This window comes from Dermacentor andersoni, chromosome 7, assembly GCF_023375885.2.
Source record: "Dermacentor andersoni chromosome 7, qqDerAnde1_hic_scaffold, whole genome shotgun sequence".
Classification (NCBI taxonomy): domain Eukaryota; kingdom Metazoa; phylum Arthropoda; class Arachnida; order Ixodida; family Ixodidae; genus Dermacentor; species Dermacentor andersoni.
This window is the reverse complement of record NC_092820.1, coordinates 58,927,028-59,071,206: the sequence shown is the minus strand read 5'-3', so window position 1 is coordinate 59,071,206 and position 144,179 is coordinate 58,927,028. Positions and strand designations below refer to the sequence as shown.

Below are 144,179 nucleotides of genomic sequence, written 5' to 3'. Positions count from 1 at the left end.
GAAAGTTGACAGCCAAGTACAGTGTAATTGAGAACGTAAGTAGGCTGCCAGGAGTCGCCAAAATAAAAAAAACTGAAAATACAAACAGACACATTAAATTGGACGCAAAGGATGGGAAGGTGAAAAAATTAATGAAGATTTACAACGGCGGCAAGCGTGACACTTGGAGGGAAAATTATCACAACAGCAGAAAAAGTAATTACTATTCGAGGGCAGGGCTGGCTGCCTGAGGACAAAAACATGAAGGAGCAAATATTCTCAACAGGCTGAGGAGTGTGTCTGCTGCAGCGAGAGCCCCGAGAGGACAAAGCACTGACATGGAATGCCAAGATATTCACGCAGCTACAACCGCAGTGAGCGTCCACGTTGAACCCGTAGTGATGGGGCTCAAAAGTGGAGTGAGCGTTGACTGGTGGTCAGCGGTCTAGATAAACAAGAGACGTTTAGAGTGTGGCAAACTCGAAATGCACCGTGAGTCAGCCGTGGCGCTGCGAGCGAGACGATCGAGGAAAAGGAAAACCAGCGTCGCGAGAAGGCGCGAGCAGAAAGAAAGTTATCATGGAGATACCAGCGACGAACGCGTGTCTCTTCGTTCCACGCACGTACCTACGATTGTTGACCCGGACGTGGAGCAAAACGACAATGTCGCCAGCCCCACGGTATCGGCGTTGGACATCAAACTATGCCTCCCTTTCGGACCGGCGAGCCGGAACTTAGGTTGGTGCGAGTCGAGTCACAGTTCGCCACACGCCGCATCACCGCCGACAACACCAAATAACATCGCGTTGTTGTCAGCATTTCGGCCGTGACAGCCAGCGAGGTGCGGGACCTGCTGTTGGCACCACCTGCAAAAAACGCATGCCAGACGCTCAAGGAGACGCTTATTCGACGCTTCACCCCGTCAGCGCTGGAGCGTCTCCAGCAGCTGCTACGCGAGCCCGAACTGGGTGACCGCCGACCTAGCGAACTTTGGCGCCACATGCAGCAATTGACTGGTTGCCCAGCAAGCGTCGACAGTCGCCTAGTGCGGGAACTTTTTCTACAAAGACTTCCCGCCAATGTGCTAATGGGCATCACCGCGTCCGGGGAAACGAACCTGCCCAAGATGGCCGAGCACACTGATAAACTAATGGCTGTCGCGACGCCCACAGTCGCGTCGTTGCACGCCGAAGTTTCGCCCACTCGCGTCCTGCTCGAGATGAGAAAATAAATTTCTCGCCTCGCCGACATCGTCGCGGCGCTTCAATCACGCTGCAATCAGCTCACACGGCAGCGCGGCACACCGCCACAGCGACGGAAGTGCTGGTACCACCGCAAGTTTGGCGGTGCTGTACGGAACTCTTCGCAGTCACTTCATAGCATCTTGTGTGCAAGGTCTTCAGCCGCATACCGTACTGCTGCGTCGCGATGGAGTCGCGACGCAGCAGTACGGCTACTTACGGCCTACCTTCCACTGGTGCTCGGAGCCCGAACACTGCTTCCAGGAAACGAAAACGCGGTTGGCTACTGCAGTGTTGCTGATTTATTCGTAGCCCGACGCCCCAACTCACCTTATGGTAAATGCGTCGACCAAGGCAGCGGGTGCAGTACTACAGCAGAACGATGGCACAGACTGGAGGCCACTGGGTTTCTTCTCAAAGCGCTTCAAGCCCACAGAAGCTTGCTACAGCACCTTCGGGAGGGAGATGTTAGCCATCTATTGCGCTGTCAAGCATTGCTGTTTCTTTCTTGAAGGCTATAGCTTTTACATTCTGACCAACCGCAAGCCGTTAAAATTTCGTTTTCAAGAACAGCAGTTCTTCGTGCACAGAAAGTGAGCTTCGGTGTCTTTCCTTTATCTCCGAATTTTCTACGTACATTCTCCATATCTCTGGGACAAAAACCAGGCAGGTGACGCACTGTCGCGGCTCTTTGGCTTTCCAAGCTCTAGCCTGCGGCCAGCAAAAGGACCCCGCGGGCTGCACCAAGAGCGGCAAAAAGACGACTCGTCGCTCCAGCTTGTGGAAGTGCCGCTTCCTTGTACAACAACATTGTTCACGTGCGACACATCGCAGGCAGCTCCTCGCCCGTTCGTGCCCTTCTTTTTGCTGTGTTCGCTTTTCAAGTGCATATTTGTGGAGTGTAAAACGGAAAAAAAGTTATATCGTGATTTGTGTGACAGTGTTTTGCTGGTACCTATGTACATAGTCCCGTACAGTGGAGGCCCAGGCCTAGACGTATTGAAAAGGGTGAAGAAGATGCCAGTTCAGCCAGCCACTAAATATTTCTTCTTTAAATTACATACCAGCACTCTACCCGTTAAAATCTTTCTCCAACAACGTGGGTTCTACATGCCGACCCGCACCATACTGCCAGGGCAAAGCTTCTTCGATGCTAAGAAACGCGATAGGCTGTACGCCGTCTTTCCCGAAATGCGCGGCAAGACCTTCATGACGAATCTAGTCATGACGTCCGAGATCTACCGGGCGCTGCGCAACCACAAATACTTCGCGCACGTGTACAGTGTTCGCATGTTTCCCCGGTTCCGTCGCGAGCGTTACCTCTACTTGCCAGACTTGATGATGCTCGCGTTAGTGAACCTGAGCCCGCCGATGTACTACAAGGAGGCGACGCTGGCGGTGAACTACGGTGGCCTAGGCTCCTTCGCGGCTCGGCAGATGGCCAGGACGTTCGACGATATCGGCGTAAAGGTGGACGACTTTGACAAGCGCCGAACGTGGCTCGGAGCCGAGGCGGCAGCAACGCACGAGATCAAGGCTAACCGCAACGAAGGGGGGTGCCTCATGTGGGGGATGCAGTTGGCTGATAAGGGTGCGTAGCTCAGCCATTTCAAGGGCGTGTTTGGCTTTAAGTTGTGCGAGTTACTTCTTGCGCTGCTGGCTGTCATGGGGCAGCGCTTCATATTGAGGTGTGGGCGGGGGGTCTGAGCGTGGAGCAATGGGGGTAGCTGGAACAGTTGGCCGGCTTACCTTGGCGGCCCTGTCGGACGGCGGGTCCAGCAGAGTCCTGCTGTTGCAGGCCGGTGCATCGGTGCTGGGTGGCGTTACGTTCCGGACGTGCGCGGAAGCTGCGTTGCTCTGGGTGGGAGGGTTGAAAGTGGTCCAGGCCGGCTGGTGGAACCGGCGGAAAGGACCGGGAGCGCGAACGTCTCCTTGAAAAGTAGTCCTCGGTGCTGAACCACCAGCGGCGCATGCTCGGTGCCTGGCGTTGAGGCTTGTTGCTGCGGACAGAGGCTGGCGTGGAGGATTGAGTGGGCCAAGGGGCGACACGCTGGTGAAGGGTTTTGAGACGTTGATGGCACCCCTTGGCGCCTGATAAGTGTCCCTCCTTGCAGAACTTGCACTGAGGAGTGCAGGGATGATTCTCAGGGGGGCCGAAGGCGCCATACACCTGTTACGTTAGACGATACGGTTTGCACGCTACTTACCCCGTAGTAGAGAACGTAGTGGAAAATAAGGAGGCCGTCGAAAGTTTTAACAGCCGTCTTCGAGGTTCCAAGCGTTCAGGCGTTAGGATAGTAGCGCCCTGTGTCCGCACGCGAAGGTCAGCTTTGAGTTTACCCGGAGAAGTTCCAGGGTCAAGACCATGTATAACCCCCGTAGAATGTTCTCAGGGGCCGCCACATACGTGTCGAAGTTGTGCTTGCTCCCGCCGAGGGCGAGCGCACGCCTCCGGCGGAGCTGTTTCGATTTGCGGAGTGCTTGCGATAATAATTTTCGACCCTGTACGAATCTGCACAATAATGTCGTTGGCGGTGCACTTTTGATGGTAGTTGCAGGCTGCCACTACAGGCCGGGACGCGTGTTTACAATTGCAAGTCGGTACAGCGGCCCGTGGCACTTGCGGAGACGCTGCACCTGTGCGCGCATGCGCGAGTAAGAGCGGCTGGGAAAAAGGAAATGTGGGGACTTTTGCTCCTCGAATATATGACTCTGCCTAGGCACCTCGGACGAGTCTCTTAGCGCGTGTCGTATGCGTTTGTCCCTAGGCGTGCCGGCAGAAGTCGCGGGAGGCGGTAGTGCTGAACTTAGCGTCGCAAGTTGGCGGCTGGACGTAATTATATTTATTGAATCGTGTTTTTTACTAATTCAAACAATGTGTCATTATTTCGTTTTACTGGCGGCGCCTCCAGGATACCAAAGCGGCAATGGAGACACCAAAGCTAGAGAACCCAGTCTGGTCTGTAGGTTAGGGCTCGCTGAGGCCTGCGCATGCCAGGGGTGCGTAAGATGGGCTGTCCGCTGTCGCGGACAACCAATTTTTTATGCGAAGATCCCTTGGCATGCTTCAGCCTCCGCGGCCCCAACCCACGGGCCGCCCTGCTTCCAGCATTGATCCCCCCACTACCCCTTGGGTTCCTTGAAGATCCTGCAGCGCCTACTTCATTATATCTTCAGGTGCTCTCCTGAGGCCTCTGTTTGCCGGTTTCATGCGCCCTCCTGGAGCAGTGCTTGTAAAAATGCAATCTGTCGTCTCGACGAAAAAAGCGACCTGCGACTAATACAACACCAGTCAGAACCTTACCCCTTCAGACACAGCGATCACCAAATGGGGCGTCCGTGCCCAGTGCCTCACCGCGCGGGCAGGCAGCGGCGGACCATAAACAAACTCGACCACACTCCGCAATGCCGGCATGTCTAGGGTACAAACGCATACAACACGCGCTAAGAAACCTCCGCCGTAGTGCCTAGACAGAGTCACATATTCAAGGAGCAAAGGCCCCCAGATTTTCACTCTCGAACGCGCTCTTTCTCGCGGCTACGCAGAAACCTCGAGCACTACGAGAAACGTCACACTTGCTGTATCTACTAGCAATTGTCAATTTGCGTCCGGGACAGTTGGTGCTTTGTGAGTGTCTTGATGACTAGGCCGTTTTGGGGGCACAGGATGATCTTGAAGTCGTTCCGAGGTAGCGGCTAGAGCCAGCGACGCAGCCGGCGCATCTCTCAGGGGGCAAAGTCGTAGCGTTCACTGCGGACGCGTCGCGCGCTGTTGGCGCGGCAGGAGGCGAGCTGTTTACCGCCGCGTGGCCGGTGGAGCCTGGCGGGGACGGAATTCCGGCTGGCTCGGTAGCCTGGCCGTGCAGTTCTCGTGCTCAGTCCTGGCACGTTTAAGCCGATAGCGTTAAGAACCCCGTGTGGCAGAAAATCCGGCGCCGTAGTCAGATGGGTGTGTTTAGCAAAAGTTTATTTCGACAAGAGACGATACGAACACTGAGTCACAATCACGGCACAATTCCACCGGTACGATAACATGTAAAAAACGAAACACAGCACGTTTTCAACGTAAGTCAGATGGGTGGCGTCAGCTTTGCGAGTCCCGCCTGGACCGTCGTTATGGCGAAAATCATTCCGAACCATGCAAACCCAACCACGCAGACCTTCCGTGTAGCGCAAGGAAGTCAGTGAACTAATTGAATTTCTGAAAGTAAAATACGTCAGAACAATCGTAAAGTACGACTTACACAAAGCCTACAGACATGATAGCGTTAGACTGTAATTTGAATATACGAGAAAACATAATTCTGTTACGCGGAAACTCAAACACAATCCCCTTTTCCAGCGTTTCTGCCATGCATAGACCAGCCATGGCGTCCGAGATTTGCGCGCACCCAGTTCCTTGCAGCAGTTCCAGATGGCGCTCGGCTACGCTGCATCGCGGCCCACGCAAGAGGCCGCGTTTCAACCAGAAAGCTCGCCTTTGAGCATGACGTTCGCCGTCCGCGTTTCCCGGTAAACATGAAGGCTACATAAGCTGCAGTTGCCGGAAAGCGTGAGAAGCAGTCAGGCATCTTTGAATGCTATCGCGTTCCACTCTTAAAGACGAAGCTTAAGCGCCCTCCGAATTAATTTTTGTTTTTGCATGTGGATGTATACTTCTGAGTTTATATCCCGTACAATTCTCTGCCAGTCGTAGAACTTTCACCTCTCCTTACAAGCCAGAACAACTCTCCTTCTCCGACACGCGAGCGTTGCCGATAGATCAAGCTGAAAACGAAGAAGACGAAGAATCCTGTCGCGCTCCGTTTGCACACGTCTTTTCCTCTGTCCAGGGTCCGTAGCCGACGACTCGAGTCTTCTAGTTAGCACAGTGAACTTTAAAGGCCAACGACACGTCATGGCTGATAGGTCAAGGAAGACCAGCGTGTCCTCGAAATCCTCGAAATCCTCCAAGTCATCCGCGTAAGCGAAGTCTAGCTCGGGTAAATGCAACGACAGCGGCGAGGATATGAAGCAAAAGCCCCGCAAGGTTTCACTCACCGAAATACTCGCCACCAGGACCAGTGCGGTGAGTAGTAATCGTGTTCGAATACGTCGTTCCTTCCGCGGCATCGCGCAGCAGTTCGAACTTCATGCTTAATGGCCTAAAAAGCCAGGTTTGTTCTAAATCTGAGACTGTTATAGGGGCTCTTAGCTAGCTTTTATATGTGGCACAGTCAGCATCGTCGGCCGTAGCACGAGAATCGGCTCCAGACGAGAATCGCACCGAAATATATGTTCCTACGGGTCATCATCATCATCGCCGGTATACTCTAACTTTTTAAAGGCGCTTTTACAGTGAAGATGTATGTGGCTATAGGTTCTGGAAAAAATTGCGTGCGTCTATCGAGCCGTGTAGATCGAGAGTTTCTCCTCGTACGTGGGCGATCCCGCAGATAGTAGAATACCGGGCCTACCCACGGTGGAGTTGAAGCAGGCTTGAAGCACTCCGCCAACTTGCAAAAAGTAATATTTTAGGTCGAAATACAACTCGTATCAGATATTCGCGTGGTGGCGGTCCCGTAAGCGGGCCGCACGCCAGGACTGCGAGGCGGAAATAAATGCGAACCGTCCATGTGGCCCCAATCCCGCAAACTTGGAATGTTTCACCGGAGCAACGGCCAGGCTTCAGAAGGAGTTTGCGGGGAACCAATCTTGTGTGATCTGTGTTGTGTGTGACAGCTTGTGGTTTTCGAGTGACCTCACAACCATTACTGCACTGCGGGGCGTCGACCAAGGCACGATCACCTTGGCTATAGTTAAGCAGTGTGCGCCCTTGGACTGCGGCGAGGTGCGTGTGTGTTCTACGTGCCGGGATTCATTAGTAAAAGGTGTCGTGCCGCGGTTGCAACAAGACATAGGTATGTATACCCCCCCTTCCCCCGGGGCTTCATCATCTTCCGAGGCGCAACATCGTAGACGAGCGACTATAGTGGAACCTCGTCTTCCATTTATATGCATACGGCGTTCGACGCACGGCAATGGACAGTTCGCCATTTCGGGGCCAACATGCACAGCTTCGCTGGTTATCCACGTTCACAGAGTGGAATGGCACTGAATTTTTTCTTCTCTAGATCGATGAGGCACTTTTCGGTCTGCCGAAAAAGCTTTTTAATTGCTGTGTGCGCAATCTGCAGATGCGTGTTCTACTGAACGCCAGCAATTCTTGGTGTGAATGAACAAGAAGCTTACGCCTGAAATCGGCGTCTGTGCTATCGCGCCATAGATTACTCGAAGTCAGATATGCTGAACCCTGATTCTGCAGTGCCTGCGGGACAAACTTGCCTGTGGTCGGGAGGTCGCGTTCAGTGCACTACTCTTTTGGCGTCCAAAGGTCTACGCGCTGTGGTCTCTGGTGGCACTATGGCGCTGCGTGTATTAATGCGATCAAGATTCTTAGCCTGCTCCTCCCACTACAGATTGTAAATAAAGGCGTCACTATCAATACGGTTTGTCGCTACATGGCTTAAGATAAATTGACATTGGCGTACAGCGCTAATCATCCTGTTCTGGTAGGTTACAAAGAAAAAAAGGGAAGGCATTACTAGCAATGCGAAACAATGTTAAAATACTTACTTGACATTTGTCCAGTAATTATCCCTTAAGTTGTTCGCTGGGGGCCGAATTGAAGATTTTCCTGCGGGCAGCAGATCCGCGTGGTTGCTCAGTGGCTATGGTATTAGGCTGCTGAGCCCCAGGTCACAGGATCGAATCCCGGCCACGGCGGCCGCATTTCGGTGGGGGAGAAAACACCCGTGTACTTTGATCTAGGTGCACGTTAAAGAACCCCAGGTGGTTGAAATTTCCGGAGTCCCCCACTACGGCGTGCCTCATAATCAGAAAGTGGTTTTGGTACGTAAAACCCCATAATTAAATTTTTAATCCGGGCAGCAGCGCAATGGTACCTACTAAGAAGAAGTTCCTAAACTAGCAGAACTTATGATATAAATATGCCCGAAATCCGGCACAGATTACGTTTGAGATTTCAGTTAAATGTTGGTCCAGTTGTATAACGAGGGCGTCTCTGCTTTCAGTTATTCGTGAATACGGTGGACTAAAGCGTCCTTTCAATTCTCGTGCTTCGCAGATTTCACCGACGACACAGAGGTCTGAGGTGCCTACGGTATCCAGGCTTTCAGAACGACGACCGTCAAGGACAACCTTCAGCCTAGATAAGGTAAAACTCATTCACGTTCCATGAGGCTAACTGCAGCCAAGGTTTAGAAGTATGCCGAGGCCCATTAGGGGGCAGCAGCGAGTTGCATATTGTTGACTATTGTACGGAGCAATTCGCACAATTTTTTGCATTACTCTTGTTTGCACTATTACTCAGCATTTAATAGCCAACTTCGCAAAGGCCAGACCAAACCCCGGATGGCGAGTGCTAGTTTCGGTTTCAAGGAGCGTGCGCGTTCCAAGCGGTTTCCGGACATATTAAGATTTTTTTTTTCTCTTTTTGTGCATATTAAATCGGGCGAAGCGCGCGAAGCGGTTTAAGCGTCCGTCGATCTTACCTCCGCTCACCCTTGCCACTCGCTCAGCGATATCACAAATCGGATCGCGCTTGGTCATCTGCTTCGGTTGTCGCCCCAAGTATGAAGATGGGAAAGATCAGACACAGAAGCTCGAACAGGCGTGCAACGAACGGAAGACGCAGGGAGTCAGGTCAACCAAGCATTAGACGAAGATGGCTAAATCGCATGTGCTGCGTGGCTCTGTGGTGTTCTGACACCGGGAATTCGAGTTCTGCAAAGTTTTTCAGGTTTCCTAATAACAACTGGTGAGCACAGGTATATCACTTTATTTTGTGAGGAGGTATTCATTTTGAATGTGTGAACCAGTTCTGTGCAAGCTTGAGCGGATTGACATAGAAACAGTTTCGCTTGACCCTTTCGTCATGACGGCAGCCCAACTGCTGTCGGTGGGACACTTGTAGTGGAGGGCTTGAGTAGGTGTTTGTTGAGCTATGAACTTTGCGCGCTCTTTACTTTGTCGACACATGCAGCCAAGGCTAAAGAAAAATAAGACACAGCCGTGATGTTTTATCAAATCTCAAGAGCAATGACGGCAAACGGATGCAGGCACATAATTTTTTGTTGCGTTTTGATGCACCATTACTAAGATATGGTACTGAAGATTTAAGCTCTCTAGTTTATCTCAGCTTCGATGTGTGCAATTTATTGCGCATCTGTATTATAGACGAGGCGCAATGGTATTTGTATTGCCGGCACCTGTATTTAATAGCACCAGCAATAGAATTATAGACTATTTCATGCTAATTAAGTACGAACTGCTAATCCCTAGCGCCATGAAGAGTGCTAATCATCATCATCATCATCATCAGCCTAGTTACGCCCACTTCAGGGCAAAGGCCTCTCCCATACTTCTCCAACTACCCCGGTCATGTACTAATTGTGGCCATGTTGTCCCTGCAAACGTCTTAATGTCATCCGCCCACCTAACTTTCTGTCGCTCCCTACTACGCTTCCCTTCCCTTGGAATCCAGTCCGTAATCCTTAATGACCATCGGTTATCTTCCATCCTCATTACATGTCCGGCCCATGCCCATTTCTTTTTCTTGATTTCAACTAAGATGTCATTTACCCGCGTTTGTTCCCTCACCCAATCTGGTCTTTTCTCATCCCTTAAGGTTACACCTATCATTCTTCTTTCCATAGCTCCTTGCGTCGTCCTCAATTTCAGCAGAACCCTTTTCGTAAGCCTCCAGGTTTCTGCCCCGTAGGTGAGTACTGGTAAGACACAGCTGTTATACACTTTCCTCTTGAGGGATAGTGGCAACCTGCTGTTCATGATTTGAGAATGCCTGCAAAACGCACCCCAGCCCGTTCTTATTCTTCTGGTTATTTCAGTCTCATGATCCGGATCCGGGGTCACTACCTGCCCTAAGTAGATGTATTCCCTTACCACTTCCAGTGCCTCGCTACCCATCGTAAACTGCTGTTCTCTTCCGAGAATGTTAAATATTACTTTAGTTTTCTGTAGATTAAATTTCAGACCCACCCTTCTGCTTTGCCTCTCCAGGTCAGTCAGCATGCATTGCAATTGGTCCCCTGAGTTACTAAGCAAGGCAATATCATCAGCGAATCGCAAGTTGCTAAGGTATTCTCCATCAACTTTTATCCCCAATTCTTCCCACTCTAGGTCTCTGAATACCTCCTGTAAACATGCTGTGAATAGCATTGGAGATATCGTATCTCCCTGTCTGACGCCTTTCTTTATAGGGATTTTGTTGCTTTCTTTGTGGAGGATTACGGTGGCTGTGGAACCGCTATAGATATCTTCCAGTATCTTTACATATGGCTCATCTACACCCTCATTCCGTAGTGCCTTCATGACTGCTGAGTTTTCGACTGAATCAAATGCTTTTTCGTAATCAATGAAGGCTATATATAAGGGTTGGTTGTATTCCGCACATTTCTCTATCACCTGATTGATAGTGTGAATATGGTCTATTGTTGAGTAGCCTTTACGGAATCCTGCCTGGTCCTTTGGTTGACAGAAATCTAAGGTATTCCTGATTCTATTTGCGATTACCATAGTAAATACTTTGTAGGCAACGGACAGTAAGCTGATCGGTCTATAATTTTTCAAGTCTTTGGCGTCCCCTTTCTTATGGATTAGGATTATGTTAGCGTTCTTCCAAGATTTCGGTGCGTTCGAGGTCATGAGGCATTGTGTATATAGGGCGGCCAATCTTTCTAGGACAGTGTTTCCACCATCCTTCAACAAATCTGCTGTCACCTGATCCTCCCCAGCTGCCTTCCCCCTTTGCATAGCTCCCAAGGCGTTCTTTACCTCTTCCGGTGTTACTTGTGGGATTTCAAGTTCCTCTAGCCTATTCTATCTCACCTTATCGTCGTGGGTGTTACTGGTACTGTATAAATCTCTATAAAACTCTTCAGCCACTTGAACTATCTCATCCATATTAGTAACGATATTGCCGGCTTTGTCTCTTAACGCACACATCTGATTCTTGCCTATTCCTAGTTTCTTCTTCACTGCTTTTAGGCTTCCTCCGTTCCTGAGAGCCTGTTCAATTCTATCCATATTATAGTTCCTTATGTCCGCTGTCTTACGCTTGTTGATTAACTTAGAAAGTTCTGCCAGTTCTATTCTAGCTGTAGGGTTAGAGGCTTTCATACATTTATTTAATAAATGGTTTTTTTAATAAATGGTTGGTTATTGCGTTGGTGTTGTGTCAAAATAATGACCTAGTACTCGCCGTGCTTTTCTGTATACATGAATATGACCCAAAGTATAACGACAGGCAGATTATATGCGTTTGAAAGCGTTATAGAAATATGCTCCCTCATTCGGCATGTAGTTCAAATAATGAGAGCAGTTATAGGCTACTTCCTGATCATGCGGATGCATGTAGTCACTTTACAATTCTTTGGGTCCTTATTTCTCATACTGTGAATGAAATACATGTATTGTACTCTACCTTCTTTTTGTAAGCCACAAAACGTGTCGCCGTCATAACCTGCGTGATAGTGAAGTTTCGTGTGACCAGCCCGTGATAGTTAATTTTTGCATTGGTTTGGATCTTCTGGAATCTATATTCGTTCATTATGTACAAATTTCAGTTGTGAATGACAATTGCTTCTGCAGATTGACAGTTTCGCACTGCATTAAGGTCAGCCTTTTTGCAGTACGGAATGCGTAGATAAAACAAACACGTTCAACGTTTACTTGCGTGGAGTTTTGGCTGACTGACACATCGGCAAGCTTTAGTTGATCCACTCCGCAAACACAAACAAATTAACGATTGATGGTGCCAGAAAGTTAGCTTCTCTATACAACCTCTCCCCCCCCCCCCCCCCATATCTGTAGACTAGTTGAACTGCATACCTAAACTGAACCACAACTTAGGAATTTCTAAGCGACTACTTTTACGAAATGACGAAATGTAGTATATTACCTGCGAGTATTGGTAGTTAACGACGGTTTTCTATATAAATATTTTTCATTATAATTGCTTCCCACTGCTGTGTGCGAGCGCTGTCCCATTGCGTTGAAAAATTAATAGAAGCTTCAAAGGTAAAGGCGGCTGAAGAAATCGCCGCGTAAACCCGGCACACTTAAGCGGGTTCTGCTCCGTGATTTGGCCAATGTCGCTACATGGCGAGCAGACTTAGGAGACAGCACGAACGCACACCGCTTGCATGCGAAGCGCGAAAGAAGGGCTTCGCGGTGAACCTCCTCCTCCCAGCGGCGCGCCCTCTCTCTCTACATTCAGACCTCATCAGTGACGTCATGAAGGAATTGTTTTGTTTGTGAATTACTTCCAGTTGGATATCCAGCAACCACCAGTGCTGGAAGCGGCGCTGCCGCCCCATATCGGCATGGGACCAATGGAAGTGTAGGGAGTTTCCGCACCCTGGCCAAACTCTGAATGAGAAACGTGTAGAGCAGTCTGGGAAACATATATACCAGCAGTTTCCAACTTCCTGCTTCTGCAATTATTTTTCTGCGTCCATAAGAAAGCGAGAAACAAGAAAAAAAATTCACCGTCGATTACGATAGCACCTAATGCGAAATTATGGCTGGGACGGACAACACGTCTCGTGCGGCACGTTTAAAATGGAGCGAACTGCGAATGCGAGTGCCTCGCTAATCGGGAGATCGCAAGAGGCAGCGCAGACAGGCCTCCGCTCACACAGCGCTTTGGTGAACAGACGCCGCGCGCTACTGTGGCGCCCTCTCGTAGCCACTATCGCCGCAGAGCGTAGTACCTCTTGCGCGGTACTACGCATCACTGGCTTAAATCACGATACCGAATGGCTGCCCTGTCCTACACAATACCAAATAACAATAACAAATCGCTGCACAGCACACCTGGATAATTGCGCCGTTCATTCATGATCGACCGCATGTTTGAGAGCACTGCAATCGATGAGAGCAAGCGAACTTGTCACGTGATTTCTTTCAAATATCGCGGACTTTCCTTACGACGCAGACTAATTTATTACATGACTAGGAAGTTTGCAAATGCTCAATTACGCTCTCCAACTTTCTCACTGGAAATTTTGTCCTGACGCTATTATATGCAAGTAAGCAAAATAGAAAAAATGGAGGACGCTTAAGCTTCGCCTTCAAGAGTGGAACGCGACAGCGTTCCCGTCGACCCGCCAAAGGGTGTAAGACGCGCTATGGCGCAGCGACTACGCGCCCCGCATCGGACGCGGTGAACGTCGAGCAACGCAGCGTTCGGCGCGACAACGAAATGTGCGCCTGAGCAAGCGACGCACGCCTGAGCCTTAGAAACAGCTCGTTTCTAAGGCAACACCGCGTTCACTAGAGGTGCTTTTGTACCGCTTTGAAGCATCGATGAATGAAGAAAAAAAACTCGTGGCTCAGTGGTAACGTCTCCGTCTCACACTCCGGAGACCCTGGTTCGATTCCCACCGAGCCCATCTTGCAAGTTGTCTTTTATTCATGAAGTGCCTGCTGGGATTTATCGCTCACGGCCAACGCCGCCGGCGCCGGCACCGACACCCACGCCGACGACACCGTCTTTTCTGCGACACGAGCTCCTTAGCGCTGTCGCGTTAAAATATCACTGCGAGCCGGCCTAATTGCAATAGATTCATCGGGAAATTTTGTGCTAAACAAACGGGAACAAAAAAGATTGTGCTTTTCCTTGTGTATCTTTCTTTGAACATGTCTACTTAGCGCGAAATTTCCCAATAATACAAAAAACTAATGCACCCTGCTACGTACAATGTTCAACAACATCAATTTGGTGGCGTCCGGCTAGAGTACTCAGGCATATGTTTAAACCTTTGCTAAACTTACCTGGGACACTGTATATTGACGGCAACGGAACCATCACGCTATAAAATATTCAGCTGTAGATCCCTGCTCAAGTGCTGTTTTTTTTTTTCTGCGACTTGAATTCAACAACCTCTCAGCAACGTCAGGGCATATTGATTTTGTAGAGGCTAGCACTGGCGCGATGTGGACTACAGGTGACGGCCCATGATCTGCTGATGAAGTGATGTGATTCCAGACATTAACGACTCCTGCCCCTTCTCGTAAATAGCAAAACTATTTAGTTCGGCGCAGTGCTCTGTGCGTCTTAAAGATCTTGTGTGCAGATTTGGGACAAATACATGACCTTGCAGAAAAGTCTACTACGCCGATAACACGATAATGATATAGTATGCAATCCAGCGCCTAATTTCAAGAAAACCATAAAGCTTAATTTTTAACGCCCGGTACATAAACGCACAGCCAATTGTTGCACTTCTACAGAGAAAAGCGACTCACCCGCTGTGGTGGCTGATCAGCCACGGCCCTCTCTTGCTGAACACAAGGTTACGAGTACAATTCCCGGCAGCTGCAGCCACTTTCTGCCATAGGCGGCGTGCAGAAACACTCATGTGCTGTACTTTGCGTATAATGCTGCACCCACGGTCGTCAAAATCCACCCGGACTCCTTCCATACATGGCGCTTGCGAAAGCTTATTAAGAGGGAGCTTTGCCTCGGTAGCACCTAAACAAATACTGGAGAGCAGAGAAACTGTGTTACTCGAAACCCTGGGCAATTAATTTTATTAGCTTCGTTGCACTTAGAGGGAAAAAGTAAAATGCGCAGGCTGCAGATTTTTTATTAGAATAAATCATTGATTATTAAAAAATAAAAGTAAAAAATCTCAAAAGTAACAAACGATATAGAAGCACTAACTCATCAACTGTATAACTCGGCATCAAAACATATCACAATTCTGAAGATTGCACCTACCACTATTTAAATCGGGAAAAATATGGGGTGCCCCAGAAGCCTTTCCCAGATTACAAACATGCAGAAGGCAGAACGTACAACACATAGACACATATCTTTTACCTTCAAGCCCTACCAGGTGCACGTCCCCCACTACGGCGTGCCTCATAATCAGAAAGTGGTTTTGGTACGTAAAACCCCATAGTTAAATTTTTAATCCGGGCAGCAGCGCAATGGTACCTACTAAGCAGAAGTTCCTAAACTAGCAGAACTTTTGATATAACTATGCCCGAAATGCGGCACAGAATACTTTTGACATTTCAGTTAAATGTTGGTCCAGTTGTATTACGAGGGTGTCTCTGCTTTCATTTATTCGTGAATACGGTGGGCTAAAGCGTCCTTTCAATTCTCGTGCTTCACAGATTTCACCGACGACACAGAGGTCTGAAGTACCTACGCTATCCAGGCTTTCAAAACGACGACCGTCAAGGAGAACCTTCAGCCTAGATAAGGTACGACTCATTCACGTCCCATGAGGCTAACTGCAGTCAAGGTTTAAAAGTATGCCGAGGCACATTAGGGGGCAGCAGCGAGTAGCATATTGTTGACTATTGTACGGAGCAAGTCGCACAATTTTTTGCATTACTCTTGTTTGCACTATTATTCAGCATTTAATAGCCAACTTCGCAAAGGCCAGACCAAACCCCGGATGGCGAGTGCTAGTTTCGGTTTCAAGGAGCGTGCGCTTTACAAGCGGTTTCCGGACATCTTAACATTTTTTTTCTCTTTTTGTGCATATTGAATCGGGCGAAGCGCACGAAGCGGTTTGTGCGTCCGTCGATCTTACCTCCGCTCACCCTTGCCACTCGCTCAGCGATATCACAAATCGGATCGCGCATGGTCATCTGGTTCGGTTGTCGTCCCAAGTATGAAGATGGGAAAGATAAGACACAGAAGCTCGAACAGGCGTGCAACGAACGGAAGACGCAGGGAGTCAGGTCAACCAAGCATTAGACGAAGATGGCTAAATCGCATGTGCTGCGTGGCTCTGTGGTGTTCTGACACCGGGAATTCGAGTTCTGCAAAGTTTTTCAGGTTTCCTAATAACTGGTGAGCACAAGTATATCACTTTATTTTCTGAGCAGGTATTCATTTTGAATGTGCGAACCAGTTCTGTGCAAGCTTGAGCGGACTGACATAGAAAGAGTTTCGCTGACCCTTTCGTCATGACGGCAGCACATCTGCTGTCGGTGGGACACTTGTACTGGAGGGCTTGAGTGAATGTTTGTTGAGCTATGAACTTTGCGCGCTCTTTACTTTGTCGACACATGCAGCCAAGGCTAAAGAAAAATAAGACACAGCCGTGATGTTTTATCAAATCTCAAGAGCAATGACGGCAAACGGATGCAGGCACATAATTTTTTGTTGCGTTTTGATGCACCATTACTAAGATATGGTACTGAAGATTTAAGCTCTCTAGTTTATCTCAGCTTCGATGTGTGCAAGTTATTGCGCATCTGTAGTATAGACGAGGCGCAATGTTATTTGTATTGCCGGCACCTGTATTTAATAGCACCAGCAATAGAATTATAGACTATTTCATGCTAATTAAGTACGAACTGCTAATCCCTTGCGCCATGAAGAGTGCTATTCATCATCATCATCATCATCATCATCAGCCTAGTTACGCCCACTTCAGGGCAAAGGCCTCTCCCATACTTCTCCAACTACCCCGGTCATGTACTAATTGTGGCCATGTTGTCCCTGCAAACGTCTTAATGTCATCCGCCCACCTAACTTTCTGCCGCCCCCTACTACGCTTCCCTTCCCTTGGAATCCAGTCCGTAACCCTTAATGACCATCGGTTATCTTCCATCCTCATTACATGTCCGGCCCATGCCCATTTCTTTTTCTTGATTTCAACTAAGATGTCATTTACCCGCGTTTGTTCCCTCACCCAATCTGCTCTTTTCTCATCCCTTAACGTTACACCTATCATTCTTCTTTCCATAGCTCGTTGCGTCGTCCTCAATTTCAGCAGAACCTTTTTCGTAAGCCTCCAGGTTTCTGCCCCGTAGGTGAGTACTGGTAAGACACAGCTGTTATACACTTTCCTCTTGAGGGATACTGGCAACCTGCTGTTGATGATTTGAGAATGCCTGCCAAACGCACCCCAGCCCATTCTTATTCTTCTGGTTATTTCAGTCTCATGATCCGGATCCGGGGTCACTACCTGCCCTAAGTAGATGTATTCCCTTACCACTTCCAGTGCCTCGCTACCTATCGTAAACTGCTGTTCTCTTCCGAGACTGTTAAACATTACTTTAGTTTTCTGTAGATTAATTTTCAGACCCACCCTTCTGCTTTGCCTCTCCAGGTCAGTCAGCATGCATTGCAATTGGTCTCCTGAGTTACTAAACAAGGCAATATCATGAGCGAATCGCAAGTTGCTAAGGTATTCTCCATCAACTTTTATCCCCAATTCTTCCCACTCTAGGTCTCTGAATACCTCCTGTAAACATGCTGTGAATAGCATTGGAGATATCGTATCTCCCTGTCTGACGCCTTTCTTTATTGGGATTTTGTTGCTTTCTTTGTGGAGGATTACGGTGGCTGTGGAACCGCTATAGATATCTTCCAGTATCTTTACATATGGCTCATCTACACCCTGATTCCGTAGTGCCTTCATGACTGCTGAGGTTTCGACTGAATCAAATGCTTTTTCGTAATCAATCAAGGCTATATATAAGGGTTGGTTGTATTCCGCACATTTCTCTATCACCTGATTGATAGTGTGAATATGGTCTATTGTTGAGTAGCCTTTACGGAATCCTGCCTGGTCCTTTGGTTGACAGAAATCTAAGGTATTCCTGATTCTATTTGCGATTGCCTTAGTAAATACTTTGTAGGCAACGGACAGTAAGCTCATCGGTCTATAATTTTTCAAGTCTTTGGCGTCCCCTTTCTTATGGATTAGGATTATGTTAGAGCTCTTCCAAGATTCCGGTACGTTCGAGGTCATGAGGCATTGTGTATATAAGGCGGTCAATCTTTCTAGGGCAGTGTTCCCACCATCCTTCAACAAATCTGCTGTTACCTGATCCTCCTCAGGTGCCTTCCCCCTTTGCATAGCTCCCAAGGCGTTCTTTACCTCTTCCGGTGTTACTTGTGGGATTTCAAGTTCCTCTAGCCTATTCTCTCTCACCTTATCGTCGTGGGTGTTACTGGTACTGTATAAATCTCTATAAAACTCTTCAGCCACTTGAACTATCTCATCCATATTAGTAACGATATTGCCGGCTTTGTCTCTTAACGCACACATCTGATTCTTGCCTATTGCTACTTTCTTCTTCACTGCTTTTAGGCTTCCTCCGTTCCTGAGAGCCTGTTCAATTCTATCCATATTATAGTTCCTTATGTCCGCTGTCTTACGCTTGTTGATTAACTTAGAAAGTTCTGCCAGTTCTATTCTAGCTGTAGGGTTAGAGGCTTTCATACATTTTTTTTAATAAATGGTTTTTTTAATAAATGGTTGGTTATTGCGTTGCTGTTGTGTCAAAATAATGACCTAGTACTCGCCGTGCTTTTCTGTATATATGAATATGACCCAAAGTATAACGACAGGCAGATTATATGCGTTTGAAAGCGTTATAGAAATATGCTCCCTCATTCGGCATGTAGTTCAAATAATGAGAGCAGTTATAGGCTACTTCCTGATCATGCGGATGCATGTAGTCCCTTTACAATTCTTTGGGTCCTTATTTCTCATACTGTGAATGAAATACACGTATTGTACTCTACCTTCTTTTTGTAAGCCACAAAACGTGTCGCCGTCATAACCTGCGTGATAGTCAAGTTTCGTGTGACCAGCCCGTGATAGTTAATTTTTGCAATGGTTTGGATCTTCTGGAATCTATGTTCGTTCATTATGTACAAATTTCAGTTGTGAATGACAATTGCTTCTGCAGATTGACACTTTCGCACTGCATTAAGGTCAGTCTTTTTGCAGTACGGAATGTGTGGATAAAACAAACACGTTCAACGTTTACTTGCGTTGAGTTTTGGCTGACTGACACATCGGCAAGCTTTAGTTGATCCACTCCGCAAACACGAACAAATTAACGATTGATGGTGCCAGAAAGTTAGCTTCTCTATACAACCTCTCCCCCCCCCCATATCTGTGGACTAGTTGAACTGCATACCTAAACTGAACCACAACTTAGGAATTTCAAAGCGACTACTTTTACGAAATGACGAAATGTAGTATATTACCTGCGAGTATTGGTAGTTAACGACGGTTTTCGATATAAATATTTTTCATTATAATTCTTCCCACTGCTGTGTGCGAGCGCTGTCCCAGTGCGTTGAAAAATTAATAGAAGCTTCAAAGGTAAAGGCGGCTGAAGAAATCGCCGCGTAAACCCGGCACACTTCAGCGGGTTCTGCTCCGTGATTTGGCCAATGTCGCCGCATGGCGAGCAGACTTAGGAGACAGCACGAACGCACACCGCTTGCATGCGAAGCGGGAAAGAAGGGCTTCGCGGTGAACCTCCTCCTCCCAGCGGCGCGCCCTCTCTCTCTACATTCAGACCTCATCAGTGACGTCATGAAGGAATTGTTTTGTTTGTGAATTACTTCCAGTTGGATATCCAGCAACCACCAGTGCTGGAAGTGGCGCTGCCGCCGCATATCGGCATGGGACCAATGGAAGTGTAGGGAGTTCCCGCACCCTGGCCAAACTTCGAATGAGAAACGTGTAGAGCAGTCTGGGAAACATATATACGAGCAGTTTCCAACTTCCTGCTCCCGCAATTATTTTTCTGCGTCCATAAGAAAGCGAGAAACAAGAAAAAAAATTCACCGACGATTACGATAGCACCTAATGCGAAATTTGGGCGGACCTCAACATGTGTTTTCATTTTGCGATGTAATGGCTGGAGCAGACAACACGTCTCGTGCGGCACGTTTCAAATGGAGCGAACTGCGAATGCGAGTGCCTCGCTAATCGGGAGATCGCCAGAGGCAGCGCAGACAGGCCTCCGCTCACACAGCGCTTTGGTGAACAGACGCCGCGCGCTACTGTGGCGCCATCTCGTAGCCACTATCGCCGCAGAGCGTAGTACCTCTTGCGCGGTTGAATTAGTTACGCTCTCCAACTTTCTCACTGGAAATTTTGCCCTGACGCTATTATATGCAATTAAACAAAATAGAAAAAAAATTGGAGGACGCTTAAGCTTCGCCTTCAAGAGTGGAACGCGACAGCGTTCCCGTCGACCCGCCAAGGGGTGTAAGACGCGCTATGGAGCAGCGACTACGCGCCCCGCATCGGACGCGGTGAGCGTCGAGCAACGCAGCGTTCGGCGCGATAGCGAAATGTGCGCCTGAGCAAGCGACGCACGCCTGAGCCTTAGAAACAGCTCGTTTCTAAGGCAACACCGCGTTCACTAGAGGCGCTTTTGTACCGCTTTGAAGCATCGATGAATAAAGAAAAAAAAAACTCGTGGCTCAGTGGTATCGCCTCCGTCTCACACTCCAGAGACCCTGGTTCGATTCCCACCCAGCCCATCTTGCAAGTTCTTTTTTTTCATGAAGTGCCTGCTGGGATTTATCGCTCACGGCCAACGCCGCCGACGCCGACACCGACGCCGACGACACCGGCTTTTCTGCGACACGAGCTCCTTAACGCTGTCGCGTTAAAATATCACTGCGAGCCGGCCTAATTGTAATAGATTCATCGTGAAATTTTGTACTAAACAAACGGGGACAAAAAAGATTGTGCTTTTCCTTGTGTATCTTTCTTTGACCATGTCTACTTTGCGCGAAATTTCCCAATAATACAAAAAACTAATGCACCCTGCTCCGTACAATGTTCAACAACATCAATTTGGTGGCGTCCGGCTAGAGTACTCAGGCATATGTTTAAGCCTTTGCTAAACTTACCTGGGACACTTTTTATTGACGGCAACGGATTCGTCACGCTATAAAATATTCAGCTGTAGATCCCTGCTCAAGTGCTGTTTTTTTTTCTGCGACTTGAATTCAACAACCTCACAGCAATGTCAGGGCATATTGATTTTGTAGAGGCCAGCACTGGCGCGATGTGGACTACAGGTGACGGCTCATGATCTGCTGATGAATTGATGTGATTCCAGACATTAACGACTCCTGCCCCTTCTCGTAAATAGCAAAACTATTTAGTTCGGCGCAGTGCTCTGTGCGTCTTAAAGATCTTGTGTGCAGATTTGGGACAAATACATGACCTTGCAGAAAAGTCTACTACGCCGATAACACGATAATGATATAGTATACATACAAAAAAAATTATGGGGTTTTGCGTGCCAAACTACTTTCTGATTGAGGCACGCCGTAATGAAGGGCTCCGGAAATTTCGACCACCGGGGGTTCTTTAACGTGCACCTAAATCTAAGTACGCGGGTGCTTTCGGATTTCGCTACCATCGAAATGCGACTGCCATGGCCGGGATTCGATCCCGCGACCTCGTGCTCAGCAGTCCAACACCATAGCCACTGAGCAACCACGGCGGGTCGTATGCGTAGAAGCGTGAAATAGACATACAAGTGCCGATCCGCAAGCAATGCAACGGTGTGTTATACAGGGTGTTCAAAATTAGTTTTATGGTTTTTAAAAAATTATGCACTGGGAGGCAAGCGAAGACCACCTGTGCAAATAAGTTATGTTGCCAGGGGGACACAAAGCGGGATGGTAATTATCGCTGTCAGCAGCCGAATTAACTAAAATGTAATAGTTTTTGGTGACTGCAGTAAGTGGGTATGTTTGTATTGAAACGTTAGAGGCAGCCGTGCTTCTACATAGCTTCACTTGGAAGAATTCTTCTAGCGTGACTGTGCTCCGAGATATCAGACTCCAAACTTTATTCTCGTTCTCATGATTACGCATGCAAGAGAGGATCGGCGCAAAGCTGCTCCCTGATGGGACGCGGCTGTTGTGTGCGGCGTTTAGTCGGACGACGGGGCGGAGGCATCGGCAGAGTTGATAACTGTCCCCCTTCCCCTCTCGGATGGCGAAATAAAAGATCGAAGAACGCGGAACCGATGTCGTAACACACGACCGCGCAGCCGGCAACGATGGCGGCAGCTGCCATGCCGAGGTGATGGCGCGAGCGGAGAAGCCGGAGCCCAGTGCGCGTGCGTAATGGTGACTAGACGGGCGGGCACGGCCCTTGTTTGGGCTACGCAAATAAAGTGACTGCTGATTTCCTAGTACTGTAAGTTTTACTGAAATTAAGAGCAACAAATGCACGGCACGCGGCGCTGTCATCTCTTGATTTCGCGAGCCGGGAGGGGAAGGGGAGCAGTTATCACCTTTGCCTATGCCTCCACCTTGTTGTCAGATTAAACGCCGCACGCCACAACCACGTCAAATGAGGGAGGAGCATCGCGCCGATCCTCACACTCTTGCATGCGTAATAATGCTAACGACAATTAAATTTTGGAGTCAGATATCTCGGAGAGAAGACATACTAGAATAATTCTTCCAAGTGAGACTGTGTAGAAACATGACTGCCTCTAACTTTTGAATACGCACACACACACACTTACTGCAGTCAATAAAAATGTAATTATTCAATTTTAGTTAATTCGGCTGCCTGGAGCGATAATTATTGTCTCACTTTATGTCCCCCTGGCCAGATAACGTATTTGCGCAGGTGGTCTTCGCGTGTCACCCAGTGCCGAATTTCAAGAAAACCATAAAGCTTAATTTTTAACGCCCGGTACATAAACGCATAGCCAATTGTTGCACTTCTACAGAGAAAAGCGACTCACCCGCTGGGGTGGCTGATTAGCCACGGCCCTCTCTTGCTGAACACAAGGTTACGAGTACAATTCCCGGCAGCTGCAGCCACTTTCTGCCATAGGCGGAGTCCAGAAACACTCATGTGCTGTACTTTGCGTATAATGCGGCACCCACGGTCATCAAAATCCACCCGGACTCCTTCCATACAAGGCGCTTGCGAAAGCTTATTAAGAGAGAGCTTTGCTTCGGTAGCACCTAAACAAATACTGGAGAGCAGAGAAACTGTGTTACTCGAAACCCTGGGCAATTAATTTTATTAGCTTCGTTGCACTTAGAGGGAAAAAGTAAAATGCGCAGGCTGCAGATTTTTTATTAGAATAATTCATTGATTATTAAAATAAAAGTAAAAAATCTCAAAAGTAACAAACGATATAGAAGCACTAACTCATCAACTGTATAACTCGGCATCAAAACATATCAAAATTCTGAAGATTGCACCTACCACTATTTAAATCGGGAAAAATATGGGGTGCCCCAGAAGCCTTTCCCAGATTACAAACATGCAGAAGGCAGAACGTACAACATATAGACACACATCTTTTACCCTCAAGCCCAGTTAACATAAATTTTTGTGTATACATACACGCGCACGCACGCACGCACGCGCGCACACACACACGCACGCGCACGCACGCGCACGCGCACGCGCACGCGCACGCGCACGCGCACGCGCACGCGCACGCGCGCGCACACACACACACACACACACACACACACACACACACTTAATCAATTTCGACGTGTGCTCCATTCGTTGTCCGATGGATATGCAGGCGATATTCCATTTCCAATCACGTGTTTGTCAACACAGGATGCCGTGCACTGATGTCTTCGGATTCTGCAACTCACGTGAGGCTCTCAGGACTGACTTCGTGGGGCTTCTGACGAAGGCCTCTCTCACTGTTTAAATAGTCTGTGCACTAGGTCTAGGCCTGATCTCTCGACGTGGAAGTTCAAGCCTGGAGATCACAGAAGCTCCGAGATGTTGCCTTGAACTTCACGTACCACATATTGATGCTTTTAACGTCTGGTGGGTGTCTTCGGTATGCCGTCTGGAATTGTCCCTGGATATTTTTTTGGTGACTTTGTATCGTGATACCAGAGGATACATTGGGCTTTCTCCTGGTTTGAGTACATGTTGTTTGAAAATAGCGTCCGATTCCGCTGTTACATCACTGAGCCCTGTAGTAAACAAAGTAACAGTGACGTATGCATGTACACAGAAAAACTTCAATATGCCACATGCAATTCAAAACCTGTGTCTGTGTGTCATATGTTCTGCCTTCTGCATGTTTGTAATCAGGAAAATACTTCTGGGGCACCCTGTTGTATTACACGGCACTCTGAAACATACCTCTTATTTCTGAGTAGCGCTTTGCGAAAACCTAGTAAGCATTCTAGCAATGTTACGTAAGCTATAAATTATGCACTGTGTTTGTCTACTTCAGATGCTCCAAGAGACGCAGTTTACAGAACTGCGATATCTGTTTCTTGATGCAGAGCTAACCAGTTGTTAACTTCCGGCTTCAGTTTTACAAAACGCTGATTCTCGGGAATTCTGTAAAAGCTATAGCGTAATAAATCAAAAGTTTCTTTACTTGCAATCCGCAGAATTCAGCTTTCCTTCCCAAATGCACCAGATTTCATTTGGAGCTGTACAGCGGTTGAGCATTTTTACGTTTCGCATGTATTGGAATAGTAAAATCTAATTTGGGCTCAAAGCTTCAAAATCTTTAATCTAAGGAAAATCTTTTGCAAGGACTGTTCTTTATTTTTAATATTAGTGACAGAGGGCACCCACGTGCCGTTGCTGGAAAATACTTTTCGCTGACCATTGCCACAGACGCCGGTTCTACGTCATTGATTCTAGAAAAAGCATACATATACGCAATGTAATCGTGCTACCAAATAGACTCCTTCAGCGCGAACCAGCTACTGGTATAGGAAGAATAATTGGTATGCTAGGCTTACTTAGTGAAATGCTCTGGTGACGACAAAATTAGATCTGTAATGAGTGCTGCGCCAGAAAGCTTCGAGTTTACCCTTATTGCTTCGAACATGGTCACACCTAGGTGTGACCGTGTTATCGACAATTCTAGAGCCGTGGCCTGTTGCTGAAGGAAATGACAAGTCATTATTTGTTTCGTCTGGTCAACAAGTGCGTTCGCTATTAACTTTTTTACAGCGTAAGCTGTCATGGGTTCATTGCAATAACCATATCGGTTGGCGATGTTGACCGCAGCCACCACCGGTGTCCGTCACAGCTGCCGCTGCGAATTACAAAAGAATGCCCAGTTCCCGCCGGTATCAAAGCCGGGCCCGCTGCGCGGCACTCAGCTACTCCATCACTGAGCCGCACCAGCGCTTGTTCGCTTGCAGCGGAAACATGCCCTATACACGCATCCTAGCGCGCGAGGAGACATGCAATGTGACGTGCGCGCCGCGTAGCGTCGATGCGTTTAAACTTTGCAATGTTGTCGCATATTACACCAGATGACACGCCATGTAGCAGTTGCATAGGCTTTGGTACAAGGTAGATAGAGAAGGCTTGAGAAAGAAAAAGAACATTATGGAGATGAACAGAAAATTGATTCAATGAAAAACATGTTTGGCACACCTGAATAAATCAAGCAGGCTAGCTACAGTTTGCCACCACCCCATTTCAATGCGGATGCCAATAAATCATCTTCCTTATTATCATCATCGTTTTCATTAGCATCGTATCCTGCCGTCTGTCACGCGATGTCAGATGCTCGTCGCGTACCGTCGACACGTGCGCACTTTGTATTGCAGTTGCATATTATTACGCCAGGTGGCACGCCATGTAGCAGTTGCATAGGTAGCGGTACAAGGTAGATAGATAATATTTGAGGAAGAAAAAGAAGGTTAAAATTATGTATACAAATTGAAAATGCAAAAATGAAAAGCATGCATAACATACCTGATTAAATCAAGCAGGCTAGGTGACTGTCACCGTGCCGTTTCAAAGGGAGTGCAAATAAATCACCGCCATCATCATTAGCATTGTGACGCGCCATTTGTCACGCGACTTTCCCATTTTATCAGTTGCTGAAGTTCTCATTGGCTGGGCTGGGGTACGCGTGAGGAGGGGACCGGTGTCCCCAGCCAATCAGAACTTCAGCAGCAGACGAAATGGACATGTTCACTAGGTGGACACTTACGGAATAACTCCCTCTCCCCCCCCCCCGCTGCCTACACTGTCGAGAATCAACGCATCCCTTTACACTATGAACCTACTCGGATTTTTCTCGCAGATCGACGAACCTACCACCCCGAAGCCAGGGATAACCGTGACTAAATGCAAGGTCATCATGCTGCTCGCTGTCCTCGCGCTGTTACTGGTGCTTGTCGGCGTGTTCCTGGTGGCCTATCTCCATACGACCGAGACTACGCAAAGGAAGGTGGCGATTTGCGCCACCGACGACTGCGCTGCCTTTGGCCGGGATCTGAGCTTAGCGATCAACAAGGCGGTAGACCCATGTCACGATTTCCACGCCTACGTGTGCGGCAGCTGGGACGACCCCGCTCGTCAGGACTCGACAGAAGCTCGGATGAGGGCTGCAGCCTTAGATTTGGCGCTCGACGAGGTCACAGATGACTCGTCGCAAGTCGGAAAGGCGGCGCAGTTCTTCGATAGCTGTAGCAGGGCCGCCGCGGATGTAAAAGAAAACCTGAGACAGTTCGCGGAGTTCAGACGCTCCCTCGGCATGACCTGGCCTGATCGTAGTATACCAAAGGGGCAGCATCCGCTCGACCTAATGATCAACTTGGCGCTGAACTGGCAGATGAACTTCCTCTTCGACATGAATGTTATCGTGGTTCGAGAATCCGCTACGTTGCTTGTCTCGCGCGGTCTCTTGGACGCCGTGTGGGAGCAGGACATGCGCAATCCCAGGACAATTCCCAAATATGAGATTTACTTGAACGATTACTACGAAATACTCGGCGTCAATAGCTCACAAGCTGGAATCGAAACGGCTGATTTAATTCAAATTGAAAAGGAGATTGTGGACGCCAAGATTCAGTTCCTCTACGACGCCCCTCAACAAGACTGGTTCAATGTACGCGCCCTCAATGACAAAACACCCGCGGTACCGGCAGGCCTCTGGCTAAATCTTCTGAAAAAGCACGACAAACAGTTCAACTGGACCGGTGACCACACAGTGATCGTCGAGGACGTAAGGATCCTAGAGAGCACAGACAAGTTACTGCAGAACTTCACCCACGAAAATTTGATCATAGGGCTGTCGTGGATATTTATTCAGACCCATCTGTGGGCTGTTAATGGCGTGCCATCCATCAGATTCCGTGGCACGTACTCCGAGCTGAAGACAATGCAGGAGCGTGGCTGCATGACGTACGTCGAATCCCTGCTGGGTGTGTACAGCACATCGAAGATGATGACCGAGCGCTACGGCGACGCCGCAAGTCGGCTCTATGTCTACAGCTTAATGCACAGAATGACCGAAAACGTCAAGCGGCTCGTGAAAAACCTGACATGGATGGACGACGAGAGTAAGCGAGTGACCTTTCTAAAGCTTGACAGAATGACCCGCATCTTAATGCCAGCTGACAACTTCTTCAACAAAAAGGAACGCGCCTCGCTGTACAGCGTATTTCCGGACATGAGCGGCAAGACATTCATGACGAACCTATTGGCTGCTTCTGAAGTGTATCGCCGACTCCGCAACCACGAGCATTTTGCGGATGTGTACAGTGTTCGCGTGTTTCCCCGGTTCGGCCGTGAGTTGTACTTGTACATGCCGAACGCGATGACAATCGCGATCGGCGACCTGAATCCCCCGCTGTTTTACCGCAACGCAACCCTGGCCATCCAATACGGCGCACTGGGCTCCCTCATCGGTCGCCAGATGGCCAAGGCGTTAGATGACATCGGCGTCACGGTGGACGCTGCTGGCGTGCGCGGCCAGTGGCTGCAGCCCGCTGCGGCCGCAGTGCACGCCGGTAAGGCCAACTGCGACGTCCGTCCCACCACGGACGGCACCCGGTGGCGGCCACTACGCGTGTTTCCCGCCGTGGTCGGCTTGGAGATTGCGTACGCTAGCTTCATCGCGGCGTTAAAGGTCGACTTCCGCTTGCTGGAAGACTTCCGGGTCACTCACCTTGAAGAGTTTGAGGACTATAAGGTGTTTTTTCTCGCGTTCTGCTATTCGCTGTGCTCCAAGCGGCCGCAGACCATGGGCGACGCGTGCAACGTTCCGGTCAAGAACTCGCCGCAATTTGCGGAAGCTTTTCGCTGCCCCTGGAATTCACCAATGAATCCGCCTAAGAAGTGCACGTTTCTTTTTGAAGAGTGACCAAATTTGGCACATTATTTCGCTATCGTCGTTGCGTGCGCTGGTGGTTCCTGGCTTCTTTTGTGAGACAGTGGCGCATAAATAACTACCGTAAGCGTAGTTGTGAATCATCGCAGGCATTACTACACGCGCGCCTCCTGGAAAAAAATGAGTCGACATGTCTTTCTCGAGGCAGCACATAGGCGCCAACTACGGGGCAGGGGGCTCCGGGCCCCGAGCCCCCTCCGAAGTTTTCCAGAGAGGAGGGAGGGGGGCACGGGCCTCCCTGGCAATGCCGAAGCTCACGCCCTCCCCCCCCCCCCTATCCATAGGTGTCATTACCGGAGTTTTGTTACCCACATCACTTGAGGTTTGTTTTGAGTTGTCTGTACTTTTTCGCTTACAATGTTATTGTGGCTAAACGATTGAGCATCATTGTTGATGCAGACGCGCACGGATTTTTAATTCACACTTAGTGCATTAGATTAGATTAGAAGAGTGGCGGCTGCGTCACCCGTAGTTTCTCAGTATAGCATTTTTTTATATTTCTACTTGTCTGTCCGTTGCCAGACACACAGGACAAAGTTTATTATACCCTTTGAAAAGCAGGTAAGCAACATTATTTCTAGATATGGATAGCCTATGCCTTGGGAATGAATATGTTGCTGCATCTTCACCTCACTTCGAGTTGCCTTTCACCCGCCATGGCTGCTCAGTGGCTATGGTGTTGGGCTGCTGAGCACGAGGTCGCGGGATCGAATCCCGGCCACGGCGGCCGCATCTCGATGAGGGCAAAATGAGAGGACACCCGCGTACTTAGATTTAGGTGCACGTTAAAATACCCCAGGTGGTCGAAATTTCCGGAGTCGTCCACTACGGCGTGCTTCATAATCAGAAAGTGGTTTTGTTACGTAAAACCCCGTAATATATCTTTTTAATTGCTTTGCGTGCTTTTCTGACCCTGAGAAAAGCAACCTGCAGCCTTCAGAATCGGCAGACTTTTCTTATCAACAGCGTGTGAAATGCACGTGAATGATGCGTCTCAGTACTGATTCTCTTTCCTCATGAAAAAAAAACGTAATTGACAGCATTTATTAGGGTTGGAAACATCGCCACTTGCATGCAGAGGCTATATATATATAAACGAGAAGAAAGGGGTTAACCGAGGGGCCCGATTTTTATTCGTCATATAAGAAGCAAACACTGACACCGAGGACAACACACACACACACACACACACACACACACACACACACACACACACACACACACACACACACACACACACACACACACACACACACACACACACACACACACACACACACACACGCGCACACGCGCACACGCACACACGCACACACGCACACACGCACACACGCACACACACACGCACGCACACACGCACACACACACATACATATATATATATATGTATATAAATAGATATATTACATTTACTCAGTCGCCGAAATGAGGTCAACCTGGAATCACTCCAAATGGAAATCAATAGAAGTCATGCGAAGTAGCGCTTGTGCCAAACTCCGTGTCAAAAAAAAAAGAGGGTGCAGTTTAGCAGGAAATGTGAAGCAGTATTAGTGATAGCGAAGTATAAGACAATTAGGCGAAGGAAGATTACGCCAAAGAGAGGTCATTATCTTGGTGGTGCTTGGGGACTCTCGCTGGGAAATGGAGTTGTGAAATCGAACTGTCTCCTACTATGATTTCATGTGAATACTCATATAAGGCCGACACTGCAGTGAACAGTTCTTCGATGTCACAGGAAGTTCCTTCATATGCAACTGTTATGAAAGGTTATATATATATATATATATATATATATATATATACCTTTGGTGTGTAAGGATAAATTCTTCAGGCTACCTTTCAAACGTAAAGAACTTGAGCAATGCTACGAGGTAACCAGAGCAAGTATTTAAATGCAGCAGTTGCGACCGGTTGACCGATCTTCACTTGTAAACCCTGATGAACACCTGTCCACCAGTCGAAACCACTGGTGTGTGTGTATATGTGTCTAAATATATATATATATATATATATATATATATATATATATATGTATATATGTTCAAACACACACACACAGCTGGTCGGGCCCCAGCCTCCACCGGAAAAATGAAAACTTCGAAAACTTTCCGCTTATGGGGCAGCATCTTATGTCAGCTTATTCGTTGTTATTGTAAAAGCTAAAGGATGCTTGCTTTGAAAGGAACTTTCGTATCGCACCGTATTGGTTAAGTCGGGGCCCTATAACGTTGAACTATTCCAATCTGTTTTTATTCCAATCTCTTGGCGTCAAATTTACATAACCACTAACGCAAGCATCGGGCGGTGACGCAGAGCGTTGTTTAAATCGAGCGATCAAACGCTCTCCTCGTTTATAGAAGGTAACTTTTGTCTGCTTTCAAAATGGATAGCATTGCCTATCTTCAAAAGTTTTTCTTATCTAATTCGCTGACAGGAGGCAAGGAGCAGGCAGCAGCGGAGAGGGTTTCGGAGTGGCCGAGCTAGCCACACGTAAATTAGATAACCGGATGAGGAGGGTGGTGCCAATGTGTGCGATTGGCCGGCTTTTCCTTGCTTAGCTTGCTGTAACTGGCCGAAAATTGCGTCTGAGTGCAACAGAAGGTTAAATATGTCGCTCAAATAATTCCTCATCGAAGAAGAGCGATGTAGCAAATGGGCCGAAAGTGCTCGACAACGTGGCGTGCAAAAATGTTTATTATACACAAATAAACTCGTGCTACCCGACACCTTCGAGTAACCAGTGTCCGAGTGATCGGTAGGCAGACACCACCTATTCACTGTGAAAAAATAACACCAGCTGTTAGAAAGCACTCGTCCTTGTGTATCTTTGTTTGTCCCCGTTTGTTTAGAGCAAAGTTCCACGATCGATCATCTATTTCATCCGGAATGAGGCATTCGCCGGCTATTCTGAAAGAACGTCTAATTTTGTTCGGCATATTAATGCATCGATCGTTATTGCGTGCACGTCATTTTGACGTGGTGAGTTCTCGCAGTTTTTTGACGTCGCGTAACATACAAGCATAGTGGGTGCAGCCGGAAATTTTTTGACCAATATTGGAGGGATATTGGCAAAAAATGGTGTAGAATCGTAAATAATTAACTTTCTTTGTTCGGTCTAATCATGCATAATCAGTGTGTACACGTCATATCAGATGGGCAGATTTTGCGGTTCTGTGACATTGCGTGACAGAGAGGCGAAGTGGGGTTGGCCCGAAAAACGTTTCACAAATTCTGAAGGGCTGATGAAACAGAAACATTTTGGAATAACTTTAGGTCATCGCACCCTTGGTATTACATCGTTGTTTATTTCACCGAAAAGCCGGGACAGCCGCATATACCATACAGCACAGCGCTTTGTGCCGTACAGTTGGCCGCTCCACTTCTGCGGCGAAACATAACACTTTAAGCCAAGAAAATATCTTTCAGATGACAAGCACTGCGGCAATCGCCATAAGCGATGCTTTTACGTCCACTCCGCTACCGCACATCCCTTTTTCCATACCTCCGCAGCGACCTGATGACATCAACGCTTGCGCCAACCATTCGGTTCGACACCGTTCCCTCGCCCGTTCCGAGGAGTTTTCCAATGATATCGGATGGCAAACAGTTGCTGCCAGGCACTCCGGAACCAAATCAGCACCCGTAGAGAGAGTTGGTGCCATTCCCACCGGCGCTAATGACAACGTGGCCGCCAAGGCTAGTCAAGACCGTGGCAGCGCTAAAGCAAAGATTATTCGGGGTGGAAGGATGCCTCCGCTGCCCAAAGACGACGCGAAGATCATCGTCAGGCCGAGGGGAGGTCTGAACATCACCAAGGTGGGCCCGACAGTTGTGGCCGAGGATATATAGAACGTAGTCGGTTTCGACCCGTCGAAGCGGGATTCGGACACGATGTGCCCGAATTTCCAACAAAATATCGTGGTCGTCAGCACCTGCAGCCGAGAGAACGCGACCCGCTACGTCAGGCTCGAGTGCATCGCCGTCGGCGGTCAGCAGCACGAGGTGAACGCGTACGAAGCGACGCCCCAATCCAAGCGCGAAGGCATAATTTTGAGCCCCTCAAAGTGAAAAAAAACAACAACAACCTAATTCAAAAGGAGGGATACCTGTACCACCAAGGTATAGCAGGTTTAAGCCAATCTAAAGTAAATGAAGCGGGGCACAAAACCCAAAGTGCACTTTGAGAAAAAGTCGATTAAGAAAATAAACCGAGGTTAGCCGACATAGAAGGCAAACTTATTAAGAATAGGGATAGGCTTATACGCACCGCTTTTTCCTGTTACTTGGGAGCTGCATGGTGGCTCTTCTCCTTTGTGCTTCCTGCTGTCTGGAGCATCTGCCTGCTCTCTATCCCTCGGTCTCTGGACCTGACGCTAGTGTCGGTTCGCCAATGCGCAGCCCTTTTCCCTCCAAGGCGGGGGCGTGCGCCCCTACAACCTCATCCGTTTTGGTTCGTTTTCTGTTGCTTTTATTCGACATTAACATCCTTTGTTTCTCGTGGGTATCACTCTCTCCTTTCGTTCTCTTCTCTTTCTTCCTTTCTTTCTCCTTTCTTTTCCTTTTGTCCCTGAATTTCTCTCTCCTCTTCACTTCGTTCTTTTTGCCTTCCTTCATTGCTGTTATCTCCACTCCAATAATCATTGTAATGATCTCTTCCCCCTTTTCACACTTCACACATGGCTCACAACACACCTATTAAATTTCTGCAGGCAAATCTGGCGGATTCCCGAAACCAACATTGTTGTTGTCGGATTTTATTATGCAGCACCAAATTGACTTCGTTATTATTTCCGAACCGTATACACGAGGCAACTCTCTGCCGCACCTTCGTCACCCGCACATCACTTTCGCCTCACCAGTTCATCCAAGCTTGGCTCTCTTAGCACCCAAACATAAATACCATCTATTCCTAGTACATGCCCATTCTCTCTAGGTCATTACCTCCTGTGTCGGCCCTTCTGTCTCTTTTGTCTCATTCTTGGAGTTTACGCTCCCCCACACGAACCAGTGGAACCCCTTTTTGATGCCTTACAGTCTCACTTGTCTCATATCACTCAGCCATTTGTGGTGATGGCTGGAGTCTTTAATGCCAAGCACTTACTGTGGGGTCCAGTGGATCGTGACATCCGTGGCGCACAGCTCGCACAATTTGCTGCCGCATTTAAAAGCTTTAAATGATCCACACTCGCCGCCTACTTTCCAATCCAACCTTGCCGAAAGTTGGGTCGATGTCTCATTCGCATCGGTTCCTCTCGCCTCATGCGGCTACAGCTGGTCGGTAGACGAGTCCGAAACGCTCTCCGAATATAAATATGTTCTGTTTTCGATTTTTGTACATTCTAAACCTCAGCAAAACTCTTAACCATATCGACTACGTATGATCTCCATCAGTCACGCACCACTTCCCCTTGGTTCTAAATGATTCAACAGACGACTCTGTTATCACCAGACGCAGTTGATTTGGTTTTAGCAAAATTTTATGCTCTCTTTGACCAGCTTTACCGTCTCCATTCTCACTGGATTAAACCGCGCCCTACGCCGACTAATTCTTTGTGGACTCCCCAGCTCACTGTCGAACGCAAACGCATTCGTGCTCTCCGTCGGCGCTTCCAACGCACTACTGATCCTCTCTTTCGGCAGACGTTTAAGGATCAATATTATGATGCTCATGCCACTTATCAAATGCATATCGATCGTTCCAAATATGCTGCTTCTAAATCTATCTGCTCAGATCTCGCTAAACGCAAAGGTTTCGGCCTTCCTTTCCACTCTCCTTTGATAAACTCTGTCGCACCAATCATGTCATCTCCCTCCTTTTACCTCATGGTTGTTCAGCGTGCAGTGTGCTGGATTCTGCCAACTTTCTCCTTACCGTACAAGTTTTTCAGGACTACGCCTCAACAGATGATGGTGACCACATCCGCTTGCATACTGTTACCAACACGCCTTACTCCTCCAGGACTACCGACTTCCCTTTCCCCACTGTCGAGATCGAACATGCCCCAAATTCGAGCAACACCAACGCTACCCCAGGCCTTGATGTGCTTACTCTTCCAATGCTCAAAACACTTCTTTCCCACCATCCAACCTTTTTCCTCTTTATTTTTAATCAATGTTTATATTTATCTTATTTCTCTGCTCATTGGCGTAAGGGACGTGTTATTGCGAAACCCAACCGCCTTTCTGACTCTCCCTCATCCTACCGGCCTATTGTTGTGAACTCATTATTTGGCAAAATTCTTGAACGTCTCCTAAATTCCCAACTCTACTTCTTTCTTCATTCCAATAACTTACTTCATCAGCATCAATTTGGTTTTACGCACGGGAAGAGTCCGCCCACCGCTTTATACCGCCTTCGGAAAACTTTAGACACCTATAAGGACATGAAACTCCACGCCATTCTCATCTGCTTCGATTTCAAAGGGGCTTTCGACAGTGCCTGGTACCCGGTCGTTCTTCACTTCTTAGGCTCCCACAACTGTCCTTCTATCCCGTACCATCTCCTGAAATCATTCTTAGAGAATCGCTTGGTTAGTTTCCGGTCACAAGCTGGTGAGGTGTCTGCCACGCCTACGTAGGGCAGCCCTCAAGGGTCACCTCTTAGTTCACTGCTGTGGAACATCTGTATCTACGGATTACTGGACCTCCCCTATTCCCCGGACATGTTTGCGCAGGCTTGCGCTGATGACAGTGTTATCGTGCTCTCTGCAGCCAGTCGTCGCGACTTACAATTGAAAGCGTTTCTCACACTCAATCTCATTTCGACCTGGGCAAAGCACACCAAACTCACTATAAATATTAACGAATCCTATTTCCTTTACTTCCCCAATAGTCACTCCTCTTCGTCTTCACGCACCCGTCTTCCCATTGTTCGTCTTAACGGTATCACCCTGAAATCTCAGTCCAGTATTAAAATTCTTGGCGCCATCTTTGACAGGCATCGTCTTTAATGCGCACTTAACCTATCTTCGTACCAAAACGAATCTTCTCTTTTCTCGTCTTCTTCTGCTCCTTAGAATGCACCCTATTCGATGCCCTATGCCACTCTCCGTCTCCTCTATCATCAGGATCTGCTTCCTTCCTTAACATATGCTTCTCCTGTCTGGCGGCAGACTTTTCCTACTTCGCCATTTAAACTCAAAATTGCATCTATACACCGTACCCTTCTTACCATCACCGACGCTTTTCGTACGTCGCGTACCTCGTCTCTCCAGGTTTTGGCTAATGCGCTACCCCTCCCCATTGAACCGGACCGTTTAAATGCACGCTTTTCTTCATTTGCGCTCAAGGTCATTACCTTCTATAGCCCTGTCACTTACCATCCGTCGCTTATCCAGTACTCTCCGAACCCTTGGGACTGTCAGCCCACCCTCAAAGAGCATTTTTTATCGTCGCCTTCACCTCCATAGGGTACCCTCTGTAACCGCTCTCACGGTATACCACCTGTATACTGATGGCTCCTATACTTCTAACTCTGATGGTGCTGCTTTCCTACTTTTTTAACCCGTATGGCCACATCACTAAGGTAGGCAGGTATAAACTTATTGATGCCACTTATTTTTATGCCACTGAAACTGTCGTATTATTAGAGGCACTAGCCTACATCCGGACTCTACCTCATACTACCTCTCTGCACATTTACTCGGATTGTCTGTCGTTACTGCATTGAATACTTTAACAACCACCAATGTCTATATGCGGGACATCAAGCAGCTCCTTCTCTCCATTTCTACTTGGCGTCGAGTGTATCCTTTTCATGTGCCTTCGCATCGGGGAGTCGATGGCAATGAGCTGGCGGACCTCTTTGCTAAGTCCATCGCCTCACATGGTTTATCTAGGTTTCTGCTTGCCACCCCTTCATCCATAAAGTCTAAGATGCGTGCCACTTCCTTCGCCCAGTGGAATGTTTATTGGACACGAGAAAACAGCGATACAGGACTCTTTCAATGGATTAAGAACGTTACTTGCATACCTCTCTTCTTTCCGCCGAAAAAACCCATCGCTCACCTCATCCCCGCTCATGGCCGCTTGCTTTCTTTATTATTCCCGCTTTCATCTTTCGTTTCACAGTAATTGTCCATGTGGCACCCCTTGATCGAATTTGCCACACTATTTCAACGATTGTCCTCTCATTGCTCGTATTGCTCGTCTCCTCAAGGACAATCACTAGCTTACTGTGACGCCTGCTCTTTATCACTCCCTTCTTACCGACAACGAAAAGGAGCATTCCCCACTAGCCCCTACCGCCTCATGTCTTCGTTCACTTTTTCTGACCCCTCCCAATATGGTCTTTCCTTCAGTCATTCATATTTTTGTCATCTGAGTTTTTTCTTTCTTATTTTCCCCTTTCCTACTCCTCCCACCTTGTTCCCCGCGTTTCGCTCTATAGTGTCCTTAGTTTTGCCAACTAAGGAGCTCGTCTCCAGGGACACTATGGATGGAATGCCTGACCTCCCTACTCAGCCCATTTTTTTGTTTTCCGTACTTCTCCTGTCTGTATCCTTCGACACCTGTTCATTTTCCACTTAACAAAACTGTTTTGGCACAGATTTCAAGCCTCTTGCAGATATGTAGTCGTGCTGCAGTCATGCAGACCGAGAGATCTGCTCCTGATGCCCGGTGAACTGTTGGACCAACCTGGGACCTCTGATGGGAGCTGTTGTACATCAACCAACATGCGCGATGCATCGCGACACTTCAGCGCATTTACCGTTGGGGTGGTCGATGGGGAGCCAAGCTACGAATTGCTAGTCCGTCTTCAAGCCTATAGCAGTCATGCTGACCCGGAGATCTGCTCCTGCTGCCCAGCATGCCGATAGACATGCCAGGGACCCCTCTGTTCCTGACCTCTCCTATCGTCCTGATTTTTACTTCTTTCCCTTTTTCTTTTCTTTTGTTGTCCTTATTTTTCTCCCTCTATTTCCCCCTTCCTATCTTTCTTTTGTTCTGTGCGATAATAAAGCGCTGGCCACGTGGAAAGGCGTCATCCGCGGCATCGCACCGGGTGACGGCGTTATCGAGCCCTTTCGGCACGTATACGACATCGATCTGTCAACTCTTCCCTGCTTCCCTGCCAAGGATCGCTTTTATCGGCATCCTTAACCTTCCGTTGCAAGTCCCGAGATTTTCGACCAGCCACCGCAAGCTATTGTACGGTGGTAACCGCAAGGTACAGAAGTCGGTGGTAACTCCGTTAGACAGGATACCAGTAAACTATCGCAAAAGACGAAAGATCTGATCAAGAAACGCCAATGTATGAAAGCCTCTAACCCTACAGCTAGAATAGAACTGGCGGAATTTTCGAAGTTAATCAACAAGCGTAAGACAGCGGACATAAGGAACTATAATATGGATAGAATTGAACAGGCTCTCAGGAACGGAGGAAGCCTAAAAGCAGTAAAGAAGAAACTAGGAATGGGCAAGAATCAGATGTGTGCGTTACGAGACAAAGCCGGCAATATCGTTACTAATATGGATGAGATAGTTCAAGTGGATGAAGAGTTTTATAGAGATTTATACAGTACCAGTAACACCCACGACGATAAGGTGAGAGAGAATAGAGGAACTTGAAATCCCACAAGTAACACCGGAAGAGGTCTTGGGAGCTATGCAAAGGGAGAAGACAGCTGGGGAGGATCAGGTAACAGCAGATTTGTTGAAGGATGGTGGGCAGATTGTTCTAGAGAAACTGGCCACCCTGTATACGCAATGCTTCATGACTTCGAGCGTACCGGACACTTGGAAGAACGCTAACATAATCCTAATCCATAAGAAAGGGGACGCCAAAGACTTGAAAAATTATAGACCGATCAGCTTACTGTCCGTTGCCTACAAAGTATTTACTAAGGCAATCGCAAATAGAATCAGGAATACCTTAGACTTCTGTCAACCAAAGGACCAGGCAGGATTCCGTAAAGGCTACTCAACAATAGACCATATTCACACTATCAATCAGGTGATAGAGAAATGTGCGGAATATAACCAACCCTTATATATTGCCTTCATTGATTACGAAAAGGCATTTGATTCAGTCGAAACCTCAACAGTCATGAAGGCACTACGGAATCAGGGTGTAGATGAGCCAAATGTAAAGATACTGGAAGCTATCTATAGCGGTTCCACAGCCACCGTAATCCTCCACTAAGAAAGCAACAAAATCCCAATAAAGAAAGGCGTCAGACAGGGAGATACGATATCTCCAATGCTATTCACAGCATGTTTACAAGGTATTCAGAGACCTGGAGTGGGAAGAATTGGGGATAAAACGTTGTTTGTTTGTTTATTTGTTTGTTGACAAAACAACGCTCAAGAGCGGTTTGTCTTGGTGCCAAGGCAAAAGGCAAACGGTTGATGGAGAATGCCTTAGCAACTTGCGATTCGCTGATGATATTGCCTCGCTTAGTAACTCAGGAGACCAATTGCAATGCATGCTCACTGACCTGGAGAGGCAAAGGAGATGGGTGGGTCTGAAAATTAATCTACAGAAAACTAAAGTAATGTTTAACAGTCTCGGAAGAGAACAGCAGTTTACGATAGGCTGCGAGGCACTGGAAGTGGTAAGGGAATACATCTACTTAGGGCAGGTAGTGACCACGGATGCGGATCATGAGACTGAAATAACCAGAAGAATAACAATGGGCTGGGGTGCGTTAGGCAGCCATTCTCAAATCATTAACAGCAGGTTGCCACTATCCCTCAAGAGGAAAGTGTATAACAGCTGTGTCTTACCAGTACTCACCCACGGGGCAGAAACCTGGAGGCTTACGAAAAGGGTTCTGCTGAAATTGAGGACGACGCAACGAGCTATGGAAAGAATGATAGGTGTAACGTTATAGAATAAGAAAAGAGCAGATTGGGTGAGGGAACAAGCGCGGGTAAATGACATCTTAGTTGAAATCAAGAAAAAGAAATGGGCATGGGCCGGACATGTAATGAGGAGGGAAGGTAACCGATGGTCATTAAGGGTTACGGACTGGATTCCAAGGGAAGGGAAGCGTAGTAGGGGGCGGCAGAAAGTTAGGTGGGCGGATGACATTAGGACGTTTGCAGGGACAACATGGCCACAATTAGCACATGACCGGGGTAGTTGGAGAAGTATGGGAGAGGCCTGTGCCCTGCAGTGGGCGTAACTAGGCTGATGATGCTGATGCTGATGATGATGATGCTTACGAGCGGGTGCCACAGAAAATTTGTCTAATCATGGATAGTTGCAAAGAGGAGTTCCGAATTTGGCAATGGAACTGCAGGGTACTCCAATAAGAGGGCTTCGTTGCAGCAATATATTGGATCGCTAGCTTACAATCCACAGGTAATAGCATTACAGGAAACCAGCGTTCTTGCCGCATCCCTCCCTGGTTATCAGGCCGTTTTCGTGCAGCCCGGAGGTCGGGGAGTATGCACGTTAGTTGACAGGAGGCTTACGCATTTATCTCACGACCTGTAGCTGGCGAGTTGAAAGCTCGAATACGTCATGGCGAAGGTTCTGCTGAACACGAGACAACGCAACCAGCGGAGAAACAGCGTCTTTGTACTCAACATCTACAGCAATCCTAGGGAATCGCGACAGCAGTTCAAGACGACACTCAAGAAGTCCGTCGACCTGGCCGGCACCCATGTCCTGGTCGTCATCGGAGACTTCAACGCCCCGTATGGAGTGTGTGGATGATTCTACGACACGAGCAAGGGCCGCAATCTGTGGCACAACGCCAACGAAATGGACCTCACGCTTATCACGGACAAGGCGTTCCCCACCCGAATCGGCAACTCGGTGAACCGGGACACCACCCCCGATCTGGCGTTCGTGAAGATCGTCGAGTGAGCCAAGTGCAGTAACACCGCAATGGATTTTGGTAGCGACCATCACGTGCTCGAGACCCGCTTCGACGTCACCCGAAGTAAATCCAGAGAGTTCACGGTCACGGACTGGGACTTTTTTCGCTCCCTTCCCCAAAGGCCTGGAAGACTGGTGCGAGCGAATCAAGAGTGACGCCGAGTCGTCCACTAAGAAGCTCGTCAGCGACCTGCAGGTAGACAAGATGGACAGCAGGCTAGCCCATCTGATCGAGGCCAAGCAGGCACTGCTCCTGCGATGTAAGGGACAAAAGTTCAACCGAAGATTCAGGAAAAAGATCTCCGAGCTCAACAAGGCCATGAAGATCACTGTCGGACCCTGGGCAAGCAGCAATGAGACGATGTCTGTCACTCGATCGACGGGCAGATGCGTAACGGCAAGTCCTGGGGCCTGTTCAAACATCCCCTCAACGAAGGCAGCACCAGATCCAGTCACAGTTCCGTGAATTCTACCTTATCTCTTGAGTTGGAAACTTTCATCCTTCTTCGTTTCTTTATTAGGTGCTTTGTTACTTGGGAGAGCTTCCCTACTGGTTGCCTTGGTGCCTTGCCTCCCACAGCAATTGCTGCCTCTGAAGCCAGTTTCACTTAAAATGCGCTGCTAATGTTTTAGTGTAGCTGAATACCCTACGCATCCACAAAATTTGTCGAGCCATTTCAGACACCATTAAGCTGCACTATCTCCGGAATTTGCCGACGATAACAGGTCTGGCCCACTTTTGCCAGAGTGCCAGTTTTTGCGTATATTTTGCCTAGAATAGAAGCACAAAAATAGCCTAAGCCGAGATTCGGAAAAAAAGTGTTGCGAAAGCAATTGGACGCACCTTGAATTCAATTGAAGCACCCTTCTTTACTTGGTATTAGAGCCGACCTTCAAGTTTTTTTTCCTACCTTCCTTCCTTCCACCATGAAGCCGCCATCTCATGTTATACTTCAGTCTGACTAGCGATAAAGACTTCATATCTCGGGTACGTTCTTAGTTAATATCTAGCTTTTCTAAGTATTTACACTCATTTGCAGCTTGGGAAATGGTTAAACTAGGAATTCGAGAGATATCATTCGAAATTAGCTCTATCAGGTTGTTTTACAAAAGCAGTGCAAAGAAAAAGATTTACCGAAAAGTCTTTATAACCATCATGATCTGGGACAAGAAACACTTGGTGCAAGTAGAAAGGAAATCACTATTGTTAAAAGCCATCTTCAAACGCATGATGCGCTCCTATTCGCTCCCATACAACCAGTGCCATGCACTCTGAAGGACCAAAGCGACAGGCAACACTTGATGTGCGTCGACATGCAAATAGGTAGTGTCCAAAACCAAAACGCAACATCTGCTACGTGTTTCCGGCTCCGAAAATCGTTTCCGCCGCATTGAACCAGCAAGCAAACCGCCTAAGATCCACGTTTTCAATCCAAAGAGCACCACCCTATGATGCGTTTACTTGGGCACCATTTATTCCAAGCATATCACAGACATATATTCTAATGACGCGCTTGTCACAAACATGGAATATATACAATGCTGTTCAGTTGTAATCACACGCCAAATTCTAATGACAGATTTTGTTTCCTCAGTAAACCCCTTTGCAGAGGGTGATTGCTCTGTTATTAGTGGTCAATTTGCCCAACAAGAAACAGAACTTGCCATTCATCAGGCACCAATTTCCACAGCACCACGTCCTGATGAACTCTGCCAATTATTTAATAAATCCTCGACGTTTATATTGAACCATGTTTTACTTTAAGTTTTTACTGCTAGTCTTGATAAAGACTGCCTACCACACTCATTTACCAGAAGTCATATTAATACCACAGCGTTAAGAAATCCGTGTCGCAGAAAATCCGGTGTCGGCGGAGTTGTCCGTGGGCGAAAATTGCCGTATTTATTTTGATATAGTATGTATACGCCACGCCTTGCTATATGGCATGAGGTGTATGCGGGTTATATTGCCACACCATTCAATAACTAAAGCTGCTCATACTTTGTCTTGCATTCTTGACAAAATTATTCCTCGGAATTTTGAGAACGACAGCCCACAAACAAATGTCATGAAGCAAAACACTGACAGCGCACGTCTTACGTTTATTCTTCTCATACTACTTAAACTTGCGAAAGAATAACAGAAGCCTGAAAATGATGTAATATTTTTGGCGTGGCTGTGCACTACTTCGGGGATCGGCCCACGCAAGAGGCCGCGTTTCTACCAGAAAGCTCGCCTTCGTGAGTAGTGCTCGCCGCCAGCGTTTCCCGTTAAACATTACGATTACATAAGCTGCAGTTGTCGGGAAGTGTGAAAAGCAGTCAGGGACCTTTAAATGCTATGGCGCTCCACTCTTAAACGTCAAGCTTAACCCTCCTCTAAGCTTTTATCTTAACGCCTCAAAGTGGTGAGAAAGAAAAGTTATAGTCTGCAGTATGCTATAGACCCATTACATTGACGAATGTAGGCTGAAAAATTTATGCAAAAGTCTTATCTAATCGACTCCGGCATAGAGTTTCTCACTATATTACGTAGAGGGAAATCTGGCGCTGCTGCGCTGTGGTATGCCTGGGAATGCCGGTATATTGTGACTCTGGATTGGCATGGTTCTCGGAGAGCCGGCCAAGCACCGTTCCGTCTGTCACAATGACTCATTTTCTACTAACACTCCACGTAAGAAACTGTTTGAGCTTTAGTATTAAACAAAAACATAGTTTGTTTAACTATGAGAGCTTGTTATTGCATGCATAATTATATGATACGTAAAAAGTATCAGCGGGCCGCTAAAGTTGGAGGACAGACAAGATTCGCGCTCGCTTTAAAACAGTTTGTAGTCCGTTCTTGCTTTTCTTCCCTGCGTCATGCATTGTAGGTGAGTAAAGATGCAATTTGCGTGAATAGAAACATTTTATGAAGATTTTACTTTCAGAACGCGTTATTTGTGCAGCCATATCCACGCTTTAGACGAAGCCTCTTAGAACACCAGCCAACACAAGACTCGCAGACACATATACTGTCATTCCCATGACGGAACGGCGCCCCTTAAGAAACTCCCATAGACGGTGGCAGCAGATTTCCCTCTTGGTGTTAAGTGAGAAACTCTATGGAGTCCAGCATGTAATGTCAATACTTATTGGACCTCACCAGATGTGCGGATTAAAAAGCCGTTCCATACAAACCAACCTACACCTGGACCACACAGCTCTTCAGTACTGGTCATGCCACTGTGACCACTTTGCACTGCGTCAGATCTATTTAGCAAAAGCACTTGATCGATTCCCAGCCACGGCGGCCGGATTTCGACGGGGGCGAAATGCAAGAACACCCGTGTACTTAGCATTAGGTGCACATTAAAGAACCCTAAGTGGTCCAAATTATTCCGGAGTCCCCCATTACGGCGTGCCCCAGAATAAGATTGTGGTTTTAGCACGTAAAGCCCGATAATTTATTATCTTTCGAGTGAACCACGTGTGTCTTTTCGAACTTTTAGCATACGTAAATGTTGTCGCCATTGTTTACAAAGCGTTCACATGTGCTACAGTACTTGTTCTACACTTATCATTGTTAATGCTAATCTGTCTGAGCCTATGCATACATTATTTCCTCTGTAAAATAGGGTTGTCGGTTATCGCCACTTCTACATGCCCTTTATTTAGCCATTGTGTATCAAAATTTTCACGTGCAGTGACATTCTAGTTTTAACATTTCAACAACTTTCATTGAGAACTGTGTAATTGTTGCATTCTACCGGCGTCAACATATGGGACAGAAACTTTGAGGGTAACAAATGAGCTCGAGAACAAGTTGCGGACGGCGCAAACAGTCATGTAACGAAAAATGATAGGCATTAAGTTAAGAGACGGGGGGAGAGCGGTGTGGATCAGAGCAAACGGGGATAGCTGATATTCTAGTTGTCATGGCGGGAAAAAATTGGAGCTGGACAGGCTGTGTAATGCATAGGATGGATAAACGGTGGACCATTGGAGTTGCAGAATGGGTGCCAAGGAAAGAGAAGTATAGTCGAGGACGGCAGAAATTTAGGTGGGGTGATGAAATTAGGAAATTTGCAGGCAGAAGTTGGAATGAGCTAGCGCCAGACAGAGGTAATTGGCGATTGCTTTTCTGGGCGAGGTCTTCGTCCTGCAGTACACATAAAAATAGGTTGACGATGACAATGTATACTCCGCTGTCCAATTCCTCGTGGTTCGCCTTCGTCCTGAATATCTCTACAGTGTCGAGAAAACAAATATATACAGATTTAAAGTCAATGATTTTCCCAGCTCTCCTCTACTAGCCGTTTCCCACCCCTATTTCCCACTCCACCCGAGAGAACGGGGAGGCGACCCTGCTCAGTAGCTCCTGACTAGAAGAACAACGAGTTCTGGTCCCACAGGCTCAAGCGGCAGCTTCGACCGATGACGTGCCGGATTTAGGACGACACCTAGTTTAGTGGAGCCTATGAGTTTCACCCTCTCTGTTGAATAAAAGTTTTCACCACCACCACCACCCACGCACCATTTGAAGCATCTTCTTCATCAGTTGTAGTCAACGTTCGATTTTTCGGACTCCCTAGGGGCCGGAAAAACGTCCGAAGAAAGGAGTGCCTGTCTTTCACTACCCTTAAAAGCTCAAATTGCAACAGGCATGTCCGCAAAAGCTCTGAAGGCCTGTCCGTACACGTATTAAACATATCGGTGCTCGTACTGCGACAGGAGACAGCGGGTACATGCGTGTATAATTAAAGAATACACACTGTGTCCCGCGACAATTGTCCCTACACTTCTTAAAGGGCCCCTCACCTGGTCTGGTCATTTTGAGCTGAGAAGCGCAGAGCATACAATGCGCGCTAACGATCGTGTTGCAAAGAATTACATCGCTACACGCCACGGAAAGGTCTGACATTTCAATCCAAATGCCGTTTTTCTTTTCCCTCGCGGCGACCGCGCTCCAAGCCGGACGGTGACGTATTCGTGTCCGCAGTGTCACGTCGCTCGTGGTGACCCGTGACTTTGAGAATTATTCCAAGCAACATGTTGTTTGTGTGATCTGTTGCTTGAATTGATGAATTGGAGTTTACATGAATAATAATACGCACAAAACGAAATGTCTGCGTGTTTTTTTGTTTTCGCACCGAAGCAAAAGAGACGTCCTTCCGCTTCGTCTGCTTGTTCGCACAGTCATGTCGTCACGCAGGTACCGAAACTATGTCATCGTTTACCATGTTCCAGCGCGTCATCATGCTCCATGATCCGCTTGTTCTGCCTCAGTATTCGTGTAGCACTGACTTATACTGTTAGTCATGTGTCCTCGTGCACAGTGTGCAAAATCGTGCGCTGCACAAAACCAGACAATCACAACAGCTCGCACGCAACACCTTCAGCAAAAGTACGCGACGAAAAAAGAAAGAAAGAAAGAACAAAAATGCGGAGGAAAAAAAATGAAGGCGGGGCCTTTGAAATATGCGTCATGCGATCTTCGTGCTCCGGTGTGGGAGAATGCAAGGAAAGAATTTCGCTTGCGGAGGCAAGACGGGACAATCTCGCTTGGCTGTGGCAGTAACGTTCCTGAAAGGAAGGGTTCGTGGCACTGAAATATTTCTATCTCGGCTACACACTTAAACAAATGCACAACGTTTGGGGTGTTTATCTCCCACACAACAATAATAATCATGTCTTGCTTGCGTTTCTTTTCTTGAAAATGCTGCGCTCGCTCCTTTCCTGTTGAGAAAGCTCTGTCATGCTGACAACGCCCATGCTATTGATGACTTAGAAGTACCGGGTTCGCAGCAATAAAGAAAGGAAATGCGGACAAGACAGATGACGATTATTGTTGTGTGGAAAGATACGACTCAAAAGGTGTAATTTTGCTTAGGAGTGTATTAATGAACCGATTAAAAAAAAAAAATTTGCGGCAGAAGGCTTCCTAGAGGACATGTAACTTCCAGCGTATAACCAAAATTTACTATGGGGCCTGGCGTGGGGCCCTTTAAGCTTCACCGAGTAACAGTCCTCTATTGAGGCGAAGCTAACTTTCGGGAACGGGCATTACGCAATCCGTCTTGCTTTCCGAGCTTTGACGCCGATTCCGAGGATTACAAAGGCGGAGTCGGTGTCATTGCAGACAGCGGCGAATTCTTTAAATGAAAAAACACGGCACCAAACGGCAAGAACCTTAATAGCGAACGTGGAAGCAGCTAGGCCTCGCGTTGCCGCGGTGGTAGCTACAGCTGCCAGCCGATCTGTGTGTGAGAGCGCTGGTTCGAGGCAGCGAGATAATCAAAATGGCAGCGGTGGTGGCTTTGATTAATGACATTTCACACCTGCAGTAACGGCAAAATGTCACGAAAATCAGATGGCGAAGAGTTCTTGTGTCCTAAATTTCAGACGTTCTTATACATTCACTCGATTGGGTACGTGGCAGTGCAGCGAAGCTGCCCGAATTATCGGGCATGTCCCAAAAATCGGGCGTCCGGATAATCGGTCGTTGACTGCACACTGACAACTCCTCCTGCCGACGACATGGCGTCGATGGCGATTCGTTATGATTTCTTGCTGTTACTCGAGCCAGCATTAGCACGGCTTTAGTTGGCTTTCAATAAAATTACACCTTACATTTCGTGATAGAAGCACAAATTCCCCGAGTTATTATTAGTATTTCCAGACTATTAAAAAATTCCTGAGCATTCCCGGTTTTCCTGGTTAGACACCATGACTCTGCAAGCCCGAATCTTTCGATCCCAGGCCGGGCCCGAGTATCGTACTTTCAGGCTCGGGCGGCACTTGTGCAGTCCTGTAGTGTCAACTGTAACGCGTGAGGGTGCCGATGGCTTTCGTTATGAATGGCTGGACGGCTGGCTCAAGAAGCAACATGAGCATAACTGCAGCTAAGAGTGAGTGGAAGATGACCACGGGATTCTAGAGCACCTCCACCACTTTTGTAGCAATGGTTGAGCCAGTGCTTTATTTCAAAACCAAGTGTGCACTAGAGATAATGATGTAAGTTGATGCTGACGAATGCATATAGATGACAAAGTGAGTGCAGTACATGTAAGCTTATACAAAATAGTAGACAAACTCAAGCAACATGTCTGGTTTCAATGACCATTGACTATGCTTGCTGCTTTCATTGTCACTTCGCTGCAGTCCTGTATTTAGGCACATGTCTGCTGCATAAATAGCTCGTTACTTCCAGTTCATGATCGTCACCTGTTATCCTGCTATGCACACTCGCTGCCTGCTTGACAGTATGAAAAGAGATGACAATGGGTCAACAGAACCATGGTGCCAAGAGGAGAAAGGATTGACGTCGGTTGTGAAAAAAAAGAAGAAAAATTGCTTCAAGAGTACAAATGTGTATAATGGTACCTGCCCGACAACCCCTAGTGCATAAACAGCTGCGCTGAGAAAACTGTCTAAGTTAAGATGAAATAAACTGTTGTCCAATTCCCTTACAAGCCTAGAACTTCAGCGTGAAGTTCATCTATACTGCAGAATAAAAGACAGCCGGTACAGTGTGGACTGATTTGACAAGGAACAGACAGTCAGTCACCACTACAGAGCCATGCTGCCCTTATGAATGCACGGCGCTAGAAAAGACAAGATACTATGAGAGACGTATAAGACAAACCTGACTCAGTAAGCTTCAGTGACTACGGGTTGAATAGAAGCGCTGCAGGACCTGCTAGCTCAGCTCTAATGGAATGTTCCTTGAGATGTTGCGCCGCACTGTACCTTGCAGGAGGCAAGGCATACACAAAAACACACCTTGCAAATGCTTGCACAAGCTTGAGTTTTTAAGTGAGCAACAGTGATGACTATGCAATGTGAAAAATTGTTCGTGCTCTTATCAAAGACAACTATAGCATACTACACATCAATGACATACAAATGCACAAATACACAAAAACATATAGACATATATAGCAAAAAGTGGTCTTAATTGTTCCAAGCATCAATGGAATGCAATACACCGAAACATTTGAAACAGAGAAATAGCGAAAAACTGAAAAAGAGCGCCGGAGGACTTGGCCATAAAAGTTGCTTGCTGCAAGCAGCATTAAAAAAAACTCAAGGTAAATCTCATACATGTTTCAAGCAACTAACATTTGCGAGAGTTATTTGCAAGGCTCACACAATACATGCCAATCAATACATAAAAGGAATGGGATTTCTCGCAAGCTGTCTGTCTTTAGGCAACACGTCGAAAGGAGAGAGCTGGGAAGGGTGTAGGAGGGTGATTTCCCTTACCAAGAATTGGGCAGCACTGTCACTGCAGATAACTGGCCAAGCTGCTCAGTGTCAAAAAGTGACTGCTCACCCACCACATTACCTGACCCAGCCACCAAGCATTTCTGAGGCCTCTGGCACAAACAAAGTCTCATGATACACAAATGTATACACAAATGCACATGATACTATTAGGCCTGACCACAGGGACAAGGTAATCTGCAAACACAAACAGGTGTTCCTTTTCTGTCAAAATGCCTAAACTCACTGCAACGTGTGCTTATAGGCCACAGGTGATGTTTGTATTCAACCATTGATCAAGAGCGGGGCTTTTGCCAGTACAAAGTAACTCTTTGTTACAAACGACTCATCACGACACATGGGCAATGCACAAAGAGCTCCGTCTGCATAGACATGCTGCCATTATTAAAGCATGACAGAGACGAGATTCTGAGCACATCACGAGTGTCTTGAGGCCTGAGGTGCCTGAGCAGTTGAAAGATACACACTTGTGCAGAAAAAGTTAACTGCACTGAGGAAGGAAAACGTTCACAGGTCGTTTTGACAAACTTGGCGATGTTATAACGAATAAGCATGTCATACTGCAAATACTTTTAAACTTCCCAGAGCATGCGCTAAACACAACACAACACACAGCTCATTTTATGCCTAAACAGAAATGTATACGAATAGGCTCATCAAACCACAGCTTAAGTATTGGCTTTTATTAAATATGTCATCGTTCCTATATTTAGTAGTTTACTATAGCAGCATACATGCTGATCAATGACAGATTTGGAGATTCAACAGTAAAACAGCTGCAAGATAAAAAAAAATGTTGAGTTAAACAGGTTGCACTGAGCGGCCATGTTGAACGTGTGCATTAAAGGACCCCTACCCAGGCCTTAGTTCAAATTCTGGATACACGCTAAAAATTGTAAAACGCCTTCTAAGGAGTGTTGCACTGAAATAATTTTTCAGGTCAGTTTGGTATTAAAGGAAATAGAAGAAATCAACTATCTCGTTAACATGCCACCAGGAAGCAAGTGTCACTGCCAATGGTGACACTCTCTCGCTTTCCCTAGACCAGTCTCCCCAAGCGATCTTCCTTCCTTGCCTTCTCCCACAGGGGAGCCAAGAGACCAAGTCCACGCATCCGAGTCCCGCCTCCTTTTTTTGTTATATTACTTTCTTTCTCTTCCTTTCATGCTGCATGTTGTATTTACAGCGGCGACGTGGAACCTTCTGCATAGGACGACTACCCAAGTCACGTGTCATGGCGGGCGACGTAGGGGACAATGTATTTTACAAGAGCGAATTTGTGCATGTTACGTTGACGCTCTGGCTTGTGGTGGAGTTTCCTCAAGAGGGAGGACGCGTGGTGCTTGGCTTGAAATTTCTGCTATTGTCATGGCTTGCAGGGCTGTAATACTTTGCAGACACGATCGTTAGCGAGTAATCTGCACTCGTCTGTCAGAAATGGCTAAACTTGTTGAGGGGCCCTTCAAAGCAAACACTGGGGGAAGAAAGATTCTGGCTCTACAACATAGCCATACAGGCCTTGCCAAAATGGAATGGAAAAGCAAATGGAATGGTGCTTTAAAATATTGCGTACAGGCTTTGGAGTCAAAGCTTGTCCCAGAAGGCAAAGCATAGAGAAAAACAAAATCAACTCTCAACATATTTTTAGTGAGGAGTAAACCTCGCGTGAATTCAGTAGCAAAAAAGAGAAAGGGAAAAGCCACCACTTCACTCTATTTAAAATATATGGCAGCAGTGATAAAACATTGGGCACAAATCCCACGCCAAAAAGATACATTGGCCATCAAATCTGCTTATGGCAACCTTTCCCATGAAAGGCTTGCTTTCTGACAGGTCTGTCAGGAGGAATGCTAAGAAAAATGTCATGCTCCTAAATGGATGGCCTTGGCACATGCTTCAAAAACGGCCTAACATATCAGCCACAAATGAGCATCACAGAGACCCAGTGGCCTCAAGGCTGCTTATGCCCAAGTCTAGCCCTACAGGGCAGTGAAAGCGGTACATTTTCTAGACATCAGAAACATGAAAGGGTGGTTCCTCAATCTTGGGACTTCGACTGGGAATGCTCATACTGCAGACATACAATATTGTCACTAGGCAAGCAAAGTCCACATTCAGCAACCATTAAACTGATCGGGATTAATTATCTCAGCCTGTGAAAGGAAGCTCTTGAGCTATTGTCACAAGAATTCATATGCGACTCACATGGCTATGCACCACGTCACCCAAATCTGGCCGAAAGCCTAAATATACTGGCAAAATTAGGCCTACTATTATTAACTAAATTAAAAAGTAAAGAAGGCTGCTCACACATCACATATCAAAGCCACTATGCAGCTTGCTGGCAGTTTGAATCTGCCTGTCCACATTCTATACAAAACCTCCTAAACCGTCGATGCGAAATGAGGAAAGGTTACACATTCTGCGAGCGCTTTGTCACTGACCTGACAAAGTCAGCCAGACAACTTGAAAATACACAAGGAAGACGTCCTGTACCACTGACACAAGTACAAGCAGTCGTATACTGGACTGATGTTACCGTAGCGCCACATCTTGCACGTTTTTTGTGAAACCTCAGAGCAGCAGCTCCTCTCGTTCCTCATATTCTATCTTTTCTCCCATGGGCGAAACCCTCTCTTCCTCAACGGAGCCACTGCTTGGTGACACGATATTCCTCGGCATAGGTGGCGGTTCCTCCATTGGCGAGGCTACCTCTCGATTTCCTTCTTCTTCCTCTTCCTCTTCCTCCTCCACCTCTTCATCCTCATCGACTTTGAGACTATCTTCATTGACTGTTACACCCGCGCAGTGATTGACCAAGACTGTTGTCGTCGCTGCAGGCAGTGGTGCACTTGGACTGTGGTCTGCTGTGCCATTGGGGAGGGAGGAGAGCTTGTCCACCAACTCCGGGTCAAGGGAGCATAGCTGGTCAAAGAAGCTCGCTTTCTCCTCGTCTCTCCAGCCCTGGGCGAATAGTAGACACATCTAAGGCATTTATAAAGGGTTTTAAGATATGAAAGAAAAGCTTGTCAGTGCACTGCAACGGCATTACAAAGCCCACAGCATCACTGAGGTAAACAAAGTACCTTAGCACACTGTTGACACATTTTTGCTGTTGAGTTCTCCCGGCTACTACGTCGTGTTTATGAGGACGTGACCAAAAAAAGCCCGCTGACTGCTATGTATTATGTTCCCATTTGATACATTGCCGTTCAGCAACGTTCCCTCATTTTGCATTTTGTTTGAACATGGCGGTCACGTAAATTTAGTGGTGCAAAGGCAAACTCACTCTCAGAGATTGCTAGAAGAGACAGATGATTTAATGCAGTGAAATCTCGTTACTAGGAACTCCACATTAACAAACTTTTCAGAAATTCCCCGCGGACTGCTCATAGTTTCGTAGTAAAAACTTCAGTACTACGAACTGCTGAATACCAAGCTTTTCGGAATAACGATCGTTATTCAGCTTCCAGGCAATCTTAACCACTCCTCAGCACCACAATCTAATATTCCGATATCTTAGTGTTAGCTCATAGTTGTCTCAAAAGAACAATGATTTGTTAACAAAGAATGGTGAAATATGTGCTATGTCAAAGCTAGTCTTGCGAGAAATTGCTTGAAGCTGCAAAATGAGGCTGATGTGCGTCAACGAACGGCGTCTTGAACAAGAGGCCATCGTACGGTGCGTCTCTAAGATGGCGGCCGTGAACAACTTCAGTGCCATTCCGTGCATTCGCTTTCGTTTGCGAGGCGGTTTGTAGGCTTTGCGTGTCGCGCGACTGCTACGAATACGTCTGCGTTGATTGCGCATCAAACGGTGACATTAGACGCCGATGGCCGATGAAGCAGTGCCGATGAGGCCTATATTCGCCTGGGCAATGTGGCCGTGATTTAAATTCGTCCCTGGCCGATGTGGCCACGGGCCGCAAGCTGTAGCGCAAAGCTTGCCACTAATACCATAGACAAGGAAATTCAAAAATAGGGAACGCTCGGCGACAACTGGAAAGAGGAAACATGTCACACCTAGTGTTAATCCCATCAGCTGGTTGACGCGAGCATCTGAAAAGAAAAGAATGTGAAAAGAACACACAGACAACGTTCTTTTTATTTTTATTCTTTCCTGCTAAAAGTAAAAAGTTTTGCGTATAAATGACCTTATACTTTGCGACTTATATTTCTTGCGTTGCCTAGCAACAAGTTAGCGGCACGCCAGACGCGCGCGTATACGTCATGCGCCAGACATGCCACAGGATCGAGCGAGCCCCATTGCGCATATGTGAAGCGCGCGTGCTCGGTGACCCGTCTCTTTTGGATGTAGCCCGTTTTTTGCGCTCCCAGCGTTCGCTTGCATTCCGTCTGCATCTCGACATGGCTCCGCTGCACTATTGGACTCGAGCAACGTGAGAAATTTTGTTTGACACCCTGCGGCGCACTTCAAGCGCATTTAGGCTTATATACTACGCAAAACTGAACCTATATAGTGACGCAGTTATCGAAAAACAGCTCCGCCGTCCACGCCTAGCTAATTTGAGTCAATTACTCGTACTGGGAGATGTTTGCGACGCTTTCTACGAGCCCAAGCATTATTAAATCTTATTTCGGTAGTTTATGGGCACGCTCACCGCATCTCGCTTTGTGACGAAAAGCACCTCGGCCGTCTCAATCTCACCGGGAGAATGTTTTGCCGCTTTTTCTGACGCCAGACATTATTGCAACTAATTTCGCTACTTTTTGGGGTATTTCTGAAGCACAGTGGCCGCACTCGGCGTGATGGTGCAGTTAGCGAAAAGCAGCTCGGCTGTGTGCCGCAGTTAGTTTCGCGTGTGCTGAATCTTACTGGGAGAAATTCGTGACGCATTGTGTGACCCGAAAAATTATTGTAATTCATTTTGTAACTTTTTGGGATACCTTTTAGGCATGCTTGCCGCGCAAGGGGTTGTGAAGCTGTTAGCAAAACAAGTAAGCCGGCAGCGGTGAGTTAGTTTTGCGTGCACTGAATTTTAGTGAGACAAGTTTGTGACGCTTTTTATGGCCCTGCAACCACATGTACAGGCGCCGACAAAAGTGGTATACTCCACGCAGTCCACGCAGCGGGAGCCTGAGCGGCGGCACACTGCATCGCGACGCCATCTACAGGCGGCATCTGGGATCGAGACTGCCAATGGGTGCCCTTCATTATCGGGAGACATGATCCCAGATGCTGCCTGTAGATGGCGTTGCAATGCAGTTTGCCGAAGAGTCACTGGAAAAAATTTCATAGTACCGCAAAGGTCGGGATTTGACTGGCAACACTGAGCGGCCACCGCCATATACCTTCCAAGCGGACTGCGTCGCGGGAAGGCCGCCGTGTGGGAAGAGCTTGATATTCGGTGACACATCGGGTTGAGTGTTTACTGAAGTACAAATACTTTGTGCCCGGAGATAATGGTTGCTAAGAACGGAAATAAAATTTTATTTTGTGCGAAGTGATGCAGCCGGTGGTTGTTTTGCACGCCGATCGTGTTTACTGCTGGAACTGTGCTACGATTGTGGCCAGCAGCTTATGTAAGCATTTTTTTTCCGCTTCCGCGGAGCGAGCTACTATCAAAACATTTCGTCACATCGAGACGGAATGAGGCAAGCTTGTGCTTTTGGGCATGAACATCGTGGACCGCCGTCGGCTTCTATTGAATGTTTCCAAGAAGGACGCAACTAACACCTGACAGTGTTACAGGCACGTCCGTTCATTGTATAATTTCACAAGCTAAATCGCATACATTTAATTTAGTTAGTAAACGGGTACCGCGCGTTCTCGACTCTGCCGGGTGACTTCGTCCGCCGTATACGCACGACACACTGCGACTGCCATGTGCGCATCGGTGTTAGGCCGTGATCGTAAGACTATCTGTGCACAGCAGGCGTAACAACCAACTTCGATGACCATTTTGCGCCCTAAATCTTGTGGAAGGTCAATATGAGCCATTTGCGTGATTACAGCAACGTATATGTACTTCTGTACACAGATAATGAGCGAGAGTTTACTACATTGCGATTTATGAACGCGGCTGTCTAGTGCGTTCATGAGCGGCTACTCTTCTCAACTTATTTATGACTGTTTTCTTAGACTGCCAAGATGTGCTGCCTTGTAAATAAAAGCAGGAACGCCCGCTGGTGACGCAGCACTTTTTTTTCTAAGTTACATAGGCGATGTATAAAATTATTGTGCTTTTAGAGCGGTTTATGTAACATCCATAGTGACAGAGTGAAACTAAAGCTACTAGGTGTTCTGTTGTTTTGTATTTCTTGTTATGCCTCAAGCACAACATTATTTGGGTATGCACCGTAGCATTTCAACATAGAACATAATACGTAGGCTGACTTCAGTTTATTGCATGTGCTCGGCTTACAAGCTCAAGATTTGAAGCATGTGTTGTGAGTATAACCTAGCCATTGGTTTCAAACTCGAAATGCGTAGGTATAAATGAGCAAAGGATAAGTGGAAAATAGGAAGTATGGGCCTCGTATTGACCATGTTTTTATTGACTGCGATCGTCACGATCTGCGAAAAACAAGTGCCATATGGGTCGAGTGACTCGAGGCGAGAGCGCGCTCGCGTGCGCGGAGAAATCATGCGAGTACCTGGTGCACGTGAGAACGCGGAATTCTCGCGCGACAAGTGTGCCTTCGCGTGCCACAAGCACGGAATGACCGCGTGTCTTTAGCAACAAACGCGTACACGTGTACCCACGTCAAACGTGCAAGACGAACGATCCCTGCAATGAACTCCTATTTTCGTAGCGTCGCTAACACCGCGCGCAGTTCGCTTAAATATCTTCTAAAACAGTGCCGAAAAGCACAAGCAAGGTGTACTTATACCTCGCACACGCGGGTGTTTTTTGTAGGCTTGAAGTTCTGCCGGCCGATTCTGTGTAACTACGCAGAACGACGCTCTCGGTCATTTTTACCGGTCGCAATCTAGAAAAAAGTCTTTCCAGACTCAGTTCGGTTGCTGCATCCAAAGGCGCAGCAGCCAGACATGATTTCCCAGCAGTCAAACGCGAGCACGACAATCGGAACACGAACGTAGGGAACCTGCGCTGCTTGCGCTCTAGATCAGCCGGTCCGCCCGGTGCTTGGAAGGTATATGGCACCCCAAAGTCACGTGGTACGGTTCGGCCAATGAACGCGTCGGCGGGCGGGGAACACAAATGCGGTACTCTGAATTTTTTTCCAATGACTAGTTTGCCGTTGCTCCGGCTGCCGCTGCGTTGAGTGCGTGGAGTATACTACTTTTGTCGGCGCCTGTACCTTATTTCAGTACTCACGCTTGTCGAAAAGGCGACGAGCGATTGCAGAGAGTGATTACACGAGTGTTGCTTGCGCCAGCAGGACGCGTAAAAGATAACGCCGAGCAGCTCAAGAACTTGACATTTCTGTCTTCTGAGCGACTGAAAACAGGCTTTGCACCCGCAAATTTGTCTTGAGTGCGACTAGAAGGCATTCTGCGAGCGGGTAACAGGTCTGGCTGAGAGCCTGTGTTGTAGCCACCTTTGTGTACTTTGCGTACCATCGCGTCGACTGAGGCCAAGTTGTTTTGGAAACGCGCAGTCACCCGTGTATTTGTGCTGTTAAAGTGCAGGAAATATTACATGGAAAAATTGGATGTTTTCTTCAGATTTTGTGGCATTGTTTGGGAGCAGTCTATTTGCTACGAAATGTATGTAAAAGTGAATTTATCTGTAATGCCGCTCATTCACCACTTACGCACGTTTCGCCTCTACTCGCAATATTCCTGTATAGGTCAATATATAAAAACGATACATGCTTGTAATTTACTTTTTTTTCAGCTGATGGCATTCGGTGGAGCTTCCTACGGCAACGGCTGCGGCTTGCCTGGTGCCACAACTTTGGATGAATGCACAAGAAGTCTGGAACGAGCATTTATATAGAGCAAAACAAATATTTTATTATTTGAGAAGACGTCTTGCATTTTCTTTATGAAATTGCACTTGACACGGATTCGGTGGAGGCATGTAAAGATCGTTCGCACTCATTTTTGCTGAATAATAAAACGATTGCGCGCCAAGGCCGCGCGTGATTCAGCAGTAGAAGCGAAAAAAATAAATACCGCGCCGATCAGCGGCGCCGGCGTGGCGTGTACCAGCTGGCATTCTAAACGCGCGCGCCCAAAACTGAAACTGGAAGGTGTTAATACCATCCGCTCTGTGCGCTATCAACTCGACTGCATATTCGGCCTGTGGGTTCTGTGGGAGTGTCCGTTCTTGTTGAATCTCTTTGTCTATGCTAATAAGTTCGCACGGGTGACTCGTCACTAATCTGTCCGGATTTCACGCGTGCGGGTTATATTGATAGTTGTGGAAGCGGCGTTAACTTCGTCGCCTCGTATCCAGCACGATCTGCGCGCCTATCAGCGACTAATGCGCCAGATCTTCACGCATGATTTCGTCCTTTACGAGATAGGCGGTGATTTTGAAACCGTTCCCTTTGTATGCAGCGCGTTATGACTTCGATCCGTCCTGTCGACCCGGACGAACCTTGTACCGGCAGAGGCCGGCCCAGACGACGCGGCGCCATTTTACCAGCGACAAAGTCCGCTACCTAGGGCGCGTACCCGGCGCACTCGGTTCTCCATTTGCACCGCAAACGAAGTGAAACGCTCGAATGGGCGGCATCAATCACGTGGGGCTCCGCGGAGTACGCGACGCGTGGCACAGCGCGGATCTTTACACCGAATATATCAAATATACGAAAAATCGAATGTTGGATATTATTGCGATAGGTATTACATCGACACACTCCGGGCTAATAAGTGATGTTCCACATAAATTAAATGTGCGAGAATATCACGGTCACATGCTGTAGGTGGGAGGGAAAGCATGCGAGGGTGAGCCGAGAAGGATGCTGGCTTTGCGCGGCGGCGTCTTCTCGAGTGCGTAAACGCGGATGGCGGGCAGAGTGCGCGCAAGGAGGGGGAAGCAGGGAGATGTGTGCGCTGATGCATCTGGGTCGCAAGCCCCAAGGGTAGCGTTGGCCTGGCGGCCTGGGGCACAGCTGGAAGCATGCGAAGGTCCTGGCAAAGGATGAGTCGACTGCTAACAGAACAACGTGTTTATTATAGCATCGCAAAAGAGCGGCCGGTCAGGTCGACCGAAGTGGAGAGACGGGAGAGCACGTTACTCGACGGAAGAATTCGAAGCCTCGGCGTCCGTTGCATCCGCGCCGGCTATACCGCTCGTCGGAGGCGAAACGTAACAGACCGCCCCGCCGGGTGAAGGAGATCCCGATGGTCAGGGGACTGCATCCGCTGTCCGGAGGGATGTCGCTCGATGATGCTCATAACCGAAGTCGGTCGTCCCTCGGCGTTTCTTGAGCACAACGCACAGAGAAGGCCTCGTTCTCACGTTCAGGTTCACACAGGACACTGCAAAGTGACTTCGGGAGAGTTGCCATTTTTCTCTCGTTCCCAGCAAGCGTTAGAACTACGCCGAAACTCAACCGCTCAGTCAGCAAGCACGACACAACCCTCACTAAGCCATGCCAGATTTTTTTTTCCCTTTTATACTACTGCCTAGTTCCTTACAGTAGTCTAGCAGCACTCAGAACGCGTCCACAAATTGGAAAATTGCACTAGAAAGCACGTCATCACTTTGAAACAGTAAACAAAAGCAATATGTTAAATATCCTGCCTCAGGAAGAAAAACATCAGTAACAAACAACTTTGAGGCTGATTCCTACGTTAGGGGCCTCGAACTAAGCCGTAGGCGTTAGCGTTGACTCCCCTTTTTGTAACGCACCTCAAAGGAATGTTGTTGCAAAGCGAGTCTCCAGCGCAGGAGGCGGCCATTTTTGGAAGATATGGTCTGCAGCTATTGGAGAGGGCGGTGATCCGTCTCGAAGCATGCGAAGCGGAGACCGCAGCGAGCGACCGTACACCAGCTCAGCTGGCGGAAACCCCGTAGCTGCAGCGGCGCGGTCCTTATAGCAAACATCACCCCAGGCAGACACAGCTCGCAGTCAGTTTGTTGTTCAAACCACAATGCTCTCAACACGCGCTTCATGACGGAGTGGAGCTTCTCAACGGAATTCGACTGTGGGTGGTACACTGAGCTGTGTAACAGCTTTACCCCACACCTTTCGAGAAAGGCTGTCGTCAAAGCGCTAGTAAACACTGTGCCCTGATCTGACTGGATTTCCGCAGGAAAACCAACTCGCGCAAATATGGACAGTAGTGCATTGACTACCTCAACTGAGCTGAGTTCTTTAAGCGGCACTGCTTCAGGGAACTTTGTCGCTGGGCAGATCACAGTCAAAATGTGTCTGTACCCCGTGGTTGTTACCGGCAGAGGTCCCACTGCACCCATAATGAGCCGTCTAAAAGACACCGTAATGATAGGTACCAACTTCAACGGCGCCCTCGATTTGTCCCCTGGTTTGCCCACCCGCTGACAGGTGTCGCATGTCCTCACGAACTGTTCTGCGTCACGAAAACACCATGGCCCATAGTACTCTAGCAAGAGACGGTCCTTAGTCTTCTTAACTCCTAGGTGTCCGGACCACGAACCTCCATGCGACAAGCGCAACAGATCCTGACGGTAGCACTGAGGCACGATCAGCTGATCGAACTCCACTCCCCTGCGGTCAAGATACTTCCGGTACAAGACCCCACTCCTTTCCACAAAACGAGCATTTTTCTTGGCGATACCTTCCTTGATATTGCAGCGCATGTTTTCTAGGCTGCCATCCTTTTTTTGCTCGGCTATCAAAGCCGACCGGCTGACTTTTAGCAACCTATTAAGTCCATCTGACGTAGGCGCGATGAGCAAATCTGCAGATAGCTCTTCTAACTTTCCCGTGTCGGGCATTTCCCCTCCAGTATCTGGTGCCTTCAACGCTACAGGCTCAATTTTATTCAGTTCGGACCTGCTCTGAATATCAGCTTGCTGCGCCTCCGACCCTTTCTCATTGTTCGACAACGTCGGCCCCGCAACTACCGTCTTTGCAGCGAGCTCCCGAACTCTCGATCTGGTTAAGGCCTGAACGCTAGCCTCGCCAAACAAAAGCCCCTTCTCGCGCAGGAGGTGATCGGACCTGTTCGAAAATAGGTACAGGTACTGGGGGGGGGGGGGAAGCATAGATGACACTGCGGCCTCCGTCTCAAGTGCTCCGAAAGGACCTTCAATAAGCACTTTTGCTACGAGCAGACACACGCTATGAGCTTCCACGGCTTGTTTGATCCATGCTCACTCTCCCGTGAGCATATCGGTCCTACGTAAGAGGGGTGAACTACATCCATTGTAGCTGCGGAATCGCGAAGCACTCGGCGCTCTTTCCCGTTCACGAGGAGGTCTCGCATGTAAGGCTCGAGAAGCTTCATGTTCTCGTCAGTGCTGCATAATGACAAAAACACAACTTTTGTTTTTGTTTCTGGACACTGCGCCGAAAAGTGACCCGGCTTCTGGCACGTATAACACACGCGCGCTTGCCTTATCTCGAACCACTTTCTACGTTCGGCTTCGGCTGCCGCCATCTCCTTACGTTCGGTCGCACTGCTTTCACTCGCATCCGTACTACGTGGGTCCCCCCTTGCTCTCATGGGTGTGAACTTCGGCCGCTCAAACTTGGAGCCAAATTCACCCTTTTGACCGTCCTTAGCTCCGCGAGCCCGACGCGTCACAATCTCCTCGGCTAGCTCGGCGGCTTTAGCCACCGTACTAACGTCTGGCCTATCCAAGACCCAGTACCGCACGTTCTCAGGTAACCGACTATAAAACTGTTCCAGCCCGAAACACTGCAGAACTTTCTCGTGGTCACCAAACGCTTTCTCTTCTTTGAGCCACTCCTGCATGTTTGACATAAGCCTGTAGGCAAACTCTGTATATGACTCACTTCTGCCTTTCTCATTTTCCCGAAACTTCCGACGGAACGCCTCCGCTGACAGCCTGTACTTTTTTAGCAGACTCGATTTCACTTTGTCGAAATCCTCTGCCTCCTCTCTCTTCAAGCGAGTGACTACGTCGGCCGCCTCGCCGGGTAACAAAGTGAGCAAGCGCTGTGGCCACGTTTCCCGAGAGAACCCCTGCTTCTCGCACGTTCGCTCAAAGTTAACCAGGAACAAACCAATGTCCTCTCCAAGCTTAAACGGCCGCACCAGGTCAGTCATTTTGAACGATACTCGTTTTCCTGCACCGTGTGCCTGACTTCCATTACGAGCGCGTTCCATCTCTACCTCGAGACGCTTCATTTCCAAAGCGTGTTGACGGTCGCGCTCTTCTTTTTCTTTCTGCTCTTTTCGTTCGCGCTCGTCTTTCTCTTTTTGCTGTTTACGTTCGCGCTCGTCTTTCTCTTTTTGCTCTTTGCGTTCGCGCTCCTGTCTTTTTGCCGTCTCCGTCTCCTCAATGGTCTCAAGGCATTCCGACAGCTAGTCATCCTCAGCTTCTAACTCAAGAATAGCCCTTAGCAGTTCTGGTTTTCTGGGTTTGTCTGAGACATCCAGACCCAACTCTCTTGCGAGCTCCAGCAATTTCGGTTTGCGCAACGACTTCAAATCCATGGCTGCTCTGAATACTGCTTTCTCTACTGCCTACTATTGTCTTGCCGCAAACTAACCCGGCAGCAACGACAACCACAATTACCAGCTCTGTTTCTGACACTAACAAAAGCCTGGTAAAACTCAGAAGAAGAAAGTCCCGCGCTCACTAAACCTCGCAGCCAAGAATTCAGCGCAGTCGTTCCGCTGCAGGCAACCACTCATCACACAGGGCTCGTTGCACTGCTCCCGGATGGTCGTTGTGCTGCTCAGCATATAGTCGACCGCATATCTTCGCTGCTGGCCTCCGTTGTCGCGATCTCACCGCTGACAACCAGTTGTTGCATCTGGGTCGCAAGCCCCAAGGGTAGCGTTGGCCTAGCGGCCTGGGGCACAGCTGAAAGCATCCGAAGGTGCTGGCAAAGGATGAGTCGACTGCTAACAGAACAACTTGTTTATTATAGCATCGCAAAAGAGCGGCCGGTCAGGTCGACCGTAGTGGAGAGACGGGAGAGCACGTTACTCGACGGAAGAATTCGAAGCCTCGGCGTCCGTTGCATCCGCGCCGGCTATACCGCTCGTCGGAGGCGAAACGTAACAGCGCGCTTTGAGAGGTGGAGGATAGAAGAGGTGCACGGTAGCTACGTAGCCCGAGTCTCCGCTCCTATTCCGGTCATAGCTGCGCATTGCACGGCTGAGAGCGGCCGCCCACCTCCTGCCTAGGAGGTGATCTGGTCCGAGTTCGAAGGCTAACCGACTCCAGATAGCTGATGGCTTCGAAGCTGCACGAAGGGGGAATTCACTCCCTGGCAGGTGCTGCTCTTCCTCACGCCAGCGTTCGGACAGCGAGTGTCAGCGGTCATCGAGTGGCGTGTCCATTTTTGTCTGTAGGCGTGTGACACCGTGCCTGCTAACTTATTTAGTAAGCGAATGCTTGCAGCGGTTTTACAGTTGATAAAGGAGTTACCTTAGTGCGTATAACTGTCTAATGATTTGCTATCGTAGTTAATATTCTTCGCCTTTAGGGCGAAACTGGGACAATTTTATTCTGGAATGGAATTATTCGAACGTTGACTATTCTATTCGATTCGTTGATATTCGTGTATTCGGTTCTCCCACGCAGTTTTTTCCACTACCTTTCTGAGCGACTGTAACCCACCTATATTTATCCGTACCTAACTGTGCATGTACCTCTCGTTCCGATTATTCCGCAAACATGCATCATACCTCGTATTTGTTCTTGTAGCAGCTAGGGCTAACAGCTACAGTAAGCCAGTCGTCCCTCACTGCTGCTATCCGGAGAACTCAACCTAGCTTTGCGCCACTTATATCGGAACATTACGTGGGATCTGTTTGTTATCCTGTCATCTTCTTTTATCTTATTTTGCTAAGGATTGCATTCAACAAGAAATAAACCGCTCTTTTACAACTGTAAGCTTTGCTTTTGTTTGTTAATGTGTAATTTGTCTTGTGCCACAGCTAAGGAACAGAAGAAATATGAAGGAATCTCAAGAAGGCTGCTTAGGCGAACTTTCTTTCTTGAATTTGGCCAATGGTAATTGCGTCTTAAAGCCAAATGACCTTGGTGCAGCATTGTTAAAACAAATTTTCTTGTGCTTTCTTTACTACTTAAATCAGTTTTCGTTTTCCCCTCCTAAGTGTGTAACCTGTCACGTTCAGGGTTTAAGGTCAACAGAAGGCAATGATGACGCAGTGACGACCAAGGGCACTATTTGTCTGCTTCTTTTCTTGATTCCTAAACCGCTCGCTTCCTGGCCAATCCCTTGTTGTGGGCATGTGCCATTGTTCGGGGTCATCATCGTCACTGGCGCAGCGCGTGCTGCGCGAGAATCACGCGCTCAGAAGATAACGCAGAAGAAGCCCGACGGTTCGCTAAGTCCAGGCGTCCCTCCTTCTCACGGACCTCGAGTGTCGACCTTCTAAGCTCTCAGCTACTACTACCTTCATCGAGGCATGGCCGACGTGAGGAAGGACAACGTGTCCAGTGCAGCCTCCAAGTCTTCTTCGTCCGGAAAGTCGAGCTCTTCGGGTAAGGACAGAAGCAAGCCAACGAAACGCAAGCAATCGCGGCCTTTGATCGCCGAAAGCAGCGGCAAGGTGAGTGCGATGGCGGCTGCAGCCCGCTTTAGAGCGCAGCTCTTTTGCACCCTTCCCACGTTTCGCGTCGCCGTTAGGCTCGCCGTCGTGCTTCGCCGTGACCAGCTCCGTAGCCGGGGCTAGCGCGCTGCTCTAGCTGCGCGTGCACCTGGCACTATCTCTCGCACATGGCGCGATCCTTGCTCTCTTCGCTCCTCCAAAGCCGGATCATGTGTTCTCGCCTATCCTCTCACCCCCTTCCTCCGCGAAGCTCCGTTGCGGTGACTCTCGCCGCTACTGTCTACTCCGCCCTCGCCGTTCCGTTATCCCAATGTCGCTAAAGTCCCTCAATAATTTCAAAGTATCGAAAGGCTTTGATCCTGCCGACGACGCCAGTGATAGGCTGAACGGTGACATGTGACCTTGCTCAGCCCCTTTGCCGCCATGAAAGTTCCTGTGCGCCGGGCAAAGTGCGAGCGTTTCGCCTGTTGTGCATAGCACAACAGGCGAAGAGCTGTGATAGTATTTCACTCGCGCGAATGAATGTTGATGGCCGAACTTTGCGGTGAATATTTACTTTAGTTCGTTCTGAGCCCGCTGAATAGCTCAGTATGACCTAGGATGCGAAGAACCGAAATGCCTTGTTGCTGTGCGGGTGGGTGCCGATATCAGATGGAGGATGGCAAGAAGTTATTTTGCATTCCGCTCGGCAAACAAAACCTAACCAGAAGATAAATGTGGTCGCATAGAATTGGACGGAATAACTGAACCGTCGTTAACTGCACGACTATGCGAGGAAAGTAACGTAGAGTGATACGAAGGGGCGAGAGAAAGTACACACGTGTGTGTGCAGAGCTGCGATAGTATTTCATTCGCGCGCATGAATTTTGACGGCCGAAGTTTGTGGAGGTCATTGATTTTAGTGCATTATGAGCCCGTTGACTTAGCAAGTGCAGTATGACCTAGCATGCAAGTAAATGGCGTGGCAGAACGGCATTAACTCGCTGACAAATATCCGCATTGCGTTACGTGCGCAATTTCAGCAAATTTGAGACGCGAATTCCACTTTTATTCTTTCCTGTGTTTGTGCGCGCGTTATTAACTGCGCTTTACAATATGTCCAAAAAGTCATTTCCAACTCTGCATATCGTAATCGTATTTGGTGCATTGCATGTGTGAACAAATATATTCCTAAGTACCTGCATTACTCTGGTTTTGAAAACAAATACTGCACAGCCACTGCTATGGGCCATCAAATAATAAAGTATAATACGATATATCAAAGTACATTACATACAGCTGCGAGCTCGTTCCTTCCAAGTTTCCCTTACACTCGAAAATGTTTCAATAATCGGCGATGTCATATTACTGATGAAAAACACACAACTGCAAATTAACATAAGAAAAACGCCAGAGCCGATACACTGAATGCCAGCAAAACACAGTGCAGTGATCGCTAGGCCAATCCGCATGCGTTTCGCATAAGGGCCCTCTAATTCTTACGGGGCTGTAGCGGTGCACGGAGGCGAAAAGGCATAAACACAACAATGCGCGTCATGATTCAAGTTTACGTGGCGACGTCGCACGGTTCACGAGAACAGTCAACCGCAGTCACACACGCGCACACACTACGCTGGATATTGGTGTGCCGCGAGACTAGATCGCTCTGGCAGCCCGAACACGATCGAGGAGACTCGCTGACACGATACCGCCCCTTCGGAATGTCACGACAGTTGCACTGCCTCGTAGCATTGAACCACACGACACAATAGTCGTCGTGCAATCGCTACACGACAGACACACTCAGCGGCAAGAAGACTGTTACCGTGAGGGTCGCACGTTTCAGCGACGTTATGTCGAAAGTTTTTCGGCCCAAGCGACTGTCAGCGTACTTTTTTACACGAATTCCTCGTTCAAAGTAACCGCTATGCGTACGCTGCGCACTTACAAGCAAAATAATTAACAGAGCAAACGGGATTAAGCACAACCAATCACCAAGGCTCGCACGGTGATTGAGCGCAAACGAACGAAATATAAACATGCGGAATCGAGGCGATCGAGCCCTCATTCCGCTCTCTTGAGCGTTTTTTTTTCAACGCTCAATTGAAATTAAAGGACTAGATTTAGCAGTTGCGGACCTTCTTTCGTATTTCACCACAGCCAGGCAGGCACCAGTAGGTTTTATTTCCGCGCGTGCGCAGATATTTTTTCACCTCACAAATGCCGCGGCGCCGCAGTTTAGCATGGGCGCCGTCTGCTACAGGAACTTCCTAGGTGGCGCGCGCGGCAGATGTCGCTACCTTGAAAATTATAGAGGGACCTTAACTGTCGCGGCACTGCTGCGGTGCCGGTGGCGAGCGCTGCTAGCCTCCTCGCGCGTGACGGCTCTCCGCTCCTGCGTCCCCGCGTCGCGTAGCTCTACGGCTCTCAGCCGCGTCTCGCTTCCCCGTTTGCAAGGCGCGTTCCTCAGTGGCATTTGTCGCCTCTCGCAGTTCTTGCGCCTGGCTGTCCTTCTCCCGCCTCCACTGTTGCCTTATACCTCCCCTTACCTGGCGCAGTGCCGTTGCGGTTACTCGAAAAACAGTTATAGCGTTTCGTCCCCTTACTTCTACTTCCTACCCCAACCTTGTGCGGCCACATTGAGAATGAATCTGTGAATGAATGAGTGTGTGGCCTCCACTCAATACCCCTATCCTCTACCCGTTTCCTCATCCCACCTCAGAAGAAAAAGGTGAGTGCGATCGCGACTGGAGACCGTTGGTGATATTCGTGTATATTCATGTATTCGCTTGCACACAGTTTATTTCAGTACCTTTCTGTGCGAGTGAAACCCATCTATATTTATCCATACTTAACTGTGCATGTACCTCTGGTGACGATTCTTCCGTAAACATGCATCATACTTCGTCTTTGTTCTTGTAGCAGTTAGGGCTAACAGCTACAGTTAGCCAGTCGTCCGCTACCGCTGCTATCTGGCGAACTCAACCCAGCGTTGCGCCATTCACTAATCACCCCCTCCCCTCTCCACGCGAATGACCCACTATAATATGACGCGATGGTGCATCACCGGAGCGCCGGCTCGATAGCGGCGGATCGCGGTGTGTGCTGCCCAATCCGAAACGCAGAACCGCCTCCGTTCGGAACTGTGTGTTCTGTATGCGGTTGCCTGTTGATGTAAGGCAGGAGCTGTGCTCAAAGATCGTATTACCAAGTATGGTAACCGTCGGCCAATTTTTTAGGGGCCTAATACCGCGTACTTCTTGGCTTGTTGGTTCATACATTACACCTTTATCGCTTTAATGAGGAAAACACCGTAGCGAAAAAGGCTGGAATAACGCGAAAACACAAAATAGACGGTGCCGTGCTTGCCCTGTCTTCTTCACTGTTCTGTGGCCCTTGTTAGCGCGGAACCAAACGCAATCTTTAACGACAGTGTTGCCCTACCGCGCTTGTTGGGACCACCGCGTTCGGGCGGAGGCATGCTGTTTCCTTTCTCACCTATCCGAGAAAGGCCGTTCGAAAAATGAACCAATCGAACTTTCAAGTCGCCTGCCCTAGCTCCCACGACTATAAACGTGACTACTGTGACCACACCCGTCGTGGTTGCTCAGTGGCTATGGTGTTGGGCTGCTGAGCACGAGGTCGCGGGATCCAATCCCAGCCACGGCGGCCGCATTTCGATGGGGGCGAAATGCGAAAACACCCGTGTACTTAGATTTAGGTGCACGTTAAAGAACCCCAGGTGGTCAAAACCTCCGGAGTCCCCCACTACGGCGTGCCTCATCATCAGAAAGTGGTTTTGGCACGTAAAACCCCATAATTAATTAACTACTGTGACCACCACACAGTAACCCCTGAAACAGAACAAAACAGTAACCACCGCTTGCAAAAAGAGCATGCACGACACTTAACCCATTAGAGCCCAGCGTAACTTTAAATGCACAGTACTATTCTCATGTGTAAATACTTAAAAAAGCACTATACTGTCTTCCTCAGTACGCCATTTTGCTAAGAAGGGTCCTGCCAAGCCTACTACATTCTAGTTTCTTTTTGTCTCGAAGTTAACGCGTGTCTGTGTAAGTTTTAGGAAAGAATGGCGTAAACTATGAATGCATGACATTTCATATGCAAATGGAATACGGAATACTAGAAGGCGGTCGGGAGCGGCGGTGTCGATGTAGCTTCAGTGCGTTGCTCGGATGTCCGACGAAGCAGGAAAAAAGAAAGAGGGAATCGACGCGGTATCCCTGTCTCTTGTTTCCTCAATATCGGGTTCGTATCTGTATTGCTTCAACGGAATGAACATGCTCTTAAGGCAAGAAATGAACATTGGGTTATACGAGACGGGGCGCAGTCTCATCGCAGCAGGTCGATGACGCGCGTGTCGCACACGACCCCCTTGGAACACGATGGCTGACTTACGGCGACGTTCAAAAAAAAAGAAGGAAGGAAAAAAAAAATCAGTTCCACGCAGTGAAAACTGTCAAATAAGTGAAGCTGGCGGTCGTTTTCTCAAGTTTGAACGCGCGTTTAGTGCAATTTTCATGAGTCTTTTGTCTCGTTGCCGCCGTTTTGATAGATTCGAGCTTCGGCTCCGGATTGCGCGCACTCTTCAGTTGGGCGAGGTTGTGACCAAACCAGTCTATCACACCTTGCAGCTGCGGCCGCACTCACGGTCGGGGAATTCTCTCTTGAACCGTCCACCGGCACCCTCCTTTGGAGAAATATCTCCGCGTCGATGTCTCTGCTCGGCCTCCTATACTTTCGAAGTTGCGAGTTGGCTTGCTTATGCTGGTGCTTGGCTTGGATTGGCTTCTCTGGAAAGGCGGGTTTGGCTTGCCTCCACCGGTGCTTCGCTCGCCCTTCCCGTCATCGATCCTCGGCGGTAGCGGCTTCCCTCCGCTGACGCTTTGTTTGCGCTCCTCGCTCTCGAAGCTCGGGATTTGCGCGACGTCGGCGGTGCCGCTCGCGCCGAGCGGAATTCATGGGGCGAAAGGGCGCGCGCCGGCGAAGCACCTGCTTCTATGCCCCTATCCGCACCCTGCCCCTCTGCGTGACACCAAACAACGGATGGCAAAGGCTCGACTTAGAACAGCTCCGCTGTTTAAAAAACGGCGTGGCACTTGCTTCTTCTACACGTAAGAATCTCAAAGGTGGGGAGAGATGGAGTGATCAAAAGAGAGTCACCGGATTCGGCATGGCAGGACTTGTGCCCATAACCTTCGTTAATCGATCAGAAACTACATTACGGAGGTACAGTGTCGTGGCCAGGCTGCGTTAAATACGATACACAAGGACGCCTGGGTTGTTCGTGTGCCTGTCGTTTTCAGTTAGCGTTGTTCTTGAGAATGTTGCGTTGAAATACACTGCACTTGCAGGCCCGCTTCGAAGCACTGCGGTCGCAGTATAGCTAAAGACATATCGCCATGTAGTGCATATTATGGGAGCACGTATACTAGCATTATTGGACATCTGAAAGGCCAAGAGGCAAACACAAACTGAAGCATAAAATCTTAAAGGTCCCGCTCAAGCCAGGGGGCATACTAATGCGATTGTTTAGCAATTCACCACGCGATGCAGAGGTATTTGTAGCATGAAGTGACTTACGTCGTTGCATGCAATCAATTTACGAAACTACATCAGCCGATTCATTTGGAATCCCCTGAGGTGGCAGCACTGTTACAGCCCTGGCTTCTCTACTTACTCGTTTCTCAGCTAATCACATAATGTCACAGCAAGAAGTTTTAAAAGAAAAATGGAGCACACATGATCGCTGACGATGTGTAGCTTGGAAACTTAAGGTCCGTACTACACTTCATTCGCAGACTTCAAAGGGTCCGGCTGCACCGAAAGCACCTGTTGCAGAAGTTCCTGCCGGGCCTGCACATTTAAAGGCGACCAAATCAAAAGAAAAGGTACGACTCCCCTGCGGAACATGAGGGCGCAGTAACAACTTTACGCGTAACCCCATACTATGCATATAGAGTTCTTCGTTTTCGGGTAAAACCCGATAATTACCGATTTTTGCTCCCCGAACAATATTTATGAACATCAGGTTAAACCCCCGATTCCTTATAGACTAAAGAATAATATTAAATGGAGGCGTTATAAAAGTTATGAAAGGTGCTCATCTTTTTGTGAACTGGTGGCCACGACATATTAGTATTATTACTAAGAAATGAATATGGTATAAGCTTCGTTCTCGCTTGACTCTCGGGATACGCTGGCATATACGGGTGTCCCAGCTAACTCTAGCCATGGTTCAAGAATATGCAAATGTCACGTAGCTGGACAGAACCAAGGTAATGCTTGCCATCGCTTGGAGATACTCGGATTATGTTTTCATACCGCTTAATTAGATAATTAGTCATGGTTATTTATTCAACTTATCAAATATTATAATTAGATGAAATGTGTGAAAGCGCAAATTGTAGAACAACATGAAAAACTCCCGATATAGCTTTCTGTTGCTCAATACGTGCTACATAAAGGTGTTTTTTCGAGCGTGAAAGAAGTGCCCGAATACACGCAAGAGTGCCTCGAGCGGTTAGTCGCGCGGCAATTTTGCGTGTATTCGCGGGCTTGCCCGCTCGTAAAAACACTTATGTAGCACGTATTGAGCAACAGAAAGCTGTGTCGGTAGATGTTCATGTCGCTCTACAATTTTCTCATTGACACTTTTTATCTAACTATAATAATTGAGAAGTTCAATAATTCAGACTAATTATCTAGGTAGGCGGAATGAAAAATAAGTTGAGTATCTCCAAGCGACGGCAAACAAGATTACCTTGGTTATGACCCGCTACGTGGCATTTGCATATTTTTAAACTGTGGCTAAAATTATCTTGGACACCCTGCATAAAGGTATACTGTATTCAGTTCATGCCGCGGCCTTCAGTGAACGAAAGCCTGTTACTCTTTTAATAGCCGCGTTTAAACGGATACGGCAATGGTGCATTGCATCGCATTTCCTGCACGTCGTACAAGGTAAACAGCGGTGATACGCTGGGAATCAAAATAACGCAAAGCTGACGTTGCTTTCCATCGTGAATGCTAGCTGTGACGTTGAGGCGATGTTTACATAACCACTCTACCTTCAAAAAAGGGCGACTCATTGAGGCGAAAGCCTTTCTAGGCTCATGGTGGAGTTTGTGCCAGCAGACCTGTCTTCCGGAGTGTCCGCCGAAGCTTCATCAGGCCAAATGAAGACAAATTAAAGACAAATTATAGAATGAGAAATGATAGTGACAGTTAGTGAATGATAACGTTATAATAGAGATTGTTAGAGGTTAATGACTAGTAATGACTAATAATGACTACTAATGACTTGTAATTACTACAAATGACTCCTAAATGACCAATGTCTAACGACGGCTTGTAACGACCAGAACTGATTACAAATGACTAGAAATGGCTAGTAATTAGTAGTAATGACTAAATGACTGCTAATGACTGTTAATTCGTACTAATGACTATGAGAGGACCAATATGTCTAACGATGGCTTGTAATGACCACAAGTGATTACAAATGACTAAAATGCTTACTAGTGAGCAGTAATGCCTAATTTTGACTGAAATGACTTGTAATTACTAATATTGACTACGAAATGACAAATATCTCTAACGACAACTTGCAACGGGTACAATTAATTATAAATGGCTAACAATGCTTAATAATGACCAGTAATGACTAACAATGACTGAAATGACTTGTAATGACTACTAATGACTATGATATGACCAACATGTCTAACGACGGGAATTGATTGTGGTCTAACGACAACAATTGATTACAGATGTCTAAAACGCTTAGTAGCTAGCAGTAGTGACTAATAATGACTCAAAAGGCGAATGATAAAAGTATGCTTTCGCCGTTCACCTCTTGAGAGCTCTTAAGAGACCCTGTAATTTTTGTCTAGCGGTATACCATTGATTTTGTCGCAAGATTACGTATTAGGACCCAGCCAAACAGCACAACAGCATACAAGGACAAAAGGTCTGTCATGACTAGGATGGACATTGAAATACTCCCTATGCATATAATGTATTATTGGGAAAGCATCACACCTTCGCACCTGCTGCAACGAATGCTCCTGTGGACTAATTCTTGCACGTCTTTTGTGTAATTGAAGTGGAGAGAACAATGGAAAGAAAGACTCGCCAAATCCGTGTCTATATTGTTGTTTTTGTAAATACGGTTACCTTAAGACAGTGTAAATTAACGCGTGACAACGAGAATTCTTAGAAATCAGTTCGTAGACTAATTTTCAAACAGCCGCATTTGCATTGAGATGTTCGTCTGTGTTAGCTTGTTTAAATATAACGCGTCTATCGAAAAGAAGACCGTTAATTGTTTATAAAGCTCAACCAGAAAAATTCTGAACATTGGACACCGGGACGACAGAACCCCTATTTCGACCACACTTTCATTTGCCTTGGTTTGTTTTTCGATTCGGTGGGCAAAGGGCAGGCCTTATGTATTTGGTGTGCCGCCTTTTGCCTCCCTTCATCGGTTTGTGACCAAAGAATAAGAATAAATTTATCTTATTATTTTTCGTTGTACGTTGTTATTGTGATTTACCAAAGTTGCGCATATCCTCTGCTGTTTTAATCCATCATTTGAAACCTATTCACTCTCCTCGCCCTTGTCTTGGCCTTCCTTTCTGGAGGTCAAACAGTGGATGCGATCGCCGCTCAACGCCATCATGCATGGTGTATTCGATAACCGGCAAGCATGGACTTCGAAATCGGAAGGCCATCCGATCACGGAGGCCATGCAGCAACCAAGTGAGAAAAGCGATACTGACCACTGTTCGCTGCCGATATGATAAGATTGTGCGGGAAGTCGCACAGAAGGCGCACTTTGTATGGATATATTTAATTTTCCATTTTTCTTTCGCCCTTAATCACTGGCTTGCACGCTGCGGCAATGCAGTTATAGCTGGAATATGTGGCTCGGTGCTCCGAATGATAAGAAAAGATTACTAGAAAGTGAAATGCATCGTTACAACATCCGCACGGCTCCAGAGGACTTGCGGTCTGAGAATCGTAGATCATGTCGCTTGTATATAACAATGTTACTGAGCAAACAGTATTCTGGCTGCTTAGCCTGGGAATATGTACTATTCATGGACAAATTGTACACTAAGAAAAACCCAGAACACAGTTCAAAATTAGGCTAGGATTTACACTCGCGCTAGCATTGTTCCTACGAGCAAACTTCAATCAACTTTGATGCTGGACCTATTAATAGCGAAGGAGTCTATCCAATGGCAAAAGACAAGATTTTGGGATTTCGGCGCTTGAATGTTTGCGATCCAGGCAGCGAACGTACAGTATTCTGCTTGAGCAGATCTTCCACGTGTCACACGCAATCAATATGCGAATGTTCTTATGTTTAGGTGGTCGATTTGAATCGACTACGGAGGTAGTGCCATTACCAGGCTGTCCCATTACGCGCACTAGCGAACAAGCTCGCTACGACTGCCGCAGCAAACACTTTCAGACAAAGGTCATGCAAATGTCATCGCTGACCACGTGAACCACTGAAAAAACCAGCGGCGCTGTATACTTCCAGATAGCGCTGGTCCAAGATGCAACGAAAGCGCCTGTGCTGGAAGCGCATGCCGGGCCTGACGTTTCAAAGGAATCCCCGAAGGCGACCAACACAAAAGAAAAGGGGGGACACAATAAGGGATACTGAGGGCACGATAAAAACGTCACGTATAAGCCCAGATAGTGCCCAACCGTGAACACTATAACTGCGGCAACATTTCTAATTGCGCACGTTTTCGCAAATAAATAAGTTATTTTAACAGCCATGCGGACGCGCATGAACTGTTTATATTTTGCTATATCCTTGAATGGTGCCATCGACGGTACGAAATCTTGGAAGTGCGTAGGCACTTTAGCTCTAGGTGTCATGTGGCACATTCAGTAACATGATACCTGAAAGCTGTTATTGCCTCGAAATTTTATTTGGATTGACATTGTGCGGCATTTATTGCTATTTATGGTAAGACTAATTTATTCAAAAGAAACTAGCTGTCTACATAAGCCTCCCCCCCCCCCCCTCCTTTCCTTCAACTGATAATTGAAAAATAAAAACGCGCATTTGAAAACTCTTATCTTGCAACTACTTCAATGTACAACTGGAAGCATACAAAATACCATCTTAGTAAGTATTGTACAAATCACGGATTCCAGAAGGTAACTATAGTAGCCAAGGAATCATAGACTTCATTAAAAAATACAGTATAGTAACTCCGAATCAACATGACTTTAGAAGGGAATACTTTACGGCTACTTCATTAAATTCTGTGGCAGACAAAGTAAGCCCGGCTTTAAACGATAATCAAATCATTATTGGTATTGTCCTAGATAAAAAAAAAAGGCTTCCAACGCAGTGAAGCACAATACGTCGCTGCAGACGCTCCTACGGTCGGGATTTAGAAGGATTGCTTTAAAATTTTTTCGCGGCCATTTGAATTAAATTTAAATTCAATGTATGCGACAACAAAAGACAGGAAACTCCTTTAAATGAATGTTCCGCAAGGTTCAGTACTTGGAGCAACCTTGTTTTTGCTCTTCGTCAATCATTACCCTATCTCCTTGACCCACACGCAAACTGCTCTGTCTGCAGACGACACTGTCTTAGTTATAGCACTACCGTTAACAAACTACAGTTCACTTTTGAATGGTTTAGACGAAAAAAATCAGTGCTAAATACAAGAAAAACTGAGCGTGTTCCCCAACATATTGCGTAGAAGCACAGTGCTACGCGTATGCTTCCCTTTGTTCTGTGGTCAGCATTGTGGAGACTCGGGGTAGCGTTTAGGCAAGGAATCCTTTGTCCCAAATGAATGAGTACGTCCGGGAGTAGGAGCGAAAGAAAAAGGTGTTTATTTTACGCTATTTACATGTTGTAACAAGTCATCAGGTTCTAGTCAGAGCTCACACATGCTTGCAGACGTCAGGATGCCGATCTCTCACCAAGGTGTAACAGTCGCCGGGCGGAACAAAAACCTTAATGTGTCGATAGGGCGAAATGTTTACGGCCGTCGAACAATGTCCCTTGGTGGCGAAAAAATTTGGTACAATATGGCTAGCTTGAATAAATGTCGGCCAAATATTGCACCGTGGCTTAAGAGACTCACTCTTTCGGAGAGCTCAAAAACTCGCGAATTACTGCTGATATTTTGTACATCTCTCATTGATGCTCCAATTTTCACATTAACAGTGCACTTGATAATTGACGCTGTACTTATTCAGCCTTTGTGATAAATCCCAAACCAGCCATATCGGCAATGGGTCCAGATGCTGTGACAGTCATTTTGTGCACTTTTTTATTGCAAGAAACTTTTTTTTGGAAAAAAATGGTCTTGAGGGGAAAAAACGCTCGTGCACTTCGATTTAGGTTCGCGCTAAATAACCAGAAGTGGTCGGAATCGCTCCGGAGTCTCGCACCATATGTGGTGTGTTTCATAAGCAGATCGTGCTTTTGGCTGGTAGAACCTCACAATTTTTACTTTCTTTTCCACGTCTGATCTAGCGAAGCTCTTAGGGTAGCACATAAGCTGCCAAGGCACTCATACTCTAGCCCAATTTTGATTTGCTCGCGAAGGTATGTAGCTTCCACTCTGCTGGCGCTGAGCTTTGTAGGGGAATTTCATTAAACAAGAGTGTTCTTTTTCTGCATTTTCTTCCCTATTATTCAAATCTCTGTATTAATAAAATCTCTGTCACCAAATGAATGAAAAATGGGATTCGACAGAATTATTTACCTCCCTTAACTATTTCGCCGCTGCTTTTTAAGTCTGCATTTTTCGAGCATGCATGACCCGTCCAAGTGTGGCAAGGCACCCACCGTGAAACGTTTCTCGCAACGTTATTTTCCATTGCACTGTAACGAACGGGTGTTGTTTATTTCTCGCATTTCAGGCTACTGTTCCACAGGAGCCACGACCACTGCCGAAAGAGCCCCAAGGGCAGCACCCTTCAATGGAGGCTTCAAGGATGGTAACGTCCAAAGAAAAGGTGCGACTCCGCCACACACGCTGAACGCGATGAAGTAATGTTTTAGCTTATTTATTTGGGCTCTTTACAAAACACCGGGTTACCGAGGTGACGTGAAGGGCAGATGACGATGGTACTTATTGGCATCCCCTTTTACGCGGGGCGCGGACTGTCCCTAGCCTGCTTGATTCACTACATTTATCGCCATCTAGCCTTTTGCCCCTCTGATGTCGATCTTAACTTTTCTATTTAAAACCGCTGTCACTATATTGTACCATTACCTACGCTTGCCATGTCTTCGTTTATATTGTTTATATATTGCCGCCAAGGAGCGTCCGCTGCTTAGATTCATCTTGAAACCTTAAAAACCCGCACTCTCCACCAAAATATTACGGGGAGAAAAGACGCTTGACAATAGATCTGCAAGATATATACAACGGGCAGAAGACAGGCATACAAGATGGAGCCCGTGCGAACGACTATCGGTGATCGTCGTCTTCGTCAATCCTCTCATTATCGTTCACTCCTGCAGCACCTCGTAACAATATGAATATCTACGGTGCCCTTTATTTCAACACTGCACTAATCGTTTATCTCGACTGCTTACCAGTTAATCCTTCCACCCTCTTTGTATCCCATCGCCTCTGGAAGTTGGACACTCGATTCCTACGGGTCTCGCTGGGTGAATATATTGGCATTCTACCACGATGTGGCGAGTCATTTCCGGGTTTTCTTTGCAGTACACACGTCTCATCGTGTTGCGAGGGCTTGCTCCGGTGTGTGTTTATCCTTAGGGAACCAGCTCGAGCCTTACATAGCAAGGCACTTCTCTTTGTGTTATATTACAGATTTACCCTTCTAATTTCTTCCTTAAGATTCTTGTAAATCTCTGTTGTCTTTTAAGGTGGAGATATTACGACCTCGCTGGGTTTCTCTTGACGTGCGCAGCTTCGCCGAGCTGGGGGAGGGAGAGCTGGGAGAGTGAAAGTAAAGCCCCTGAAACTTCGTAAAGTAGTGCCACTCTCCTCCTCCGCGTTCACTCCTCCTCGTTTCTCCTCTCTTTCACGCTCCCTCCTCGACCATTGCGCCGCCTACGTTGCTCGAGCGCAGCAGACGACCTTTCGCAGAGTGAATGCACACATAGCAAGGCAGTGCTCTTTAGGCGTTCACGTTGGCTTTCCAGCTCCGCGTAACTTCGTGTACAGCATAGAATTTCTAGTCGGATGCTTATACAAATTCGGTAACGGCAGCTTTTGTTTCATTTTTTGATAACTATTTCTTAAACAAAGTATCTGAAGGAGTGTTAACGCTGTGCGTTGACGACTGCGAATGTATCGCGTGCCCTACAATTAGGTACGCAACATTTGTCAAGGGCGTGTTGCAAGATCTTGTTGCGAATGGTTGTAAATAACACGTTTACCATCGAATGACAACCTCTTGGCTTCCAGCAAGCCCTCAGCCTAAAGAATCCGCGCCGCCCTTACCATGTGAATTCGCGGCGCGTATCAGCTATGACGTACAAAGGCTGACGGAGATCACTGCTCTGGAGGTTCGAAAGTGTATTACAAGCTACAATGCCACCAACGTGCGTGCTTGCCAATCTAAGCGCGCGCAAAGCCTCAGAGGTGGGCGATGGTGCTATTATGTTTCTCGTGTCTCAACGCCGACAGAAATACCGCGGCCGATCATCGAGTCGGGACTGTGCGTAGCCAAGAAAATAAAATGAGTTTTTTAGCATTCGTGCGCGAAGCGGGAGCGCGATAACAATGCTTGACTCAATCTCAAACAAGACCACTGTGGCCTTCAGTAATTTTTTCAGGTTAATGACTTATCACGAATAACACTTCATCGTGCGTTGGTTCGTCCGTTTACTAAGTGACGTACTTGTCGCGAACCGAGTTGCACTGAGGTGCATGCATTCAGGACGGTTGTACTCCCTTCGAAGTAACATTTGCGAGACATGACTTTATTAGTGAAGTCATGATCGCGCAAAGAATCCCCCCGCCATGACGCGGCCGAAATTGCGGCAAGTGAAACGATGTTTTATCCATAGGTTAAAATGATATGAAACGGCATTCGAGTTGCAAGTCAACAGTTTATTTTCACATAGATGCATTACAGATTTGCCTTTGCAGTCACAAGTCCGTGTGCACCATTTATTGTCTCATTGCGTAAATAAACGCACCAGCCTAAGAGTCCTACAGCAAGCGCGTCTCAATTAGGCATAGTGACTGTAGAAACTAATAGTGGCATAGACGAGCAAGCGAACGACTATATGAGCGCGCGAACTAAACGAGCGAGCAAACGACTAAACGAGCGTGCGAACGAACGAGCAAACGACTAAGCACGAACGACGGCTAAACCAGCCAGGGAACGGGCGGGCGACCGCACGTTTTCTTTGCGAGTGCTCCACCGCCGCATCTTAAGCTTCGCACACTTTAAAGCGCACGCGAATTAGCACATACGTCTCAATTACATATGATGCGGTCGCTCGACGATGAACGCACCGCGTAACACGGTTTCGGGAGAGCACGCACGCTTTTCATCGGTGCCTCTGTATCACAAATCCACCGGGCGACCGCCAACGAGGAACACGAACAAATGTGGCAAACAAAGCTAGTCTATCTAAAGAAGGCTAGTAAGTAACCACAAAAGGCAGAGAGTTGCTCTCCTGAGGCGTTTTCATGATCGAGACTGAAATTTTATCAAAAGGACTGCGCTGAATCTTAAAAATTTCGTAATCACGTTATCGCACGCAACCTCGCGTGCCGCGAACTCAAGCCGGTTGGCGTTCAAAACGATTAAGCGCACCAAATGTGACTAACACGACCACGTAGTGCGCATATAAGCAAAGCGGACGTTGCGTAAAAATCATGTTAAAGCGTGCGTACAAATGACAACATGCACAGTGAACTGTGCAATATCTACTACGTTATTGCCCGCAGCACAACACGCAAGCCTGGCACATACAATACTCTGAGAGAGCCACAACTTACATCACATAGTCGCGCGGAGGAAGTTGGTCGGAAGTTGTCCCTCCCGATTCGGTAAAGCCATGTCTTTCTCCTTAACGCGTTGCGCTTACCGGACGGTATCGCGAACATATTCTTGCCTTTGCTAGAACTATATTGGCATCCAAACGCGCAGCAGGTCATGGTAACAGAAAATGACGTGAAGCGACGTCGCACTTGCCACAAAACATCCTTCAAGGCGTTCACAAGATCAAAACACAGAATAGGAACGGAAGGAATGCCGCCAACAAGCGCCGCTTCTCGAGCAAAGATGGCACTGAAGCGCGACTGTAAACAAACGAAGCCGGTGCAAGGGGCCACGTGATGCCATTAGGCCAATAGCGACGCGGCGTCGGCTTCGGGCAGAGCGCTCGAGGAGGGGGCGGCATTCTTCAAAGCGTGGCACTACTTTACGAAGTTTAAGGGGCTTTAAGTGAAAGCACAGTGTAAGGTGACGCGGAGAGGGTCGGTGGAGCCTAGCGGGGGAGAAGGAGCGGTGCGCACGCGAGCGAGGAACGCGGCCCGGATCAACACCAATAGCCAACTCCAACTGGAAAGGACGAAGTCGTTAGACTTCGCCCTTTCCACTAGCACTAGGTCAACAGATGGGGTGGTCGCATGAGGCGGCAAAAGTGTTCGGCCTGTCACCGCGACGTCGCAGTATCGCGTGTCCGGCTGAAGTGTCCCCCTACTGTCCTGGGGAATCGGCATTCCCCGGCGCGTTTTTGTCGACGTGCATCTCTTTGCTATTCAGTTTCTCGTGTTATGCGTGTTGCTGTGAGTGTTTCCGTGTCTGCAAGCTTTAGAAATGTGAAAGCAAGGATGCTGCAATGCCGTGCAAATGCAATGTACCGCGATGCCATGGCAACTACACCGGGGACACGAAGGTGCGCGTGTTAAGTTCCCGAGGGAGGAAACACTGAGGAACGCTTGGATACGCGCTGTGTCGCGGGAAAAGTTCTCGGTCACCGAGAATTCCAGGGTAAGCTTATTTTTCGGTATAGCATTGTTATTTTGTATCAGTGCCAACGAGGCAATGCACCGAAAGATGGAACAGAGCTACCGCTGACGCCATCCGAGTTCATCCGCGTTTCTCCACATTCACGCCGAACGCGTGCAGTGCCCGTAACCACAGCCAGCGTCTCTGACGACGGCTCGGCAAGTTTAGATAGTGGAAGGAGAGTTGGGCTCACTCGTCCTGTAGCGTCGGAAACTTTAATTCAACGATTTTGTTAATAATTTAAGCTTTCGCCTTAAAGAGCTCCTCACCAGGCCCTTTGTGGTTATACGTTGGAAGATATTACGTGTCCTCTATGGAGCGTTCTGCCACAAAAATTGTTCATATCGGCTCTATAATAGCCGAGATAGAAATAGTTCAGTGCCGCAAACCTGTGATTTCACTAGGCGAGCTCCACTGCATAGCAAGGCACTCTCTCCACTCGCCCCGTCTAGCCTCCGCAACCGAAACTCTTTCCCTGCGTTCTCCCAAGCCGGGCCTCGAGGATCGTGTGACACATACGTCATGGGCCCCGCCCTGACTTTTTTTCTCCTCGCTTGTTTTTCTTTGCGAAGCGCACTTCCGCTGGCGACGTTGCGGGCCTGCTGTTATCGTTTCGCGCAGTGCAGGATTTTGCGTGCTGTGCAGAAGGACACATGAGTAGTGGCATAATTCAGTGCTACACGAATACTGAGGCAGAACAAGTGGATTGCAGAGCATGATCACGCACTGGAACACGGTAGAAAATGGCATAGTTTCATTACCTGCGCACGTGACCACACGACTGTGGGAACGTGCGGTTATTTCTCTAAACTTCAATTCGTCAGTTCAAGCAACAGATCCCACATATATCAGATGTTGTCTTGAATACTTATCGAAGTCACGTGTCACCATGAGCGACGTCACCCTGCGGACACGACTACGTTGGCGCAGGTACACGAGTGCGTCATACACCGGCTTGGAGCACTGTAGCCGCGAGAAGGGAAAACGGCGTTCGGTTTGAAATTTCAGATCTTTCTGCGCGCGTAGCAATGTAATACTTTGCAGACACGATCGTTAGCACGCAATGTATGCTCTGCGCATGTCAGCTCAAAATGGCCAGACTTGGTAAGGGGCTCTTTAAGAGGAAGCTTTAGCTCGCGTGCTATGTAAATACATGTAAAAAGAGAATTCGTTTTTCTCGGCAACCACTGCGCCTAACTTTACGAGGTTGGTAGAATTTAAAGGAAAACGTTAAAATCTAGTGACTGTTGGTTTCGAATTCTTTATTTAGGTCGTAAATTTTTTACTAAAAATTGACGAAAATCGCAAATTTTCAGTAAATGAAACTTTGAAGTTTACAACTCCATACCTCAGCAAAGAAAAATGACGTTAAAATTATGTGAATTGCATCTAATAGTACATCTAAAGTGGGCAAAATAGATATGTTACACATGAATCTCAAATTTAGTAATGTGTAAATACAGCTTTTGCCGAACCCTTGTACACAACGTAACCAATTCACGTAAGATATAAATTGACATATCGAATTTGTACGCTTTGATGATCTAATGGATGCCGTTTACAGAACAGTGACATCTATTTTGACAGAGAGGCAATAATTTTTAAACGTCGTGCTTCTATCTTTTTCTAACTTTCGTATTATTGAAAATTCTTTGAATAAAATTGAGGCCATAAATGGAAATTCCGCTTCTAACAGTCGCTAGAACTTTACTTTCTCTCTCAAATGCAACAAATTTCATTAGGATCGGTCCAGCGATTCCTCTTAAAGCATCTTCAGTAAGGAAGATTAAGGAAGCTTTAGCTCGGGCCCAACTCCGACGCGGCCTATTGAAATACATGTAAAACGCAAACACGCTTTTCTGAGATAACCCCTGGATTGATATTAATGACCCCTGGATTGATATTAATGAAATTAGTTGCATTTGAGAGAGAAAGTTTAATTATAGTGACTGTAGGAAGGGGAAATTCGATTTATGGCATGAATATGGTTAAAAGAAATTTAAAGAATTCGCAAGTTCGAAAAAATAGACGCTCAAAGTTTATAGATTAATAACTTTGCATCGAGAACACATATCGCGATTCTGTAAACGGCATCCATTAGATCATTCAAAGCCGAGAAATTTGATGTCATATTATATCTTACGTGAATGTGTGACGTTGTTCAAGAGGGTTCTGCAAGGTATGTCCATATTACAAATTTTTCTTTAGATTCATGTGTAAAATCAATTTTGTCAGCTTTAGATGTGCTATTAGATGCAATTTACAACATTGCCCTATCATTTTTAACTGCCGCATTAGAGTTGTAAATTTTATAGTTTCGTTTTCTTAAGATGTTTTGACAATTTTTAATAAAAATTGACAACCTAAATAAAAAATTCGAAACCAACAGTCACTAGATTTTACGTTTTTCTTTTAATTGCAACAAACCTAGCGAAATTTGGTGCAGTGGTTGCCGAGAAAAACTAATTCTCCTTTGACATGTATTTGGACGGAGCACCCGAGCTATAGCTCCCGGCTAAGCTTTTGTAGAGGGTGTTGCCCGCATGCGTGCCCTCTCCTGTGGCTCCCGATGCAGGAGGATCAGGCGAGGGAGGAGGGGCGTTCTCCTTCGGCGGCTGCTAGGGTGCCTCGTTGTCCTCCTCGCCCGCCGCTCTGTACAGAGTGGAGACAACCGTGGCATCTGCTACGGCGTTCTACACGCGAATCGCGGACACCGTTGTAGACGCCTTTGGCGGACGCCATAGGGACGAGTTGCCGGCGCCCGTGTGTCTTGTGTGCGGTTTGGCACTACTTTACTGGCCTTCCCCCAGCTCCACTGGTCTCTGGTGTTTGTGATAGCAGAGCCACGCTTAATTATGTTTGGTTCCGTTCTTTGCGTACAATTTACCACCTCTGTTTTTCTCACTCAAATGCTACTTTATGAATCCTGGTTGTCTACACTTTCATTTAACCTTTATTTGGCTCTATTTGGTTGCCAATTTTCCTGACCTCTTCCTACATACCGTGTCCATTATTTTGAGGTCCAGATATACGTGCACTTTAGCCGCTTATTTATTTTCATCCGTGTTGAGGATTTCCCCGAAACTAATTTCGCTCTGTGCTTCTCCGACTTCAAAAGCGGCGCACCCTGCACCCTGCACCCTGTCACCCTGCTCCCTGCACCCTGTCACCCCGCCCTGTCACCCTGTCACCCTGTCACCCTGCACCCTGTCACCCTGTCACCCTGCACCCTGCACCCTGTCACCCTGCACTGCGTAATTTGTGGTTTTACCGTTGGCTCCCAGAGCCAAGTGGCCTACCGACATTTGGTTAGCTTCGGACCCCGACACGATGTTCGATTTTAAGCACGAAATGGCATTTGCGAGCGTTATGGCTGGTAGCATTACTCCTTTCCAGAGTCATCACATCACCTCATATTTATTATAGTCCCGATGTGCTCTACGTTTTATCATTGCCGAATTCCGCTTCCCCTTCATTCTTAGATTGGTGAATGCTTGAGTAGCAAGGTCTTACTTTCTTTGTTTTATGTGCGCACAGAGGTATTCATATTCCTTCACTATGCATACGGCTTCCTCTCTAATTGATACTGCGTCATTACTCGTCCCTTCATTAAAGATCATAATGTGGTGTGCTCAGGCCTGCATTCGTTGCTGCATTGCCACATATATTAGCAAGTCTCTGTAATTATCTTGCATTGTCATTGTATGCTGATCGCCCTATGCTTTCCGTATTCATGAGCACAGGGACCTCGGGCGCCATAGCGTAAAGCTAATCCACACTTTTTGATTCCAATTCTGCAATCAGCCATCCACGATTGGTCACAATGTTCTGGCCGCCTTCACTTCGCCTGTCTGTCACGCGACGTCACGAAAACCGCGATAGCTCCCCATCTCATATGACATGTACAGGCTGATTATGTACGAATAGACCAAATAAAAGAAAAATAATTATTTCTGATTCGGCGCTTGTTCGCCATTAGCCCTCTGCCATTGGTCAAAAGTTTCCAGGCCGCGCCGACTACGCCTTTCTGCCATGCGACGTCACAAAACCGCGGGAACTCACCGTGTCAAAGTGACGTGTGAAAGATGTGAACTCACCGTGTGAAAAATGGCGAACAAAATTGATTTCTTTCCCGAATAGCCGGAGACTGCCCCGTTCCGAAAGGAACATAAGATGGCTGCTCACCAGTCGCTCAGGCACTGGCCATTCGCATCTGCTGGATAGCATGGGTTTATTCGCGTACAACAAAACTTTTTGCGTGGCCGCATAACGTTATCGAGCCCTTTCGGCACGTATACGACATCGATCTGTGAACTCTTCTCTGCCGACGATCCGTCTTATCGGCATCCTTAACCTTCCGCTGCAACTCCCGAGATTTTCGACCAGCCACCGCAACCTAAGGAGAAGCAGATTAATCGCAGACGCCGGCACCATCTTCCTGATCCGGTTCTCCAATTTCAGTGCTCTGGCTCGGCCCCATCGAAACCCTCTCCACTTGATCGTGCTCCTCGCCTCCTGGCAGCCAATCAGATTAGAAACACCGCTGCAATTTTATGCGTGTTGAAAGCAAACAAAAGTGACCGCCTATAAATCGGCATAGAATTTGATTAAGAGGTTTCGTACAACGCTGCAGGTCACCGCCCAATGCTCGCATCGGTGGTTACATGAATTTGGCCTCAGGAAATTGGAATAAAAACAGATAGGAATAATTTTACGCTATATGGCCACCTCATTCCATTACCGGCCTTTCCGTACAAATTGATCGCGGCTGTCCCTTGGCAGCCACTAGAATATCTTCATCTGTACCTTCGTGCTTGCGAATATCCCATGAAAAATTCCTGTCTACGCTGTTGTACAGACCTATCCATCGGAAGGAAAGGGCGTGCAGCAAGCCTTTCCTCCTCCTCTCGCTTGTGCGAAGGGGTGTAGCGCAGCTTGATCGTGTTGCCGTCGCGTGTTGCGAAACAAGACTGGCTAACGCCGCAATGCCGTAATGACACCTATCATGATTACCAATTCGATGATGCGGTATGTAGTACAAACAGATCTATAACCCAATATCTATCACTGCTTGCGAAGTCTGGAGCTGGTAGCTCGAGTGCTCGACAAGTGTGATTCACACTGTGGGGTATGCTGTTATTACCTAGCCAAAACAATTACATTCGTGGGCGGGAACATCGTCCAACAAACGATGTAGTCGTGCAATGTATCTTCAGATAACAATCTGAACGCATGCCAATGTAAAGCGTACAAGTTATTCCGCAGCGGAACGGTACCCGCTGTTAGGATGGTCGTATGTTTCCTATCTACTTATTGCTGCTGAAGCACAGCTTATAACTGCAATGAAAATTCCATAGTGAGGTCACATTCATGTAACGAATTTTGGGAAATACACCACCGATCTCTGAGGCTGGCTGTAGGTTAAAACACACGTGCACACATAGCGCTGAAGACTCCTTCCGCCTCAACGCCAGCAGAAACTCCGGCCATGGCGACCTAAATCACTTTACTTCTGTATATGTGACAGAACTTTTCTTACGTAGAAGACGGCACGTTACCGGAAAACAACCACCGGAAAATGCCGCTGGACGTATAGCAGGCATACAACACGGAGCGCTCGCCGAAGCTATAGCATGCCGACTACCCTTAGATCGCGCAACTGTCTGCGCTATATGGCGGTGCCCGTGAAAAAGTGGTCTTCACGCTCCCTTATTATCTAGAAATGCTACCCACGGAGGTTTATTCTTAACTGTTCAAATCGCTATGCACTACGTTAGTTCAAAGAAACAATTCTCTAAGCACTTGCGTTGTGTGAACCCATTCTGTAGTTATTCCTGTATAGCGTTTTTCTCCACCTACTTCTACAGACCTAATCCTATGGCTTGCACTCACATCCTATACATCACCGACGTTTCCATAACCGGCATATACGAGCTCCCCTTATATCCTTATCACGTCTGCATTTGTAGATGGGGGAGGGGGGAGGGGGCGTATTCTGTAAGAGTCCGCCTAGTGGGCTGTCCATCTCGGCCGCTGCTGATTAGATGCAGCTGGACGATCAAGGAAGAGACGAGCGGCCATAGTCAACCAGCAACGGCCGAAATGGACAGTCCACTAGCTGGACTCTTACAGAATACCCCCGCAGGTTCACCCTGCTTTCACGCCACCCAGATGAATTCATCGAAAGGTTCGTAACAGCGCAACGCAAGACACGGACAAAACGAAGCTAAACAAGGGCAACGCGCCGCTGTGCTTTGTTGTTTTCTGTTAAGCACGTCACAGCCGCCTTGATGTATCTCTGCGTCTCGCCTCGCGCATGCATTGCTTTTACAAACTGGCATATATATATATATATATATATATATATATATATATATATATATATATATATATAATATAAACTAAAAGAAAGGGGGTTAACCGAGGGGCCCGATTTTTATTAACCAAATCATGAGAAGCCAACAAACACTGACACCAAGGACAACATAAGGAAATTACTTGTGCTTAATAAGTGGAATGAAGAAACGATAAATTATTGCAAATTAAAGTGGATGAAAAAGATGAAAAACAACTTGGCGCAGGTGGGAACCGAACCCACAACCTTCGCATTTCGCGTGCGATGCTCTACCAATTGAGCACCCGCGGCGCTGTTTCCCCATCCACTCTATTGGTAGAGCTTCGCACGCGAAATGCGAAGGTTGTGCGTTCGGTTCCCACCTGCGCCAAGTTGTTTTTCATCCACTTTAATTTGCAATAATTTATCGTTTCTTCATTCCACTTATTAAGCACAAGTAATTTCCGTATGTTGTCCTTGGTGTCAGTGTTTGTTGGCTTCTCATGATATGGCTAATATATATGTATATATATATATATATGTGTGTGTGTGTGTGTTAGACGTTTTCTTCAATAAAATATCTGCAGGGCCGCGTTGTTTTTACCTTCCTTTTGTCCGTGTCTTGTGTTGCGCTGTTCCGAGCCTCACGATGAACCCTAACCAAGTGGCCCAACTTACCGTCTTGATGTACCCAAATGGAATTTGATTTGGTTCAATCACTTGCTCTATAGCATTAGCCAGAACCGCCTTGCTATTCGGACACCCGGCTGTTTCATTAGCTCTACTGGGAATTAATCGGGTCCTGCGGCCCTGCTATCACAAACATTTCCCTCTGCTTTTCTTTTTCAGTAAAGATTTCCTGCGTTACCTTTTGATCTCTCAGGCTTCTCTGTTACAGGATCTGTCTGAGTCCAGGCTACGCTGTCTTTTTTGCCGAAGCTATCCTAATGACGTATGTCATGTACCGCAGCGCATCGTCTTCTTCGAAAATGATACCATTGTCATGCCTTATATCCGTCTGCGAATTTTGGGCGGAAAATCCAAGTGCCCCGACAATAAAAACGCTGGTAGCGACACCTTGTGAGCCGTTTCCCGTAGACAAGGCGTTGGGGACGTTTTCGGTTACATGGTTGTCCTTGTCGAAAGGAAAAAAAACACCCTACATGTTGATGATTACGTCTATGCCAACACTTTACACCACCAGCTCTGAGCCACCAGGTGGCGTTACCAAACGATGCAAGACGGGAAACAACAAAATGACTAATAAATAAATCGGAGATTGCAAAAAAACATAGAACGGAAAGTAAATAACCTTTCCACAATGGTCTGTGATTACGACGAGGTGGTAGATATACTACGTAGCAGGACATAAGACGGACAGAGCTCAAAAACCGTTGGATTTGAATTTGGAAACCACGAAAGTTATTGAACAAGGAAACAATGTAAGCTATACAAGGGCGTAAACAGAGACCCAGGGATCACAAAGGAGCCATATAGTTGGGATTGCACGAAGATGTACTAATTAGCTGAAACTAGTGCTGGGAGAATCAAAGAGCGGCGATCATTGAAGTACAAGAATACGAGTGAACTTTGGTTGCATGACATACGCAAGAGACAAGACAACGCAGAAACAAGTCTGGAACCATGTGAGTGCATAGGAGCAACAAATACGTGATGAACAGTGGCATTTTTGAAGGGACGACGCGTTGTTTTCCGTAAAGGAAAGGGGGGGGTGAAAGGGGGGGGGGGTGATGTTAGTGGTAAATTTGGCAAAAAAAAAATAAAGGGTCCCAGCTCAGACAAATACAGCAAGAGAGCAGTACAAAACTTGACTTCAGCGGGGACAAAATCGGAGCAAAAGTCGTGTCTAACAAAGCCGACGCAAAAGAACACAAGATTGACATACAAAAATTAATTATGGGGTTTTACGTGCCAAAACCACTTTCTGATGATGACGCACGCCGTAGTTGAGGAAACCGGAACTTTTGACCACGTGGGGTTCTATTTAACGTGCACGTAAATCTAGGTACACGGGTGTTTTCGCATTTCGCCTCCATCGAAACGCGGCCGCCGTGGTCGGGATTCGATCCCGCGTCCTCGTGCTCAGCATGCCAACACGATAACCACTGAGCAACCACGGCGGGTTAAGATTGACACAGATCGTATATGTATTTACATGTACTAAAATAGGGGCACTTTAGATGATTCAATGCTGCGCAATTGCATGATATTTGTGCAATACTTTTTCGTTCCATTGTCAGACCTTGCACTCTTTACGGACCTTTCGTTTATCGTTGTCAAGTGTTTTCACTGGCATTTCTTTCTTACGCCCGTGCACGTCGATGTTGTCTTCTTTCGTATCGATTTGTGTTGACCCCGCCGCATTTCTTATTTATTTTTTTCATCAAGAGGTCGGGTGTGCCCATCCCGTTGATAGCGAAATCTATGGTGCAATATGGTAAATTTTTTACTGTATTGGCACTGATTATGCCTGGGCAATTAATTTTACCTAATCTGCGTATAATTCACGCTTCTTGCCTCGTTGAAAGTTTTATTTTGATATCTCTTTGCGACTCGCTACGACGTTCTGGAGGCTCGAAAGGGCAGTTTTTTTTACCAGGAGAGATACCCGGATTACACGTACTCCAAACGCGTGCAAGCTCGGAAAAGAGGAGCTTGTCTTCAAAACAACTGAATCCCAAGAGCAAGTCACTCTAACAAGAAAAATGCCGCTTGTGTGCCGTGGCAGGAGCATGAATATAACCTTTAAAGCCAAAGAAGACAACTATACGCATAAGGGTTTGTTCCAAACTGATGGAGCATGTAATCTTTTCCCACATCATGAGATTTCTAATTTCTAACAACTTTTTTCATCATAGTCAGCACGGATTTCTTAAGAATTTATCTTGCGATACTCAACTTGCGCTCTTTGTAAATGACATCAGTTCCCAATTAGACCTTAATGTACCCGTAGACTCATTGTTTTTAGACTTCGAGAAAGCCTTTGATAAGGTACCTCACAACCGTCTTTTCTTGAAACTTTCAGTCCTGAATCTCAATCCCTTAATTTATAATTGGTTGCGCAGCTTTCTGACCGGCCGACAACAGTTCGTTTTTGCAAATAACTTTTCATCCCCTCTGTCTCCTGTACTTTCTGGGGTTCCTCAAGGTTCTGTTCTTGGCCCCCTCCTCTTTTTAATCTACATTAATGACCTTCCTAATGACATATCTTCTAACATACGCCTATTTGCGGACGACTGTGTTATTTACCGACCCATTAACAATAGCTCAGATATCCCTGCCCTGCAGCGTGACTTACAAACGGTTGAAAAATGGTGTAAGACATGGTTAATGTCATTAAATGTAAATAAAACCTCATTCATCTCTTTCAATCGTCGGCACTCTTATGTAGCACCCTCATATCTCTTACGTAATTCAACAATATCATCTGTGACCTGTTATAAATACTTGGGGCTTATCTTAACTCAAGATCTTTCATGGTCCTCTCACATCGCTAAAATAACTAACGAGGCTAACCGCACCTTAGGCTTCCTCCGGCGACATCTGAAATTTGCCCCTCCTCCAGTAAAAACTCTTGCCTACAAATCTGTGGTAAGGCCCAAACTTGAATACGCATTGTTGGAATCGTACCGCTGGCACGAGTTGATGGGGTCTCGGTGCTGACGCCCGTTATTGCCAATGGGTCGCAAGCCCCAAGGGTAGCGTTGGCCTGGCGGCCTGGGGCACTGGAAGCATCCGAAGGTCCCGGCAAAGCATGAGAAGACTGGTAACAGAACAACTGGTTTATTCTAACATAGCAAAAGAGCGGCCGGTCAGGTCGACCGAAGTGGAGAGACGGGAGAGCACGTAACTCAACAGTACAAATCGGAGCCTCCCTCCTGGCGTCCGGGGGCAGCTGCTCTTATACCCTCGGCGTCGCGGTCCAAAAGAGAAGGTCACGGGATGAAGGTCACGGGATGAAGGTCACGGGACGGCGGAGCATGACCCCACGACGGCGCGAACTGTCGGGCCGAGAGACCTGCTGAACCGAGTGTAGTGACGCATCGCCAACCCTCACCCACACGACGGCGCGAACAGTTGAGCCGAGAGACGTCCAGGCTCCTCATTCGGGGAACTCCGCTCCCCGGCTGCCGCGCTTTGACAAGCGAGGGCACACACACACACACGCACACACGAAGACACGTGGCACTGAAACAAGCCTGGACACGCTTGGCGGGTAGGCGTTGCGGCGGCGTCGAACAGGCCAAAATGTCCGCCGTTTTGAACAAAGCCCCGGCGTCCGTTGCATCCGCGCCGGCATTACCGCGCGTTGTAGGCGAAACGTAACAGACCGCCCCGCCGGGGGAAGGAGATCCCGATGGTCAGGGGACTGCATCCGCTGTCCGGAGGGATGTCGCTCGATGATGCTCATAACCGAAGTTGGGCGTCCTTGGGCGTTTCTTGAGCGCAGCGCACAGAGAAGGCCTCGTTCTCACGTTCAGGTGCACACAGGACACTGCAAAGTGACTTCGGGAGAGTTGACATTTTTGTTCTCGTTTCCGGCAAGCGTTAGAACCACGCCAAAAGTCAACCGCTCAGTCAGCAAGCACGGCACAACCCTCACTAAGCCCTGCCAGGCTCTTTCCCCTTTTTTACTGCTGCCTAGTTCCGTACAGTAGTTTAGCAGCAGTCAGAATGCGTCCACTAATCGGAAAAATTGCACTAGAAAGCACATCATCACTTTGAAACACTACACAAAAGCAATAAGTTAAAAAAAATCCTGCCTCAGGAAGAAAAACATCAGTAACAAGCAATTTTGAGGCTGATTCCCACGTTAGGGGCTTCGACTTAAGCCATCGGCGTTACCGTTGAGACTCCCCTTTTTGTAACGCACCTCAAAGGAATATTGTTGCAAAGCGAGGCTCCAGCGCAGGAGGCGGCCATTTTTGGGAGAGATGGTCTGCAGCCATTGGAGAGGGCAGTGATCCGTTTCAATGATAAACCTCGAGCCAGCTAGGTAACATGACAATTTCTGAACGGCCCACACGATACACGCACACTCTTTCTCGGTGGCGCTATACGCCTGCTCACGACTGGTCAGCTTACGACTAGCATACAGGACGGGGTGTTCTACTTCTCCATTTTCCCGTTGGCACAGTACAACGCCCATGCCTCGCTCACTAGCATCACACTGAACAACGAACCCTTTTGTGTAGTCGGGCGATCGTAGCACAGGTTGGCTTGTTAGGGCGCTCTTTAGGGCGCTAAAAGCTCTTTCCTTCGTCTCATCCCAGACGACTGTTTGAGGCTCTGTCTTTCTTAGAGCATCCGTCAAGGGAGCCGCGATATCAGAGTACCTGGGGATGTACCTCTGATAGTAGCCGGCGACACCTAAGAACGACCGAATAGCGGTCATCGTACGCGGTTGCGGGAAGTCTCGCACAGCGGCCACCTTTATTTCAGAGGGGCGGCGACGACCCCGACCAATCACGTGTCCGAGGTAGACAACCTCGGCCTGTGCTAACTGGCACTTGGGAGCCTTGACTGTCAAGCCCGCATCGCGCAGGCGGGTTAGCACTGCCCGCAAGTGCGCCATATGTTCCGGCCAGGATGCGGAGAATATCGCTACGTCGTCTAGATACGGTAAAGCGAATTCTTGCTGTCCCCGCAACACTTTATCCATGAGGCTTGAAAAGCAGTATGGCGCGTTCTTCAAACCAAAACTCAAAACTTTAGGACGGAATGTCCCCATGGGTGAAATGAACGCCGCATACCTACTAGCCTCTTCTGTAAGTGGAACCTGCCAATAACCCCTGACAAGATCTAGGGTGGAAATAAACTGAGCGCTACTCACTCTCTCAAGGCGCTCCTCGATGTTAGGGATCGGATAAATTTGATCCTTAGTGATGGAATTAAGCCTGCGGTAGTCGACGCAAGGACGAGGTTCCTTGCCCGGTACCTCAACTAAAATCAAAGGGGAGGTATAATCACTCTCACCCGCTTCAATAACACCGAGCTGTAGCATTTTCTTTACCTCAGCCTCCATAATCTCGCTCTGGCGGGGTGACACCCGGTACGCCTTGGATCGTACTGGCTCTGGGGAGGTAAGTTCTATGTCATGAGTAAGGACAGAAGTCCTACCAGGCCTCTCAGAGAACAGACCTTGAAACTCTTGTAAGAGCTGGTGTAGTTCTGTTTTCTGCTCAGGCGACAGCGATGCTTTACTTATTAAGTCACTAATGACTTGATCGGCGTCTTTCCTGTTTGTCACTGAGCCTAGTCCCGGAAGCTCGACCGGAAGCTCTTCTAACTTTCCCGCATCGGGAATTTCCTCTCCAGTATCTGGTGCCTTTAACGCTACAGGCTCAATTTTATCCCGTTCGGGCGTGCTCTGAATACCAGCTAGCTGCGCCTCTGACCCTTTCTCATCGTTCAACAACGTCGGCCCCGCAACTACCGCCTTTGCAGCGAGCTCCCGAACCTTCGATCTGGTTAAGGCCTGAACGCTAGCCTCACCAAACAAAAGCCCCTTCTCGCGCAGGAGGTGATCGGACCTGTTCGAAAATAGGTACGGGTACTGGGGGGGCAGCATAGATGACACTGCGGCCTCCGTCTCAAGTGCTCCGAAAGGTCCTTCAATAAGCACTTTTGCTACCGGCAGACACACGCTATGAGCTTCCACTGCTTGCTTGATCCATGCGCACTCGCCCGTGAACATATCGGGTTCTACGTAAGAGGGGTGAACTACATCCATCGTAGCTGCGGTATCGCGAAGCACTCGGCACTCTTTCCCGTTCACGAGGAGGTCTCGCATGTAAGGCTCGAGAAGCCTGATGTTCTCGTCAGTGCTGCCTAATGAAAAAAACACGACTTTTGGTTTTGTTTCTGGGCACTGCGCCGAAAAGTGACCCGGCTTCTGGCACGTATAACACAGGCGCGCTTGCCTCGCCTCGAACCGCTTTCTGCGTTCGGCTTCGGCTGCCGCCGTCTCCTTACGTTCGGTCGGACACTGCGCCGAAAAGTGACCCGGCTTCTGGCACGTATAACAAACGCGCGCTTGCCTCATCTCGAACCGCTTTCTGCGTTCGGCTTCGGTTGCCGCCGTCTCCTTACGTTCGGTCGGACTGCTTTCACTCGCATCCGAACTACGTGTGTCCCCCTTTGCTCTCATGGGCGTGAACTTTGGCCTCTCAAACTTGGAGCCAAATTCACCCTTTTGACCGTCCTTAGCTCCACGAGCCCGACGCGTCACAAACTCCTCGGCTAACTCAGCGGCTCTAGCCACCGTACTAACGTCTGGCCTATCCAAGACCCAGTACCGCACGTTCTCAGGTAACCGACTATAAAACTGTTCTAGCCCGAAACACTGCAGAACTTTCTCGTGGTCACCAAACGCTTTCTCTTCTTTGAGCCACTCCTGCATGTTTGACATAAGCCTGTACGCAAACTCTGTATATGACTCACTTCTGCCTTTCTCGTTTTCCCGAAACTTCCGACGGAACGCCTCCGCTGACAGCCGGTACTTTTTTAGCAGACTCGATTTCACTTTGTCGAAATCCTCTGCCTCCTCTCTCTCCAAGCGAGCGACTACGTCGGCCGCCTCGCCGGGTAGCAAAGTGAGCAAGCGCTGTGGCCACGTTTCCCGAGAGAACCCCTGCTTCTCGCACGTTCGCTCAAAGTTAACCAGGAACAAACCAATGTCCTCTCCAAGCTTAAACGGCCGCATCAGGTCAGTCATTTTGAACAATACTCGTTCTCCTGCACCGTGTGCCTGACTTCCATTACGAGCGCGTTCCATCTCTATCTCGAGACGCTTCAATTCCAAAGCGTGTTCGCGCTCTTCTTTTTCTTTCTGCTCTATAAGTTCGCGCTCATGTCTTTTTGCCCGCTCCTCAATGGTCTCAAGGCAATCCGACAGCTCGTCATCTTCAGCTTCTAACTCAAGAATAGCCCTTAGCAGTTCTGGTTTTCTGAGTTTGTCTGAGACATCCAGACCCAACTCTTTTGCAAGCTCCAGTAATATCGGTTTGCGCAACGACTTCAAATCCATGGCTGCTCTGAATGCTGCTTTCTCTACTGCCTACTATTGTCTTGCCGCAAACTAACCCGGTAGCAACGACAACCACAATTACCAGCTCTGTTTCTAACACTAACAAAAGCCTGGCAAAACTCAGAAGAAGAAAGTCCCGCACTCACCAAACCTCGCAGCCAAGACTTCAGCGCAGTCGTTCCGCTGCAGGCAACCAGTCATCACACAGGGCTCGTTGCACTGCTCCCGGATGGTCGTTGTGCTGCTCAGCATACAGTCAACCGCATCTCTTCGCTGCAGGCCTCCGTTGTCGCGATCTCACCGCTGGCAACCAGATGTTGGAATCGTACCGCTGGCACGAGTTGATGGGGTCTCGGTGCTGACGCCCGTTATTGCCAATGGGTCGCAAGCCCCAAGGGTAGCGTTGGCCTGGCGGCCTGGGGCACTGGAAGCATCCGAAGGTCCCGGCAAAGCATGAGAAGACTGGTAACAGAACAACTGGTTTATTCTAACATAGCAAAAGAGCGGCCGGTCAGGTCGACCGAAGTGGAGAGACGGGAGAGCACGTAACTCAACAGTACAAATCGGAGCCTCCCTCCTGGCGTCCGGGGGCAGCTGCTCTTATACCCTCGGCGTCGCGGTCCAAAAGAGAAGGTCACGGGATGAAGGTCACGGGATGAAGGTCACGGGATGAAGGTCACGGGACGGCGGAGCATGACCCCACGACGGCGCGAACTGTCGGGCCGAGAGACCTGCTGAACCGAGTGTAGTGACGCATCGCCAACCCTCACCCACACGACGGCGCGAACAGTTGAGCCGAGAGACGTCCAGGCTCCTCATTCGGGGAACTCCGCTCCCCGGCTGCCGCGCTTTGACAAGCGAGGGCACACACACACACACGCACACACGAAGACACGTGGCACTGAAACACGCCTGGACACGCTTGGCGGGTAGGCGTTGCGGCGGCGTCGAACAGGCCAAAATGTCCGCCGTTTTGAACGAAGCCCCGGCGTCCGTTGCATCCGCGCCGGCATTACCGCGCGTTGTAGGCGAAACGTAACAGCATGCTCAATTTGGGACCCTCATCGTACTAATCTTTCTAACATGCTTGAATCTGTCCAAAACCGCGCAGCCCGATTCATCTTCCATGACTATTCTTCATATACAAGTGTAACAGCACTAAAATCCAATGCGAATCTTCCGAGACTACAAGCGAGACGTCAAGTGTCCAGACTCATTCTATATCACAAGTTTTATCATGCCCCGATTTGTAACAGCGTCATATCGCCAGCTCACCGCCATTCATCCCGGACTAATCATTCAAAGTCAGTGTACCCCCCGCATGCGCGCACATCATCCCATCTTCATTCGTTTTTTCCACGTACAGCTAGAGACTGGAATGATCTGCCTGAAGAAGCAGCGGACCACTCCAGTGTGACTGCATTCAGGAATGCCATCGAACGCATTTTCCTTTGAAGCAGCCCACCCCTCATGTAAAACCCCTCTCCAGGGGCATTTGAGGAATAAATAAATAAATAAATAAAAGACGAGTTCGTGCAGATCACTTGCTATAACGTCGGCAATATATAGAATGGCAATGCAACCCATAAAAGTCTAGGTGTCCAATTAGGTGAAAAAAATGAAATATTAGGGGAACTACAGAATTAATTCAGGCCAAGCTGACACCTACAGGATAATATCGTCATACTAACCCAATGCATAGAGAGAAGTCAATGGTTTAGGGTAGACCGGGATGAATAGCGTTCAGATATCAAGTGAGCGTACGACAACGTAGACATGAAATTGCTGAGGGATATTCTCAAGCATAGTGGTATAGACGTCGATTTAGCAGATCTGCTCAGGGAGATATATATGGAGAAGCGAGCACATCTGGCCTAGGAAGGCCATGTACGTACACTGAACTAGTGGAAGTTCACCAAGGATTAATTAACGAAAGCCTTCTATCTCCATTGCTGTTCACATTTTTCCTTAAAGGAATAGAAAAAAAAGGACTCGAAAGAAGTGCACTAGCGTTCGCTTTATCTTAGACCCGTAACGAGCTGCTGGTGCGTGCAATATAGAGGGCAATATGTGTGTGGACAATATACTCATATAGCGGACAACGCAGGGGATTCGCAGAGGCTTGAGAATACGTATTACAAGGAAGCGACATACCTCTGCCTTGATTGTAGCACTCCAGAGAAAGTGGGAATTGTGGGCTTCAATGAGCAGACGAGTAGTGCACTGGTATAGCCGAAGAGCAAGTCGTACCGGCCGTCGTGCAATACGAATACATGTATGTCAGCTTAAACGAAGAAAAGGTCTCAGGGTGAAGGGGAAGTGGAATAAATGTATTATAAAACATAGACCCGTTTGGGGTGGCACAGATATATAGGGGTGCGAGAAATTCGTAAAGTGATTGTGCCAGGGATGATGTTTGCAAATAAGATTCCGTGCTTAAAAGTGGAGATCCTTTCGGGGTGGGAATTTAACGAAAGTTCCATGGGACGGCTGACCTTGGGGGTCCGTGGTGACATTACAATTGATGCAGTGCAGGGTGTCATGGGCTGGGTGCATTTTGAGTTCAGAGAAGAGCAAAGCACAATTATTTTTGTAGAAAGGCTAAGGTACATGGATGAGTAGAAATGGCGCCTTAAGTGCAGAAAGATCTGCACCTCAATGGCAGGGACACGGATTGGAGGAAGAGGTCAAGAAAGGTGACAGCCAAGTACAGTGTAATTGAAAACATAAGTAGGCAGCGAGGAGTCGCCAAAATAAAAAAAAAAGCTGATAATAAAAACAGACGCATTAAATTGGACGTGAAGGATGGAAACATGAAAAAATTAATGAAGATTTACAACGGCGGCAAGCGTGAAACTCGGAGGGAAAATTATCACTACAGCAGAAAAAGTAATTACTATTCGAGGGCAGAGCTGGCTGCCTGAGGACAAAAACATGAAGGAGCAAATATTTTCAACAGGCTGAGGCAGGTGTCTGCTGCAGCGAAAGCCCCGAGAGGACTAAGCACTGACACGGAATGCCAAGATATTCGCCCATCTACAACCGCAGTGAGCGTCCACGTTGAACCCGTAGTGATGGGGCTCAAAAGTGGAGTGAGCGTTGACTGGTGGTCAGCGGTCTAGATAAACAAGAGACGTTTAGAGTGTGGCAAACTCTAAATGCACCGTGAGTCAGCCGTGGCGCTGCAAGCGTGACGATCGAGGAAAAGGAAAACCAGTGTCGCGAGAAGGCACCAGCAGAAATAAAGTTATCATTGAGATACCGGCGACGAACGCGTGTCTATTCGTTCCACGCACGTACCTAAAATTGTTGACCCGGACGTGGAGCAAAACGACAATGTCGCCAGCCCCACGGTATCCGCGTTGGACATCAAACTATGCCTCCCTTTTGGACCGGCGAGCCGGAACTGAGGTTGGTGCGAGTCGAGTCAGTTTGCCGCACGCCGCATCACCGCCGACAACACCAAATACCATCGCGTGGTTGGCACCATTTCGGCCGTTACAGCCAGCGAGGTGCGGGACCTGCTGCTGGCACCACCCGCAGAAAACGCCTACCAGACGCTCAAGAGACGCTCTGACGCTTCACCCCAACAGAGCCGGAGCGTCTCCAGCAGCTGTTACGCGAGCCCAAACTGGGCGACCGCCGACCTAGCGAACTTTGGCGCCACATGCAGCAACTGACCGGTTGCACAGCAACTGTAGACAGTCGCCTAGTGCGGGAACTTTTTTTACAAAGACTTCCGGCCAATGTGCTAATGGGCATCACCGCGTCCGGGGAAACGAACCTGCCCAAGATGGCAGAACCCACTGATACTCATGGCTGTCGCGACACCTACAGTCGCGTCGTTACACGCCCAATCTTCGCCCACTCGCGTCCTGCTCGAGATGAGAGAATAAATTTCTCGCCTTGCCGACATCATCGCAGCGCTTCAGTCACGCTGCAATCAGCTCACATGGCAGCGTAGCACACCGCCACAGCGACGGAAGTGCTAGTACAACCGCAACTTTGGCGGTGCTTCACGGAACTCTGTCATCATCATCATCATCATCATCAGCCTGATTACGCCCACTGCAGGGCAAAGGCCTCTCCCATACTTCTCCAACTACCCCGGTCATGTACTAATTGTGGCCATGTTGACCCTCCAAACTTCCTAATCTCATCTGCCCACCTAACTTTCTGTCGCCCCCTGCTACGCTTCCCTTCCCTCGGAATCCAGTCCGTAACCCTTAATGACCATCGGTTATCTTCCCTCCTCATTACATGTCCTGCCCATGCCCATTTCTTTTTCTTGATTTCAACTAAGATGTCATTAACGCGCGTTTGTTCCCTCACCCAATCTGCTCTTTTCTTATCCCTTAACGTTACACCTATCATTTTTCTTTCCATAGCTCGTTGCGTCGTCCTCAATTTAAGTAGAACCCTTTTCGTAAGCCTCCAGGTTTCTGCCCCGTACGCGAGTACTGGTAAGACACAGCTGTTATACACTTTTCTCTTGAGGGATAATGGCAACCTGCTGTTCATGATCTGCGAATGCCTGCCAAACGCACCCCAGCCCATTCTTATTCTTCTGATTATTTCACTCTCATGATCTGGATCAGCAGTCACTACCTGTCCTAAGTAGATGTATTCTCTTACCACTTCCAGTGCCTCGCTACCTATCGTAAACTGCTGTTCCCTTCCGAGACTGTTAAACATTACTTTAGTTTTCTGCAGATTCATTTTTAGTCCCACCCTTCTGCTCTGCCTCTCCAGATCAGTGAGCATACATTGCAGTTGGTCCCCTGAGTTACTAAGCAAGGCAATATCATCAGCGAAGCGCAAGTTACTAAGGTATTCTCCATTTACTCTTATCCCCAATTCTTCCCAATCCAGGTCTTTGAATACCTCCTGTAAACACGCTGTGAATAGCATTGGAGAGATCGTATCTCCCTGCCTGACGCCTTTCTTTATTGGGATTTTGTTGCTTTCTTTATGGAGGAGTACAGTGGCTGTGGAGCCGCTATAGATATCTTTCAGTATTTTTACATACGGCTCGTCTACACCCTGATTCCGCAATGCCTCCATGACTGCTGAGGTTTCGACTGAATCAAACGCTTTCTCGTAATCAATGAAAGCTATATATAATGGTTGGTTATATTCCGCACATTTCTCTATCACCTGATTGATAGTGTGAATATGATCTATTGTTGAGTAGCCTTTACGGAATCCTGCCTGGTCCTTTGGTTGACGGAAGTCTAAGGTGTTCCGGATTCTATTTGCAATTACCTTAGTAAATACTTTGTAGGCAACGGACAGTAAGCTGATCGGTCTATAATTTTTCAAGTCTTTGGCGTCGCCTTTCTTATGGATTAGGATTATGTTAGCGTTCTTCCAAGATTCCGGTACGCTCGAGGTCTTGAGGCATTGCGTATAGAGGCTGGCCAGTTTTTCTAGAACAATCTGCCCACCATCCTTCAGCAAATCTGCTGTTACCTGATCCTCCCCAGCTGCCTTCCCCCTTTGCATAGCTCCCAAGGCTTTCTTTACTTCTTCCGGCGTTACTTCTGGGATATCGAATTCCTCTAGATTATCCTCTCTTCCATTATCATCGTGGGTGCCACTCGTACTGTATAAATCTCTATAGAACTCCTCAGCCACTTGAACTATCTCATCCATATTAGTAATGATATTGCCGGCTTTGTCTCTTAGCGCATACATCTGATTCTTGCCAATTCCTAGTTTCTTCTTCACTGCTTTTAGGCTTCCTCCGTTCCTGAGAGCTTGTTCAATTCTATTCATGTTATACTTCCTTATGTCAGCTGTCTTACGCTTGTTGATTAACTTCGAAAGTTCTGCCAGTTCTATTCTAGCTGTAGGGTTAGAGGCTTTCATACATTGGCGTTTCTTGATCAGATCTTTCGTCTCCTGCGATAGCTTACTGGTATCCTGTCTAACGGAGTTACCACCGACTTCTATTGCACACTCCTTAATGATGCCCACAAGATTGTCGTTCATTGCTTCAACACTAAGATCCTCTTCGTGGCTTAAAGCCGAATACCTGTTCTGTAGCTTGATCTGGAATTCCTCTATTTTCCCTCTTAGCGCTAACTCATTGATCGGCTTCTTATGTACCAGTTTCCTCCGTTCCCTCCTCAGGTCTAGGCTAATTCGAGTTCTTACCATCCTGTGGTCACTGCAGCGCACCTTACCGAGCACGTCCACATCTTGTATGATGCCAGGGTTAGCGCAGAGTATGAAATCTATTTCATTTCTAGTCTCGCCGTTCGGGCTCCTCCATGTCCACTTTCGGTTATTCCGCTTGCGGAAGAAGGTATTCATTATCCTCATATTATTCTGTTCTGCAAACTCTACTAATACCTCCCCCCTGCTATTCCTAGTGCCTATGCCATATTCCCCCACTGCCTTGTCTCCAGCATGCTTCTTGCCTACCTTGGCATTGAAATCGCCCATCAGTATAGTGTATTTTGTTTTCACTCTACCCATCGCCGATTCCACGTCTTCGTAGAAGCTTTCGACTTCCTGGTCATCATGACTGGATGTAGGGGCGTAGACCTGTACAACCTTCATTTTGTACCTCTTATTAAGTTTCACAACAAGACATGCCACCCTCTCGTTAATGCTATAGAATTCCTGTATGTTACCAGCTATATTCTTATTAATCAGGAATCCGACTCCTAGTTCTCGTCTCTCCGCTAAGCCCCGGTAGCACAGGACGTGCCCGCTGCTTAACACTGTATATGCTTCTTTTGGCCTCCTAACTTCACTGAGCCCTATTATATCCCATTTACTGCCCTCTAATTCTTCCAATAGCACTGCTAGACTCGCCTCACTAGATAATGTTCTTGCGTTAAACGTTGCCAGGTTCATATTCCAATGGCATCGGAACTCTGTGCCACCTTGCAAAAAGTCCGGAAGCGCCTTGGACCAACACCAAGCCCACATTCCTGCCTTCGGCTACGCGTCTCACCTCCGTGACTTCATGAATGAGCTCCGACCTACACCTCCGCTACAGCTCACACAATGGGAAACACATGTGAGTGGCGAACTTGAGTCCTGTTGTCACGCATTTCTGCGAAACAATGCAGTACGACGACTACTGCAAGCACCATACGATGAGCACATTAAGGTTTTCCGCAATGGTCGGAAGGCGCTTACGATCGGAATGCGTGGCCGCCGCGGAACGTTATCCTTGCATAGAGTAAAACCGGCATATATGGAAACCGACCAACGCGAGACGGCTACCTGTAGCCCTTCGCCTGAGCTACCTGCAGCCCTTCGCCTGGGACCCGCAGAGAAGTGCCTCATACCACGGCAGCGAATTCCAAAATGACAGACTGTACTGCCTCATGCGACTGACAGCTACCACACACGCAGTGGCAGACGCATAAATCCACCAAATCGCTTCGTTCTCTAGCCGCCCTGCGTTTCATTTTGTAGTGACCGTCTGTCACTGATTTGTCCCCCGTTTCTGTGAAATTGTTACCTCGCTTGGCCTCCACGTGAGGGTGATTGCCCCCTGCTCTTTCTTGAGATGTGAGGTCACTGCCCGACAGAGAAACCAGCACTGCCACTCGTCTAACCTGTTTTACTGTGGAATAAAGCCAGTCTACTTTCGTCATCAACCTGTCACAACGTGTTTACTTGCCTCGGCTAAACCGAGCTCCCAATAAGTGGTGCCCCAGGATATTTAGGTTTTTTTTCGAACACTGCCATAGACGACGCTTCTCCTCCTACTGCTGACATAGAAGACGCAACGATTACGTCTCCTGTCATCGCCGCAGAGCTTCAGCTTCCCAGCTTATGGCACAAGAATCCTCGACTTCGGTTTGTACAAGTAGAGGCCTGTCTTCAACTCCGGCGCATCACCTCACAGACAGCAAGGTACCTGTACGTCGTCGCCGCGCTACCCTCCGACATCGCCGATGCTATAGACGACTTACTAGCGGCCACGCCTTCGGCCACAGCTTACGACGATTTAAAACGCACGGTCCTGCAGCGCGTCGAGCAATGGCAACAGAGTAGGCTTCAAGGGCTCCGGGGAATTGTCATGGCAACGATGCGGTTCCGGCACTCGGCGACCAACGACCGTCACAACTCCTGCACCGGTTTCGGCAGGTGCTGGACGGCTACTCCGCAAACGAGAGCCAGCTACCAATTTCGCGCGAGCTGTTATTGCAGCGCCTCGCACAGTCAGCACTCATGGTGCTCGTAGCTTCCGACGAGACGAGTCTCGATCGGCTAGCTGCACTCGCTCACCGCATATGCGACTACTCCTCTGCGTCACAGCTATCTGTCCAGGCTGCGAGGGTCCTAAAGCCAGGAGACCGACTCTCGCGCCTGCAGGCAACAGTCGACCGCCTTACCAGTGCACTGGATAAGCTGACGACGGGTGGAAGCATTGGCGCCCAACTTTGGCGCAACCATTCGCCTTCACAGTCTCGCAGGGACGCGCCGCGCGCCAGTTCAGATGGCACAACCATCGCTTTCGGAAACAAGCAAGTCGCGGCACCCAGCCCTGTTTGTGGATGGGAAATGCACCGGCCAGTCGCTAACGGTGGCATGTGACATCGGCCCTCGCGCAAGCGGCCTATTCTTCGTAGTCGACCGAATCACCGGCACCCGCCTCCTCGTCGACACCGGAGCCGAGCTGTCTAACGTTTCCGCCACTGCTGCAGATCGCCAACGCGGCAAGTCCGCTCCCACGATACACGCAGTGAACAACACTGCCAACGCGTCGTATGGGCTCCCGTCAATGGGTGTTTTGTGATCGCCGACGTCAGCTTTGCCGTACTGGGAGCGAACTTCCTCAGCCATTTAGACCTGGATGTGAGCGTTCGCGATCGGCGCCTAAAGGATAAGGTCACATCCCTCGCTGTACTTGGCCTGCAGTCCAACCTCACCTCATCTGGCATCCGTGCGTTTCGGCCGGTTCAACGTACGATAAGCTATACTTGCTGAGTATCCGCAACTCACGAAGCCCCGAAATGATGCGTTGCCTGTGAAACACAAGCTGACGCATCATGCCACCACCGCCGGCCCACCTGTCGCCGCGCGGCCACGGAGGCTCGCTGGATCGTGGTTGGAAGTCGCCCGCCGTGAGTTTTAACGCTCGGCGTTATTCGCCCTTCCTCCAGCAAGTGGTCTTCTCCCATCATCTGGCTCCAAAGCAGGACAGTGGCGACTGACAGCCTTACGGTGATTACCATGGCTTTGAATGCCGTTACCACTCTGGATCAATATCCCCTTCCCCACACACGTGACTTCGGCGCTCGTCTCGCAGGAACCAAATCGTACACTAAGACGGTTTTGATGAGCGCATACGACCAAACTCCTGTCGAAATCAGTGCCATACCGAAGACAGCAATCACTACTCCATTTCGGCTGTTCGAGTTTCTTCGTATGCCTTACGGTTTGAAGAATGCGCCGCATACTTTTCAAAGGTCCATGGACAAGGTTACGCGCGGACTCCCGTTCATTTTTGTCTACCTTAACGACATTCTCGTTGCAAGCCGCACAGACGAACTCCACAAAGAGCACATTCGCCTTCTATTTGAGCGACTGGATGAACACGGCCTAGTCCTAAAGCCCCAGGAATGCATTTCCGCAGTTCAAGCCCTGGATTTTCTCTACCATTGCATTTCACCCCAAGTCATCAAGCCACTGGAATCACGGGTGCGGGCAATCGCGGACTTTTTCTTTCCAACCTCCTTCAGAGAGGTGCGCGAGCTTCTGGGGCTCATAAATTTTCACAGGCACTTCATAACATCCTGTGTGCAAGTTCTTCAGGCGCATAGCGTACTGCTGCGTCGCGACTCCAAAAAGCTGCCTACCTTCCACTGGTGCTCGGAGAGCACGAACACTCCTTCCAGGAAGAAAAAACGTCTTGGGCTACCGCAGTGTGGCTGACTGATCCGTTGCCCGACGCCCCAACTCGCCTTATGGTAAACGCATCGCCCAAGGCAGTGGGTGCAATACTACAGCAGCACGATAGCACAGACTGGAGGCCGCTGGGTTTCTTCTCAAAGCGCCTGTCATTACAACAAGTGCTGGAGGGCGGGGTCACTGCCTCAGCAGTGGAAGGCTGGCAAGACCATCCTCATCCCCAAACCAGGCAAGCCGCCGAACACGGACAACCTCCGGCCCATCTCGCTCACGTCCTGTGTGGGCAAGACGTTGGAGCACATCCTCATGTGTAGGTGGCACGATTACCTGGAGGAGTCGGGACTATACCCCACCACGATCATCGGGTATAAGAAGGATATAATTGACGATGACACCCTAACGAAAGACAACAACGCCATTCTGTGGCTGGACCTGCAGAGCGCCTTCGACAAGGTGAAGCACTCTGCGATCCAAGCCCAGGTGTCCAGACTCAACATGGGCGCAAGAACGTGCAGTTACATGAAGGACTTTCTGACGGGGCGGACTACCGAGCTCTGCGCCGGCGATCTACCTACGGCTCCAAGAGAAGAGGCTTGGCAGTGTCGGGACCCCCCAGGGCTCGGTCATCTCACCGTTGTTATTCAACGTCGTTATGATCGGTGTGGCCAAGCGACTCTCTCGCGTCGAGGGCGCCCGGCACACCATCTACGCTGATGACATCACACTGTGGGGTCCGGGAGGCAGCGATGGTTACATTGAGAGCACGCTGCAAAAAGCCGTCGACGCGATCGAAGACCAGCTGAACGGTTCCAGTTTGATCTGCTCACCGAGCAAGTCAGAACTGCTGGTGTTACTACCGAAGTACGTCAGACGTAACAAGAGCGAAGCGAGGGACTACGAGACCATCAAGATCGTGACGAGGAACGGCCAAGTGATCCCGGAGGTCGACAAAATCCGGGTGCTCGGCATGATTATAGACAACCGACGGGGCAACGGCGAGACCAATGTCCGCCTTTCAGCCAAGACTACCAACGCAATACGGCTCATCAGACGGGTCGCCAACCTCAAAGCCGGGATGAGGGAGGAAAGCTTGATTCGGCTTGTGCACTCCTTCGTAATCAGCCACGTCACCTACGTTGCAGCCTTCCAGAACTGGATGCAATGTGAAAAGAATAAGAACGCCCTGATACGCCGAGCTTACAAGGCGGCGCTAAGACTATTCGAGTTTACGAACACCAACAAGCTCCTGAGCCTGGGGGTACACAATTCCCTCGAGGAAATTGTGGAAGGGCAACGGATCGCGCAGATGGAGCGGCTCTCTATGACCGAAGCTGGCAGGCGCATACTTCAATACTTAGGCTTCACGCCCGGGGCGAAAAAGTCGAGTAGCGACGTTTCTGTCCCGGACGGGAGCCGGTGCCGGATTCGGGTAGGCCTCATCCCGAGAAATATGAACCCGGAGTTTAACAAGCAGAGAAGAGCGGCGAGGGCCAAGGCCCTCATCGACTTTCACGCCAAGGACGAGCACGCAAGGTTCTTGGATGCGGCAGAATACCAGGGAGACTGCGCGGCGTTCGTAGCTACCGTCATCGAGGCGTCGTGAGGCGCGACGAGAGCAGCGGCGAGCTTATGGGCCCGCGAGGCCTGTAAGGCGGAGGAGGTGGCCATTGCCCTGGCCATTGCCGACACCAGGTGCTAGACAGACGGTGTTGTGCGATTCGCGAAGTGCAGTGAGAAATTATGCAAAGGGCAAAGTGTGTGATGAGGCTGTGCGTGTTCTGAGCTTGGCTGACCTGCAACGAGAGAATCGATATATTAGAATCAAATGGTTATCCGCGCACGCGGGCAACGATGCGTCGGAGAAGCACGATAACCACAACGAGACGGCACACGCTGTGGCGCGACCGCTAACCAACCGCGCCGCTGCAACCGGCCGTCCAACGTGGTGTAGTGCCAAGGACCGCATGACGACGTTCAACGAGCTTACACAGTTCCACCGCCTGGCTCGAAGGACTTTCCCACCCCCGCACCCGGGGCTGAGCCGAGCGCAGGCGGTGCTGTTCAGACAATTGCAAACTGGTTCCTTACCCACCCCAGTGTTAATGACTCATCTATACCCGAAATTATATGTGAGTTATGTGTGCCGCGTGTGCCAGCGCGAGAGGGCCACCTTGACGCACATACTATGGGATTGCACCAAGTTCCCCGACGAAGCTTCGACAAGTACAACGATTACGCCGCGACTCTCGGCTGCGGCGGAATGCTGCGACCACGAGAGCCAAACCTGGGTCGTTCAGCAGGTCTCGGTGGCTCTTGAAAGACAAAGGCCGAGCGAAACCGATGGAAGGTTGCCCCTCAGGGTGACCGACCGCGGGAGCAACACGCGCTGGAGTTGAGTAGAGACCACCCCCTGAGAAGACGTCAGGGCCCGCGTCACGGCGCCATTTAGTCATGGTGTCGTTCTGCAGGCGACTACATGAAGTTGTTTCTCTCTCTCTCTCTCTCAAAGCGCCTCAAGCCCACAGAAGCTCGCTATAGCACCTTCGGGAGGGAGATGTTGGCCATCTATGGCGCTGTCAAGCATTTCCATTTTTTATTGAAGGCTATAACTTTTACATTCGGACCTACCACAAGCCGTTAAACATCATTTTAAAGAGCAACAGTTCTTCGTACTCAGAACGTGATCTTCGGTAACTTTCTTTTATCTCCGAATTTTATACGGAGATCCGCCATATTTCTGGGACCAAAAATCAGGCAGCCGACGCACTGTCGCGGCTCTGTGGATTTGCAAGCTCTAGCCTGCGGCCAGCAAAACGACCTTTGCGGTCGTTTGCGCCATTTGCGGGAAAAAGGCTCGTCGCTCGAGCATGGGGAGGTGCCGCTTCCCTGTAAAACAACATTGGTCACGTGCGACACATCGCAGGCAGCTTCTCGCCCGTTCGTGCCCTATTAGTTTCGGCAGCCAGTATTTGATTCACTGCACGGGCTGTGAGCCATCCCTACATCAGAGTGACACAGAAGCTTATCATAGACCGCTTCGTCTGACTAGGGATCAAGAAAGATGTGCGAAGCTGCGCCAGAAGCTGCCCAAACCGTGAAAGTGACTTGGCACAAGCGTTCAACGGTGCAGCCGTTTCGACTACCAGAGAGCCGTTTCGATAACATGCATTTAGACTTGGTGGGGCCTCTTCCACCTTGACAAGGTTTCGGGTACCTACTCACGTTTGTCGAACGGTACTCAAGGTGGTCTGAGGCGACGCCACTACGAGACATCACGGCCGAAGCAGTTGCGAAAGCATTTGCTGCTAACGGGGGTATCGCGGTACAGTTGCCCTTTGCGAATAAATACTGACCAAGGCCGAAGCTCTCTTTTTTCTGCCCTGGCAAGACTGCTCGGCACGCACCTGCAAATCACTGCGGCTTACCACCCGCTGAGCAACGGCATGCTCGAGCGTCTTCACTGACAACTGAAGGCGTCATTCGCCGCCACGCTCGACCGGCAGCACTAAGTGGAAAGGCTACCCCTAGTACTACTGGGGCTGCGAACAACAATCAAGGATGACCTCAGAGTAAGCGCAGTCGAGATGCTCTATGGATCGGCAATCTGCGTTGCAGGCCAGCTTTTCGCACCCAGCAAGGCACTCCGCCAACAGCGGCGCAGCGCTTAGAGAGGCTACATTCCTGGCTCGACCAGCATCGACCTACACCCCAACGAACCGTCCATGGACAGCCTGTGCTTAGTTTTCTGACAATGGAAACAACCACGTTCTGTCGCGCGACTCTGTCAAATCTTCGCTGACTCCTTCCTATGAAGGCCCCTTTCGTGTGGTTTGGCGTTCAGAGAAAACCTTGAAGGTGGTGGTACGCGGCAAAGAAGGAGACAGTCCGGTGCGGCCGCGTGAAACCCGCCTATTTTTAACATTAACGCTTCATTCCTCCCGCCATTCACACCTAAACATCCGGCATTCTCGGGGGGGGGGGGACCTGTAGCGGCCGTCAGTCACTGTGATTTGTCCCCCGCTTCTATGAAATTCGGTTACCTCGCCTGACCTCCATGTGGTGCTCATTGCCCCTGGTCTTCCTTCAGATGTTAGGTTGCTGCCCGACAGGGGCGCCACCTTTGCCACTCAGCAAACCTGTTTTCGTGTGGAATAAAGCCAGTGTACTTTTCGTTCTCAACCTGCCAAAACGTGTATTACTTGTTTCCGCTAAACCGAGCTCCCAACAATTTCGTTAGTGCTCTCACTGAAGAGTTTCCAATAACATACTAGAGGGAACTCTGGCGCTGCATTTGTTGAGCCACAATGAGAATGATAGGAAATACATGCATTTGCCTGATCTTTGTGCTTGTGGATTTAGACGTTCTTGTGGCTTTGTTTATTACGGTTTATATGCCGTCATTGTTAATTTCAGAGTAATCTATTCTCTTTGAAGATCGCAAGACGGCGCTAATGCGCACATTTGCTACGAATTACAACGATCGAGCATGTCGAGGTGGTCAAATCGGAACGCGCCAAGCGTCTCAAGGCGCTGGCATGCCCGCGATAAATTCCTAAGGGCGTTTCACATCCCTTTTCGACGCATGCTTCCGTGGTGCAATTGTTTCAATATCAGGCTTCTGTGCTAGAGTTCCTGTGTTCGAATCCTGCCGTCGGACAATGTAATGTTTATTTAATCATATATTACGCAGTACATGGATAAAAATAACGAGCTCACAAGCTCACAAAGTCGCGAAGCCGTTTCAAGCTAGAAGGACGAAGTTTAGGCAAAAGATGTACTTCCCCATAATTCCCATGGCGGGTCAACCACTCCCATTAGAGCTCCCGTAGACACTAGCGCCAGAGTGCTGTCTAGTAATTATTGTATGAAACTCTGTGCTCTCACCGTGAGTCAACCGTGGCACTCCAAGCGCGGCCATTGAGGGAAAGGGAAGCCAGCATCACGAGAAGGCGCCAGCAGAAAGAAAATAAAGCTAATTGTCACCGAGAAGCTGGGGCGAACGCCTGTCTCATGGCTGCGCGCACGTCCCTACAAGTGTAGTGGTCGGAGAAAGGCAGGGGTGAGTCGATAAAGCCGTGGTCATCACAGGCAAAGGCAACCTCACGAGATAAAGCAAATGGGCACAGGGATATGGTACAAAAGGATACTGTGCAGTTCGCCTGCGTAGGCTAGGTTACCATTCGCCACCACCCTGATCTAAATGGGATGGAATTACAAAATTGTCATCTCTAGAAAGCCCCTAACCCCTTCCGTGCTGGTGTTGCCAACAGAGGACATTTCTTGGAATTTCCACACAATTCATGGAAGGAAAGTGAATACAAAACGTGAAACTTTCGACGTGAAGCCAGCATAGTCTTGGGGTAATTGCCAGAAGTGTGTGTCAAGTGGTGCGATACAATAACTGGTCTGCACAAAACTCAGACTAAGGAAATCAATACTAGCACTACTACAGCTCTTTTCAACTAAGGTCATCGTCAAGGCCAAACTTGGGCATCTAGCCTGATAATAGTGTTGTACAATAAAAATACGCTAAATGGCAGCTCAGGAAAATACATGAGCGAAATGATTTTCGCGACTCCTATAATAGCTCATTTGGCGGTGTACGAATTCGACGCCATCAGGGCTCAGTGGTTGTAAAATTGAGATTGGGAGTATTCAAATTGTTTTCTTTGGCATGTATGCGGAAGCGTTTTATAGAAGCATATTGGGCATTTTTGTTGAGTTTTGTGTATTTACCCGTTAAGAACTGTTATTTATGTTAAAATGTGATAAAACACCATAGGACGTCCGGTGTATGCAGATACCTTATCAATAAAAACAAAGGAGACTCATTTGACTGGTAGGCCTAACCTGTTAGCTAGGTGTAAAAGAAACTGAAAATTGCTTTGACAAGCTGGGCCTACTAATACCAAGAATTCACAGCGAACCGGGACGGGGTCAGGATGTCTGATCACCTGCGATAAGCTTTTCATTTTTATAATTACATTTTCTTGTTTGAACATTACAAGAGCGAACATAGTGTCTGACGGAAATAAAATCCAACTTTTCACTCCCTACAATATATTATACCAGAAAGTTGTACATTTTTCAGACTACATCACGTCTTTATTCAGAACGTTTGAGCCCTGGTGACGCCATTTGATTCCATATCCGTAACTTTGTTAAATATTGTAAAATAAAAATTTTCATTTGTCTACTGTGCTTCTGAAGACACTTTCACACTAAATATATCAAGGAAAGATAATCTCTGCCTAAAGGAAAACAAAAAACAGGGCCTAAAGGGTTAAACACATGCCCACGTCCTGCACATTTCTCGTTCAATCGTATCTTTTTGTTTCCTCGAATGTATCAATGCCTTTTATTTTTATTTGCGTAGGGTTGTGCTTGCATAAGATGTCCGTCTCACCCGACCCCTTTTGTGGGACTTCCATACATCACAATCTGTACTGCTTAAAAAAAAAGATGCTTGTGTGATACCTCTAAACTTTGATCTTTTCACGCTGAATAAGCGGCGATTTGATTTAATTCCTACTTTGCAGATCTCGAACCCCATAGGTGCCTTCTTCAGTTTAACAAAATGCTCCTCCAGTGGCACATCAATGCAGGTGGCCCGGAGGAGAACCATCAGCACGAAAGGACAGGTGCGTTTTTGTGGCGCTCATCGAGGCGGGTGACCTGAGGGTCACTTGTCAGGCACATGCAGCCCCAGCGAACGCATGCTCCACATTGCTTAAGTCGAGCACAATATGGCTTTGGCTGAAGAAGTTACAAATCAGTAGCGCATACTATAGGGAAGCTGTCTTGGGAAATATGCGGGACTAGTAATTATCTGTGTCTCATTTACGTAACAGTCCTTAAATAACCGCAGCAGACCACACGCACACCTAGTCGTTAGCGAACCTGATGCAGTTCCCAGCGCATTGCTTTAGAGATTATCAGCGCGCCATCGGCGGCGCTTTCGCGCCCAGGTGCCGAAAGCGCACTGGTGCTGCGCTTGTTTTCAACGTAGAGAGAAACACAGAGCAAAAATTAATTTCATGTAATGGCCCAGGAACGTGGATGACACAAAGTGTAAGACTGCACGAACATATGCACTTTAAAGTTGTGAACCCAGCAGCAAGGCTCTGGACTGGGGGTGTCTGAATACCTAGCCACTTCATTAAATAACGTTTTCTCTCTTTCGCTGGACAGGGTATGGAAGAAGAGGTCAAGCTAAAGCTGAAAACCAAGTATATTGTAATTGGAAATAAAAGAAGGCAGCAAGGAATCTATTAAATTCAGTGCTAATTAAACGGTAAACGCGAGACAAATGCGTTTGCATTACGTCGGATCTGTTTGTGGTCCCGTATCCATGATTTAAGCCGCACTCACTAAATTGCAAGGGGCAATTCAGGAGCTCACTCGACACACGTCTTGTTTCTCCATGGAGCGAATTGTAACTGAAGGTGGTTTGCAGCAGACCACCGTCCCTTGCACGATATGACAAACAAGTTCTGCGGAAGCCCGCAAGGGAGAGGAAAGTACATAAAAGAAAGAAATTGCCCCCCCCCCCCCCCCCCCCCACCGAATCGTAGCACGAAGTTACAAAGGAGACCCATACAGGTGTCTCAGAGAAAGCCTCGCAGTTGAAGAAAAATTCGTCCTGGTTCGAATCCCGGACCACGACGAATTCGCGCGTACTGTGGGGTTCCATGTTATGCGAAGCATTTTGTACGTACCCGACTATGCAGCATTTTTTGGGATTCCGCACACCGTCGCCAGATGAACGAACGTGTTGTGTTTGTGAAAACTGAGGAGTTGCGTGTTTTGGATCGCGGGCGCACGTGTTTGTGACGCCAGCAGCGCGGCGACGACCAGGTCGAAGACCGTCGTACGGCAGCGAGGGCATATCTGTGCAGGCCGTTCGGCGTGAGCTTACGACATGGCGATTGCTTCGGTTATACGCGGGTAGCCGACGAGCGTAAGCGAGATAAATACGGTTTGAGACGTCATAAGCAGCTACGTCAAGCACACTGGTACGTACCTATATCTATGTCATGTGGCGTATGTTAAAACGACGATGGCATTTATACTCCGGCGAACTAGTGTTAACACATGAGAAACTTGGGCGAACTTGAAGTTTGCACAACGCCGCAGTTTCTAAAATAGCGCAAACTGCTACCAAGGAAGTGCTGAGGAAAGCGCCTAGGTCTGGATATACTGCAGCCTAACGCAGCCCTGAAAGCGCGAGTTGTCACATGGAAAGAAGGCGAGGAAGCGGCAACTGGCGAACGCGCTGAGTGTTTCAAAAAGCTGGCTGCTTTTGAAACTAGAGAATTATGCGTGCGATCGTGATATAGCGCGTAGAAAGATAGCAATGCCATTTGTCCAGAGTATGACAGCATTATGCATGCATTGGAAAAGGTTAAAAAACATTGCTCGGTAAGCGGAAGTCCGGTGAATTGTGGAAAATGCCTGGGGTTCTGGCGTGGTGACTGGCTTGGGATGCCAGATATTTTTGGTGACATCAATTTTGTTAACACACCGGTGTAATATCTAGGGGCACCCTTGCAATACTACAGGGACAATGAACCGTACTGGCAAGAACAGTGGACCGAATCACAAGGTGGAACAAGAGAATGCAATGGTTGTAAATGGTCAATATTTTCCAGAGCAAGTGCCGGTAACTTGTTTCCGGTCAGTGAAACTTGGTACGTGTTACAGGCTCTTCATTGCTCTAAAGTTAACATCCAGAAATTTCCCCGTCTTTTTGCATTGTTCGTGTGGGAATACAAGAGAACAAGAACAAGTCGGACAAACCTCTCTTTGCGCCAGATAATAATCCGTTTTCGTCCTTACGTAAAAGTCCTTGGAAAAGACCCTTTCCTATGCACAATGTGGCAGCTTCGACTGAGCAAACCACTGCCGTACATTGTTGTATCCGCGAATAATTTGCCAGGAAGCGTACATGACTTTCTAAAAGAAGTAGTTTTAGCCGGTATGCTTGGTTTTCCGCTTGAATATTTGGCTGCGGTGACATGAAAAAGGTTGTACAAGGCCCTATGTGATGTTATACTTCTTGTACCTTTGAATAGGTCAAGGTACCCTTTAGGACGAGGGAAAGATGTACTAAAGAGGGTAAATAAAATGATGGTACCTGCAAGAGTGAAAACATTTTTTTTCCAACTACATACATGCACGCTTGCTGTCCAACCTTGGCTGGCAGAAAAGGGCATATACGTGACATGGGGAACGCACCGCATAATATGTAGAAAAGAGGAAACGACAGAGCATGTATTCCTCGGGTGCAGGGACACCGTGTTTCTACGGGACCTTCTGCAGTGTACCAGTAAAGAAGATTACTCTCGGATACCCCAGGCATTCGGTATCTCCCTGTAGAAAGTGAGGAAGGGCCACCAATTGATCTAATCATGCTGATTGTACTCCATTGCATATGGAGGTGCAGGATGGCAGTTGTGCACGCCGATGAGGATGCCTGTTCGGCGCGTCAATACTTGAGAGTGTGACACGTTTTGTTGAAGAACAAAAATGAATAAAAATATAAAGGGAAGTGTTCCAGACTGGTTAGCCCATGTAGAGCTTCACTTAGACATAAAACTCTTTTAGAATGAACGCATTGGCGCCAGATGCACTGGTGTTCTTTTTACGCGGACAATGCAAATATCTTTATTTTTTGTTTGTGACGTTGCAGAAACAGGCAATAAAGAAAAAAAAGAAAGAAAAAGTGATCGTTGTATAGTGCTCAGAGTACTTGGCTGCTATGCTCCACGGCAGAAGGTAAATCCCACAATCTGTCACACATTATTTTGCTTTTATTAAAACGAGGCGAGAAAGAAACCTGCCTATCGCAAAGTGCCAAGAATGACACCAACAATGCTTCGGATTAAGAATATTTGAAACAGCTTCAGAATGTTTTGAGCTCTGCAGTAATAAAGCTCTAGGATCCTTAGCAGCGTATTTCAAGCGTTCTCCGTGGACAACGCACAAAGATATCAAACAAGTGCTAATTTGATTTCTTCTTAATGCTTGCTGGGGAAATAAAACATTTGTCGTTTAATGACTAATCGCGTTATGGAGACAAAGCTTCGTTGAAGTATAGTGTTTGTTGAAAAATAACCCAGGAAACCTACGCACTTCTTATGAGATGTGCATGCGAAAGCATTATCCAATTGAGCGTAGCTGAGTGGTCCTTCGAGTTATGAACAGCTCGCGGGCAAGCGAGCGTGTTGAGACGCTTGGCCAACACTTCCTAGATGGCACAAGGCTGGTGCACTTGGATCCGTGCCTGACGGCCGTAGGATCTGCTGGGTATGTTCCCGAGTAAGCCGCGCTGATTTTCACGTCGCCGCTTTCAGCACGCCGGGTTTGGCAATGGAAATTTTTGTTCAGTTAGCATGACGTCATAAAGCAGAGTGTACAGGCCCGCTATCCAGGAGCGTTGGCACGTTTTGATTTGGCCTTACCGAGGCGCAGTTAGAACGCAGATGAGAGCTTGCGCGGGCAATGAACGCAAGGACGACACAGGCTTCCGAAAGCGAGCATGACGTGGCGTCACAACAATGCCCTCTCCCTTCTCGCAACACCTGTCGTGCTATTGCAGCAGCAGGTGTTCCCTTTCGGTCTCTTCCCTCCGTCGAGACGTGCTCGTGACCTGGCGCCGCAGTCAATGAGAATATAGGTGCCATCTTTCGCTTGTCCAGACGAGAGACACCGGCTTTAACTTCAATGAACAATTTTATGCTCTCGCATAAAAAAAAAAAATATGGGACTTGGTTAAAATTCAAAGCTTCAAGTGAATTGGGAGCACGGTAATACGCATGCTGACGTCGGAGCCATTACGTGACTTGTGGGAATTGTTACTCTCAATGAGCGGTTTTGTAATTCTCGCTGAAGCTTCGCATACGCATATGGGATACCCTCTTATCTTGAATCTAAGTTTTGAAGTGTCTCTAAGTGCGCACTTGTTACCGCGGGGGCTTTTCTTGCACGCTGTCTCACATATAACGGAGCATGCGCAAAAGCTGTTGGGGTTGGGCGCACAGCTTGTGTGAAAGCTTTAGAAGAGTTTCGAAGAAGTTCTACAAGAGCCGGAAATACATCTTTGGTGGAAAATCGTTTCGAGTCAAGAACGAGGAGCGCACGCTGGGCGCTGAGGCCTTTTATATTTGAGCTAACTGCTTCACTGGAGCTCGGCTGTGCAGCGTCGCACAGGGCTTTCCTCTTGCAATGCTGCCTTTGGAGGCTTATTTTGCCAAGAGTCCACCCTGTATCCCTTGTTCTCGCTGAAAAGGGTGCGTAACATTAACGACGTTCAAATGCAACGCTCATTGTTTGTTTTTCGTACCGGCCTATGGATTTGACGTTGTTTGAGGACTTTGTCCCACCGCGCGCTAATGCCAAGCCAAAGAGACTCTTACATTACTGTGGAGCTTGGAACCTGACGTTTTAAATTCCTAGAGCCATGGTTTAATTATGTCAACCTCTCTCGCAGCACGTCGAAGCGAATGAGAAAGCTCAAGCAAAGACCATGCACCGCGGCAAGGTGATCATGCTGGTGGTCGTCCCAGCGCTGGCCCTCTTGATAGCCGCGGTCGGGGCTTTCATCTACATGATCACCCTGGAAAAGCCCGGAAAGCGCGTGGACACGTGCAGGAGCGATGACTGCGCTGCCTTTGGCCAAGAGCTAAGCGCGGCCGTCAACTGGTCGGTCGACCCGTGCCAAGACTTCCACGCGTTCGTGTGCGGCGGATGGAGCGACCCCAAGCGACGAGAGACGACCGAGTCGCGTATGGTGGCTGCCGCCTTGGATCTGGCGATCGGGGAAGCTAAAGCCGACCTGACGTATCGCAGCAAGGCGACGCAGTTCTTCGAGAGTTGCACCATGGCCGGTAAGTGGGCGCAGGAGAACCTGAAAGAATTCGCGGATCTCCGGCACTCCTTGGGCCTGCCCTGGCCCGAGCATAAGCCCAGCGGCTCAACGCACCCGCTCGACATCATGGTGAACCTGGCGCTGAACTGGGAAATGAACTTCCTTTTCGACCTCGGCACCGTTACCGTAAGGAATTCTACCGCGCTGCTCGTCTCCCGCGGTCGCCTGGATGCCGTGTGGGAGGAGAAGTTCCGCAGTGTCAGGACGGTCAAAGCGTACGAGGATTACGTGAACGGTTACTACAAAGTCCTCAACACCAACGGTGCGCAATCGGGCGTGGGAGCAGCTGACCTCCTCGACATCGAGACGGCCTTTGTCAACGCGAAGCTCGAGTTCCTATACGACACTCCTCGGCAAGAATGGTTCGAAGTCGCCGCCCTGGACTACAAGACGCCGTCTGTTCCGGTGGGCTCGTGGCTCGCTCTTCTGAGGAAGCACGACTGGCAGTTCGTATGGACCGGCGGGGACACCGCGATTGTCGAGGATTGCAAAATATTGGAGAGCATCGACAGGCTGCTGAAGGACATGAACCACGACAAGCTGATCATCGGGCTCTCGTGGTTGTTCATTCAGACGCACCTCTGGGCTGTTAATGGGGATCCTTCACTAAGATTCGGTGGCATCTACAAGAACCTCACACAGATGAAGGAGCGCGGCTGCATGGAATACGTCGAATCTCGTCTAGGGCTGCTCGGCTGGGCGACGACGCTAACCGAGCGCTTCGGCACGAAGGAGAACCGACTGCACATCGCCAGTTTCCTGCAGCGAATCAACGGGCAAACGAAGAACCTAGTAAACAAGCTCAGCTGGATGGACCACGATAGCAAACAGATGATCTTCTCGAAGCTGGACAAGATGACCCGCACCATACTGCCAGCGGACAGCTTCTTTGACGCTAAGAAACGCGATAGGCTGTACGCCATCTTTCCTGAAATGCGCGGCAAGACCTTCATGACGAATCTAGTCAAGACGTCCGAGATCTACCGGGCGCTACGCAACCACAAATACTTCGAGGACGTGTACAGCGTTCGCATGTTTCCCCGGTTTGGTCGCGAGCGTTACCTCTACATGCCAGACTTGATGATGCTCGCGTTACTGAACCTGAGCCCGCCGATGTACTACAAGGAGGCGACGCTGGCGATGAAATACGGTGGCCTAGGCTCCTTCGCGGCTCGACAGATGGCGAGGACATTCGACGATATCGGCGTAAAGGTGGACGACTTAGGCAAGCACCGACTGTGGCTCGGAGCAGAGGCGGCAGCAACGCACGAGATTAAGGCCAACTGCAAAGTCCACTCCGGCTCGGACAGCTCGCTGTGGCGCCCGATGCGCGCGCTGCCCGTCATGCCCGGGCTGGAGATTGCTTACGAGGGCTTCTCGGCGGCCGTGGCAGTTGACTTTCGAGCTCTGGACGACTTCAAGGTGCTTCATCTGGAAGCGTTCACAGACTTCCAGATCTTTTTCCTGGCGCACTGTTACGCAGTGTGCGCAAAGCGGCCGCAAACCATGGGCGATGACTGCAACGTTCCGGCCAAGAACTCGCCCGTTTTCGCAGAAGTGTTCCATTGTCCCGCGAACGCGCCCATGAATCCGCCAGAGAAATGCACTTTTTTTTACTAGTAAACAATTCCGGCAGTTGTAACGTTTTTAATGTGCGAACGCCGCCCACGTCGGAGAGTTTAATATGAATGGCGTCGGAGCGTCGCGGAAGCTGCGCGCCTCAAAATCGAGTGGCGCAGTGGTATATTACATAGAGTTTCGTACAATAATTACTAAAGAAAACTCTGGCCCTACACTCATTGTACCACCATGGCAATGATGGGAAGTACATTGATTTGTCTGATCTTCGTGCTTGTGGATTCAGACGATCTTGTGGCTTTGTATATTACGCTGTCTTATTTTCGTAAATTTCAGCGCAATGTATACTCTTGGAAGTGCAGAAGACGCCGCGAACACGCACAATTGCCGTTAATGCAAGGATTGAGCTTGTCCAGGTGGTCAAATCGAAGCGAGCCAAACGTCTCAAGACACTGGCATGCCCGCGATAAATTCATAAGGGCGTTTCATTCACTTGTCGATACACGCGTCCGTGGGTTAATTGTTTCAATATCAGGGTTCTGTGCTAGAGTTCCTGTGTTCGAATCCTGCTGTCAGACATTTTTAATGATGTTGTTAGTAATATATTGCGCAGTACATTATTGAGAATGACGAGTTCACAAAGTCGTAAAGACGTTTCAAGCAAAAAGGACGAAGTTTAGGCAAGTCCATGTAATTCCCATAATTCCCATGCTGGTACAATCGCTCTCATTCCAGCTCCCGTAGACACCAGCGCCACAGTTCCCTCTAGTAATTATTGTATGAAACTCTGTGGTATTTTAGTGTCGTAGAAAATACGTTGTCGGCGTCACAGCCGGCGTTCGCATCGCGCGAGCGAAAAATATTCCAGGCGGCATTAGCTCCCGTGTTCAAGAACGCAACTTAAGCTGAAGCCCATGCTTACTTAAATCGTGAACGCGCCGGAGGAAACGCAATGAGCGCCCTCGGCACGAGACATTCACGCTAGGCGTCACTCCTGAAGTTGCGTTTTCTGAATACGACAGTAAAGTTCTATCACTAATATTGCTCATACCTTGTCTTGAATTCTTTACAAAGTTATTCCTCGGAATTTTGAGAATAACAGCCTATAAACAAACAATTGTAATGAAACAAAACACCGATTGCGCATGCCTTTTATGTTAAATCTTCTCAGACTGAAATATGAAAAGTGCGAAACGATAAAATATCTGCCCACGCAATAGACCGCGTTATGCCAGAAAGCTCGCCTTCGTGCATATCGTTCGCTGCCAGTGTTTCCTGGTAAACATTACGGTTACATTTCACTCGCGCTTCTCGACGCGGCCACAGGCAATGGAATGATTAATAATATCCACCTACTTATCAAGGTGAGGAGCCCTCCGATAGCCTTCTACTTCTTCATAGCATAAATTATTCACAGCTTAGTCGTTACTGCCGGTCGACAGATCTGTCCTAGTTTAACTCGTCCTTGTCATCGCTTTGGTTGTCCACTATTGTTGTCTACATGCGCGAAGTGTACATGTTGCGTCTGTAATTGATCATTTGACAGGCTCGGCCCTAGATGTGGCGCATGCCTCGTTCAGGCAACCATTTATTGCACTCTGCGCGAAGTGTATACACTATGTCTGACTGGTCGCGGATAATTCAAGTGAGTTTTTAGACATGTAGGCTACCGTGGGCTGGTCTTTTCCGCCATAACCTGGCCTCGCCGCCTGCAGGGTTATCTGACTGAGTTATCTCGGTTGCTTGATTGCTATGGTCAGAAGTTGAAATCCTAGTTTTTCTAGGTGTCCTATTAGAAATGTTCCATTTGTAGCTATGTGACTGAGGTGGGGGCGTGGAGCAGAAGCAGAACATCGGACTTCTAATCTGAAGATCGCGAGCGGGAATCCTCCTCCAGTACACCACATTTCCAGGGTTGGAGTTCCGCCTGACACCGGCAAAAAATGCAGAGATCCAGTGGTTCTTTACTAGTCCAGGTACAAACAAATTAGAAATCCCCACAAAGCTTCAACATGACAATCCCTCACCAGAACAGGAATTTCCCTCCCCGGTGCAGTATTCGGCCACTGCCTCCATCACGACTGATACAGTTAAACCATGGCCCTCAGTCCACAGAGATTGCGGAGCACCTGACCAAGGCGGTGGTCAGACCTGCAACGGAGTAGAGGGTGCTAAGAACCTCTGGACCCGGACAGGCCGCCACTGGAAGTCGAACCTGGCAACGCATAATACACGAACCCTCCCGAGCGAAGCTAGCTTAGCAGGACTCTGAGGAACTACCAGGCATTATCTGGGACATCACTGGTCTTAGTGAGGTTTGAAGAACTGGTGAGCCTTGTACCGTACAGCAAAGTACATAGCCTTGTACAGACCACATGCTTTGCTATAGAGGAGTCACAGGTAAGAACGAATACGGGGTAGAACCTCTAATCCATAAGTAAAAAGGGAAACATTGACGAATTCTACTGCAATAATGAAAGGGTAGCAGTAGTCGTAATAAAGCTAAATAGGAGATATAGAATAAAGCCTACGCTCCAACCTGCAGTCGTAACGATGACTGAGTAAATCAGACTTATGAAGATGTTGATAATATATACTGTAGTAATGGGCGATTTCAACGCAAAAGCGGGGGAAAAGCAGGCTGGTGAACAAGCAATTGGCAACAACGGCGTCGATTCTAGAAACACTAGAGATGTTGGTAGAATTCGCGGAAAGGAATAAGCTGGGAATAATGAACACCTTTTTCAGGAAGCGTAGCACAAGAAGTGGACCTGGAAAAGCCCTAATGGAGAAGCAAGAAATGAAATAGATTTTATGCTTTCTGCCGATACCAACATGGTGCAAGATGTAGAAGTGTAAGGTAGGGTAAAATGCAGTGATCATAGGTTAGTAAGGTCTAGCATTTTCTCCAATATGAAGAAAGAAAGTAAAATTAGTCAAGAAGGAACAGAAAGAGAGAGAGAGAGAAGTTTAATGATACGAAACGCAGAGAGGTCGGCCTGAGCTATATTTCTCTAGCCAGCTACTCTGCGTTGGGGAAAGGGGAAGAGGGAAAGAAAGATTGAAGAAAGAGGGACATGATGGATGACGATGACCAGAGGAAGTGGATGTAAAACATATGGCAAGCAATTTGGCATGCTGAAAGCCTACACTCCAGGGCCGTATTTTTTAAAAAGTTCAGTAACGCCTGAATGGCCTTGAAACTCGATTGAGCGTCTGGCCAAGGGCCGAAAATAACGTCCCCCGAGAACGGTGGGCTCTCGAGACGCGTAAGGTCATTGTTCAACTTTTGACGCTCTTCCTCGTACTTAGGGCAGTTACAAAGCACATGACCTATAGTCTCATTAACATTACACAACTCAGTCTGGAGACTCAGTGCGTCGCATCAGGTGGACGTATCGGAGCGTAAACGCTACCCCCAGTCTTAGTCTGTGCAGAAGACTGGCACCGCTGCGTTGAATTTTTTCTCGGTGGTAGCCTAAATTTCATGGTAGGGTCCGATCTCTGTAGTCTTCTGTGGCTATTATCCGGATTATCCTAGTGCTTTTCTGTCGATTTTCGGATGACACTGGAGAGGAGGCAGTTGGCGTCCGCTCTTGAAAAAGCAATTGCAAGCAGTAACTCTGCTTCTTCGAGTGCTTTCTTCGCTTCGGCATCGGCCAGTTCGTTGCCGTGTATACCACGGTGACTGGGAATCCACTGAAATGTGATGTGGTGGCCATTTTCTTGCGCTAAAGTGTAGAGCTCGGCAGTTTGAAGAGTCAACACTCTGTAAGCGCTTTTTTTCAACACCACTGTAAGTAGTTGCAGAGCCGATTTTGCGTCACTGAAAACTGTCTATACTTGAGGAGGCTGTCGCGAAATATATTGAATGGCCTTTCTGATTGCCACTAGTTCCGTAGATGTTGCAGTGGTCTTGTTACACAGACGAAACCGTCGAATGAATTGATGCGCAGGCACAACGAAAGCCGCACCAGACGCATACGATGAGACGTCTGTATACACATTCACCGAGGTGTCAAATTCTTTCGACATATATTCAAGTGTTAAATGTCTGAGGCCAACGGTAGGTATTTGCGATTTTTTAGAAATTCCGGGAATAGATCGACGTACCTGTATTTTGACATTACCCATGGGGGCATACGTGCAAGCTCAGCAGGGGCAAAGTATGATGGTATGGCAGATTCTTGGCATTTAATGGCACTTGAAAAAGTGGAGTCCGGCCGTATGTCGGGAAGTGTCGGTAAGGGGTGGCGTCCATGACGGCACAGCACTCCAAAGAATACTCGAAGAGGTTCGCATCGTAGATAGACAGGTAAAGGGGTCACACGAGCATCCTGAATTGCCCCGTAGGTTGAGGTGCCACGTGGAATACCGATACATGTTTTCAGCATCTGTGCCTGGGTACTTTCCAGCGTACGCAAACATCAGCGGCTCATATTTGATAAAACTGGCAGGCTATACCGAATATAGCCGACGTAAAGAGCCTGGTACAGCCGGAGTAGCGAATTCTCAGATGGACCCCCCTTCATACCGGCCAGAAAGCGAAAAACTTGAGCAAGACCAGTTAATTTTTTCTTTAACATTGCCACATGCTTCGACCATGAAACACCGCGGTCAATAACAACGCCGAGGTATCTGTGGTGGGTCAAATTTGGGACGACATTGCCATTGACCATAACTGGATACCAACACATAAGCTTCCGTGCGAACGCTATCCCAGCGCACTTATCTGGGGCCAGTTGCACTCCTTGGCACTGCAAGTACTGAGACGGTAAAGAAACAGCTCGCTGCAATCTTGCACGAATTTGCGGTCGCCTGACTGCAGACGCCCATATGCATATGTCGTCTGGGTAGGTACTGATGCGTACTGTATCAGGAATTATTTCCGCAAGGGCAATAAAGGAAAAATTGAAAAGAGTTGGGCTGAGCACTCCTTGAAGCACTCCACGGACCACAACGTGTCTTGTCGTTTCGCCATTATTTGTGGACACGAATACTGTGCGACCATCAAGGTTATTTTCAATCCACATGTAGAGGCCGCCGCCGATGCCCAAATTACTGAAGGCATCAAGAATGGCTTCGTGCAGTACGTTGTCATAGGCTCCTTTTATGTCTAAGAAAACTGCTCCTACAAGTCGGTGTCACCTTTTATGCGTTGCATATTGCAATCACTCAGTTCAGCCCTTGGGCGCGGCCGGGAAGCCACCATTGACCTTTAGCGCAACCACGTGACGTGACGTCACGACAGGCGGAGGAAAAGCTGGGCCGCAACTTGCGCGGTCGCGCGCGGCCGCAGCCACCACCTGACTCCCGCTCCTCCCAACTCCCAAATATGCAAAGCATTCTTGGCTTAATTTTCGTGTTCGATCGTGGACACGAGATCAATGACACGAGATCGTGGACACGAGATCAATCTATTATAGACCGTCCACGCCTAAATTTGGCCATCATTTCAGGATAGAGCTCATTATTTTCCATGAGCCATTCTAATCTAGTGAGCACCATCCGTTCCATCACCTTACCGACACAGCTAGCTAAAGCTACTGGCCGGGAAGATGACATTTCGTAAGGCGATTTTCCTGGCTTTAGGAGGGCCCCCAAACGGCTGGTTTTCCACTGCTTCGGGACTGTACAGGATGACCACGTGGCGTTACAGTACGATAGCAGGGCTTTACGACCTTCCACACCAAGGTGGCACAGAGCAGTATATGAAATACCGTCAGGTCCAGGTGCAGAAGATCGTCTCGAAGCAGCAAGTGTAACTTCAAATTCCCGCATCGTGAAAGGAAGGTCAAGACAAGCATCTTTAGGGGGGGCACCGGTCGATCCAATGTTGGACATGTTGATATGTAGGTACGGCGTACTCTCTTACAGAAGTCTTCGGCAACCTGCACTTCCGTAAGAGATAGGTCGAAGGACAAAGACCTCTCCCTGCGATCTCCAATTACCCATGTCCTGCGCCAACCGATTCCAACTAGCACCCGCAAATTTCCTAATTTCTTCGCACCATCTAGTCTGCCGTCCTCTACTGCGCTTCCTTTCTCTTCGCACCCATTCTGTCACCCTAATGGTCCAACGGTCATCTAGTCTGCGCATTACATAACCTGCCCAGCGCTATTTATGTCTCTTAATGTCTATTAAATATCGTGTATACCCGTTTGCTCTCTGATCCAAACCGCTCTCTTTCTGTCTCCTAAAGTTATGCCTATAATTCTTCGTTCCATCGCTCCTTGCGCGGTCCTTAACTTATTCTCAAGCTTCTTTGTCAGCCTCGAAGTCTCTGCGCCGTAAGCACCGGTGAAGTGCAGTGATTGTATACTTTTCTTTTCAATGATAATGGTAAGCACAGTCAGGAACTCACGATGTCTGCCGTACGCGATCCAACCCATTTTTATGCTTCTGTCAATTTTCTACTCATGGTCAGGGTTTCCTGTGATTAGTTGACCTAGGTAAACGTACTCCTCCACGTACTCTAGAGGCTGACTTGCGATCTTTAAATCTTGTTCCTTTGCCAGGTTATTTATCATTATATTCTGCATAATAACCTTCAGCCCCACTCTTACACTCTCCCTGTTAAGGTCCTCAATCATTTGTTGTAACTCGTCTGCACTGTTGCTGAATAGAACAACGTCATCAGCAAATCGAAGGTTGTTGGGGTATTCTCCATCGATCTTTACTCCTAAGACTTCCCAGTTTATTACCTTTAATACTTCTAAGCACGCAGTGAATAGCATTGGATATATTGTCTCCTTGTCGGACCCCTATCTTTGTAGGTGTCTTCCCACTTTTCTTATGTGGAATTAAGGTGGCTGTGGAATATCTGCAGATATTTTCCACAGTATTTACGTAAGCGGTCTGCACTCCTTGATTACGCATTGCCTCTATGACTGCTTGTATCTCTACTTAATCAAATGCTTTTTTCGTAATCTATGAAAGCCATATAAAGACGCTTATTTCGGATTTCTCGATAACCTGGTTAATGACGTGGACGTGATCCATCGTAGAATAACCTTTCCTGAAGCCAGCCTGCTTGCTCCCTTGGTTGACTTAAGTCCAGTGTTGCTCTTATTTCATTGGAGAATATTTTGGTAAATATTTTATAAAACACTGGGAGTAAGCTAATGGGCCTATAATTTTTTTTGTTCTTTAACATCGCCCTTTTTGCGGATTAGTGTAATGTTTGCATTCTTCTAGTTTTCTGGGACCCTAGCAGTCAATAGTTTTCGTAGCATTATGTCTCCTCCATCTTTGATTAAATTGACTGTTATTCAATGCTCTCCTGCTGCTTTCCCCGTTTCATGCATTGCAAGGCCTTTCTGACATCATGTCTAGTTACAGGAGGAGTTTCTCTATACTGTTCATTATTGTTTCGAATTGAGTGCTCCTGAGTTCTTTGGGTACTGTAAAGGTCAGTATAAAATTCTTCCGTTGCTTTTTTTATACCTTCGAGATTGGTGATAATGTTACACTGCTTATCTTTCAGTGCATACATCTTGGTTTGTCCTATGCCAAGTTTATTTCTCACTGATTTCAGGCTGCGTCCATTTTTAACGGCTTCTTCAGTCTTTCTCACGTTGTAATTTCTAATGTCACTTAAAGAAGTTAAAAAGGTTAGAAAAGCTTGTAAAACAATAATTCAATAAAATCTTCATTAGCACAGTAAATGTTATGAAAGCTGTGAATCAATAAAATAGAAAGTCTAATAAGTATTGCTACGAGGTGCCGCAGGTGGTGGTGATAAATTTTATTGAAAGGGGGAAGGGGAAGGGAAAGGGGCTGCGGGATCAGGCTCAAGTAGGGCCCTAGACCTGCTTGGCCTTCCCCGCCCAGTCCATCAGTACAAGCTGTCGGTCGACGTCCCCGGCCCTGAGCTAGGCGGTTCAGTCAGTCTCGCAGCTGACTGGGGGATGAGAAATCGGGAGTGAGGTGCATTCCCACATTACGTGTGTGAGTGTCGCTGTTTGTGAATAGAGCCCACACATGTCGCTTTCCTTGCCCCCGGTGATTTTGTTAATGTACTTTGGGTGTGGATATGTGTTTGGGCAGCAGTAGCGAACGATGATGAGCGGACTGCCGAAGACGACGATCGCCGATAGCCGTGCGCACGGCTACATCTTGTATGCCTGTCTTCTGGCCGTTATATATATATATGTTGTAAATATATTGTCAAGCGTCTTTTCTATCCCTAACATTTTGGTGGAGAGTGCGGTTTTTTTCAAGTGTCAAGACGGATTTACGCAGCGGACGCTCCTTGATGGCATCTACAATGCCAGCGCAAGGCAGGGACAAAAATGCTTCGATCAGGTCACCAAACGTGCCTCAACCATCCGCCGCCAACCACTTCCAAACAAGGTTCCAAACAAGAAACCTGCAAGCAATAGCATCATGACAAGCAGCTGAGGTGGTGGCACTATTCTAAAGCTTATGTTGAATTGCAACGGCAGATCGCGAGCGCTCGGTTGGATCATGAATGGAGCTCGTCGCTCATATTGAGAGTGCTCTCGCCAAATCTGCGAAAGGAATGCGTGTGCTCCCGCCTGGGCGCTTAGTACAGGGTAAGTAAGTGAGAGAGCGCTAAACTAGAGATGAATCGGGTAGGTGTCATCACCATCACTACCACCATCTAGATCATCTCAACATTTCGTGTGTTAGTTTTGCATCTGTGTCGGAAGAATCATCCCTTGAGTTGGAACTTATAGTGTCTGTCCAGCAGCAGGAACAAAAACGCAAGGCGCTACGCCGCGTCCTTGTGTTCCATGTCGGCCATAGCTGTCCGCAACCGGAAACAGACGACCGTGGCAGTAAGCAGTGGCGGGTAAAGGAAATACGTCCCGGAGACGTCCGGTCAAATCTGCCGATTTCCGCGGAGCAAATATTTTTACTCCGCAGAGGGATCTGGAATCGGTGGCTGGTCCCAATCTGCCATTGGAACACACAACTTACGCTCTCATTCTGCCATTGGAATAGGATTGCTTCATGCAGAGCAGAAAAAACTTGATCTGGATCTACCATTGAAATTCGACATTAGTTCTCACTTAAGTTGTCACATGGTTGTGACCGACATGCTCACGAAGTTTTGGGTCAAATAAAATTTCAAGTGAGGAGTAACGGTTGCATAAGTGCAACGTCTTCATCTGCCTCTGTCAGCAAGTTAAGTACATGTAGCGGGTTGAGCTATGTGATTATTGGTGTAGCTGAAGTGATGTATCGCACAGAGCTTCCGCACACAATCTGATTGGCCAAGAGCTTGCAGAAATTGGTCTTCGAGCTACCGGTGCAGTGGTGAATTTCGACTAAATTGACTGTTGAAGAGGGGGATTTCACTTCATCGGAAGGCCAAAGGGAAAATTAGCCTAAAGCTCACGACACCAAATGCAGTCAACTTGTATGGGTGAAGAACAACACGTGAAGGAATGATGAGCAGTGGAATTCATCTCTCTACTGTACAATGTAGTGCAGCTGCGTTGACTATTTCAATGCTGATACACTAAACACAAAACTTTGAGTTGTTTAGATGGCTCAATCAACAAGACCACTCTAATGGGCGATGGCAAAGGCTGAATAAAAAGCTGCTGCTTGAAGTGCTGTCATTAGTTTAAAGTATGGATTCTCACATGTAGCGGTGTATCCTTTAAATTGGTTTACATGCAGGTATGAAATTTTGTAACTGCACCACGTGATAAAATTTAAGTAAGTCCAGCTAAATACTGTACAGAACGTCTTTGATGGGGTCGAGCTAGTGCGACATGTCCTGATGGGAGAGGTTCTGCTGTTTTATATGCACACACATGTACGTAAACGCAAGGTCTGCATACACTGTGTTTTCATGTCGCTGTGTGCGTCAGATGAACAGCAAAACTTATACAATCAAGACATAAGTACGTATTATATATTGAGAGGACTAATTTGTATTAGTTACGCAACAATTTATATATCTCACATGCAGCAAGTCTACTGCGTGCAAAAGGTAAACTGATGTTAATCTAGGCTGAGCTTAGGTGTCATTTCCAGAATATGATGAAATAAAAAAGTGTCCGTGTGTATGAGTTTAAAACTGATGGTTTGACAATACTGCCTGGGTAGTAAATTTATGTCAAAAGAAAAGTGTAACACGTTGAACAAAACAGTATTTCTGATATGACCTAGGGAGTAGATATTCTGCCCCCAGAGCCGCTCGAAAAATTAGCCAGCAGGCCTGTCGAAGGAACTTGTGGTTCCTCTCTATTTGAATAAATGTTTTTTTTTTTCTCTCTCTTTCTCTTGCCAGTAGTTCGTCCAGATTGGCTGTCTTCGACCACATAACTAATGCTGACATAATTGTGAGAATTTCACTTCAGAATATTTTCAAAACAGCCAATAGGCACCCTTCATATTGTGGTAGCCGCTGAATTCTCAAGGTCAAGGCGCCGTGGCCATGAACATGCTAAAGAATTAGAAGAGGCGAGGTGCGTATTTCGACAATCTGGCAGCGCAGCTGAAAACGGTTCGGTGAATGAGTGGAACCGTGGTGTGCAAAATAAAGATCAATGAAATGGCCACTTAAACCACCCAATATCCTACACCTACGGATGATTATTAGCAGTGCGCTTACAGCTAGATGAAAGACCACCGGATGAATACTTAATGGACATGCTTTGCAGGGGCAAGTCAGTTTAAGGCACATTATTCGACACAGACTGCCGGCAGAACCAACAAGAGGATAGAATCTAAAGCGGTTCCCAGGCAGGTTGTCCGGGTACAAGTAATAAATTTTGTTCGCATTGAATTGAAGGCTCACTCCAAAATGAGTGACACGAACCATATAATCAATTAAGGTGGATCTACGAAGTAATGACAAACATTCCCTTACTCTGCCTGCATTAGTAACGTGACCATGGCTAGCCAGAGTGAAAGAACTGTCGGCAAACTTTCTTTCATGCGATTCTTCTGGTTGCTAGCAAAATATGTATTACCATACATCTGTTCAGTCTGGTTTATTTTTACATGCACATCGCTTTTTGTCAGGAAACCAAAATTTGAACAGGAACAGAGGGAAGCATCCAGTACTTGCTTATAATCATCTACAATGCCACTGGTGTCTGCACAGACACTGCTTGGTTGCCAGCTAAAACCAAGCAGTCGGGATTCTCGGGTATATAAGCCGCTTGCATCACAAAATTTAAAGCTATTTACTTCCTGCAATCTAGAAATTTGTGCTATTCCGGCCAATGTACACGTCATAAAAATCAAGGCTGGCTGAAATTTGTGTTCGTGACATATAATGCTCTCAGGCATCCACGTTTCATGAGAGCGCTGTATGTAAGATGTAACTTTTAAGATGTTCGTTAAATTTCCTTCTCCTATAGCAGCATCCTCAAACGTTCATTAACAACTTTTGAAACGAACGATACATGTACGAAGCAGAAAAAGCCGGTTTGATAAAGCTTCTTTTTATTGGGGTACTACATAAGAAAACGCGATCGGCAACACTTATGCAGTTTGCGTCTGAGCACACGCACATCGCATAAAAAGAGCACTTTTACGCGAAGTACAGCTGCGACGCATCGCACGTGTATACTACGATTTGTATTTTGTGAACACATTTCGTAACAGCAAGAACACGTACAGCTCGATCGTCGCGGTCACCACGACGCATGGCAGCAGGCAAAAGGACTCACACGCAGTATAACACACGAGGAATCACAGCGATAACGAGGCGATAATGCATATAGCTGCTGATCGTGTCATCACTTCTGAACGTTTCAAAGGACTGTCGTTCACGACTTGCTGGCGACGAACTGCACACACAGAACACATACCAGTCGCGTACGCTGGGTGCACCGATCGGAAAGTCTTCACTTCGCCACGCCCTGAACATATACCGTGCTTAGAAAGCACGTGTATGTGATGAACTTCCCGTATTCAATGCATGCGCGATGCACGGCCCAAAAAGTGAAGAAGTCGACGGCTTCAAATATTTCTTCCGACGCTCGCGTAAACACAACACGCTTCCTGCACTTCGTCTGTTTCTGTCGGTGATCGCACGCACTGATGAGGCTTGGAAGGGCGCGCCGGCTAGCTGACTTCAATTACTACATCCGTGGGCGTTGGATAACTCCAGTTAGGATCACAAGAACGAGAAAAATGGACTGTCTCTGACGCAGCTGCAGCTTGGATCTCACGTCCACGCTTCGCTTCGCTTCACATCTAGAAAGCGTCGTATTTGCCGAGAATACGTAACAGGCCGTCCACCTCGGACCAGCCAATGAGAGACGATGAAGCACTCAAGTAGCAAAGTTGCGAAAATTCGTCCAGACTACCAGATGGCCATCCGCACGCGGGTGGAGTGGACGGACGGATTGAGCGAGTATATAGGTCCTAATTAGGGCCGATTTGCGCTCGAGCCTGACGCAGCCCCGCCCGCCTGCCGCGTGCGTACTGTCGTGCGAAAAATTACATGTGTCGCATACTGGTACGCAAATTTCGGTTTGGCTGCACGCGAGTGGTCATGCGACTTAAGGCCCAAACAATGAAACGTTCCTTTCCTTCGAGCGCTTCCTAACCTTACGTGAGGCCTCCTTACAGCGAAGGACCGATGGAGGAAGCAAGCGTACTCTGAAAGCTTCCTTCACCCGTCCTATCGTAAGGAGCGGTTGCCGCATGCCTGGGTTGGATGGATGGATGCAAAACTTTAATAAGGTCCTGAGGTACGCGACTCAGCGCGCTGCGGGCCGCTCCCACGTTGGGACAGTCAGGCCTTGCCCGACCGCCGCATCGTGGGCCCTCTAGACAGCCCATAGTTGCGCCCCGGCATCGGGGCTCTTGATAGCGGAGAGCCACTTGTCTTCATTGATTTGTTCTGTGCCTCGTAACGAGGGGCAACGCCAGAGCATACGGTCTAGGCTAGCGATGTCATTGCAGTGCCTGCAAAAACTAGTGGCATAGGTGTCGGGATAAATTTTGTGGAATAAAGCCGGGTTGGGATATGAGCCTGTTTGCAATAATCTGAGGGTCAATGCCTGCGCTCTGTTTAACTTCTTGTGTGGAAGGGGAAAGTATCTCCTGCCGAGATAAAAGTGCTGCGCAATTTCGTTGTATGTGGTCGGTTGATCTCTGTTCTCCACCACTGCGGGCCGGCGTTGGAGTTCTCCATGGTCGCGGAAAGCGAGACCTCGCACCTTGGAGTGGGCCAGCTCGTTGAGGCTTGTGGGGCCTCCCATGATGGATCCCCTGTGAGCGGGGAACCACGTGAGAGTGTGGGTGGCGATGCTTTTGCCGTCGAGGATGCGACAGGCTTCCTTACACACGGCGCCAACGCTGAAGGCGCGGATGGCTGCCCTGGAGTCGCTAAAGATATTGGCATGTCCGTCGTCCAGGAGGGCCAAGGCAATGGCCACTTGCTCGGCCGCATGCGACGACGTGCTTCGTACCGAAGCGGCGTTAACGGTCGAACCCCGGTGGTTGATTGACACTACCGTGAAATTGTTGCTGCTGCCATACTGGGCCGCGTCAACGAAGCAGCTGCCGCCAGGGAGTTCTGTTGCGCGGCGTAGGAGCGCCACTGCTCTGGCCTTCCTTCTTTCTACGTTGCGCTGGGGATGCATATTGCGCGGGGCGGGCGATATGATGATGTTATCTTTCTGCTCTTTCGGAAGGCCCTGGTAGGCGTCTTCGACAGTGGCCGGGGGGACGCCCATCTCAGTTAGGAGTCGTCTGCCCGCCCTGGTGCCGGAGAGCCTGAGAATCTGTGCCCTTTCTTGTGCTTCTGCAATCTCTTCCAGGGTATTTTGAATACCCAACTGCAGGAGTCGGTCGGTGCGTGTGTAGTTTGATAGTCCGAGCGCGCTCTTGATCCCCCTCCTTATCATGGCATTTAGCTTGTCTCGTTCGGCCCTCTTCAAGACGTGCATGGCCGCTACGTACGTAAAATGTCACAACAAGAATGCATGGACTAGCCTTAACAGATTCTCTTCGCTCAGGCCTCTCCTTCTGTTTGCTACCCGCCTGATTAGACCGATGACGGTATCCGTCTTTTTTGCTAGTTTGTGAATGGTGATGCTATTCGTGCCCGCCCCTTCGAGTGTCATTCCCAAGATTCGAATGGACGCGACTTTGGGAATGGGATCTCCGCAATTGGTGTAGAGGTTAATGTCAATTTCAGTGGGGGGTTTCCAGTTCTGTGGCTTGCGGCCCTTTCTACTTGGGCTGTAGAGAAGGAGCTCCGATTTCTTTGGGGAGCACCGGAGTCCCGTGTCGGTTAGATAGCGCTCTGTAGTGTCGACAGCTTCCTGGAGAGCGGCTTCGACTTGTCCGTCACTGCCACCCGCGCACCAGACAGTGATGTCGTCCGCGTAGATCGTGTGACCGATGCCCTGGACCTGGCCGAGATACCTTGAGAGGTCGACCATTGCGATGTTGAAGAGGAGTGGTGAGATGACTGACCCCTGGGGGGTGCCTCTTCGGTTCAGCTCCATTTTCTCCGATTCCAAATCTCCAGCCTTGAGGATGGCGCATCGTTTGCTCAAGAAAGACCTGACGAAGGCATGGAAGGACGAGCCCAGGTCGAGCTTGGAGATGGCGTCGAGGACGAACTCGTGACGGATGTTATAAAAGGCTTTCTCCAGGTCCAAACCAAGGATGGCTCTCGTGTCCCGAGTGCAGCGTTCCAGGATTTGGATCTTGACAAGCTTCAGGGCATCCTGGGTGGAGAGGCCTGGCCTGAAGCCTATCATGTTGTGAGGGAAAAGGTCGTTGGTCTCGATATACTCGGCAATCCTGTTATGGATGGCGTGCTGGGCCACGTTCCCTACACATGACGTCAGTGAGATTGGGCGGAGGTTGTCCAGGCTCGGCGGTTTACCGTGCTTTGGGATTAGTATGACCTTCGCCAACTTCCATTCTTCAGGTACAATTCCCTGCTCCCAAATCCGATTTATCTCATCTGTAAGAAACTCGATCGATGCGCCCTCTAAGTTTCTGAGAGCCTTGTTGTTAATGTGATCCGGGCCGGGTGCTGACCTACCATTGAGGTCGTGTAGGGCGCCGCGGATTTCACTGATTTTGAAAGGCTCGTCCAGCGCGGAGTTCGGCTTCCCTTTGTACACTGGGTATGCCGCCTCATCGGCCAGTTTTGAGCGGCAGGTACTTCTTAGCCAACATCTCCAGCATGTCCTTTTCCGAAGACGACTTCTTGGCTTCGTGGAGCGCTTTAGCGAGGACAGTTCTCTGGTTTGACTTGGTGCCGGAGTCGTCGAGCAAGTGTTTGAGAAGATTCCACTTCCCTCCCGTGCGCATCTGCCCGTCGATTAAATTGCAAATTTCGTCCCATTGCTGCCTAGGGTTCGAGATTATCTTTTAAAATCTTTACGCGAACACCACTATTCTATAAAAAAATGTTGTATCGTCGCACAATCTTTAAATTGAAGAGCTAATATAGAGAAGCGTGGATGCTTTCTTCTAGTTTTGTTTACTAAAGTTAAAAAATGTAGCGCATTACAGTGCAAAACTTGATGTACTCCGTCCACGCTGGCACGCCGGCGTCGTTCAACGCCTAGCAACGCTTCCATGCCGCACCGTGACTGAAACGAACATGCCTGGCAAGACGTAGCGTGCTCGCGCTTCTCCGCAGGTGGGCGACAGCACGCATGCGCAAGGAAACCTCACGTGGTTAAGCAGTGAGGTGAAGCGCTCGTTCAGGGCCAGGAGCGGCGTAAGGACGTATGAATGTAGCTTTGGAGCTACCTTATGCTGAGGAAGCACCAAGGAAGCCTTCACCGAGGGCCCCTCAGTAAGGAAGCTTTCGAAGTGACACAAGGTAGCCTCACCGCAATGAAGGCTTCCTTACTGAGGTAAGGAAGATTTTATTGTTTGGCCCTTAGGCAATTTTTCACACGACCGCACGCTTGAAGCGAAACAGAAATTAAACCAAAATTATGCACCAATGGGCAACATGCGTAATTTCTCGCACGACCGCATGCGTACGGCCTAACCGAAATTTGCGTATGCAATAGTTCAAACGACCGGACGCGTGCGGCAGATGGGCTGTGCGGCGTGCGGTTCGAGCGTAAATCGGCCCTGGTTGTTCCCGGTGCGAGCCGCCTGTGGGACGCGCTTTGCAGGCTTGCACTGCCGAGGAGGCTGTCGCCGGGCAGTCCGAAACAAGTTTCACCTTCCACCGCTTGCATCATCCCGTGTTTGTTGGAGCCGTCTAAACTAACCGTCTGAAAACACAAAATCAACTTTCCTTTTTCTAATTCACCGGTCTTGTATGTGTTGCCATTTTAACGATTTTGTCAGTAAATTTACCTACTTCCTTGTCTCCTTAGGGAAAAAGCTTTATATTTACGATCGGCGACCTTTATTCGCGACTTGAATGAACAGTGGGCGACATTTGAGCGACTTCGAAGTGAGAAAAGTTGCTACAAAAAATTGGCCGACGATTACGCTTCTTGGTAATGCGATCTTTGAGCGCAGCAGCCACCTTATTTCAACAACAGGCAACCGCATACAGAACACGCAGTGCGGAACGTAGGCGGTTCTGCGTTTCGCATGGGGCAGCACACGCCGCGATCCTTTACTATCGAGCCGGCGCTCCGGCGACGCGACGTATTATATAGTAGGTCACCGCCGCGGAGAGGGGGGGGGGGAGGAGGTTAGCAATTATCATGTAATGCTTCTGCTGAGGTCGGGTGAGGAAGCGGGTAGAGGAGGGGTGCGCTACCTTAAGAGGGTGTCACACAGAACAGCAGACATGAAGGAAGAAAGCCTCATCCGGCTATAGTGGAATCCTTCGCTATAAGCCACATTGCATACGTTGCCGCTTTCCACAACTAGAGGCAGTGTGAGCGAAATGAGATCAATGCGCTCATACGCAAAGCGTACAAGGCAGCATTCGGACTTATCGACTGCACAAGCACCGACAAGTTCCTGGCCCTGGGAGCAGTGGCGTAGCCAGAAATTTCGTTCGGGGGGGGGGGGGGGGGGGGTCACTTTGCTGCTCGGCCTCCTCCTCATAGAAAGAGTCGATGGATCAAATACATTAAACATTAATAATAACTGCGTTGCCATTGCCAAAGATGCTGCAAACGAATTCTTGAACGCTACGCACTGTCAAGACAAGTAAAATGTGTATTTTTTCATAAGAGAATATAATCATACGTCTCAAAATTATGCCCGAAATATCTTATATCATGTTTTCTGTATATTTAGTAAGTAATGCAAATGTCAGACGAACTTTAGAACTACATCGGTTTGAAACCAGCAAAGCAGTGCATGCCGCTGATATGAAAAAATGTAAAGGCCATGAAATGTACAAGTTGAGGGCAAATATTTGAATGAAAATTTGTTAGCCTCCCGGCATTTCTGTCATTTGCATATCTCTCTCTCTCTCTCTCTCTCTTTCTCTCCATGTCATTCAAGAACCTTGTTTACATCTTTGTATATATGCAACAGCCAGGAAAAAATCTCAATGGCGCTGTCCTTTGTTCCAATGTATTGCGCAGCAGCAGCTGTCATCGGTCATGTATTGTGAGTAATTGCACTGAAACTATTGTCAAAACAGAGAGCACATATAAAAAGCAGGAGTTCTGCTAAATATAACAAGGCGAGTCAAATGAAAGGGAGCCAATGCGAATATGTGACAAACGGGGTACTTTATTTAAAAGTAGTCTCCATGGGCATTTAGACATTTGTCCCAGTGACTAACGAGTCGCGTAATGACCGTTTCATAAAACTCCTTGTGTCGCTTCAAAAATCTGTAACTGACTCTACGTCATCGTCCGACACGAATCTGGTTCGTTCCCTTGAGCAGTTTTTTCAAATGCTCCCAACAGTGGAAGTCGGAAGGCGACAGGTCTGGGCTGTATGGCGGATGTTGCGGCGTTTCCCCCTTGAACTTTGCCAATTTTGTATTAACCATATCAGCGACGTGGCGACGGTCAATGTTGTGGAGCAAGATGATCCCATTGCTCAATTTTCCACGTCGCTTGTTCTTGATTGCGACGCGCAGCCGATCCGACGTTTCACAATATAGGAAACTATTGATAGTCTCTCCAGGTTTAGCAAATTCGACCAATAATGACCCTTGACGATCGAAAAAAAATAGTCCACAACACCTTTCTGGCAGAAATGACGGTCTTTCCTTTCCTTGAGGGTAGTGAATTCAAATGTTTTCACTGTAAGCTTTGCCGTAGTGCTTCACGCTAGTAGTAGCGGCACCATGATTCGTCGCCGGTCCCAATTGCAGACAAAACGTCGTCACCCTCATCGTGATACGGGATTAGATGAGTCAAGGCAGCGCCGAACTTCTCCGTGTTCTGGCGATGGCTCAAAGTCTTGGGCATTCATTGCCCACACAAGAGCCGATAACCGAGATGTTCATGAATTATGGTGTGACCCGAACCGTGACTGATGTTCACACGCCCTGCCAATTGACATCGATGCTTATCCTCCGTTCTTGTCTAATCAGCCTTCGCAATTGTGTTGGGCGTGATTGCACGGCGGCTTTGGCCCGGTCATTGATCGTCTTTGCAACTTTCACGTCCTTCTTTGAACCGTTTGCTCCAACGCTTCACAGTGGCCAATGAAACGCAATGTTCAACACACACGGCAGCCATACGGCGACTAATTTCTTTTTAGGAAACATGTTCATCTGTCAAAAACCTCAAGACACCACGCTATTCAACTTTTGGAGCGTCCATATGTCACGCAACCATGTTCAACCCAGTGTATGAGAGCATTAAAGAACATTTATCCTCACCCCTGCATGTCCCTTTTGTAAATGAGATGCCTATGTGCTATGCGCATGCCTCGTAAATAATGAACAGAACCATTATTGCGCGGAGTGAGTTGGCGCTCTTTCAACTGACTAGCCCTCGTATGTTAGAAATGCGAAGATACAATGGAATATACAAATGTGAAGACATAGCTTGATAAAGGGCAAAAAAGTGTCACTGGAAACAAAGTTCACTGCGCATATACACAAAACCTCGCAACAACATATTTAAATATACGTATAAGTCTTCAATAAATCTACGTAGCAAGAAAAATCACTATATATGATGCGTCAAACAATGCAAATAAACATGTTGCGCAACCACAGATTCACAGATCACAGCCCCCCCCCCTCCAATCTCCCATTGTATTGCGTGCGACGGAAGGTGGCGCGCTTCCTCCCCGCTTTTCTCCCTTGCGCACACAAGACGGAGCCACCATCATCGGCTCACCCATGTCGCCCCTCCCCTGCCCTCACGCAAATTCAGCATGCGGCGCGCGGTCACGATGTTATCGCCCTTGGACTTTATTTAGACAAAACATGAGGGCGACGGCGACGGCAGGAATGTTCCTGGAGTCGCCATATAGCTGCTATCGCAACATTATATTAAGAGTATTCGGCAACTGAAGCGCCCCGTGGCCCATTACTTTCCGCAAAAGAAGTAACAAAATAGAACTTTCACCATGCGACAATTCGCTGCGCCGAAACAGTCTTTTTTTTTTCTTTTGTGGGGAAGGGGGCACCGAAATGAAATAGCGCAAAGGAAAGCATGTTGGCTACAATTGACTGCCTAATTTGGGCACCTAGTCTGGCTACCGAAGGAATATCGAAGAAAACGTGAGACGCTCGGTCCACAGAGAACATTACGCATAATGCTGGGTATCCTACACCGGCGAGACAAAATTTTCCAGAGGTTGCGCTCAAGCGAACGCGTTGCAATCCGTCGAGTCCCCGCAGTGCTGGTGGCGAGCGACTATGCATTGTTTCTTTTTCTCGTCTGCTAACCAGAAAGTGCCCAAAACTCTGCCAGGTGAAAATCCAGTCGGCCAGAGAAAAACGAACGCGCATCGAAGTGCGCCGCGCGGTGGTCGATGCAGCAAGAGGAAAACGCATGCGCTCTGTCTGCATCGGCAGACCGCGGGTATCGAGAACAAAAAAAAAAAAAAAAAAAAGAAAAGAAAAGAAAAGGAGGCTCAATGTGTCCTCGCAAACAAAAGTCCAAGTAGAAAAATAAATAAGAACTTAGTTACCTTTGCTGGCTTTAGTGTCTTGACATGGATGCTTTGGCGCAGGTGAAAAAAAAATGTTGATGTTCTTTTATGACATGACGGCACAAATGAACCACCACAACGCTTCGTCTCATCGAACCTCGAACCACGTTGCGTGCTTTGTCAACTTCTCTCATAATGTGTTGATTTTGCTTGGCTCGTTGTATGGTCTAATGCACGACTTTAGAAAATTCAATGCACTTTGGGCATCAAATGTTTATAACAGCATTAAATCCACAAAGTTTCGGAACTGAAAATCTAAAGCACGACTTTGGAGACATCAATGCACCTTTCTCATGAAAAGGTTATGAGAACTTTATACCCATAAAGTTTCAGAATTGAAATCCAAGCGCTCCATAGATTCTGCGGCCTCCGCGAGATGCCGAGACGAGCCCGCTCGACATCAAAACGCCCTCGAAACTTTGTGCTCGGATTGGGTTCCTTGCGTTACGATATGTGACTCCTGATGCATGGGCATTCCCGCGAAAACCAGCCCGATTTCGCAATGTTCGCGCTAAAATGTCTTTCCGAGCGTGAAAAGGACATTCTAGACAAAACCGAGCATGATTTCCGGCCCAGGGAGTTGCTTCGGTCGGCGGCGCATGACAACACGAAAACATTTCGGGGGGGGGGGCTCAAGCCCCATAAGCCCCCCCCCCCCCCTGGCTACGCCCCTGCCTGGGAGTGCATAACACCCTGGAGGAAATCGCCGAGGCGCCGAGGACCGCTCAGCTCGCGTGGCTATCGGAAACAAGAAAGGGCAGACAAATGCTGCGTGCCCTAGGCCTGGAGCCAAAGAAAGGGGGACCTGAAAATACGGAAGTGCCTGTACCGGACGGAATTATTAGACGGCTACGGGTGTGTCCGCTGCCAAGAAACATGAACCCTGAGTTCCACAAAGAGCGGCGGGCGGCGAGGGCCAAGGCGCTCATCGATCTCGATACCAGACAGAGGTGCCATGTTTATAGACGCGGCAGAGTATCCAGATGGCAGAAAAGCATTCGCCGTAGCAGTCGCCGTGGCATCGTTCGGCGCAACGAAAACTGCGGCGAGTGTGCGGACTAGAGAGGCGCATCGAGCCGAGGAGGTGGCCATTGCCTTGACTATCGGCGAACCCGAGTGCACGAGTGTACTATGTGATTCTAGGATGGCAGTGAGAAATTACGCCAGAGCAAGGGTGTGTGGTGAAGCCGCGCATGTGTTGCGTGCGGTCGATCTCGCGAGTGAAAATTGGTGTGTCGTGATAAAGTGGTTTGCGGCGCACATGTTGTGTCGGATTGCTGCAACTCAAAGCACAACGAGACGGCGAACGCGGCGGCGCGAGCACAAACCAACCGTTCCGCTGCTACTGCGGTCAACCCGTCGTGGTGGTGGGAAACCAAGGACAGAATGCCCTCCTACAACGAAATTGTGAAGTAGTACAGACTAGAGAGAAGGACTATGCCGCCGCGTCATCCGGGCTTGGCTCGTAAGGAAGCGGTGTTATATCGACAACTTCCGACGGGGTCGTTATTCACCCCGGTGCTCATGAGGCACGCGTGTCGGAGTGTTTATGTGAGTAACCTGTGTTGTGTGTGCCGACAGGAAAGAGCCACTGCAGCTCACATTCGTTGGGTTGTGCCAAGAATCCGCACGAAGCTGCAACGATGACAACGATCCCGCCGCGGCTCGAGGCCGCAACGAGGTGCTACGATCACGAGGTCCAAGCCCAGGCTGTCCAGCAGATTTCGGCGGCCCTCGAAAAGCAACGACCGAGCGAAACCGGAGGGAGGCTGCCACACGAAAAGAGGGGGAGGCGCGGTCGACCAAAGGGAGTAGTGCGGCCACGGCCGGAGTAGAGGCGCGAGACGCCGGAAAGACGTCATGGCAGCGTCACGGTGACGCCTCCCTTACAGGGGAAGGCTAATTGTTCTGCAGGCATTCCTGATAAAGTTGTTTCGCTTGGTCGCTCGCACCCCTGGAGTATTGAGTAGAGGTCCCACACTCATTCACTCCCAGACAGGCCTCAATGTGGACGCACAAGGTTGGGGTGGGAAGTAGCAGTAAGGGGACGAAACGTCATAACTCTCTTTCGAGTCACCGCAACGGCACTGCGCCAGGTAAGGGGAGGTATAGGGCAAGAGTGGAGGCGGGAGGAGTACAGCCAGGTGCACGTACTGCCAGAGGCGACAAAGGCCACTGAGGAACGCGCCCCGCAAACGGGGAAGCGAGAGATACGGCTGAGAGCCGTACAGCCACGCGACGCGGTGACGGAGGAGCGGAGAGCCGTGGCTCGCGCGAGGCGGCAAGGAGCGCCCGCCAGCAACGCCGCGGCAGTGCCGAGACGGAGCGTGCCGCGTGCTGCGCGGCACGCTCCGCTCAGGCAGCTTCTAAGCGGACCGCGTTCCTCGCTCCACTATCCCGCTTGCGGCTAAGCGGGCGGCGCATGCGCATTCGCGCTTCCGCTCCGCTTAACTGCTTAGCGGAGCGTAAAGACGCTCCACTAAAACACTCTAATGGGTGAAGGGACGGCGAGAGCGGAGTGGACGGTAGCGGCGAGAGTCACCGTAATGGCGCTGCGCGGAGGAAGGGGGTGAGAGGATAGGCGAGAACACGTGGTCCGGCTTTGGAGGGGGAGCGAAGAGAGCAAGGCCCGCGCCGTGCGCGTGAGATGGCGCCAGGAGCGCGCAGCTAGAGCAACGCGCTGGCACCGGCTACGGAGCTGGTTACGACGAGGCACAACGGCGAGGCCGATGGCGACGCGAAATGCGGGAACGGGAGCCAAAAAGCTGCGCTCTAAAACGAAGTCACAGCCTGGCCAAGCATTAGCAGACAATTCTCATAAGTTCTGTACTTCTAGCTCTTTCGTAATGTATCGTAATTATTGAGTAGAGAGAAATGCCCGTGATAGGTTGGAGCTACTCTGGTTAGATACAAGTAGATCAAAGCGCATTGTAAACAAGGAACGACAGAAGAAACAATACACACAAGACGGTGTGGGTCTGGTCGGTTCTGTCGTCCTTTGTCGGCAATATATTTGTGCTAAGCGAACTAACCCGAAATTCCCTTTTAAGTACGATATGTTTTATCTCCTTTTAAGACTGTTGAGGGTGTATTACTTAAATATGCATTGCTGACCACTAGAATCAGAGACGCTGTGAGCCTGAGTGTATGGTAAGATTTATATTGTAGGGCCACCAACGAATGGTTGGATCTTACCGCGCTTAAAAAGGTAACGTCTCGACGTAACATGCCTTACACGGCGTTAAAGCACCTCCTTCCGGATGGTTCTGATAAAAGGTGTCATATTTTTGTAGCTAGGCTATTCGCGGAATCATCTTAAACAAAGCATTTTTGCTTTTCTATTTTTTCTTTATTCCACGTTGTGCACTTAAAATCGCCCTGTGGGTACGTTAGCTTCACCGCACTGATGTAGCGTTGCCTTGTGCCTCTTCAGCACACGTGTTTTTGGCTACTAGAGACGGGTGTCGCATTGAAGGCCCTAAATACCCAAATACGCTTGTTATGAAATCTCCGCAGCAAGCCTACAGAGTATAGTGCTTCCACAACTATAATGACATTGACACATGGCACCCAGGCAAAGCAGGTGTATATGGTTTGCATAAACATTTTTCAAATGTCTACCGCTTATATCTCCGAACTCGCTGCGGTATACCTTTTCTGGTGGCAGTACGGGACAAGGCGTTTTTGACCAGCGTTGGTAACACGTTGACGGTTCAATCCACAGCGCGTGAGGGGTGCGCCGCGCCAGCGATACGACACGCAAAATCTTGTTCTCCTGCGTCGTCTGCTATGGCAACTTATAATCATGACGCCAATTTTACATTAAGATTTAAAACACAGCAACAGCGCCTGAAGATATGTATATATATATATATATATATATATATATATATATCAGTGATGCACACAATCACAGGACCAACGGCAAAGAAATAGTTCAAAGAATAGAAGCACGAAGGAAAACTAACAGGATTTTACTGACGTTTCAGGCGGGGCCCGGCCTTCATCAACGCTATGCACGAATACAAGCATTCTAGCAGAAACGCGATCGCTTGCGTGAACCTATCCCGAAGGTAGTGCAAATCCGCATCACAAAATTTACATAATCCCCAGATTTCGGTTATTGTTTCGCACTTCTATGTCGAGAAGATTTAACATAAAATGCATGCGCTGTTGGTGTTTTGTTTCATGACATTTGTTTGTGGGCTGTCAGTCTCAATATTCACAGGAATAATGTTGTCAAGAATGTAAAACATGGTATGAGCAACTTTAGTGATGCGATTATGTGACAATATAACTCGCATATGCTGCATGTTGTATAGCATGCATATACCTAAACATATTTTCTTCGCGTACCCTTATAAGAATTTACAATGGACAAATAATCACGCGGTACTGGAACGGATGCCTCAGGGGCAGGGTGATCGGGTGCTCGGCTTGTATACCCTCGAGTGACCCTGTCCGCCACCTGGTTTTTCTCCAGCCCCGCGTGGCCAGGTGTCCACAGAATCTTATGCCCGATCGGGGCAGTTCAAATGTGCAGCTTTTCGCCAGCGTCCTGTGAACGTAAAGCGACCGTCCTAGCTTGTTGCAGTGAGCGATAGCAAGCGCGATGGCAACCTTTTCTGCCTCCGTGATGCTCTGGCATGCAGTGGAGGACGGCGCTGGCTATGCTTCCTGTAGGTGTGTCCCTGTAGTGGGTCCAGCGGCGCTGTAGACTGCGACGTGCTTCCCGCAGGTGAAGCAGCTGGCCGTCTTCCTTGGCGGTTAGGGTGGAAGGGGTGATGTTTTTTGTATGCTGATATTGGGCGGGGCGAAGCTGTTCGCACCAGTCCATAAGCGTGGTGTCAGCGTCGACGGTTTTCTCGCTATCGAGGCCAAATTAATCTCAATCCGTAACTTTTGCTTTGTCGATGGGATGCCACAAGGCATCCTCAGTGAGTTGTGTGCGAAGGATAAAGTCCTCACTACCCAACGTTTCCATAAGGTTCTCCAAAGTACACGTGCCTTCATTCAAAGCCTTGGATGAAGGTAAGGTTCGGGCAGGTATGACGGCAGATACTGATTCCGATAGCGGTGGTTGTGGTAGCGTCGGAGAATAGCTCGAGCCAGTAAGTGTCGACGGCAGCGGCAATTTGCTTGCCTTTGTGGCCGGAATTCCGGTTGCCACAGCTTGTGTCTAGGCGTTGAAGTCCCCGAGAAGGATCGGATCCTTACCCATGGCGAGGGCGCAGGCACCTATGATGAGGGTATGAAAGTCTGTGTGGCGGTGCCGCAAGGGGGGGGGGGGGAGGGGCACTGTAGGTGTTGAGTGTTTGCTAGTCTGTTCGCGGTGCTGGAGCACGAGCTTCACAATGGCATCCTCGATATCAGTGCCCTACATGACGTCATGGGCAGTGACAGTGAACGCCTTATTGACGAGAACGGCCATTTTGCCTCCAGTCGGGCTGTCATGGGCCTCGTAACCTGACAGAGTCAGCGAGACACTTCGTTCCTGTAGGGCGATGAAGTCTGGCGCTTCAAGCTGGGTGTTTATGCAGTGTTGAAGGAGGCTCCGCTTACGACGGTGGCCTGGGCCGTACCATTGCCATATATCTAAGCATTTTTGTTTGGATGCGGTGGTGCTGCCCGTGTTAGTTCCGAGAGGTGGGGTTAGGGTGAGTTGGGTGGCCTTGAGAACTCCGGGGCTGGTAGCTGCCCAATCGGGGGTGATCGGGGTGAGTTGAAGGTAGGGGGGTTGGGGGGTGGGGGCGTTGGTTTCTTGCGGTGGGAGCCGCCTATCCCGCGCAGCCGGCCTCAAGGTGTGTTTCGACATCCGCTTGAAGTTCGCCCAGTTGCGAGAGTTGGGCAGAGAAGTTCTGCGTGAGTTGGTAATGTTCGTTCTGTCGTTGTTGTGTGAGTTGTTTCGTGAGTTCCCCCAACATTTCGTGTAGTGTGGAATAAGTAATGAGTGGTTCCTGGGGAAGCAGAGGAGGATTCGCGAAGGGAGGCGCCTCGTGTGGGGTATGCAGTTGGCTGATTGGGTGATAACGGTACGTAGCTCAGCCATTTCACGGGCGTGTTTTTTTTTTTATTCACATACTCTAAGAGCCCTTTACGGGCATTACATAGGGGGTTAAAAAAAGAAACCCAATCAAATGATCATATTGCATGACACAGTGAAAAATCTGAAAAGCATAATCAAGCATGCGCTCAGGAAAACAGGGAACATATCTGGATAAAAGACATGTTTGAGAACACGCACACACGTGGACCACAATGCTCAAGACAAAAGAATACACTTCTGATAATGATCTATTAAGGACCAGCACAGAGTAAGCACTTCAGTTTGTTCAAAAATGCGTCGTAATTATTTTCGGAAACTATTTCTGCAGGTATTTTATTACAAGTATAAATGGCAAGGAACAATGGCGAAAGACGCATAAATTGGGTATGAGTTATATTGTGTTGCACTTTGCAGCAGTGGTCTAATCGGGGGAAAATGCGATGTGCTCGTTTGATATGATATTCTGTGAACGGCGAAGGATTGTGATAGAGCTTGTGAAAGTGACATGGCAGGGTGACAAGTCTTCGCTTTTCAAGTGAGCTTAAATTTAGAGATGATTTAATATCTGTGATGCTGGAGTAGCGAGCGTATTTCCTTGCGATAAACCTAGAAGCCTTATTTTGAAGTGATTCGAGTTTATCGGCAAGATAAGCTTGATGCGGGTTCCAGATGAAACCGGCATATTCTAGTTGTGATCTGACTATAGTTGTGCATGCTAAGAGTTTGGTCGCCTGATTTGCAAAGTACAAGTTACGCCTAATGAAACCGAGGGTTTTGGATGCTTTCGTGGTTATATATTTAATATGTTTGTGTAATGTCAAATCAGAAGAAATGTGGACACCTAGGTATTTCATTGCAGGAACTTGTTCAATGGCCACGTTACCGATAGAATAAAAGATGGGTTCTTTGACTCTAGCCGTCGTAAATGTTAGTAGTTTCGTTTTCGAAACGCTTATTTCGATATGCCATTGTTCGCACCACTTAGCGATTTTGTCAAGATCCACTTGCAAAGCATTAGTTTCATGAGGGTCAGTAATCTTTCTGTAAATAACACACTCGTCCGCAAATAGCCTCATTGTAGAAGTGAGGTTGCTGCTTTTGTCATTAATGTAAATAAGGAAGAGGATCGGCCCGAGCACCGAACCTTGAGGCACACCAGACTTTACATGTGTTAGTGCGGAGCAAAATTCATTGGCAGACACGAACTGCTGTCTGTTAGTTAAAAAGTTAACAATCCAGTTCAAGACATTGCTGTTTATGTTTACATTTCCAAGTTTAAATATAAGACGATTGTGAGGAACTTTGTCGAACACTTTGGCAAAGTCGAGGAATACGGCATCAATTCTCTTTAAATGGTGTGTAGCGTCGTGCAGGTCGGCC

General features: G+C 48.3%; 2 protein-coding genes across 2 annotated transcripts; both read left to right on the top strand.

Annotated features, from left to right (window-relative positions):
• Positions 1-26,090: 26,090 nt before the first annotated feature.
• On the top strand, positions 26,091-28,181 carry LOC129385864 (neprilysin-2-like). The gene has a single exon (XM_055073035.2). It carries the CDS (start codon positions 26,091-26,093, stop codon positions 28,179-28,181), a length of 2,091 nt encoding a protein of 696 aa, XP_054929010.2.
• Positions 28,182-62,806: 34,625 nt separating this feature from the next.
• On the top strand, positions 62,807-116,770 carry LOC126534866 (neprilysin-1-like). The gene is made up of 3 exons (XM_072289456.1): positions 62,807-62,950; positions 109,761-109,862; positions 114,713-116,770. Exons 1-3 carry the CDS (start codon positions 62,807-62,809, stop codon positions 116,768-116,770), a joined length of 2,304 nt encoding a protein of 767 aa, XP_072145557.1.
• Positions 116,771-144,179: the final 27,409 nt, after the last annotated feature.

Excerpts from the sequence above, each read along its gene's own strand:
- LOC126534866 (XM_072289456.1), top strand. The coding sequence starts at position 62,807 with ATGGCCGACGTGAGGAAGGACAACGTGTCCAGTGCAGCCTCCAAGTCT. Across the intron at positions 62,951-109,760 it reads TCGCCGAAAGCAGCGGCAAG|ATCTCGAACCCCATAGGTGC; the intron begins GTGAGTGCGATG and ends CCTACTTTGCAG. Across the intron at positions 109,863-114,712 it reads CCATCAGCACGAAAGGACAG|CACGTCGAAGCGAATGAGAA; the intron begins GTGCGTTTTTGT and ends CCTCTCTCGCAG.
- LOC129385864 (XM_055073035.2), top strand. The coding sequence starts at position 26,091 with ATGAACCTACTCGGATTTTTCTCGCAGATCGACGAACCTACCACCCCG.